This window comes from Adelges cooleyi, unplaced genomic scaffold (assembly GCF_023614345.1).
Source record: "Adelges cooleyi isolate 19-005CV unplaced genomic scaffold, UGA_ACOO_1.1 ACOO_flye_CR_arks_rails_tigmint_CR_PRNA_667, whole genome shotgun sequence".
Taxonomy (NCBI): domain Eukaryota; kingdom Metazoa; phylum Arthropoda; class Insecta; order Hemiptera; family Adelgidae; genus Adelges; species Adelges cooleyi.
Genome location: NW_026096368.1, coordinates 15,229 through 159,407, shown reverse-complemented (window position 1 = coordinate 159,407; position 144,179 = coordinate 15,229). Strand labels below are relative to the sequence as shown.

The following is a 144,179-nucleotide window of genomic DNA, read 5'->3' as shown; positions in this document are numbered from 1 at the left end:
ATGATTATGTGACAACAAACATCTACGCTTTTATTAGATCCTAAGGAAAAAATAAAACTAATTAAGGCACTAGTCAAGCCTAGCAAACTTGCTAGAAGAAGAAAAAATTACAAAAATAAAATAAAAAATATATATTTTAATTATGTCACCAACGGATGGAAAATATTGAGTGTCTTTAAAAAAAAAAAAAATAGCATGAAGAATGAACATTATGATTCTTTTTTTTTTAGAATATCGTAACAGTCCTCACTACTATCAACGTATCAAACGCATTCGAAAACTATTTTATGAAGGTATGGCACAACAAACACCTACGCTTTTATTAGATCCTAAGGAAAAAATAAAAATAATTAAGGCACTAGGCAAGGCTAGCAAACATGCTAGAAGAAGAAAAAATTATAAAAATAAAATAAAAAATATATATTTTAATTATGTCACCAACGGATGGAAAATATTGAGTGTCTTTAAAAAAAAAAAAAAAATAGTATGAAGAATGAACATTATGATTCTTTTTTTTTTAGAATATCGTAACAGTCCTCACTACTATCAAGGTATCAAACGCATTCGAAAACTATTTTATGAAGGTATGGCACAACAAACACCTACGCTTTTATTAGATCCTAAGGAAAAAATAAAAATAATTAAGGCACTAGGCAAGCCTAGCAAACATGCTAGAATAAGAAAAAATTATAAAAATAAAATAAAAAATATATATTTTAATTATGTCACCAACGGATGGAAAATATTGAGTGTCTTAAAAAAAAAAAAAAAGAATGAAGAATGAACATTATGATTCTTTTTTTTTTAGAATATCGTAACAGTCCTCACTACTATCAACGTATCAAACGCATTCGAAAACTATTTTATGAAGGTATGGCACAACAAACATCTACGCTTTTATTAGATCCTAAGGAAAAAATAAAAATACTTAAGGCACTAGGCAAGCCTAGCAAACATGCTAGAAGAAGAAAATATTATAAAAATAAAATAAAAAATAAATTAGATGAAGAAATAATAAAAAAAATGTATAACATAATAAAAACAATAATGAAAATATTTAAATTTATCAATAATTTTGTTGTGTAGTATTTGTATATGATTATGTGACAACAAACATCTACGCTTTTATTAGATCTTAAGGAAAAAATAAAACTAATTAAGGCACTAGGCAAGCCTAGCAAACATGCTAGAAGAAGAAAAAATTATAAAAATAAAATAAAAAATATATATTTTTATTATGTCACCAACGGATGGAAAATATTGAGTGTCTTTAAAAAAAAAAAAAAAATAGTATGAAGAATGAACATTATGATTCTTTTTTTTTTAGAATATCGTAACAGTCCTCACTACTATCAAGGTATCAAACGCATTCGAAAACTATTTTATGAAGGTATAGCACAACAAACACCTACGCTTTTATTAGATCCTAAGGAAAAAATAAAAATAATTAAGGCACTAGGCAAGCCTAGCAAACTTGCTGGAAGAAGAAAAAATTATAAAAATAAAATAAAAAACAAATTAGATGAAGAAATAATAAAAAAAATGTATAACATAATAAAAACAATAATGAAAATATTTAAATTTATCAATAATTTTGTTGTGTTGTATTTGTATATGATTATGTGACAACAAACATCTACGCTTTTATTAGATCCTAAGGAAAAAATAAAACTAATTAAGGCACTAGTCAAGCCTAGCAAACATGCTAGAAGAAGAAAAGATTATAAAAATAAAATAAAAAATATATATTTTAATTATGTCACCAACGGATGGAAAATATTGAGTGTCTTAAAAAAAAAAAAAAAGAATGAAGAATGAACATTATGATTCTTTTTTTTTTAGAATATCGTAACAGTCTTCACTACTATCAAGGTATCAAACGCATTCGAAAACTGTTTAATCAAGGTATGGCACACCAAACATCTACGCTTTTATTAGATTCTAAGGAAAAAATAAAAATAATTAAGGCACTAGGCAAGCCTAGCAAACATGCTAGAAGAAGAAAAAATTATAAAAATAAAATAAAAAATATATATTTTAGTTATGTCACGAACGGATGGAAAATATTGAGTGTCTTTAAAAAAAAAAAAAAAATAGTATGAAGAATGAACAAAATGATTCTTTTTTTTTTAGAATATCGTAACAGTCCTCACTACTATCAACGTATCAAACGCATTCGAAAACTGTTTAATCAAGGTATGGCACAACAAACATCTACGCTTTTATTAGATCCTAAGGAAAAAATAAAAATACTTAAGGCACTAGGCAAGCCTAGCAAACATGCTAGAAGAAGAAAATAATATAAAAATAAAATAAAAAATAAATTAGATGAAGAAATAATAAAAAAAATGTATAACATAATAAAAACAATAATGAAAATATTTAAATTTATCAATAATTTTGTTGTGTTGTATTTGTATATGATTATGTGACAACAAACATCTACGCTTTTATTAGATCCTAAGGAAAAAATAAAACTAATTAAGGCACTAGGCAAGCCTAGCAAACATGCTAGAAGAAGAAAAGATTATAAAAATAAAATAAAAAATATATATTTTAATTATGTCACCAACGGATGGAAAATATTGAGTGTCTTAAAAAAAAAAAAAAAGAATGAAGAATGAACATTATGATTCTTTTTTTTTTAGAATATCGTAACAGTCTTCACTACTATCAAGGTATCAAACGCATTCGAAAACTGTTTAATCAAGGTATGGCACACCAAACATCTACGCTTTTATTAGATCCTAAGGAAAAAATAAAAATAATTAAGGCACTAGGCAAGCCTAGCAAACATGCTAGAAGAAGAAAAAATTATAAAAATAAAATAAAAAATATATATTTTAGTTATGTCACGAACGGATGGAAAATATTGAGTGTCTTTAAAAAAAAAAAAAAATAGTATGAAGAATGAACAAAATGATTCTTTTTTTTTTAGAATATCGTAACAGTCCTCACTACTATCAAGGTATCAAACGCATTCGAAAACTATTTTATGAAGGTATGGCACAACAAACACCTACGCTTTTATTAGATCCTAAGGAAAAAATAAAAATAATTAAGGCACTAGGCAAGCCTAGCAAACATGCTAGAAGAAGAAAAAATTATAAAAATAAAATAAAAAATATATATTTTAATTATGTCACCAACGAATGGAAAATATTGAGTGTCTTTATAAAAAAGAAAAATAGTATAAAGAATGAACATTATGATTCTTTTTTTTTTTTAGAATATCGTTACAGTCCTCACCACTCTCGAGGTCAACACATTCAAAAACTGTTAAGGTATGGCACAACAAACTTCCACGCTTTTATTAGACCCTAAGGAAAAAATAAAAATAATTAAGGCACTAGGCAAGCCTAGCAAACATGCTAGAAGAAGAAAAAATTATAAAAATAAAATAAAAAATATATATTTTAATTATGTCACCAACGGATGAAAAATATTGAGTGTCTTTAAAAAAAAAAAAAAAATAGTATGAAGAATGAACATTATGATTCTTTTTTTTTTAGAATATCGTAACAGTCCTCACTACTATCAAGGTATCAAACGCATTCGAAAACTATTTTATGAAGGTATGGCACAACAAACACCTACGCTTTTATTAGATCCTAAGGAAAAAATAAAAATAATTAAGGCAAGCCTAGCAAACATGCTAGAATAAGAAAAAATTATAAAAATAAAATAAAAAATATATATTTTAATTATGTCACCAACGAATGGAAAATATTGAGTGTCTTAAAAAAAAAAAAAAGAATGAAGAATGAACATTATGATTCTTTTTTTTTTAGAATATCGTAACAGTCCTCACTACTATCAACGTATCAAACGCATTCGAAAACTATTTTATGAAGGTATGGCACAACAAACCTCTACGCTTTTATTAGATCCTAAGGAAAAAATAAAAATACTTAAGGCACTAGGCAAGCCTAGCAAACATGCTAGAAGAAGAAAATATTATAAAAATAAAATAAAAAATAAATTAGATGAAGAAATAATAAAAAAAATGTATAACATAATAAAAACAATAATGAAAATATTTAAATTTATCAATAATTTTGTTGTGTAGTATTTGTATATGATTATGTGACAACAAACATCTACGCTTTTATTAGATCTTAAGGAAAAAATAAAACTAATTAAGGCACTAGGCAAGCCTAGCAAACATGCTAGAAGAAGAAAAAATTATAAAAATAAAATAAAAAATATATATTTTAATTATGTCACCAACGGATGGAAAATATTGAGTGTCTTTAAAAAAAAAAAAAAAATAGTATGAAGAATGAACATTATGATTCTTTTTTTTTTAGAATATCGTAACAGTCCTCACTACTATCAAGGTATCAAACGCATTCGAAAACTATTTTATGAAGGTATAGCACAACAAACACCTACGCTTTTATTAGATCCTAAGGAAAAAATAAAAATAATTAAGGCACTAGGCAAGCCTAGCAAACTTGCTGGAAGAAGAAAAAATTATAAAAATAAAATAAAAAACAAATTAGATGAAGAAATAATAAAAAAAATGTATAACATAATAAAAACAATAATGAAAATATTTAAATTTATCAATAATTTTGTTGTGTTGTATTTGTATATGATTATGTGACAACAAACATCTACGCTTTTATTAGATCCTAAGGAAAAAATAAAACTAATTAAGGCACTAGTCAAGCCTAGCAAACATGCTAGAAGAAGAAAAGATTATAAAAATAAAATAAAAAATATATATTTTAATTATGTCACCAACGGATGGAAAATATTGAGTGTCTTAAAAAAAAAAAAAAAAGAATGAAGAATGAACATTATGATTCTTTTTTTTTTAGAATATCGTAACAGTCTTCACTACTATCAAGGTATCAAACGCATTCGAAAACTGTTTAATCAAGGTATGGCACACCAAACATCTACGCTTTTATTAGATTCTAAGGAAAAAATAAAAATAATTAAGGCACTAGGCAAGCCTAGCAAACATGCTAGAAGAAGAAAAAATTATAAAAATAAAATAAAAAATATATATTTTAATTATGTCACCAACGGATGAAAAATATTGAGTGTCTTTAAAAAAAAAAAAAAATAGTATGAAGAATGAACATTATGATTCTTTTTTTTTTAGAATATCGTAACAGTCCTCACTACTATCAAGGTATCAAACGCATTCGAAAACTATTTATGAAGGTATGGCACAACAAACACCTACGCTTTTATTAGATCCTAAGGAAAAAATAAAAATAATTAAGGCAAGCCTAGCAAACATGCTAGAATAAGAAAAAATTATAAAAATAAAATAAAAAATATATATTTTAACTATGTCACCAACGAATGGAAAATATTGAGTGTCTTAAAAAAAAAAAAAAGAATGAAGAATGAACATTATGATTCTTTTTTTTTTAGAATATCGTAACAGTCCTCACTACTATCAACGTATCAAACGCATTCGAAAACTATTTTATGAAGGTATGGCACAACAAACATCTACGCTTTTATTAGATCCTAAGGAAAAAATAAAAATACTTAAGGCACTAGGCAAGCCTAGCAAACATGCTAGAAGAAGAAAATATTATAAAAATAAAATAAAAAATAAATTAGATGAAGAAATAATAAAAAAATGTATAACATAATAAAAACAATAATGAAAATATTTAAATTTATCAATAATTTTGTTGTGTTGTATTTGTATATGATTATGTGAAAACAAACATCTACGCTTTTATTAGATCCTAAGGAAAAAATAAAACTAATTAAGGCACTAGTCAAGCCTAGCAAACATGCTAGAAGAAGAAAAGATTATAAAAATAAAATAAAAAATATATATTTTAATTATGTCACCAACGGATGGAAAATATTGAGTGTCTTAAAAAAAAAAAAAAGAATGAAGAATGAACATTATGATTCTTTTTTTTTTAGAATATCGTAACAGTCTTCACTACTATCAAGGTATCAAACGCATTCGAAAACTGTTTAATCAAGGTATGGCACACCAAACATCTACGCTTTTATTAGATTCTAAGGAAAAAATAAAAATAATTAAGGCACTAGGCAAGCCTAGCAAACATGCTAGAAGAAGAAAAAATTATAAAAATAAAATAAAAAATATATATTTTAGTTATGTCACGAACGGATGGAAAATATTGAGTGTCTTTAAAAAAAAAAAAAAAATAGTATGAAGAATGAACAAAATGATTCTTTTTTTTTTAGAATATCGTAACAGTCCTCACTACTATCAACGTATCAAACGCATTCGAAAACTGTTTAATCAAGGTATGGCACAACAAACATCTACGCTTTTATTAGATCCTAAGGAAAAAATAAAAATAATTAAGGCACTAGGCAAGCCTAGCAAACTTGCTAGAAGAAGAAAAAATTACAAAAATAAAATAAAAAATATATATTTTAATTATGTCACCAACGGATGGAAAATATTGAGTGTCTTTTAAAAAAAAAAAAATAGTATAAAGAATGAACATTATGATTCTTTTTTTTTTAGAATATCGTAACAGTCCTCACTACTATCAAGGTATCAAACGCATTCGAAAACTATTTTATGAAGGTATGGCACAACAAACACCTACGCTTTTATTAGATCCTAAGGAAAAAATAAAAATAATTAAGGCAAGCCTAGCAAACATGCTAGAAGAAGAAAAGATTATAAAAATAAAATAAAAAATATATATTTTAATTATGTCACCAACGGATGGAAAATATTGAGTGTCTTAAAAAAAAAAAAAAGAATGAAGAATGAACATTATGATTCTTTTTTTTTTAGAATATCGTAACAGTCTTCACTACTATCAAGGTATCAAACGCATTCGAAAACTGTTTAATCAAGGTATGGCACACCAAACATCTACGCTTTTATTAGATTCTAAGGAAAAAATAAAAATAATTAAGGCACTAGGCAAGCCTAGCAAACATGCTAGAAGAAGAAAAAATTATAAAAATAAAATTAAAAATATATATTTTAGTTATGTCACGAACGGATGGAAAATATTGAGTGTCTTTAAAAAAAAAAAAAAATAGTATGAAGAATGAACAAAATGATTCTTTTTTTTTTAGAATATCGTAACAGTCCTCACTACTATCAACGTATCAGACGCATTCGAAAACTGTTTAATCAAGGTATGGCACAACAAACATCTACGCTTTTATTAGATCCTAAGGAAAAAATATAAATAATTAAGGCACTAGGCAAGCCTAGCAAACTTGCTAGAAGAAGAAAAAATTACAAAAATAAAATAAAAAATATATATTTTAATTATGTCACCAACGGATGGAAAATATTGAGTGTCTTTTAAAAAAAAAAAAATAGTATAAAGAATGAACATTATGATTCTTTTTTTTTTTAGAATATCGTTACAGTCCTCACCACTCTCGAGGTCAACACATTCAAAAACTGTTAAGGTATGGCACAACAAACTTCCACACTTTTATTAAACCCTAAAGAAAAAAGAAAAATAATTAAAGCACTAGGCAAGCCTAGCAAACATGCTAGAATAAGAAAAAATTATAAAAATAAAATAAAAAATATATATTTTAATTATGTCACCAACGGATGGAAAATATTGAGTGTCTTAAAAAAAAAAAAAAAAAAAGAATGAAGAATGAACATTATGATTCTTTTTTTTTTAAATATCGTAACAGTCCTCACTACTATCAACGTATCAAACGCATTCGAAAACTATTTTATGAAGGTATGGCACAACAAAACACCTACGCTTTTATTAGATCCTAAGGAAAAAATAAAAATAATTAAGGCACTAGGCAAGCCTAGCAAACATGCTAGAAGAAGAAAAAATTATAAAAATAAAATAAAAAATATATATTTTAATTATGTCACCAACGGATGAAAAATATTGAGTGTCTTTAAAAAAAAAAAAAAAATAGTATGAAGAATGAACATTATGATTCTTTTTTTTTTAGAATATCGTAACAGTCCTCACTACTATCAAGGTATCAAACGCATTCGAAAACTATTTTATGAAGGTATGGCACAACAAACATCTACGCTTTTATTAGATCCTAAGGAAAAAATAAAAATACTTAAGGCACTAGGCAAGCCTAGCAAACTTGCTAGAAGAAGAAAATATTATAAAAATAAAATAAAAAATAAATTAGATGAAGAAATAATAAAAAAAATGTATAACATAATAAAAACAAGAAAAGAAAATATTTAAATTTATCAATAATTTTGTTGTTGTTGTATTTGTATATGATTATGTGACAACAAACATCTACGCTTTTATTAGATCCTAAGGAAAAAATAAAAATACTTAAGGCACTAGGCAAGCCTAGCAAACATGCTAGAAGAAGAAAATATTATAAAAATAAAATAAAAAATAAATTAGATGAAGAAATAATAAAAAAAATGTATAACATAATAAAAACAATAATGAAAATATTTAAATTTATCAATAATTTTGTTGTGTTGTATTTGTATATGATTATGTGACAACAAACATCTACGCTTTTATTAGATCTTAAGGAAAAAATAAAACTAATTAAGGCACTAGGCAAGCCTAGCAAACATGCTAGAAGAAGAAAAAATTATAAAAATAAAATAAAAAATATATATTTTTATTATGTCACCAACGGATGGAAAATATTGAGTGTCTTTAAAAAAAAAAAAAAAATAGTATGAAGAATGAACATTATGATTCTTTTTTTTTAGAATATCGTAACAGTCCTCACTACTATCAAGGTATCAAACGCATTCGAAAACTATTTTATGAAGGTATAGCACAACAAACACCTACGCTTTTATTAGATCCTAAGGAAAAAATAAAAATAATTAAGGCACTAGGCAAGCCTAGCAAACTTGCTGGAAGAAGAAAAAATTATAAAAATAAAATAAAAAATATATATTTTTATTATGTCACCAACGGATGGAAAATATTGAGTGTCTTTAAAAAAAAAAAAAAAATAGTATGAAGAATGAACATTATGATTCTTTTTTTTTTAGAATATCGTAACAGTCCTCACTACTATCAAGGTATCAAACGCATTCGAAAACTATTTTATGAAGGTATAGCACAACAAACACCTACGCTTTTATTAGATCCTAAGGAAAAAATAAAAATAATTAAGGCACTAGGCAAGCCTAGCAAACTTGCTGGAAGAAGAAAAAATTATAAAAATAAAATAAAAAACAAATTAGATGAAGAAATAATAAAAAAAATGTATAACATAATAAAAACAAGAAAAGAAAATATTTTAATTTATCAATCATTTTGTTGTTGTTGTATTTGTATATGATTATGTGACAACAAACATTTACGCTTTTATTAGATCCTAAGGAAAAAATAAAAATAATTAAGGCACTAGGCAAGCCTAGCAAACATGCTAGAAGAAGAAAAAATTATAAAAATAAAATAAAAAATATATATTTTAGTTATGTCACCAACGGATGGAAAATATTGAGTGTCTTTTTAAAAAAAAAAATAGTATGAAGAATGAACATTGTGATTCTTTTTTTTTTAGAATATCGTAACAGTCCTCACTACTATCAAGGTATCAAACGCATTCGAAAACTGTTTAATCAAGGTATGGAACAACAAACACCTACGCTTTTATTAGATCCTAAGGAAAAAATAAAAATAATTAAGGCACTAGGCAAGCCTAGCAAACATGCTAGAAGAAGAAAAAATTATAAAAATAAGATAAAAAATATATATGTTTATTATGTCACCAACGGATGGAAAATATTGAGTGTCTTTAAAAAAAAAAAAAAATGGTATGAAGAATGAACATTATGATTCTTTTTTTTTTAGAATATCGTAACAGTCCTCACTACTATCAACGTATCAAACGCATTCGAAAACTGTTTAATCAAGGTATGGCACAACAAACATCTACGCTTTTATTAGATCCTAAGGAAATAATAAAAATACTTAAGGCACTAGGCAAGCCTAGCAAACATGCTAGAAGAAGAAAATATTATAAAAATAAAATAAAAAATAAATTAGATGAAGAAATAATAAAAAAAATGTATAACATAATAAAAACAAGAAAAGAAAATATTTAAATTTATCAATCATTTTGTTGTTGTTGTATTTGTATATGATTATGTGACAACAAACATTTACGCTTTTATTAGATCCTAAGGAAAAAATAAAAATAATTAAGGCACTAGGCAAGCCTAGCAAACATGCTAGAAGAAGAAAAAATTATAAAAATAAAATAAAAAATATATATTTTTATTATGTCACCAACGGTGGAAAATATTGAGTGTCTTTAAAAAAAAAAAAAAATAGTATGAAGAATAAACATTATGATTCTTTTTTTTTTTAGAATATCGTTACAGTCCTCACCACTCTCGAGGTCAACACATTCAAAAACTGTTAAGGTATGGCACACCAAACATCTACGCTTTTATTAGATCCTAAGGAAAAAATAAAAATAATTAAGGCACTAGGCAAGCCTAGCAAACATGCTAGAAGAAGAAAAAATTATAAAAATAAAATAAAAAATATATATTTTAGTTATGTCACGAACGAATGGAAAATATTGAGTGTCTTTAAAAAAAAAAAAAAAACAGTATGAAGAATGAACATAATGATTCTTTTTTTTTTAGAATATCGTAACAGTCCTCACTACTATCAACGTATCAAACGCATTCGAAAACTGTTTAATCAAGGTATGGCACAACAAACATCTACGCTTTTATTAGATCCTAAGGAAAAAATAAAAATACTTAAGGCACTAGGCAAGCCTAGCAAACATGCTAGAAGAAGAAAATATTATAAAAATAAAATAAAAAATAAATTAGATGAAGAAATAATAAAAAAAATGTATAACATAATAAAAACAAGAAAAGAAAATTTTTAAATTTATCAATCATTTTGTTGTTGTTGTATTTGTATATGATTATGTGACAACAAACATTTACGCTTTTATTAGATCCTAAGGAAAAAATAAAAATAATTAAGGCAAGCCTAGCAAACATGCTAGAATAAGAAAAAATTATAAAAATAAAATAAAAAATATATATTTTAATTATGTCACCAACGGATGGAAAATATTGAGTGTCTTAAAAAAAAAAAAAAAAGAATGAAGAATGAACATTATGATTCTTTTTTTTTTAGAATATCGTAACAGTCTTCACTACTATCAAGGTATCAAACGCATTCGAAAACTGTTTAATCAAGGTATGGCACACCAAACATCTACGCTTTTATTAGATCCTAAGGAAAAAATAAAAATAATTAAGGCACTAGACAAGCCTAGCAAACATGCTAGAAGAAGAAAAAATTATAAAAATAAAATAAAAAATATATATTTTAGTTATGTCACCAACGGATGGAAAATATTGAGTGTCTTTTAAAAAAAAAAAATAGTATGAAGAATGAACATTGTGATTCTTTTTTTTTTAGAATATCGTAACAGTCCTCACTACTATCAAGGTATCAAACGCATTCGAAAACTGTTTAATCAAGGTATGGCACAACAAACACCTACGCTTTTATTAGATCCTAAGGAAAAAATAAAAATAATTAAGGCACTAGGCAAGCCTAGCAAACATGCTAGAAGAAGAAAATATTATAAAAATAAAATAAAAACTAAATTAGATGAAGAAATAATAAAAAAAATGTATAACATAATAAAAACAAGAAAAGAAAATATTTAAATTTATCAATCATTTTGTTGTTGTTGTATTTGTATATGATTATGTGACAACAAACACCTACGCTTTTATTAGATCCTAAGGAAAAAATAAAAATAATTAAGGCACTAGGCAAGCCTAGCAAACATGCTAGAAGAAGAAAAAATTATAAAAATAAAATAAAAAATATATATTTTAATTATGTCACCAACGGATGGAAAATATTGAGTGTCTTTAAAAAAAAAAAAAAAATAGTATGAAGAATGAACATTATGATTCTTTTTTTTTTAGAATATCGTAACAGTCCTCACTACTATCAAGGTATCAAACGCATTCGAAAACTTTTTTATGAAGGTATGGCACAACAAACACCTACGCTTTTATTAGATCCTAAGGAAAAAATAAAAATAATTAAGGCAAGCCTAGCAAACATGCTAGAAGAAGAAAAAATTATAAAAATAAAATAAAAAATATATATTTTAATTATGTCACCAACGGATGGAAAATATTGAGTGTCTTAAAAAAAAAAAAAAGAATGAAGAATGAACATTATGATTCTTTTTTTTTTAGAATATCGTAACAGTCCTTACTACTATCAACGTATCAAACGCATTCGAAAACTATTTTATGAAGGTATGGCACAACAAACATCTACGCTTTTATTAGATCCTAAGGAAAAAATAAAAATACTTAAGGCACTAGGCAAGCCTAGCAAACTTGCTAGAAGAAGAAAATATTATAAAAATAAAATAAAAAATAAATTAGATGAAGAAATAATAAAAAAAATGTATAACATAATAAAAACAAGAAAAAAAATTTTTAAATTTATCAATCAGTTTTGTTGTTGTTGTATTTGTATATGATTATGTGACAACAAACATCTACGCTTTTATTAGATCCTAAGGAAAAAATAAAAATAATTAAGGCACTAGGCAAGCCTAGCAAACATGCTAGAAGAATAAAAAATTATAAAAATAAAATAAAAAATATATATTTTAATTATGTCACCAACGGATGGAAAATATTGAGTGTCTTTAAAAAAAAAAAAAAATAGTATGAAGAATGAACATTATGATTCTTTTTTTTTTAGAATATCGTAACAGTCCTCACTACTATCAAGGTATCAAACGCATTCGAAAACTGTTTAATCAAGGTATGGCACAACAAACATCTACGCTTTTATTAGATCCTAAGGAAAAAATATAAATAATTAAGGCACTAGGCAAGCCTAGCAAACATGCTAGAAGAAGAAAATATTATAAAAATAAAATAAAAAATAAATTAGATGAAGAAATAATAAAAAAAATGTATAATATAATAAAAACAAGAAAAGAAAATATTTAAATTTATCAATCATTTTGTTGTTGTTGTATTTGTATATGATTATGTGACAACAAACATTTACGCTTTTATTAGATCCTAAGGAAAAAATAAAAATAATTAAGGCACTAGGCAAGCCTAGCAAACATGCTAGAAGAAGAAAAAATTATTAAAATAAAATAAAAAATATATATTTTAGTTATGTCACCAACGGATGGAAAATATTGAGTGTCTTTTTAAAAAAAAAAAATAGTATAAAGAATGAACATTATGATTCTTTTTTTTTTTAGAATATCGTTACAGTCCTCACCACTCTCGAGGTCAACACATTCAAAAACTGTTAAGGTATGGCACAACAAACTTCCACACTTTTATTAAACCCTAAAGAAAAAATAAAAATAATTAAAGCACTAGGCAAGCCTAGCAAACATGCTAGAATAAGAAAAAGTTATAAAAATAAAATAAAAAAAATTTATATTTTAATTATGTCACCAACGGATGGAAAATATTGAGTGTCTTAAAAAAAAAAAAAAAAAAGAATGAAGAATGAACATTATGATTCTTTTTTTTTTAGAATATCGTAACAGTCCTCACTACTATCAACGTATCAAACGCATTCGAAAACTGTTTAATCAAGGTATGGCACAACAAACATCTACGCTTTTATTAGATCCTAAGGAAAAAATAAAAATACTTAAGGCACTAGGCAAGCCTAGCAAACATGCTAGAAGAAGAAAATATTATAAAAATAAAATAAAAAATAAATTAGATGAAGAAATAATAAAAAAAATGTATAACATAATAAAAACAAGAAAAGAAAATATTTAAATTTATCAATCATTTTGTTGTTGTTGTATTTGTATATGATTATGTGACAACAAACATTTACGCTTTTATTAGATCCTAAGGAAAAAATAAAAATAATTAAGGCACTAGGCAAGCCTAGCAAACATGCTAGAAGAAGAAAAAATTATAAAAATAAAATAAAAAATATATATTTTAATTATGTCACCAACGGATAGAAAATATTGAGTGTCTTTTAAAAAAAAAAAATAGTATAAAGAATGAACATTATGATTCTTTTTTTTTTTAGAATATCGTTACAGTCCTCACCACTCTCGAGGTCAACACATTCAAAAACTGTTAAGGTATGGCACAACAAACTTCCACACTTTTATTAAACCCTAAAGAAAAAATAAAAATAATTAAAGCACTAGGCAAGCCTAGCAAACATGCTAGAATAAGAAAAAATTATAAAAATAAAATAAAAAATATATATTTTAATTATGTCACCAACGGATGGAAAATATTGAGTGTCTTAAAAAAAAAAAAAAGAATGAAGAATGAACATTATGATTCTTTTTTTTTTAGAATATCGTAACAGTCCTCACTACTATCAACGTATCAAACGCATTCGAAAACTGTTTAATCAAGGTATGGCACAACAAACATCTACGCTTTTATTAGATCCTAAGGAAAAAATAAAAATAATTAAGGCACTAGGCAAGCCTAGCAAACTTGCTGGAAGAAGAAAAAATTATAAAAATAAAATAAAAAATATATATTTTAGTTATGTCACCAACGGATGGAAAATATTGAGTGTCTTTTTAAAAAAAAAAAATAGTATAAAGAATGAACATTATGATTCTTTTTTTTTTTTAGAATATCGTTACAGTCCTCACCACTCTCGAGGTCAACACATTCAAAAACTGTTAAGGTATGGCACAACAAACTTCCACACTTTTATTAAACCCTAAGGAAAAAATAAAAATAATTAAGGCACTAGGCAAGCCTAGCAAACATGCTAGAAGAAGAAAAAATTATAAAAATAAAATAAAAAATAATATATTTTAATTATGTCACCAACGGATGGAAAATATTGAGTGTCTTTAAAAAAAAAAAAAAAATAGTATGAAGAATGAACATTATGATTCTTTTTTTTTTAGAATATCGTAACAGTCCTCACTACTATCAACGTATCAAACGCATTCGAAAACTGTTTAATCAAGGTATGGCACAACAAACATCTACGCTTTTATTAGATCCAAAGGAAAAAATAAAAATACTTAAGGCACTAGGCAAGCCTAGCAAACATGCTAGAAGAAGAAAATATTATAAAAATAAAATAAAAAATAAATTAGATGAAGAAATAATAAAAAAAATGTATAACATAATAAAAACAAGAAAAGAAAATATTTAAATTTATCAATCATTTTGTTGTTGTTGTATTTGTATATGATTATGTGACAACAAACATTTACGCTTTTATTAGATCCTAAGGAAAAAATAAAAATAATTAAGGCACTAGGCAAGCCTAGCAAACATGCTAGAAGAAGAAAAAATTATAAAAATAAAATAAAAAATATATATTTTAATTATGTCACCAACGGATAGAAAATATTGAGTGTCTTTTAAAAAAAAAAAAATAGTATAAAGAATGAACATTATGATTCTTTTTTTTTTTTAGAATATCGTTACAGTCCTCACCACTCTCGAGGTCAACACATTCAAAAACTGTTAAGGTATGGCACAACAAACTTCCACACTTTTATTAAACCCTAAAGAAAAAATAAAAATAATTAAAGCACTAGGCAAGCCTAGCAAACATGCTAGAATAAGAAAAAATTATAAAAATAAAATAAAAAATATATATTTTAATTATGTCACCAACGGATGGAAAATATTGAGTGTCTTAAAAAAAAAAAAAAGAATGAAGAATGAACATTATGATTCTTTTTTTTTAGAATATCGTAACAGTCCTCACTACTATCAACGTATCAAACGCATTCGAAAACTGTTTAATCAAGGTATGGCACAACAAACATCTACGCTTTTATTAGATCCTAAGGAAAAAATAAAAATAATTAAGGCACTAGGCAAGCCTAGCAAACTTGCTGGAAGAAGAAAAAATTATAAAAATAAAATAAAAAATATATATTTTAGTTATGTCACCAACGGATGGAAAATATTGAGTGTCTTTTTAAAAAAAAAAAATAGTATAAAGAATGAACATTATGATTCTTTTTTTTTTTTAGAATATCGTTACAGTCCTTACCACTCTCGAGGTCAACACATTCAAAAACTGTTAAGGTATGACACAACAAACTTCCACACTTTTATTAAACCCTAAGGAAAAAATAAAAATAATTAAGGCACTAGGCAAGCCTAGCAAACATGCTAGAAGAATAAAAAATTATAAAAATAAAATAAAAAATATATATTTTAATTATGTCACCAACGGATGGAAAATATTGAGTGTCTTTAAAAAAAAAAAAAAAATAGTATGAAGAATGAACATTAGGATTCTTTTTTTTTTAGAATATCGTAACAGTCCTCACTACTATCAAGGTATCAAACGCATTCGAAAACTGTTTAATCAAGGTATGGCACAACAAACATCTTCGCTTTTATTAGATCCTAAGGAAAAAATATAAATAATTAAGGCACTAGGCAAGCCTAGCAAACTTGCTAGAAGAAGAAAAAATTACAAAAATAAAATAAAAAATATATATTTTAATTATGTCACCAACGGATGGAAAATATTGAGTGTCTATAAAAAAAAAAAAAAATAGTATGAAGAATGAACATTAGGATTCTTTTTTTTTTAGAATATCGTAACAGTCCTCACTACTATCAAGGTATCAAACGCATTCGAAAACTGTTTAATCAAGGTATGGCACAACAAACACCTACGCTTTTATTAGATCCTGACTTGCGGACACGTATGCAAGAGTCGAGATTAATGGCTATAAATAAACTTGTTATAAAAGAGGTTTCTTTTAACATTGGTAATATAAAGTTCTCTTAAAATTTTTTTCTAAAACTAATAAGTTACAATCGCACTGGTCTGGTCCTTATGACATCATACAGACACATGATCCAGTTAACCTTTTCAGACCTCCAGGTCACTATAGTGTACCCACTTTTCAATAATTTATTACAAATCATGTTATCAAAAATACGGTGTGTACATGTGGTAATATTTTTAAAAAACATGTTTTGGTTTGAAAAAAACACGATACAAATAGTATTAAAATATACTTGTTTACGCGTTGTACGCGTATGCGTTAACGTTGTTGTTCGTTGGCATTCCACTCCCTCCTGTTTTTGTTGTTGTGACCGTCCTCTGTAATTCAAAATTATCTAACCTGTTGTTGTTGCTCATTGTAATTACCGTTTTTGTCGTCATTATCGTCGGTGGTCTTTTTCTTATACCACAATCTTTTTTTTTCTTTCGTATATATTGTGTTTCTTATCAGAAATTAATTCTAATTAAAAAACTTGTATTAAACAGTTATTAATTTAATATTCTGTTATTTTTAAAATAACGTCGTGGATATGCGATTCACAAGATCGTTTTTAATGTATAAAGATGTGTAAATAATAAAATCGTTCATCTCAACAACCTCGTGTTTATTGATATTCTGTCCGAGTCAATAACACTGACTTCCCTGGATTACTTCCTGTAAATTTCAAGTTTATTCGCTTTAACTGGCTGTCTGTGGAGTGTGCTTTTTGCGTAAGTCCTCTGAAAGTATCACACTTGTCACGTGGCCGCCGAGGTCATCTAGAGCCTAGCTGCGACGATTCACACCCCCGACCGTTCAACAACTGTCTGTTTGCTGTAATTGGCCGTCCGCGGAGTTTGCTGATTGCGTAAGTCCTCCATCATTATCACGAGGCCGCCGAGGTCGTCCAGAGCCCAGCTGCCACGCTACACCCTTAGTTGTCCGTAAACTGTGGCCTTTTATTCCGATTGGCTAAATGCGGAGTTGGCTGTTAGTATAACCGTCAATCATTATATTGAATTCGCCTCCGGCAATAGTATTTAAGTTAGTTTTAAGTTGTGGACTGAATGTTTAGTTTTAAGATTTATCTTTTGGCCATTGCACTAAACGGAACCAGCCATAAGAAGCCCCTTATATAATTTCTATTTCCTGCAATCCGTTGTAAATATAAACTGCTTTCTTTCTTTAAAACCCGCGTCGATCCCGTGTTGTTATTATCCAACTTTCCCATCTGCCATCTGAACAGCGAACAGTTATAGTGTGCGTTAGGTTGCCTATCCAAAATTGATAAGGCGTAACGACGCAATTTCGGCTTCAGTCTTTTTCTTGTGTCGAAAAATTTCGACTGGTCCTTCGTTCAAGTTTTATTTTGTTGCTGTACCATACAAAATAATATATCTGATAAAAATTATGTTTTACTTCAATATTCTTAGTTTAGGATCGATTATTGAATTTGCTTCGATGTTTGATCATTTATTCGTAAGATAGCGCTAGTAACTGTTTGTGATTTTTTTTTCTGATAGTGAAGTTGGTAACGAATATACAAAATAGTGTTTCATAATATTAAATTTGGTATCACATGTTTTATATCAATTAATATGAAGGTACACTATCGTGTACGTCAGGCCGCCATGACATATGACAATACTATTTCTGTATCAATATGTATAAATAATTCATTTATAATAACCCTGTTTTACGTTGATAATTTTTCAAAAAAAAGTTCTACAGATATTTCTTTAGTTATACAGTAAGTATAATAGCTGTGTATATATATATATTTTATATGTGTATATCGCAGAAATACCATTGTTGAATGTTATTTTTTTTATAGAAATGTCAATATTACCGACAGTTGACATTTTAGCGTTTCTTGACGCAAATAATTCAGAGTTCGCTGATTCATCTAGCGATGAAATCGAAGAATTTGCACACGAGGAACTAAAAAACCTTTTGGAAGAGTTTGGGACAAGTGACGAAGAAGAAGAAATTGAAGAAAACGATAATATAACATTGACGAATAAAAAAAACATAAAATGGGTAAGAATGCCATTTAGCCAACAAAAACTGAAATTAAACGATTTAGATAACTCAGATCCTAGTCGTAAAAAGACACCACTAGAATATTTTTGGGATTATTTCAATGAAGAAGATTTCGAAAAAATGTCCTATTTTACCAAGATGTATGCAATACAAAATTCACAAACAAAATTTAAGCCAACATTTATTGATGAAATTAAAACTGTAATAGGAATTCATTTAGTAATGGGATCTCTTAAACTCCCTCGTGTTCGTATGTACTGGGAAAATGATAATCGTGTACCGCTCGTAGCAGATAATATGACAAGAGATCGTTTTTTTTCAATTAGAACAAATATGCATTTTATTGATAATATGCAAATACCACCGGGCAATAAAGACACTTTTATAAAGGTTCGACCGCTGTATGATATTATAAAAAAAAAATGCAATTCTCTTCCTATGGAAAGAAATATTTGTATTGATGAACAAATGATCCCTTTTAAGGGACATTTGTCTATAAAACAGTACATTAGAAATAAACCAAACCCGTGGGGTATAAAAGTGTTTATGTTATGTGGTGAAAGCGGCGTTGTACTTTTGAAGTTCGGTCAGATGTACCCAATTGTAACATAGGAGTTGTACAATGGTATGACAACAAAGTAGTTAATTTGGCATCGAATTTTATTACATCTGGAAACACAGATATTGTCAAACGCTGGGACAAAAAAAATAAGATGTATGTGGACGTCGAAAGGCCGGAGATTGTACAAAAGTACAATAAATCTATGGGTGGCGTAGATAATATGGATAAACTAATAAGCTACTATAGAACATTTATTAAATCCCGAAAATGGACATTACGCATGATGGCTCATGTTTTTGATATGACTGTTGCTAACTGCTGGTTAACATACATAAAAGACGCTGAGCATTTACAAATACCGAAAAATAAAAGACATGACCTCTTACATTTTCGAATGCAGTTAGCTTCGGGGTTAATAAATGTCGGGAAAACAGCAACACCCAAACGAAAGAAAGGAAGACCTTGTTCAAAAGAAGATGACTCGTACGAACCATTTAAAGAAGTTCCTTTAAGTTCATCCAAATTACGAAAAGTCGATGGCCAAATGCCATCAGATGAACTTCGTCTAGACACTGTGGATCATTTACCGGATTTCGACTCTTTAAAAAATGCAACGAAATGTAAGATGAACTTCTGTACTCGTAGAACACATATATTTTGTTCAAAATGTAAACAACATTTGTGCTTAGACGGTTAAAGTAAGTGTTTCATGGAGTACCACTTAAATGAATAAGTACATATTTTTAATTTTTGATATTATTCGAACGGGTTGTTCTGTAAGTTTACATTGTTTTTATTATTTGTTAAGTGTTATTTGGTTTATATTTTTAATAAGGTTTTATAATATAAAGTATTGTTGTTTTTTTAATATTATTAATATGTGTTTATTATATGATAACAGTAGTGTATAGTTGGGTAAGGATGAATGATCCTCTCTTATCAGAGATCTTCGAGGATGATCCTCCCTTATCAAAAAAATTGTTATCAATTTTTGTTATCAGTGATAAGAAAAATTTTGGTGGCAAAAAAATGGACGATTGTGAGTATCCATGTCATTGATTAAATATACATAGACAGCTCATGTAAATAGAAAATATGGAAACACGTTATTTAGTGTTCTATACTATTCATAGATGTCGTACAATATTACAAAATAATATTTTTTGTTATGCCGTATTTTCAGACACCGCCGCGGCCGGTCGGCCGCGACCACCCGTCGTGCGCAAAGTAAAACCGGTTTTGCTATCGGTATGAGATTATATTTTATTATATGAGCTTCATACAATTATTATTCTTTTACAAAATATAAAATATTTATAAATGAATCTTATCCATAAGATTATTTCAGATATTTTTCTTTTTAGAATTTAATTATATTGTATGTCTAAAGCTTTTGCTCTAAAGCATTTGTTTATTGCAAACAAAATTTAGAATCTTAGTTCTAAATATGAATTAGTTAAATAAAACGGTTATAAATATAGACTAATTTAACATGAGGCATTTTTTCTACTATTTTTATAATTATTTTTTGAGCGTTGGTAATAAACTTTGTAAATGAGTCAGTTGGTCTCCTTAAAAACAATTTTGAGCTTTCAGAATCATAGTTTTTACAAAATATGAGAAACTCATTTTCATTAAATTGCTCATCATTAGTTTCTTTTAAAAAATTATTTTCACATAATCTACACTTAAATTTTTCTACACATTTTTTGCCGAAGTAACCTGAAAAATAAGTATTTGAACATTTTTCTAGTGTTACATTGGGTGTATAACCATCATCACTTTCTTCAGAAAACGAAATAGACGACAACGATACAGAGGAAGAGCTATCTAAAATTTCATTAGTATCTTCAATATGCATGGTTGCTTCATAGCGGTTATCATTGTCCAATAAATGAGTATCATTATCTGCTCCGCAGTTCGAAAATATAGACGGTCTCATAAGATTTATTTTAACATTGATATAAAATGTCGTCCGGAAAATACGAGCATTTAGATTTCTAAAAAAAAAAAAATAACTAAAACATTTTTTTTTAAAAACACGCTTTTCTAAAAAATAGTAAAAAAGTGAGCTTTTTAAAAAAAAATTGTATTTATTTATTTCACTTTTTTTATTTTTACTTTTTAATTCTATTAAAGATACTTAATAGTTGGTGAATAGATTACTAAATTCATTTTGGAAGATTTGAAAAAACATGACATTTTAGTGAAATGACCCCTATATTTGGCCCTCAAGCATTTGTGACCTGGATACCCGGGTCCCAATATTATGACGGAATATTGTATTCTTATCCGAGATGAGTGTCTGTGCCAAGTTTCAGCCCTCTACGACATCGGGAAGTGAGTTAAACTAATTTTGCAAGATTTGAAAAATACCCGTACAAACGTACGTACGTGTTAGCGAGTTGAAGAAAAGCATGTAAAAAAGTAATTTTTTCGTCATATCAAAAATAAAACCAATTAAAATCAATTAAATTAAAATCAATAAAAAAATTAAATTTTCTCATAAAACCATTATTTATTATTATTAAATATGTTTAATAAACTAATTAGACTGTTTTTAAAAAAGTTATGGAGCGTTGTAATTTTAAGTTGAAAAATACGTAGTTTTGTTGGCGTTTTTCTCCATTTTAAAGGGGAAAAGATTTTTTAGAAAGAACTTTTTAAATTTTTGGTCCAATAAAGAAATTTATTCAGTGACTTAAAGATAGTACAGACACAAAACAAAACAAAATAAAAACATATTTTTAAAAACGAAGCGTAAAAATGTCGCAGAATGGCCTATGTGGGATTGGATGCCGACCGTTTTTTTAGTCAAAATACATCATCTTTTGTCGATTGTACAGGCCGAACCAGTCATCCAATAAGATTATTTTCATTATTACAATATAGAATATTTCTCTGGGTTACTCATACCACATTTTTTATCTTTTTTGCTTAAGGCTATTGGGTACAGACTAATTTTTCCGTTAAAAACTACCCATTTAAGTTCAATCGGCCCCTGATCAAAATTTATTAAAACCACTTTTTTCTTAAGTATTGTCTGTACAAAACACCTTAATATTAGCCGGTACCCAATAGCTTTAAGGGTAGAGTTATTTACGACATAGTAAGATTGATAAAAAAAATTACAAAGCTCACGAGCCATGGACATATTGGTTAAAAATCACCCTGATAGCACCAGGAAATTGAGTAGATAATAATAATAATAGGTAATGCCCGTTTTCTTCACTACATTAAATAGGAAGTCAATATTACTACCGACTACCCTACGTATACCGAATGTACTCAATTATGACCATTCGCCTTTTTTTGTAACTTTCCAACTTCCTGGTGCTAATAAGGTACTTATCCAAGAAAGAGACTAAAGGAATTCTTAAGCTTATGAAAATATTTAGTTTCATACCTGAGTTAGAAACCCATTTTGAACATAATGATTGGTCTTTTGGAAACCGATATAATTTAAGATTTTCATCTCTTGCGCTTTTACCACAATTAAAATACTCGCACCTAATTCCGCATTTACGAGACATTTAAAAAAAATAAAATATAAAAATTAAAGAGACGAATAAAATATACAATTTTACTAGAGGAGCTCAGGACTCTTAAAACGCTCAACACAAACTGTGGTGGTAATAAAGGTTTAAAAAAAGTAGATCAATGACTAAAAAAAAACAAAATTGTTTGCTTAAAACGCACAAAAGAATGTCTAGTGACGCTATCGATTTACTTATTGTACTATTATTATTTATTACATTATATTGTATTGTATTTAAAAAAAACAAAATCATAAGACTTGGACACAAGTCACGGCTCCGTCGTCTACGTCGATGTCCGACGTCCGTGGTGTAAGAGAGTACAGGAAGAGAGGGAACATATTGCGTAAAAAAATCCTACCAATTAGATTCAAAGGGTGGAATAAATGATATTTTTATTATATTTACAAACGGCATTATGTAATTGTAATTTTTTTAATATTAAACTATTCACTAATAAGTAATAAGTAATATTGTAGTCTAATTACGTACAGCAACAATGGTGTATTGAGGGCGAAAGGTAGGTTAATATAAATAACCAATTATGTAAATTTAAGAAATATAATTAAAATTGGTAATAATGTGCGTACAAATTCACAAGAACTCATGACATATACTAAATATTGTATTTATGCATGATTAAAAAAATATATTAATATATAATAATTTATACAAAAAAATTGTTTTTTTCTTTATTATAATTATTGAATATAATTAATATTGTTTATTTGGGTCATGGAATATAAGTAATAAATATTATATAACCTTATATGGTATTATATGTGTACACTGAAGAAATCATGAGTAATATTTAAGTTGTTTTATACAAGGACCAATTAAATCTGTAACCTAGATTATATCATATATAAGACATAGTATTAAGGTGTTGGATTTACCATTCTATTACGGCTGCTGTTATAATTGTAACGTACGTTGTATATATATATTATTCTCTATACTGTGTGTTTTTTTTCATGTTTAATAGTATTGTGTTCAAACATATTATTGTTGTGTTTTATTTTCTACTTTAATACTAACTTCCACCAAGATATACAGGTGTATATCGCAATAATAATAGTTATACTTTAATTATAATAAAGTGTAATGTAAATAAAAATTGTATAAAATAAATGAAAAAGTTGCAAAAAAAGTGTATTGGCCGCCCAGTTTTGAACCGGTATGTCGTGTGTCAGAGCACTATTTTCGATCGAATGAGCTACAGATTTAGCGCTCTCTATGGTTCGGCTCCCATTTATGAGCGGCTAGCTTTTAACACAGCTTGGGCTATCTATGTGTATTTAATCAATGTCCATGTGGTATTACAGATTGTTATCAGTGATAAGACAATTTTGGCGGCAAAAAAATGTGAGTATCCTTGTGGTTTTACAGATTGTTATCAGTGATAAGAAAAAATGTTGGTATCCATGTGGTATTACAGATTGTTATCAGTGATAAGAAAAAAATGTGTGTATTCAGGTGTTATTACAGATTGTTATCAGTGATAAGAAAAAAATGTGTGAATCCATGTGGTATGACAGATTTAGCTATAATGTCTATGGTGGTGATAAAATACAACGGTCGTTTTGATGGTGTACTAGGCCCAGTTGACCAAAGTGAGCTGAGTCAAATATTACAGCTAAACTTTGGACAACTAGGTTTAGGCAAACCATGATGCGTCCAATGATTATAATGCATAGCTGTAGGTGTGCACAACAGATGGTTGCAACAGCGCGCGCGCGTTTTTTTAAACGATATGATTGGACAACGGTAAACGGATGATGTCTGTGTGTAAATGCGTATAAATACTGTAAAAGAATACGGTACAAACAGTGACCAGTTTAGCGCACATAAGAAAACTTCCAGTGGTGGTGGTTGTGATGAATAAAGCAAACTACGACAACGCAGAGGTGAGTGATAAAATAATAACTCGATTGTCGGCTGCATTATTATAATTAAAACTTTTTCGATAGATGAATGTAATTACAAGCAACCTACTCAATCAAAAAAGCGATGATTGGCTCAAGACGCATCGGCAGCATATATCAGAATTGCAGATTAACGTACCGTACAAAGTGTTGGGCTTCAAATCGGTGAAAACGAAATTTAGCAGTTTCACACCGGTGGTTGTAGTGCAATTGGGCTTTGAAAAACCGTTGGAAGTGTATTTGCCACCGAGGTATGTAATGAGCGAAGACGAGATAAGAAGAGGCTTCGATCCGAATTTGAAACTACGATACCGTGGGAAAATGCCAGGGACTAACGTACATGATATTATATTTGAATAAAAAAAAATAATGTAATTTACAATCGTTGAATAAAATTGTATGTGTGTCTTTACAAACTCAAACATTTAATTTTTTTTTAAACCACCGAGTACTAGGTAAAAAATTATAATAATAATTTAACGATGCGATGGAACGTCCTATTCGGACCGGTGAGCATGTATAACTGTAGGGGTCATCATCGTACGACATGTGTACAGTCGTCGGTTGATGTGAATGCAAAAAAACCAGGTGCCTGTAGGGGAAACATTGTACGACGACGACGCGAACACAGACGTCTGATGGTTGTAATAGTAAATAAAAAAAATCCGGTGCAGGTGGCCTGTAGACACACACAAACGCACGCTGAATGGTAAAAAAAAAGTATAATAACTCGACGTCTTCGTCTGATATTAGTCAACCATAATATTGCATAATCCACTGACCGCGTCGAAGACACAGTGTATCGTTGAATAAAATATGGAGACTATTAACTGGTTATTACAAGGTAAAGTATGAAGTCGTCCGTAATTTTTTTTGTTTTTATCTAACAATGATGTAATAGTATAAAACAATTTAGAAAACGGGGTTCAAATCGAAACCGTTAGCCTCGATGAACATATATATATCATATTCAAGGTACTGGAGCTCAGCCAGTTATTATACTATTTAGGTAACGTCCGAAATTAATATTATTAAAAAAAAAAGCGATTTTAATTTTCTGAAACAATAATTTAAGAATGCGAAGGCGCCGCCGCCAATCGAACAATGAAGCATCGATGGATAATGATAGCAGCTGCGGCGGCAGCAGCAGCAGCAAGGCCAAGCAATAAGGCTACCGATGTAAAATTGAAAAATGTATTATTGGTTGTTCAATAAATTATAAAATAAAATATCCGAGTTATTTGCTAACTTATCCTAAGCGTAGAATAATTAAAAAAAATTCCTAAAGGATAAAACAACGCCCGGTGTCCGTCAGGCACCTGCAATTGCATAAGACAGATGTAATTGCGAAAGTGGTAACAAAAAAAAAAAACGGTTATAGTTTAAACAAGAGAATGAGGATCGGTTACCGGAAACGAGTGTGTGGTTAAAAGGGGAATACAACGAAGCGATTACTAGTAATACGTTCGACTAGGAGCTAGAGCGAGGATCAAGCCAGTAAGAACGATGTTTCCTTGCGGCTTATGTGATAAAACTTATACGATCAATAGCAATCGCCAACGACACATGCGAACGGTTCATGACCCGGAAAAGACGGTATTCAGATGTCACAAATGCCACCAAACATTCAACAGACCCGACAACCTATCTAGACATCTCGCAGAAGTCGTACATCCTCAGGGTGAGTTAAAATTAATCAAATAAACGCGCGCGCGGTGAAATAATAATAATACAACAACAGTACTTTTATGCTTTTAGACGCGATAGAAAACGTCGAACGATACGGTTACGGTCTACATCGTGACAACCGTAAGTAAAAAAAAAAATGTTAATAACTTTAATACTCAAAAATAGTAATAATAATAATCATACAGAGTACGAGACGCAACGCGAACAGACGTATGAAATAGTTGAAGTTGTACCTGCATTTTGGCCCAACCAAGACGAGCAAATATCGTACGAGTGGTTAGGTCAGGACGATATGCAGACTGAGAGAGCGGGTGATGTAGGCCCAAGCGGCGGCGGCGGCGGGGCAGCGGTAAACCATACAAGTAAGTTGCAAAATATTGTGCAAATAATAAAAAAAAAAAAAATGCTAAACAGAAAAAATCGAATTATAGGTATTGAATTAGTCGACTCGGCGTTTGGCGATAAAATAGAATTGTACAAAGTGACAAATACAAATTCACAGTTTGGCGTGGCCGAGTTTATGGACAATTGTGGCAACCAGGTGATCGAGTTATTGGACAGAACGACCAAACAGCACGTTGCGATTAAGGCGAGCGTTGAACTGTACGCACTGTTTGAAAAAACGAGAGCTCCGGACGACAACACAGCCGAAACAACTGAAACGGACAGCAGCGTTTTCAGCTTTAACGTGCCACCGGTGTCGATAACCCAAGGATCTGATATTCACAACATCTACAAGGACTTCACCGAGAGTATAAAGCGCGACGCTGAGGAATTCAAAGAACGAGATACTGGATGGGCCTTGCGAGAAGTCGTCCACATGGAAGTGTCAATTTGTCAGTACGACCCACTCAAAGGTTCGTGTTGGATAAAGCTTCCTAAGGACATTAGAAAAAAAAACGCTGTTCTGTCAATAGCCAATTTGGATCAAGCGTGTTTTTTCTGGTCTATTGTGGCTAAACTACATCCGGTAAATTCGAAAACTATACAAGCCGAATTAACTATATCATACCCACATTATAGCGACGTGCTGGACACAACCGGTATTTTGACTCCCGTGCAATTAAAAAGCATACCGAAATTCGAACAACAAAACAACATAAGCGTTAACGTGTACACGCTGCAAAACAAAAAATTAGTCGGCCCGCTTTACTACACTCAAGAAAAACGCCCGCAGCACGTAAACTTGCTATACATGACCACTGACCGCCGAAGTGACGGGCATTACGCGCTAATTACTGACATCGATCGGTTAATTAGTAAACAGGCCAGCCAGCACCGAACGAGGAAATATCTGTGCGACGGGTGTCTCTTGTATTTTTACTCCAGGACGCAATTCATCAACCACGAATGTCGCAAATGCTAAGTCACTCTGCCGGAAGTCGGGAAAAATAACAATGAAATTCAAAAATCATCAGTACCAGATACCAGCTCCGTTTGTAATTTACGCCGACACCGAAGTCTTTTTAAAACCAATTGAGCCGCCGCACGATATTAATGAAGGCGAGTCGTATACATATGACATTGCGGCTCACGAACCAATGAGCTTTGCGTATTTTATTAAGTGCTGGTACGACGACCGATTGAATAAATTTGAAGTGTATACCGGGCCCAATTGTATGGATGAATTCGTTAAGCGGCTGCAAAGAGATATCAATGAGATAGCGAAAACTATAGCAAAACCGATGCCAATGTTTCCGTTAACGAGTGATGAACAAGAGGCCTTTAAATCGGTGACAACGTGTTATGTGTGTGCTGACCCGTTGCACCATAGCGAAGCGGTCAGGGACCACGACCATTTTAAAGGTAATATATACGCTAAACAACAGCTGCCAACAGCAGACAACGGAAAATACATTTTTTTTTTATGTTTACAGGCCGGTACCGAGGAGCAGCGCATAACGAGTGCAACTTAAAGCTTCGAACCCCGTCGTACGTCCCGATCTTTTTACACAATTTCTGTAGTTATGACTCACACCTAATTACCGAAGCTTTGAACAATGACAAAAGTCCGATTAAGGTGCTGGCCAAGACTAAGGAAAAGTACATAAGTTTGTCAAAGTACTTAAGGTGCGACGGCGGCGGCGATGATAAAACCAACCGGACCATGATTATGCGGTTTGTCGACTCGTACCGCTTCCTGCCCGGGTCCTTAGACAAAATAACGAAAACACTAACGGACGAACAATTGGTTCTAACGCGCAGGCAGTATCCGGATGACGAGCAGTTCGAGCTAGCCAAAACGAAGGGTATTATGCCGTACGAGTATTTTACCGACCCGAGCGTGTTGAGCGAGACGAGTCTGCCGGCCAAGGAAAAGTTCTACAACCGAATGACAATGAGTCATGTGTCAGACGAAGAATATCAACGTGCGCAGAACGTGTGGCGAACGTTCGGTTGTGAGACGTTGGGGGACTACGCCGAACTGTACTTGAAAACTGACGTGTTCCTGTTGGCCGACGTCTTTCAAAACTTTAGGCACTTTTGCCTAAAGCATTACGGTCTTGACCCCTGCCACTACCTTACAGCGCCGAGTATTTCGTTTGATTGCATGAAAAAGCATACAAAAGTCGAACTTGAATTGATGACAGACGTCGAAATGACCCAGTTTATACTTCGAAATATAAGGGGTGGTCTGTCACAATGCAACGTTCATTATGCCGAAGCGAACAACAAATATATGGCCGATTACGATCCGGAGAAAAGTTCAAAGTTCTTGGTTCAACTAGATTTTAATAACTTGTACGGGTCGAGTCTTTCGGAAAAACTACCGATTGACAGTTTTAAATTTCTAACGCCCGATGAAGTAAGCGCTTTGGATATTTTAAATGTTCCGGACGACGGGGACGTCGGCTATATTGTTGAGGTTGACTTAGACTATCCAGCTGCGATACATGACACGCACGCCGACCTACCGTTCTTTGCGGAAAACATGGAGCCACCAACCGGCACACTCCAAGGGCGAGGCGGCGGCGGCAGGAAGCGATATAAAAATTAATAGCAAACCTGTACAATAAAACAAAGTAAGAACGATACGGTAAACCAACCAACCAACATTTTTTACATTTTTTTTTTTTACCTTGTTTCAGATTTGTGACGCACTACCGATGCTTAAAGCAAGCTGTGGCCAACGGGTTGATTTTACGGAAGGTGCATCGAGTATTACGGTTCAGACAAACTGCGTGGATGGCTGAATTTATTCAATTCAACACGAGACTTCGGGCAAGTGCGCGCACAAAGTTTGAAATTGAACTAATTAAATTTTTAACTAATTCCATATTCGGCAAAACCTTGGAAAACCCAGAGAAAAGAATAAATGTTAGACTCGTTAGCGGTTGGGAAAATTTAAGGCAAAAACAGGGGGCCAGTGTCTTGATCGCAAAACCTACTTACGACAGCTGCACAATTTTTAACGATAACTTGGTCGCAATACAAATGCGACGAACCGAAATTTGCTATGATCGGCCTTGTTATGTAGGTTTTGTGTGTTTAGAATTGGCCAAACTAATTCTTTATGATTTCCATTATAAATTTATTAAACAAAAGTACGGCGATAAAGCTGTGCTTTTGTACACAGATACTGACTCCCTGTATTACTCAATTGAAACGCCGGACGTTTATAAAGCCATTCGGGATAATTTAAATTTATTGGACACTAGCAATTATCCACCCCAAAATAAATACAATATTCCGCTGGTGAACAAAAAGTGTTTGTACAAAATAAAAGATGAATTAGGCGGCACGTTGTTTTTACTTTTTATCGGCATTCGAAGTAAGTCGTATTATATTCGGGCTGACGGGGTGGGGGGTGAAAAAAAAATTCTGAAAGGCATTCAAAAGGCTGTCGTTCAGAAAACTATTGCCGAACGCGATTATTTAAATTGCATATCACTCGAGAGTGTTAGGACTATGCGTAAAATGTGCTTGTTTAAATCGAAAAAGCACAGAATATACACGCAGATTGTATCGAAAGTAGCCATGACTCACAATGATGATAAACGTTTCCAATTACCTGATAGTCATTTCACTCTTCCGTGGGGGCATTATTCTATTGACGACGACGACGACGATGTCGAACTTATGGATATCCAAACGGTTTAAAATCGCTAACGAGAAAAACATTTATTCTATAAACAACGGAACACCAACGGTTTCGTGCGCGCACAGTACTGACGGTCACACAGAAAAATAAATCTGGTCTGGCCACGCGACGCTCGCATAAGAATTTCATCGGTGGTAGGATCGTTCCTATAATAATAGTCTGGGTTGCCGCAGCAGCCGTGAAATAACACACAGACTGGTTTTCAACCGACACACCCTCCGATTTGTATTACCTGTTTTGTTGTCGGTAAATAACGTTTGTAGTCGTAAGATTTTGTGTAGATAATTTTTACATTGTATATACGGGCATGCCCGTAGAAAAAAAATAAAGTGAAATTTTTATTATGTGCTGTGAAAAAAATATTTTATATACTATACAAATGTATGTTGTTGTTATAAGGACAGGTGAATCTTACATGTAAAAAAAAAAAAAAACGACTGGTTTTCGGTCGACACACACGATATTTATTTTATTATTCGTATAACGTTGTACAGACAATTTATATATTATACAGTATGCCCTTGTACCGTAGAAAAAATTAACTGAAATAGTTATACATATATATATATGTGTGTGTTGAGAAATAAAAAAATATTTTATGTACTATAAATGTTGGTTGATATTATTATTATTAAATATAACACGCAAGATTACATAATTTGTGTGTATGTGCGTGAAAAACTTAAAATAATTGAGGGTTATCTAAAATCCATTGTCTCAGTGTCCAGACGAGGGCGTTGGTACAAATGGCAATACGCTTAATTTTGTGAAACGCACACTGATTGCATTGTCCATTGCGACTTGACACGGCGTTGACAAGTACATCACGTTTAGGACAACCCAATTGTTCTAAATCAATTATCTAGGTGGAAATGTATTTCGACAACAACCGTTTTTTCTGTCGTCCTTTGACAAACACCAAATCGTGTCCGTCACAACACGATGTTAGTATAGATTGTAAGTCACTGTACGGTATGTATCAGTCAGAATAACGCACTTAACTCTTTTATGACTAGCTCGCATGATTGATCGAGACAACACTGGACATCCAATACAGTTGGTGACATATTGACGACTGACTTGCAAAAGTTAAACAACGTCTTTTGCATTTATCCATGCGTTATGACTTTCGGTCAAACCGAGAAACTTAACGAAACACCTGTCACCGTTTCGACGCAGTATTTTTTCGACTAAATACGTGTCTGGGTATTGCGTACGTTGTAATTCTTCAGCATAATAACTGCCTCTTATAGGCGTACCGGTTTTATCATTTAATTTATACGTTACGGGCAATGTATTAGCCACATGCTCTATAGTATATAGCTAAGGGGACCAGGAAATTTTGTAAGATTTTTGGAACAACATCTGACACTCTGACCGTGTCGCCCACGGCGAATAATGCCGGTTTAGTTTTAGGCCTCACTTGCCTATAAAATTTGACGGTACCCGGCGAGCGGTGGGCTTTAGACGGTGTCATGCGTATAGCCGAATGTTTACGAGTATTATACTGTAAGACGATATCTTGTAGTATCGGTAGCCACACGGATGACCCGGACGCGGTAAAATATTGCCATAACATTCGTTTAATAGTCCGAATGAACCGTTCTACAGGCGACGCGTTGTTTTTTTGTAAGCCGGACGCAGTCTCAGCTGCTTTGGTATACGGGAGACACCCTTTTAAAGTATACCTAAGAATAGATTGTATTTTTTTTTATGTTTTTGACTCCTACCTACTAAAGGAACCGTTCCGATGTTCGCGTTTTTCGGTCTGTACTGGAAATCAGAAATACCGAAACCAGAAATAGTCTACGTCAAAGCCCAATGGCTTATCGTATAAATTGTATTTATGCCTGCTCCTTAATGGAGTTTTTGGCTGTATACTCAATATGGCGGCGATCAGGAAAGGGACCGTTCCGATGTTCGCGTTTTTCGGTCTGTACTGAAAATCCGAAGAAATCAAAAAAGTCGGTAGTCAACAATTGAAACCGAGTCAAACTCCTCAAACTCAAAAGAAATCGTCATTCAGTATCGAACTTGATAAATTGGGACGTAACTCGGACGAGGACGGGAACAAAGAAAGTATTGAAACAGAAGAACTCTAAGTAAGAGCAAACGCAAGTTCCAGGTTCTCGACAATTACACAGTAGCCTACAACATGTTTATTATTATGTTCGTAGTAATTTCATGGGCGTCGTTTTTTTGTAAGCAGGACGCAGTCTCGGCTGCTTTGGTATACGGGAGACACCCTTTTAAAGTATACCTAAGAATAGATTGTATTTTTTTTTATCTTTTTGCCTCCTACCTACTAAATATGTACCATATGTATCATATTTATAGCCAGCTTTTTAGTGATGTCTCTGGTTGTGCATTCGATATCGTGGCGAAAGTAAGCAAAATATAAAAAGCAATTTAGTGTGTTGTAATAAATTAGTATGTATAGTGTGTATTGTATAATATTCACTATTTTCCTGATACGCAATCACTTTATACTTGATAATCTTGACCTTTTAAAACAATACTAGATTCATAGATTTTTAGCGATAGTGTAATCTAATCTTTTTGATTTTTTTTTTTTTTAATATATTGTACATCATATACCCATTTGGAATATTTTTTTTTTATTACAGAATATTAATTTTTTTAAGCAGATACAAACAATTATCTTGTCTCTAAATACATACAACGATACCAATCTACCCCAGGTAGCAAGCATATATTTCGAAAACCGAGGACATACAAAAATAGCAACTACTTACTAGAACCTCTTAAATTGTTTAATTTATCTTTGTACCACCACTCGTTCAATTGAACAACTTGATATCTAGCGCATGTACTGGATTGTCAAGCACAAACTTTACTATAATAATGTAATTTATAATTTTTGAAATTTGTTATTACAGGTGCTGATATTTAATTCATACCAAAGGATTCAAAATTCACAAGCAGGAACAATCGTTGATAGTGTTACAACAAATTTAACTTAAAAATGTTGGGAAGAAAAGAACCCACAACTGTGTTTAAATGAAATACCAAATAGAAATATAGGCCTCTAGGGAAAACCATGTAAAAACCCGCAATATGCATCACTCAAAACATGTTCTTATGCGATGCTTTTTCTTTTGTGCCCGTACACGATACATCTTAATGTTGACATCAGGGCTATTTTTTTTCAAATAAAGTTAGAAAAAAATTTTACTTTTAGAAATATTTAGTTATCTTTTTATTTATAGTGCTGTGTACTCTGTATAACTATTACTTTATAATATAAGCTCACTGGTGCCAACCCTTAATACATACTATAAGTTTTCAACTCGATGAAGTTTCGAAGTTTTGGGTTCGACAACTAACGTTGAAAACAATCCTGTTCATGAGTGGCTGATTTTGCGGTTATAGCATTTCAGTTAATTTTGTCAATTTATAATATGTTATCATTATCATTATGTTTATGTTTTATTAGTCATATTATTTTAAACACTTTATTTTATACAAATATTATGTTAAATATCAAGTAAAACATAATTTAAATTTAAGATAACCTACAAACTTGGATTAGCTATTGTAATGGCTTGCTGAAATTAGCCAAGTTTTACGACATAACCGATTTCTCCTTGAATGTTAATAATATTTAATGTACAACCTAAATGGGTTTTTCTCTACTTTGTACGTAACCAAAAGGTTAATAACATCATAAATGTGAATCATAAAATTCAATTTATTCATATAACTGCTAAGAAATCGTATACTTTGTACAACCAGAGATTGTGAAAACACGCAAATAAACACATTAAATATTGTATAAATTATGTATCCGACAATGTTCCGCGATTAACAGTGGATAGCTTGGCAATTCACCAACGACCCGGACTCGAGGATTAGCGGTTGCACAACTGGAAAAAGGTCACCAATGCGGGGATGCCAATGACTGCTTCCATTCCACCCGGATGGCAATTTTTCGTAAATACCAGCCGCTTCGCGCCACTAAAACAGAAGTGTCTTGGCTGTGTATTGCTCCACGTACCTGCAACGAGAGTCTTATTATACTGTTTGTGTATTAAATTTATGCTCATGAAAATACATACCTAATCATATTTTTGCTATCGAAAGTATTCTTTTAATTAAAAACATCCATATACCATCTTCAACCTTTGTGTTTTAAGTCTTCAAAGGCCACAGACTTAACACTGGCGCAGCATCGGTACGATTGTCAAAGGCGGGACTGATCTTTCCAGCATCACACCGAAGAACAATTGAAGAGTTCCAGCACTTCTTGATCTTCAACGCTCTTTGACGACCAGACGACTCAATATGAACGCTTTATTGTGAGTTAATCTTTAATATAAGAATATAAGATAAGTTAATTAAGTTGATTGTATGAGTAATAATAAGCAGTTAGGCACTTCTCATGTTAAGGTAGAATTAGATTTATCTGAGGTTACGTTAGAATCTAATGAAATTAATTTGATTAATTTAGACGACAGTAACGGTAGTTCTATTATTATTAATCAGGAATCTAAAACCGACCCGGTAGACCTTTTAAACAGAGAGTTTAAAACAGATAGGCGACTAACTAGGAGTACACCAGGTGTAGTGCATGTTGAACTACAAACAGTTAGGAAAACAAAATCTAAAGTAAAAGAAATTAACACAACAGCTACGGCTAATACACCAGAAATAGAAACTAATCAACCAATGATGTCTTCAACTCCTACTTTAAGTTTAACTGACGCGTTACATTTAACTCCTAAATACTCCGGCGAAACGGATATTTATCAATTTTTAAATGCATGTGAGGCAATAATTAATTCAGTTAGTGCCGATCAAATACCGCTTTTGTTAAAGATGATTTTAAGCACCAAGCTTACGGGCCGTGCATTTAATTGTACTAAATATAAAACTTTAGCATCCTGGGAGGAGTTGAAAAAATCATTGCTTGACGCGCTTGAAACACCTTTTGCAGCGGCTAACTTACAAATTCAATTAAATATAATAAGAATGAACAAACAGAAAAACACAAAAAGAATGAACTGTTTGTGTATTAAATTTATCCTCATGAAAATACATACCTAATCATATTTTTGCTATCGAAAGTATTCTTTTAATTAAAAACATCCATATACCATTTTCAACCTTTGTGTTTTAAGTCTTCAAAGGCCACAGACTTAACACTATAGTAGTTGATGACTACATCAACTTGAGTACGGATAAGTTCAGCCTAAACGATATCCTTTCTGCTCTGAGCGTTGACATATCGACGACTTGGGTAGACACTGAGATCATACCTCTTATGCTCACGTCAATGTCAAATGATCCCGTTCGGTGCGTTTTTTTACGTTTGGAACGTGTGCCTATGGTACACGATGTATCCATCTATCGCAATTGACTGTACGCCCACTTTGATGTTTATTCTATTTAACGCCTTATTGACGATAATGAAGAGAGATACTAGAAATTATTTGAATACGAACTTTTATGCGATTACTCGAAGCGAGGGTGAGGTTCTTGACGATTGACTAGTGTGATTCCTATAGATCAGAACGTTTGGCTTTCTCTATTCTATTGAACTCCCTATCCTGGAGTCGACGCCCACGCGACGGAGGATTCTTTCGCATTTTATATGATGTACATGCTCAACTGGCGGAACTCGGGCAACGGGTACGCTTGCTTGACTGTCGTTTGGGAGTGCACCCGGTGGCGTTGGGGGTCCTAATCGAACCCTGGGAGGTGGACATGGCGGAATTGGATGCCCTTAGGGCAGACAATATGCTGTGGGCCGCCTACCAGCGGGGACTCAGAGCGGGCAGAAGGGAAATGGCTTCAGTCGCGGATCGCGTGAACCCCCACCACCTCGACGACAACCAACGTCGAGAGGAGCGCATCCTGAAGCTGGGAGACAATACCCCAGAGCCAATCCTCCCCCAGGAAGAGAAGGCAAAAGCGCGGTCAGGCCAACAATGGAGGCTGGAGGAACCAAAAAAAGAGGGGTCTCCTATGGACGTGTATGAGGCGGTACTGACGGCACCACCAACCGTTTTTTGTTTCTCGTTTTCTTTAAAAAGGAAACACGTTGAGTGCTGTTGAGCACTTGTTATATTATTATTATTTTATTGGTGTTTCACCCAATTAAACGGACCCAGCCCACGTACGTTAACACCGAACGCGTTTATTTATTAATACCACATATTTATTCTGTGTTCTCTATTTCCCTTCTACCGAGACGCCGACCACCCCCACGTGTCGCGTCAAGTTGGACAATGGCAAATTGGGATTTACCGATAACGATAATGATAACAATAGGAATTTTTGTAATAAACCGGATAAATTAAAAGCCATACTATCGGAATTATATGACAGTCTATATGAATCGAACAATATACTTCATAGTAATTATAAAAAACCTTATATATCAATTTTAACCTAGGAACATAAACATTCAGTCGATTCATGTAGGAGATAAAGTTTTGGTGAGGAATCATGCGAAAAAACATTCCCTAAATGTAAATTGGTTGGGACTCTTTGAGGTAACTCAAACACATGATAATGTAAATATCACTATCATGAAGGGAAAGAAAGAAATTCAACTAAACAAATGTTAAGCAATTCTTTGAATAACTTAGGCATATGCATTCTCTATATAATTCTTTTATTCTTATATATATATCACTACTAATGCACAAAATTACAGTAGCAATTCGCCGGTTAATCGCATGCTAAATTTATGTAATAAAATTAATAATTTTGATTTTTTCATGGTTCAGCAACATATAATGCCATACGAAATATATATAATGTACACAACTTCAGTACGTTAACGCATCACATCATCGCAACCTGGATGGGAAGAAAGGCTCTAAACAGATTGCAGGTATGTATGTTATTTAGGCAATATTGAAGATGTTACTTGGTTTGGTAGTGATTATACGAGTTTGATGAATAGGGCCGTAACAAAAGAAGGTAATTTTGGCAGCGTCCACTTGCCACTCCGCCAAACTGGATTGGACCACGTTGAAACACAACGTTTACTGAATATAGGAAACTTTACAGAAGCCTTGGATATATTACATTATAGACACATACAAAACAATTTTTGGGACGTTAACACATTTTTCTTCATCCTTAGAAAATGTATTCAATATTCATTGAATTGGAGACAGATGTGGTGTACCCTTTCGTCGAAAAACTGGTGCTGTTTGTGTATAATTTTTTGAGGGTTCACGTTTGGACACCGATGTGGAGATATTTTTGTGTTAGATTGGGATTTGACGAGGACTCAACCGTTATGTCAATACTAGTCCAGACGAGAATGCTTGAAAGTTTTATAACAGCAGTGCTGCTTGTTGCGTATGGAATTAATTTAAACAGGATGCTTGCTATTGTTTTCACATTGCATGTGTTCGTTCATATGTTGAATAAATAAAACACACCGTAGGTCTAAAATTTCTTTACTTATGTATTTATATTAGCCATAATCGAATTTAAACTTTTAAATTATTGTTTCTGGTGATACACCCGACCTGAATATTTTAATTATTGCTTACCAACTTTTAAAACTAAATAAATAAATAATTCATTAAAATGTCTAAATGTTTGCATTTGATGTTTGTAATTGTCACAGTTGCACTGTCCTTTTCTGTTTGGTGAGCTGTTGACATATCAACCAATACTTCATACATAATAGCTTCCAAACATGTCATCAACGTACATAACTTTGGATGTGACAAATTTGGCCAAAAAAAATTTTATGTTACATGGACAAATAATAAAGCAATGAATATTACATCGTTTTATCCTGATGGGTACATTGGAGTCAGTAATGGTACCGATATTATTGTTGGTACTAGTTACAACATGATTACAAGAAACCAGTACGTGCAATACACAACAGTGTTACCAGGACAGGATAACGATGGACTGTTCATTGAGACATGCGAAAAAGTGACATATGAGCATCGCATTGACTTAGGTCTGTTTGCAATACTTGTAAGCGTTATATACGTATTGGTGTTGGTTTTGTATTATGTGTTGATTATTAAATGTTGTGCGCATAATGATTATTAAGGTATAAATTAGCTCATAATTATCGTTCCACTTATCATTTTACTTTATCAATTATTTCTTAATAACAATTTAAAATGTCTGACACCCAAACTACTCCAAAATCTGACTCCCAAGGCAACAACAAACAAAAAACCAGGATTTTCTCACAGAAACCTAATCCTGATAAAGTTGCTGCGGACCTTGTAAAGAAGCTGGATAATACATTGTCAAAGTATGTAAAAGTTGCCAACGACGCTAAAAGAGACTTAGACAAAAAGAAAGGCAAGCCAAAACAACCGATCGCAGAGAAACAAAACTCTATAGACAGTATGATACGCGATATGGAGGAACAAGGCCTAGTCGAACCGAGCACATCGCCCTGGGCCGCCCCTATAGTATTAGCCAAAAAAAAGACGGGTCCCCCCGACTCTGTATAGACTATAGGCGTTTAAACGAGGTCACCGAATCAGACGCTTATCCCATGCCGCATTTGAACGAAATGATTAGAAACATGCGGGGGCGAAAGTATTTAGCGTTTTGGACTTAAAATCTGGCTACTGGCAGGTCTCCCTAAGTCCAAGTGCGTGTAGATACACTGCATTCAGAACGCGAAGAGGACTCTTTCATTTCAGAGTACTTCCGTTCGGCTTAAAGAAATCCCCTATGACGTTTGTGAGATTAATGAACGAGGTACTTAGAGGATATTTAGATGAATTCGTTCAGGTATACTTGGATGATATAGTAATATTTTCCAATAACTTGCCCGACCACTTAGACCATCTCTCGAAAGTTCTCGAACGGCTCGAACGTCATGGACTAACGTGTCATCCTAAGAAATGCAAATTAGGAACTCCCGAAATTTCATTTTTGGGGCACTTAATTAGTTCGGAGGGAATTCAAAAACAACCGGAGAAATTATCAGCGATCAGAGACTTTCCGATACCACGGAAAGTTAAAGATCTACGTAGGTTCTTAGGCGTATGTAATTGGTATAGTCAATTTGTCGACAGCTACTCCGACACGATTGAACCTCTAACCCGCCTATTAGGACATGGGGTAAAATGGCGATGGGAAAGGATAGAACAAGACGCCTTTAATCAAATAAAGAATGCTTTGTACCATTCCCCAAAGTTATCTTCGCCCGACTACATCGCCCGTTCTGTCTGCAAACTGATGCAAGCGACATAGGCGTTGGTGCTATTCTCTTCCAAAGGGGTGACAGCCCGGAGGAAAGAAGAGTCATCGCCTACGCGAGTAAAAAGTTGAGCGATACTCAGAAACGATACGCTGCGGTCGAACGCGAATGCTTAGCGATAATTTGGGCAACCGATAAATTCAGAATTTATCTCGAGTCGGGCCCATTCGAGCTCTACACCGATAACTCCGCGTTGACATAGCTTCACAGAGCCAAAGACAAAAATGCTAAATTAACCCGGTGGGCAATCCAGCTAGGTAATTTAGACTTCCACACGACACATGTCCCAGGGGCCCAGAACCAGGCGCCTGACATGCTGTCGAGACATCCTACTCCGGGTTCCCCCGTAGATGAGGAGGCGCTCGATGAAAATCTTATAGGTGTCCCGACCCTGACACGCTCCAGGCATGTAGGCGATACCCCCAATAACATTTTCACCGTTACCGATTCACCGACAGACTCTGTCGACACACCCTTCTCCTTGTCTTTATTGAAAACTTGGCAGACAAGAGATCAGGCCGTGAAATCTATCATAGATTCCGTGAACAATGACTCCCCTGCAAACAATACCAGACAAGCGACCCCCAACTCGAAGGACTTCTTCTTAGTTGACGACCTTCTAAGAAAGCGAATAGGTACGAAAAATGGAATTGAACTGAAACCAATCGTGATCCCCACTTCTAATGCGCCACAGGTAATTTGGAAGTATCACGATCACTACCTTTCCAACCATCCTGGGTGGAAAGAGACTTATAGGGCGGTTCGAGAACGGTTTTACTGGCGAGGTCTAAAGAATCAAGTTAGGCTCTATGTCAAGTCTTGTCACATTTGCGCGTGCACTAAGCCTCTTTACGCCAAGGCGGAAGACCCTCTTTCGACTAGAAAACCGCGACAACCCTGGGAGGTCATCAGTATCGATCTCATGGGCCCTTATCCGAGAACCGGACGGAGCAAAACATGATGAACCTATTCCCGAGTGTATTACATGTGGAAAAAAAATTACCAACGAATCGATGGTGCCCAACAAATTGAACCGCCATTTTATTACAAATACAACAACAACAAAATTATTGATAAATTTAAATATTTTCTTTTATTGTTTTTATTATGTTATACATTTTTTTTATTATTTCTTCATCTAATTTATTTTTTTTTTTATTTTTATAATTTTTTCTTCTTCTAGCATGTTTGCTAGGCTTGCCTAGTGCTTTAATTATTTTTATTTTTTCTTTAGGGTTTAATAAAAGTGTGGAAGTTTGTTGTGCCATACCTTAACAGTTTTTGAATGTGTTGACCTCGAGAGTGGTGAGGACTGTAACGATATTCTAAAAAAAAAAAAGAATCATAATGTTCATTCTTCATACTATTTTTTTTTTTTTAAAGACACTCAATATTTTCCATCCGTTGGTGACATAATTAAAATATATATTTTTTATTAGCACTGCTATCAAATAAATGACGGCGACTTAAATAAAAAAATATGATTTTAAAGAGCACTACACAACTGGAGTAGAAAATTAGAACTGATAGCTTAATTTATGCATCCGTTGGTGACATAATTAAAATATATATTTTATTAGCACTGCTATCAAATAAATGACGGCGACTTAAATAAAAAAATATTATTTTAAAGAGCACTAAACAACAAGTGTACAAAATTAAATGTCTTTAAGTAAAAAATTATTACACTTACATAGCTAAGAATGATATAGTACTGTTGAAAACACTTCACTAGCAGGAGACGGTGTTTCCACTGGTAAAAGACGATCACAGACTGATGTTTAAAACACTCGACTAGGCAGTATTTATGCAGTCGAAAGGAGGTTATTCTCCTCCTCATATTATACTTTTAAAGACATTCACAACATATACCACTTCTATAGTGTTATTAAAAAAATTAAATCGACCTCGCTTGGAGAATATAGTTAAACGCCTATAGCAGTTAGGTTCCTCAAGGATTGTAACACGTAGCGCGCAACGAGTGGTAGGGTTTCTGTGATCCGTGGTTAGTTCATTGAATCGTATTTATAAATTATTTTTTTAGCTATTGTACAATGATTGTTACAATGTTACAACTGGAATGAATAAAAGAAGGTTAATTATCTTTCTCATATTATTATTTCGAAGACACTCTACATGGTATTATAAAAACAGAATCATCCCACTCCGTACATATTTTCGCTTAAGTTATTTTTACCATACAAATTGAACGTTAGCACTATGGTGGGATATTTTTTATTTGTCAAGATTGGTATAAAACGAGAAAAAACATAAACATCAGAGTTATATTAACAGTAGTTGTGTGACAGTACAGTTCGAATTTATACTTTTTTTGTTTTTTTTTTTTTTAAATAGTAAAATTATGTATTTTTTTATTTTTAGTCAACAATTTTTCAAAAAGCGTTAAAAGATGCAGTTATTATAGATGAAGCGAACTATGAAGAATCGATGCTGCTTTTACGTGACAATAATCAAAAATGCGTCATTAATATTAAAACACCGAGTCCAACGTCTTATATAATTATACAAGAATATTTGGTAAATGATGTATTAGGATTATCCTATAGTGAGAGGTGAGAATTTTTTTTTTATTTTGGTACCAAAACGTAGCATAATTAATTTTTTTTATAGATGGCGAAAAGTGAACCGATCTGCTAAAATTGGTCTTACAAATAATAAGGCGAATTCTAAAATCAACAATTTATTGAAAAATCTATTTGATGAATTAGGAGAAAAATTTTTATCAGATGAATCTCGCACAATAAAAATGACAAAGGAATGATATTATTACAGCTATATCAACTACTTTAAATACATGATGGTAGAGGTTCTTTTCATAATAATAATATTAATATTGTATGGTATTAACGTAATGATATATTGTTAAGACGAGTTATATTTTTTACTTATATACCATTGTTTTTTTTTTTCAGTAGTATAGCAATAATAATAATGGTGGAGAACATTTCATTATAATAATAATATTGTATGATTTTAACGTAACGATATACTGTTAAGATAATATTATATAGTATTACAATAAAATATTTTTAATTAGAAATCATTGTTTTTTTTCAGTAGTATAGTAAAGGTATATAGTAATATCAATGTTTATTCACGTGTGAAGAAAGTTAATTAGACGCTCGAACATTACCCACATAAACCGCATAAACCCAGATCACGCAACGCATAGAATACAACAAACCACAGGGTTCCATTGACGCGGTGTGTCTTGTTCAATGAATCGTAGTAATTTTTTTGTGTAATGGTTGCTATGACTCAAATGATTATACTTATTACAAGGCGAAATTGTTTCACTAAAAAATAAGTAGGGTTTTTTTTTTTACTATCAAACTCAGTGTATGAGTAAGAGCTGTTAGTTCAAAATGGACAGCGATTCCTATCCATCGTCTGCTAGAACGGTAAGGCGTTTCAAACGACGGCGGCGACCGCGTAAAATCCGAACACAACGGCGACGGATAGGTTCTTACACATCTCTTGAGACTGATACTACCGCATCGCGAAGTCGATCGGTAAGTGTTAATTCCAGTACTAGTTTTTTTTTCATTATCAACCCTACGTCAACGGTCGCTCTCGTCGACTTCATATTCTCCTTGGAGCTCGAGTAGCGACGTGAAGTCTTTTCATAGCAAATCAACACTGTGGTTGGAATGTAAGTTTTTTTTTTATTTTACCCATCGTTAGTAAACATATGAGCGCGGCGCTCACACAGAGCACATTTTAGGGTTTTTTTTTGTACTATACAATTTTTTTAAAAAATAAACTTACTAGTTTTTTTTATTTTTATTTATTTTCTAATAATAGTAATTACAAAAAAATATATATTATCAATTAGTAGTGAGTAAAAAGATACATATTTCTTTGTATGATTCAATGTTCTGAGTTTAACTAGTAATTAATAATAATGGAAAAAGTTTAGCAATCGTGTTCTACAATATAGGTTTACCAATGATGGGTTAATAAATGAATATTAACATTTTTTTTTTTTTAAAAATAAGTAACGTACTTTTTTTTATTTAGCGGATACAGATGACCAACGTGGAATTGGAAATTGGTCTACATCAGAATCATCAATAGTTTCGCTAGCAGATTCCTGTAAGTTAATTTTTTTTTATTTGAAATAAAATAATATTTCCTTTTTTTTTTTTTTTTTTAAAAAAGGGTCATCAACAGATGTTACTTATGAATCGGATGCAGACTTGTTACCTCCACTTCTGCGTCTTAATCAGCCAGCTAATGGTGGAGGACATATTTCATTATAATAATAATATTGTATGATTTTAACGTGACGATATACTGTTAAGATAAGATTATATAGTATTACAATAAAATATTTTAATTAGAAAAAATATGTTTTTTTTTCTAATTGTTTTGTGTGTTTACCGTGTTTCAATTTTGTAACGCACTACCGATGTTTAAAGCAAGCTGTGACCAACGGGTTAATTTTACGAAAAGTTCATCGCGTATTACGGTTTAGCCAAACTACGTGGATGGCCGAATTTATTCAATTCAACACTAAACGACTTCGGGCAAGTGCGCGCACAAATGTTTGAAATTAAACTTATTAAATTTTTAAACAACTCTATATTCGGCAAAACTTTGGAAAACCCGGAGAAAAGAATAAACGTTAGACTCGTTAGCGATTGGGCAAATTTAAGACAAAAACAGGGGGCTAGTGTCTTGATCGCAAAACCTACTTACGACAGCTGTACAATTTTTAATGATAACTTGGTTGCGATACAAATGCGCCGAACCGAAATTTGCTACGATCGGCCTTGTTATGTAGGCTTTGCGTGTTCTAAATTGGCAAAACTAATTCTTTACGATTTCCACTATAATTTCATTAAACAAAAGTACGGTGATAAAGCTGTACTTTTGTACACAGATACGGACTCCCTATATTATTCAATTGAAACGCCGGATGTTTATAAAGATATTCGTGATAATTTAAATTTATTTAACACTAGTAATTACCCGCCCCAAAATAAATATAATATTCCGCTAGTAAACATAAAGTGCCTATACAAAATAAAAGACGAATTAAGTGGCACATTGTTTTTGATTTTTATCGGTATTCGAATCAAGTCTTATTATATACGGGCCGACGGGGTGGGGGCTGAAAAAAAAATGTTGAAAGGTATCCAAAAGGCTGTCGTTCAGCAAACTATTGCCGAACGCGATTATTTAAATTGTACATCACTCCAGAGCGTCAGGACTATGCGAAAATGTGCTTGTTTTAATCCAAAAAGCATAAAATATACACACAAATTGTATCAAAAGTAACTATGACTCACGATGATGATAAACGATACCAATTGCCTGATAGTCACCATACTCTTTCCATGGGGCTGGGGCATATTATTATGCCCCAGCGTATATTATATTATTATTATTCTATTATCGACGACGACGACTACGACAAACTTATGGATATCCAAACGGCTTGATAAAAAAAAAATCACTAACGAGAAAAACATTTATTCTATAAACAACCGAACATATACGTTTTCAATCGCGCACAACACTAACGGTCACACAGAACGCAAATGATTCAAGTGCAATTAATGAAGAAACTTACCCTCATGCTCTGAATAATAATTTGCATGATGAAATAAATATTAATGCTGTTAACAGTAATGTTTCAGATGAAACAATACATTCTGAAGTTACTGACAATAATGTCCCAGATGAAACAATACATTTTGAAGCTATTGACAATAACGTTCTAAGTATAGTAAATGTTGAAGCTCCTGAGTTACCTGATTCAATAGTCAAGTATATTCAAATAGATATCACAAAGATGTGTAAAATGTGTATGACATTTTTGTTGATGATTGGTTGTTGGGGTACAATAGCATAAAGTTTATTTATTTGTAAAGTTACCAAAGTTGGGTTTATTGAGTTTGAAGAATGAGTTTCTTAGGAAATAACCATCTCAACAAAAAGATACAAAATCAATGCTTTTTGTACATCCACCTGTCCCAGATGTGTGTGAATTTATGTACGATCAAATTATTAAAAAGATAGATCCTCCTACAGTATTAAGACGATGAATTTATCAGTTTACTGCTATGTTTTAAATTTACTGCTGTCTTTTTTATTTAATGTACTACTAAAACGTTACCATTCATTTTTAGTTTTGTTTTTTAAGAATCAAAGAATGATCTTACTTGAAAGACTTACAAAACTATTTGTTGAGACTGACACATTTTGTTATACCATTTATTAATTGTTAAGTAATATATTCGTAACTTGTTGAAACTGATTTATAGTATACATTTCATATTTTAAATTGTTATACTTTATCTATAATAATTGTTAAAATTGTTCTTTTATTTTTATGGATTTGCCAAGGGTATTGCAATGTTTATCATTAAAGTAAATGTTATGTATTAAATACATTTTGAAATTCATTTTTTCATCCCTTTAAATGTGTGGAAAAAGTGCCCGTTGGCTTACCAAGGACGTTGATTTGCTACACACACACACCCACAGAAGATTCGAAAGATATAATAACGTATGTTATATGTTTTAAAATATACTAATATTTTTTTACTATATTTATCAAACACAATGTGTTGTCCTAACGATAATCATGATACTGAACAAACTATACTTTTTTAAGATCTTTTAAAGTATATTTATTCTATCATATAAAGATAATTCATTATTCGACCAAGGTATAGATATGTCTAAATTGTATACAGAAGATGAGGTTCTATTAAATATTATCAGGCAGAATTATGGTTATTATAATTTAGATCTAGAATCTAGAAGTATGATTAATTTATTTGGGGTTAGAAATAGGTTAATATTTCCCGATTTTTTTGTCACTGTATGCTCACAACAGTGTGTAAATCAAATTTAAATGATTCAAATGACAATCACCGATTAAACAGAAATAATTGAAATTAAATATGAAACAGTTAAAATTAACCAATATTTAATGTTTTTTTATTATCTAATTTTGGCTCTCGCCAAACCGTTTTCAACTCCGTTTTATAGATTCTTATCGTTTTTTACAAACAAGTTTAGAGAAATTGGCTCAGACGCTCACCCTGGATGACTTTATAGAAACCAAAAAAGTATTCACACAGCACTTGGAACTTGCAACGAGGAAATCTGTATTCCCTTACGAATACGTCGATTGTGTTGAAAAGCTGAATGATACAAAGTTGCCCGACATCAATGCATTTCATAGCTCACTGACCAACAACACAATAACTGAATCTGACTATGAACATGAGAAAAAAATGAGGGACACGTTTCTGTGTAAAAACCTCGTGGTAAATACAGTGATAATTATCTACTAGTCGATGTTATGGTAAATAAAAATATTTTCTCACAACATTTACAATCATTACTTATGTGTGTGTGTGTTTTAATCAGGTTTTGGTCGATGTGTTTGAAAAGTTCCGTGTAGTGTTTGGAGAACTACTAGTTAGATCCTGGTCACTATTACTCATGCCCAGGTTGTATAGTAATATTATTTAAAACAAAAATTAAATTACAAATTTATACATTTATATAGGTTTGTCGTTTGACTCCATGTTGAGATATACAGGAGTGAAACTACAAATATAAGAGACTATGATATGTTATTATTATTTCAATCTTCAATTAGAGGGGGATTAACAACCAGATGATGACCAGATTGATGGGTCAACGAGAGACATTCAAGAACCAATCAACCTACAGTACTTGGACGCCACGAATTTATACGGGACAGGTGATATATATAAATATATAATTTAATAAATTATATAAATTCAATGTATATTAATATGATTTAGCTGTGATGGAACCTATGCCATCCGGTGAGTTTGAATGAGATCTTAGCCACAAAAGACAACAGTGATTAGGGATATCTCGTGGGGGTTGATGTTGATTACCCTCAAAATTTACACGATTTTCACAATGACTCAACGTTTTTGCCAGTCAACGAGCGACCACCACTAAAAGAATCCAAGTATAATAAACTAATGACAACTCTCAATAACAAAAGCAAATACGTTGTACACTACAGGGCTCTGAAGCAAGCAGTCGAGCACTGTCTGACTGTAACTCGCTTGTACAGAGTTTTTTTAAATATTATTCAATAATTTTAATAAATGTATTATGAGTATTACTAACGGATACATACTACACTCCCAATATAACTACACGTCATGTCTAAAAAAAACGATCACACTATCTTAAATTATATAACTCGTCATAACGTTTTGCTTGCCGTCCGGCTGGCGGGTCAAAATGGGATGGAACACTGCCCCCCTCTGTGGAAAAAAGCCCAAGCCCCTCTAGAAAGTGTCTAAGGGCTAAGGACAGTGAATCACGCGAGCCAAACCACAGTGCGCCACAGCACGACGATGACAACATGTTTAGTATTTTAATCGTAGTCATTTCATGGGCGTTGTTTTTTTGTAAGCCGGACGCAGTCTCAGCTGCTTTGGTATACGGGAGACACCCTTTTAAAGTATACCTAAGAATAGATTGTATTTTTTTTTATGTTTTTGACTCCTACCTACTAAAGGAACCGTTCCGATGTTCGCGTTTTTCGGTCTGTACTGGAAATCAGAAATACCGAAACCAGAAATAGTCTACGTCAAAGCCCAATGGCTTATCGTATAAATTGTATTTATGCCTGCTCCTTAATGGAGTTTTTGGCTGTATACTCAATATGGCGGCGATCAGGAAAGGGACCGTTCCGATGTTCGCGTTTTTCGGTCTGTACTGAAAATCCGAAGAAATCAAAAAAGTCGGTAGTCAACAATTGAAACCGAGTCAAACTCCTCAAACTCAAAAGAAATCGTCATTCAGTATCGAACTTGATAAATTGGGACGTAACTCGGACGAGGACGGGAACAAAGAAAGTATTGAAACAGAAGAACTCTAAGTAAGAGCAAACGCAAGTTCCAGGTTCTCGACAATTACACAGTAGCCTACAACATGTTTATTATTATGTTCGTAGTAATTTCATGGGCGTCGTTTTTTTGTAAGCAGGACGCAGTCTCGGCTGCTTTGGTATACGGGAGACACCCTTTTAAAGTATACCTAAGAATAGATTGTATTTTTTTTTATCTTTTTGCCTCCTACCTACTAAATATGTACCATATGTATCATATTTATAGCCAGCTTTTTAGTGATGTCTCTGGTTGTGCATTCGATATCGTGGCGAAAGTAAGCAAAATATAAAAAGCAATTTAGTGTGTTGTAATAAATTAGTATGTATAGTGTGTATTGTATAATATTCACTATTTTCCTGATACGCAATCACTTTATACTTGATAATCTTGACCTTTTAAAACAATACTAGATTCATAGATTTTTAGCGATAGTGTAATCTAATCTTTTTGATTTTTTTTTTTTTTAATATATTGTACATCATATACCCATTTGGAATATTTTTTTTTTATTACAGAATATTAATTTTTTTAAGCAGATACAAACAATTATCTTGTCTCTAAATACATACAACGATACCAATCTACCCCAGGTAGCAAGCATATATTTCGAAAACCGAGGACATACAAAAATAGCAACTACTTACTAGAACCTCTTAAATTGTTTAATTTATCTTTGTACCACCACTCGTTCAATTGAACAACTTGATATCTAGCGCATGTACTGGATTGTCAAGCACAAACTTTACTATAATAATGTAATTTATAATTTTTGAAATTTGTTATTACAGGTGCTGATATTTAATTCATACCAAAGGATTCAAAATTCACAAGCAGGAACAATCGTTGATAGTGTTACAACAAATTTAACTTAAAAATGTTGGGAAGAAAAGAACCCACAACTGTGTTTAAATGAAATACCAAATAGAAATATAGGCCTCTAGGGAAAACCATGTAAAAACCCGCAATATGCATCACTCAAAACATGTTCTTATGCGATGCTTTTTCTTTTGTGCCCGTACACGATACATCTTAATGTTGACATCAGGGCTATTTTTTTTCAAATAAAGTTAGAAAAAAATTTTACTTTTAGAAATATTTAGTTATCTTTTTATTTATAGTGCTGTGTACTCTGTATAACTATTACTTTATAATATAAGCTCACTGGTGCCAACCCTTAATACATACTATAAGTTTTCAACTCGATGAAGTTTCGAAGTTTTGGGTTCGACAACTAACGTTGAAAACAATCCTGTTCATGAGTGGCTGATTTTGCGGTTATAGCATTTCAGTTAATTTTGTCAATTTATAATATGTTATCATTATCATTATGTTTATGTTTTATTAGTCATATTATTTTAAACACTTTATTTTATTCAAATATTATGTTAAATAACAAGTAAAACATAATTTGAATTTAAGATAACCTACAAACTCGGATTAGCTATAGTAGTTGATGACTACATCAACTTGAGTTCGGATAAGTTCAGCCTAAACGATATCCTTTCTGCTCTGAGCGTTGACATATCGACGACTTGGGTAGACACTGAGATCATACCTCTTATGCTCACGTCAATGTCAAATGATCCCGTTCGGGCGTTTTTTACGTTTGGAACGTGTGCCTATGGAACATGATGTATCCATCTATCGCAATTGACTGTACGCCCACTTTGATGTTTATTCTATTTAACGCCTTATTGACGATAATGAAGAGAGATACTAGAAATTATTTGAATACGAACTTTTATGCGATTACTCGAAGCGAGGGTGAGGTTCTTGACGATTGACTAGTGTGATTCCTATAGATCAGAACGTTTGGCTTTCTCTATTCTATTGAACTCCCTATCCTGGAGTCGACGCCCACGCGACGGAGGATTCTTTCGCATTTTATATGATGTACATGCTCAACTGGCGGAACTCGGGCAACGGGTACGCTTGCTTGACTGTCGTTTGGGAGTGCACCCGGTGGCGTTGGGGGTCCTAATCGAACCCTGGGAGGTGGACATGGCGGAATTGGATGCCCTTAGGGCAGACAATATGCTGTGGGCCGCCTACCAGCGGGGACTCAGAGCGGGCAGAAGGGAAATGGCTTCAGTCGCGGATCGCGTGAACCCCCACCACCTCGACGACAACCAACGTCGAGAGGAGCGCATCCTGAAGCTGGGAGACAATACCCCAGAGCCAATCCTCCCCCAGGAAGAGAAGGCAAAAGCGCGGTCAGGCCAACAATGGAGGCTGGAGGAACCAAAAAAAGAGGGGTCTCCTATGGACGTGTATGAGGCGGTACTGACGGCACCACCAACCGTTTTTTGTTTCTCGTTTTCTTTAAAAAGGAAACACGTTGAGTGCTGTTGAGCACTTGTTATATTATTATTATTTTATTGGTGTTTCACCCAATTAAACGGACCAAGCCCACGTACGTTAACACCGAACGCGTTTATTTATTAATACCACATATTTATTCTGTGTTCTCTATTTCCCTTCTACCGAGACGCCGACCACCCCCACGTGTCGCGTCAAGTTGGAGATGGCTCGCCCCAAAGAACGGCAAATCGAGCCAGCAGCCTAGCTGATGGTGTCCCTGCGTGGGGGGTGGTCAACCAGACCTTCAGTCCGGATAACGTTGGACGGAGGTACCAGCAATGGAAGAGCTCTGGAGGAGGTTCAAGCACAGGAAGCCCCTCCAACAGAAACGGACATTGGACAATGGCAAATTGGGATTTACCGATAACGATAATGATAACAATAGGAATTTTTGTAATAAACCGGATAAATTAAAAGCCATACTATCGGAATTATATGACAGTCTATATGAATCGAACAATATACTTCATAGTAATTATAAAAAACCTTATATATCAATTTTAACCTAGGAACATAAACATTCAGTCGATTCATGTAGGAGATAAAGTTTTAGTGAGGAATCACGCGAAAAAACATTCCCTAAATGAAAATTGGTTGGGACTCTTTGAGGTAACTCAAACACATGATCATGTAAATATCACTATCATGAAGGGAAAGAAAGAAATTCAACTAAACAAATGTTAAGCAATTCTTTGAATAATTTAGGCATATACATTCTCTATATAATTCTTTTATTCTTATATATATATATATATATATATATATATCACTACCAATGCACAAAATTACAGTAGCAATTCGCCGGTTAATCGCATGCTAAATTTATGTAATAAAATTAATAATTTTGATTTTTTTTATGGTTCAGCAACATATAATGCCATACGAAATATATATAATGTACACAACTTCAGTACGTTAACGCATCACATCATCGCAACCTGGATGGGAAGAAAGGCTCTAAACAGATTGCAGGTATGTATGTTATTTAGGCAATATTGAAGATGTTACTTGGTTTGGTAGTGATTATACGAGTTTGATGAATAGGGCCGTAACAAAAGAAGGTAATTTTGGTAGCGTCCACTTGCCACTCCGCCAAACTGGATTAAAAACTGGTTGAAACACAACGTTTACTGAATAGAGGAAACTTTACAGAAGCCTTGGATATATTACATTATAGACACATACAAAACAATTTTTGGGACGTTAACACATTTTTCTTCATCCTTAGAAAATGTATTCAATATTATTTAAGTAGGTCAGTAAAAACAACTACCTGACAGAGAACTCTCATACGGCAATGCACTATTGAACCATAAAATTCCGATCGATAATAACTTTGGGACACAAATAATTGTACAACTATAATATTTAAGCAATAATAATGAGAGGATCATTGCAATAATAATTTATTTATTATTTGGAAACATTATTTTTTTATTAAGACTGCTTATGAACAATACTGGCTACCTTTTATCGAATAGATATGTCTAGGTTAATTAGCAAGGTTTTCATTCAACATATTGAAGAAATATGTGAAACACTATAGAAACCGTGGGTCAGTACTACTAACACAATAATAAAAATCTAAATAAAACTGTTACAGTCGTATAGAAGTTAATAAATTATAATATAATCATCTAACAAATGTTAAATGTTAAAAATGATGTAAAATTTAATAACATTACAAGAGAGTACATGCTTTAAACACCACATACTATTCATTGTAGTATGTTCCATTTTTTTTTTTTTAACCGATAATCTATAATTTGTTGAAACGTGTGTAGTTTTACTTGCAATTATTAGAGAATAATTGCTCAGAATATATTTTTATGATAATCGTATGCATTAAAAATAAAACTACTCTTACATTTAAAAACTTTTTTTTTTATTTTCTTTTTCTCAAGCATATTTTTTTAGAAACAAAATATTTTAATTACGTTTTACTGTTTTTCAATAAAAAATAATTTAAATTGTTTCTTTTTTTCTAACAATTTTTTAATGTAATTTATGTTATGTCAAGTTGTAACACTGTCACGTTCGTAATGATGTTGGCTAGCTAAGTTCAGTTTTTTTTTTCTTTTTACGTTTCTGCTAATCGCCTTTATTTTACTAAGAGCTTATTCTTTACACGACTTTTTTTGTCGGTGTTTAATGAAAATTTTGCAATCAATGGGCCAGTCAACATATTTTGAAACTTGGTGTTCGTATTAAGAGAATACTGCCCGCTAGTTTTATAACAATAGCCAAGTCAGCAAATCATCTTGTATAGCGCGTAATCCTTGTACGAATGTAGCACACCTTACATATCATCAAAACACGTTGCTACCAATTTTAAAATTTTCAAAGCACATTTTTTAACAAATCAAGAGGAGTTCGTATTAAAAGAATACTGCCCGCTAGTTGTATATAAGTAGCCAAGTCAGCAAACCATCTTATAAAGCGCGTAATCCTTATACGATTGTAGCACACCTCTTTTATATGACCAGAAAACGTTGCTACTTTACTTTTACGCAATTTTAATTTTTTGATTTGACTCAACTTTTATCCGACAGCATTCACTCCTAACAAGTTACACTCTTGACACGCATAATTTCTATCTTCTACTATAATATTATCCATCAATATGTTACTAATGTAATAAAAAGGCAAAAACCAGTAAAATGTATTCTATACTTTACACAGCTTTCAAATTTAAGGTTTTTTTTTTTTTATATATAAGTAGTCAAATTTAATATGCATACGATTATTTTGTAGTTTTTATTTTCCAAACTACTCTACTAAATTTTCTAATTTTTTACGTTAATAACAAATGTTAGATTTCAGAAAACTTGTTTTTCATTGTAATGCTTAAAACATGGACTACCAAAAAAGCAAAATAATTTTCATTAGTGGTAAAGCCACTTTATTATTTTCGATAATCGGTAACCAGTAGTATAATAGTCAATAATAGGCATAAACAAGTATTATTAGAACTCAAAACTACCTTAACTTTAACTGAATTATGAAATTTCTGTACTTTTCCTACTAATGGGCCTTTGTTTTATTTCCTTGTATTATAACTCAGAAAATAAATGTACAATATTTGTATAACAACCTTAAAGAAATTTTACTTAAAAAAGACCTCAAAAATGTTGTCAAAATTAATGGACAATATTTTTTTCAAAATAATTCAATGTAATATTAAAGTCTTAAAAAGTAGAGCAGGAATAATCTAATGTGAGACATATTTTAACTTGGTACTTTACTAAAAAAACAACACTTCATGGCTCAATTGCATAAGACCGCTTCTTTTATAAACGGTCTTCTGAGAAATTTAGTAACTAATTGTGTAAGGGAAAACTGTTTACATGTTGTAAGTAAACATTTACGTGTTTTTGTCAATCTATATAAACACAAGACGGTAGGATTTCATAACTTACAAGTACAAAAAACACCATATGGCTTTCAGAAATAATTACAGATGAGCAACAACAAAATCAACTACTAAAGACATATTAGAAAATGTAAATACTATGAATAGTGTATACCTAAAAAAGGTAGTAAAGTAGCTTTTGATATTTGTGTAACACGCCAATATGGATTCAATAGATTTGAATGGATTTGATAAATTCATTGAATTGGAGACAGATGTGGTGTACCCTTTCGTCGAAAAACTGGTGCTGTTTGTGTATAATTTTTTGAGGGTTCACGTTTGGACACCGATGTGGAGATATTTTTGTGTTAGATTGGGATTTGACGAGGACTCAACCGTTATGTCAATACTAGTCCAGACGAGAATGCTTGAAAGTTTTATAACAGCAGTGCTGCTTGTTGCGTATGGAATTAATTTTAACAGGATGCTTGCTATTGTTTTCACATTGCATGTGTTCGTTCATATGTTGAATAAATAAAACACACCGTAGGTCTAAAATTTCTTTACTTATGTATTTATATTAGCCATAATCGAATTTAAACTTTTAAATTATCGTTTCTGGTGATACACCCGACCTGAATATTTTAATTATTGCTTACCAACTTTTAAAACTAAATAAATAAATAATTCATTAAAATGTCTAAATGTTTGCATTTGATGTTTGTAATTGTCACAGTTGCACTGTCCTTTTCTGTTTGGTGAGCTGTTGACATATCAACCAATACTTCATACATAATAGCTTCCAAACATGTCATCAACGTACATAACTTTGGATGTGACAAATTTGGCCACAAAAAATTTTATGTTACATGGACAAATAATAAAGCAATGAATATTACATCGTTTTATCCTGATGGGTACATTGGAGTCAGTAATGGTACCGATATTATTGTTGGTACTAGTTATAACATGATTACAAGAAACCAGTACGTGCAATACACAACAGTGTTACCAGGACAGGATAACGATGGACTGTTCATTGAGACTGCGAAAAAGTGACATATGAGCATCGCATTGACTTAGGTCTGTTTGCAATACTTGTAAGCGTTATATACGTATTGGTGTTGGTTTTGTATTATGTGTTGATTATTAAATGTTGTGCGCATAATGATTATGAAGGTATAAATTAGCTCATAATTATTGTTCCACTTATCATTTTACTTTATCAATTATTTCTTAATAACAATTTAAAATGTCTGACACCCAAACTACTCCAAAATCTGGCTCCCAAGGCAGCAACAAACAAAAAACCAGGATTTTCTCACAGAAACCTAATCCTGATAAAGTTGCTGCGGACCTTGTAAAGAAGCTGGACAATACATTGTCCAAGTATGTTAAAGTTGCCAACGACGCTAAAAGAGACTTAGACAAAAAGAAAGGCAAGCCAAAACAACCGGTCGCAGAGAAACAAAACTCTATAGACAGTATGATACGCGATATGGAGGAACAAGGCCTAGTCGAACCGAGCACATCGCCCTGGGCCGCCCCTATAGTATTAGCCAAAAAAAAAGACGGGTCCCCCCGACTCTGTATAGACTATAGGCGTTTAAACGAGGTCACCGAATCAGACGCTTACCCCATGCCGCATTTGAACGAAATGATTAGAAACATGCGGGGGCGAAAGTATTTAGCGTTTTGGACTTAAAATCTGGCTACTGGCAGGTCTCCCTAAGTCCAAGTGCGTGTAGATACACTGCATTCAGAACGCGAAGAGGACTCTTTCATTTCAGAGTACTTCCGTTCGGCTTAAAGAAATCCCCTATGACATTTGTGAGATTAATGAACGAGGTACTTAGAGGATATTTAGATGAATTCGTTCAGGTATACTTGGATGATATAGTAATATTTTCCAATAACTTGCCCGACCACTTAGACCATCTCTCGAAAGTTCTCGAACGGCTCGAACGTCATGGACTAACGTGTCATCCTAAGAAATGCAAATTAGGAACTCCCGAAATTTCATTTTTGGGGCACTTAATTAGTTCGGAGGGAATTCAAAAACAACCGGAGAAATTATCAGCGATCAGAGACTTTCCGACACCACGGAAAGTTAAAGATCTACGTAGGCTCTTAGGCGTATGTAATTGGTATAGTCAATTTGTCGACAACTACTCCGACACGATTGAACCTCTAACCCGCCTATTAGGACATGGGGTAAAATGGCGATGGGAAAGGATAGAACAAGACGCCTTTAATCAAATAAAGAATGCTTTGTACCATTCCCCAAAGTTATCTTCTCCCGACTACGAACGCCCATCTGTTCTGTCTGCAAACTGATGCAAGCGACATAGGCGTAGGTCCTTGGGTAGAAAATTTTCCAAAAATAATATTCTTCATAGAATTAACGAGGTTTGCCTATGAAAACTAGACTGTCTGTCCGCGGATTGAAGATGGTCAACATGGAACACTTTATAAAGCAGTTCTAAATCCATGAATGTACATGGAAGAAGACACACAAAGATTAAAAAAATAATGAAAACCATGATATACAAAAAATTAAACACATCCTAAGGAGTATGATGCAAGAAGCCAATAATAACATCACTATTAAACTCACAGCATCTTATTTAAAAACAATTGAGAAAAGATTCCCATGATCATAGTAGTGTTTTACCTAATGTAAACTGATTCACTTTTCGAATACTCCCATAACTCATTTACTATAAGAAAAAGGCATTACAGGACTAAGAATATGTTTAAATACAGTTCAAGGAAAAAAGGAGTTGTTTCTAGATTTAACACTAACTAAAAGTAGATTTTACAGTAACTTAGGATTAGCAATACATTTAACACTAGTAATTAGGTATATTAACATACCTAGGTACCTCACAAATACAAATGATACACGGCGTTGTATTTGTTGTTGGCACAATCAGTTGTCGGCCAGCATTCCTTTGTACTGCGAAACGAACGATCATCTTTAAACACTTCCATGACATTAATCTTTAATCTTATATCCGTACTTCCAATCAATACCTAAAAACAAGAAGTTGGCCAAATTTAACTATGTTCATATTAAATACGCATTCAACGTATACAAGATATTATATATATATAGTGTGAATATTTTTATTGAATATTTTTTTGGACCCTATATACCTTGGCTTAAAAAATATTCAATAAAAATATTCTTGTTTTAGTGTAACTTATTTTTTAAATTAAAACCTTGTCGAAGAATTTTTATAGTCCATAAAAAATGTAACATTTACTTAATATTGTTATAATTAACCTGAATGATATAACCATATATTGGAAATTTTACATGGATGTCTAACCATTTAGTATAAATTATAAAAAAAAAGGATTTACATTTGACCCTACGACAGTGATTATTTTCATAAAATTTTTGATAAGTCGGTAATATAATTAAAATCAATATTTCACAAAATATATAGTATCTCCAGTGTTATATTAAGGTATTTGTACAAAAGTAAAGTAATATTTATATTCAAAATTACAAAGGCAAAAATTTGTTTATATGTGTAAATAAAATAGAATATCTAAAAAATATTCTATTCGAGCTGTGAAAAACGGTCGTCGTACATCCATATACTATAATCAATAAATGATAAGAGCCAAACCAACAAAGGAGTTTTTTTAATCAAAACAGTATCTTTGAAAATATTATAATAAAGTTTCTTTTGCAGATAGTAACAGGTCAAGCTCCACATAAAAAGTAAATTCAGGACTGTCCTGTAATTTAGAAACCTTTATTATGATTTGAAGATAAACAGATAATTTGTAAATATTTTAATAATTTTCTTGTCTAGAAATATTAGGTAAAATGAGGTTAATGGTACCAATTTATTTAACAAGTTGGCAGCGGGAGCCTATTTCAAATGCCTGTAAATTATAGCGTTCCTAACAATCTTAATAATGAAAATCATACTTCTAGCGACAACTAACATAATTTTGGTATCAATCAATTCATTAGAATAAGAGGAATCTAAAACAATTATCTAACTGACGGGTGTCACCTTGTGTGCAAAGAATGGTTTAAAAAATGTAATTATTTCTGGACAATGGGTGGCACCAGTAACTCCAGTTTTATTGGAGGTTTTTACCATCATAATCAAATAACCTCAGTAATAAAGAAAACAAATATTCAAAACCTTCACAAGCCGTATTCAATTTAATAAAACCCATCTAAAACTGAAGTGTAACAGCTGATAAGAATACATATGTTACTATTTGTTATCTTAACGCAGCGATAGCCGACCGGTGGCGTGCACTGTGCAGTAGTGGTTCTGTGAGAGTAGAGAGCGGTCTACGCGCTTAGTACCGTGTCTGGCCGTAATTTGTTATACTTATAATTGTAATTTATGTTAAAATAAATGTACACTAGTTCAACCTAGGTCGTCTCAGTCATTTTGTTTAAATATATTTGTATTATTGGGTATATCCGTGTTAAAAAGTTAACACATTAGACAATTAGTTAATGTTTTATTAAAAACTTTTGAAGAAAAAACTAGGCTACATGGGAACTATGAAAAAGAATAAACAAGAAAAATCTCCTTCATTCTTACATAAAAAAAAAAAAAAGACAGTAGGAATAGTTTAATATGGATTTACAAAACGCATAACAATGGTGTCAATAGTAACAAAGCCTGGGAAATCAATTATTTTAGTATCATCTATGCATCATCAAAAATGTATTGATAAAGAAAATCAAAAACTATAAATTATGTCATACTATAACTCAACTAAAGGAGAAGTTGAATTATTATACCGAGTGTTTTATTTATTCATGCAGTTGTCGTAAACAAAATTGGCGTTTCTTGACGCAAATAATTCAGAGTTTGATGATTCATCTAGCGAAAGGCAAAAAAAATGTGTATGAAGTGTGTGGGAATGATGAGAAAAAATCAATAACTGTATTAATTAATGTGTCAGCCAGTGGAATAATAGCACCAACTACAATCGTTTATCCAGGACAGAGGTTAAACCAAAATATCGCCTTAAGTATACCCAATGGCTGGGGAATTGCCAAGTCTGACAACGGTTGGATTATCGGTGAAGTTTTTTTTGAATACATGGCAAATGTTTTTCACCCTTGGCTAATACAAAATAAAATAAAACTACCGGTCATTGACGGTCATCATGTAAGCCATCTGACTTATAACCTGAGTAAATTTTGTTTAGAAAATGGCATCGAGTTAATGGCTCTCTACCCAAATGCTACCCATATACTACAGCCTTTGGACGTTTCAGTGTTTGGTCCACTAAAAAAAGCTTGGGCAAATGCTGTTCATACATGGCGAATGAAGAACTTGGGTAACACTTTGACCAAAAACCAATTCGCCCCATTAATATCAGACACCCTAAATAATAACTTATCAAAAGATAATATTACAAATGGGTTTAGAGTGTGTGGAATGTACCCATGGGATTCAAACGCAGTTGATTATACAAAGTATGTTTCATCACACAGCTTAAACGAATCCCATGAAAATGATTCTCGAAGACTTGAATCTTTGCCAGCTATTAATAAACAAATGGTCAAGCAGTATTTAGAATCATTAATTGGGCCAGAAAAAATTAGCCAGTTCAGGAAAGCATATGAAGAAGGTAGAAATTGGGGTGGACAAATAGAGTCAACAGATTTGTACAATTTATGGACAAAAATGATTTATGAAGATTCTTTAAATAATTGTATAGGACCTCAGCCTTCAGTATATCGACAGTGTTTTGTAGAAAGGGCGTAACCCACCAAAAATCTAAAATAGACTTTTTGGTATCAAAATTTTCAGAAAAATTAGGAGCATAATCTGTAAAAAGGGCGTTCATGAACATAGACTCAGTATTTCACTATTACAATTATAGTACACACAGACGCCCATTTCACAAAAACAATTTTAATTTTTAAAACGTAGAAAGGGGGTATGCCACATATTTAACACTATACATTTTGTACCAAATGTATGTTCGGCATATTTTACACAAAAAACGTGGTAATATTATTTTTATCAACATAATAATGTGTTGAGGTTAATAAGATCTAAACGTCAGTTCATCATAATATATAAACTATGTGAGAAAGTTTGTGGTTAGCAATTTTTGCGGTAAAATAATAATAATGATAATGGTATGTACTCCCGCGTTGATCGTTCTTATTGTTTATTTTTCCTTAATGTTCTCAATTACAACGTCTGTCTGTATATATTTAGTCATTAGTTTTATTTCATAATAATAAAAAAAAATGAGTAATTTAAGGAGTAGAAGAATCCTCTCACAAACAATTGCAAGTACAATTAGTAGTGATTCAATTAATATTATAAAAGTGAATGCTTCTAACAATAACAGTGTCGTTTTAAATGAAAATAATGACGTTTTTGATATTATTTTAGATATTGAAAACATTGATCAGTTTGTTATGCTTAACGACAATAATATTGTAAATTATAATGATGATAATATTAATTTTAATACTAATAATAATTTGACTGATACTTTGAACTATATTGATGTGCCAGTTTCTTTTGAATCTAGTTTAGGAAATAATGATAATGATTTTAATAAAATTACATTATCTAATGAATATAATGTTTTAACTCCTGACAATAAAGAAAGGGTGGAAGTAGAAATTGTTTTGCCAGTTTCTCTTACTAATAATAATAACACTGATTCTAATATAGTCAATTATGACAATATTAATATTATAACTAATACCACAATAAATGAAAACGTTTTATTTAATGATAATGAACAAAGTCTGGAAGTGGAAGTTTTTGGGAAAAAAAAGAGAAAGAAAGATGATCGTGTTGTTAATATATTAAACCGAGAGAAAGGGAAATGTTATAAGAAAATAAAGCAAGATAACACTTTTGAGTTAGTTGCACAAAAGGAAATGAAACCAAATCCTTGTTTAAATAAAAAATGTTTAAATAAGTGTTCCTTCATAACTGAGGAGGAAAGGTCAGTAATTTTTAATAGATATTGGAATGAATTGGATCACAATAGAAAAAGAGATTATCTATTAAGTTGTATGAGTATGCAAGATGTCAAAAGGAATTATGTCTCCCATGTCAATAATCGTTCATGCACTTATAGTTACTCTATTGTTATTGACAATGTGCAAGTAAAAGTTTGTAGACAATTTATACTGAGCACATTGAATATATCTGAAAAGCTGCTTAGGTACACTCGGAATAACAAGTCTGACTTACTTTCAGCTAAATCTGATAATAGAGGTAGACAACCGTCAAAAAATAAAACTCCTCATAACCAAATGGAATATGTTGATAAATTTATAGAAAAGTTGCCAGCCGTTCCATCACATTACTGTAGAAGTTCAAGCAATAAAAAATATACAACAAATGATTTCCAAAGTTTAGAAAATGTATACAGGGTTTATAAAGAAGATTGTAAATTGAATAATGTTTTACCTGCTACTAGTGGTGTTTTTAAAAAGAGGTGGAACACAGAATACAATATTGGTATTCATGTTCCAAAAAAGGACAAGTGTACATTCTGTGAGTCATTTAAGAATAGCATTCAAAATGAAAGTGAACATTATATTTTATTCAATTTTAAATATTTATTTCTGTTAATAGATTTTTTTGTTTACTTATTGATGATGAACTTTTTTTAATGAAGCAACATAGTTTATAGACTTTTATTTAAAAATAATATTGTTATATTTTAATTATCTAGTAATTATATACAACTCAAAAGGAGAGTTCCTACACACCATTAATGTTATGTATACATTACTAAAAATTTATTATCCAGTGAAAGATTTTTTATTTACCTATTCATTTTATATTTTATTGATGTTGATCTCTTATAATAAAAGTTTTATAAGTCTGAGTATAATCAATTATAGTTTTCAATTATTTAAATTATCTAATTACTCTTCATAACAGGTTTATACAATACCAAAAATTTACTTATGAAACCAAATTAAATTTTAAAAAAATCTACCTACTTAAATAAAAAGGGCGATTAGAAATATAAAATTCAAGAAGGGCTTAAGCCACAAAAAAATTCTAAAATCAAAAAGGCGCTGGGAAATTAAAATTACAAGAAGGGCTTAAGCCACAAACGATCACTGAAATAAAAAGCGCTTGTAAATTAGAAACGCAATAAGGGCATAACCCACTTATACCTTTTTTTAAGTGACAGTTACAATGATACTCTATGTTTATATTAACTTTATTAATATAAAAATTATTTTCTTAATATTTCTATTTTCCAAAAATGTAATTTTGAGAACACTTTGATTAAAACTGTATTTTCTGCAATGTTTTTACTCTCCCGTAAACAATTATGAAAATGTGGGTTACGCCCTTTCTACAAAACACTGTCGATATGAAACACCCATAAAAAGTGCAGCCCATATTATTTCTTTTGAAAATGGTCAAAATAGTGATTTTTCATACACTAATATCAACTGAAAAAAGGCAAGATAAATTAGCCAAAATTATTTGTCCAGTAACAAATGGAGTAGATGTTCCTTCTTCATTTAAAAAACATTTGTTATGGCCAAAAACTCCTCCGAAAAAATGTTAGAAGGAAAATTAGAATGCCTTCAGTTGTAACATCAGACCAATTTCAGATATTTCACCTCAAAAAAGCCGAAGAAAAAAAGAAAGCAGAAGAACGAAGAATAAAACGTTTAGAAAAAGCTAAAATAAAAAAAAATAAACTTGGAAAAAAAAATAAAAAAGTTGTTAACGATTTAGAAGAAGAATGGACGTGTAAAGTTTATGAAGCTTAGTATTATTCAGAATCGATAAGAGGCTTAGCTAGAAAATGGATTGAGTGTGATGGTTGTTTGGCACAATATCACGTAGATTGTATACCAAAAAAACATAGGTCAAGTATTAATTTCAACGTATCTGAGGAATGTGTAGAATTTCTATGCCATTTTAGTGTGAATAGCGATGAAGAAGACAGTTCCTATTCTGACTAGTTTCACCAGTAAAATAAAAATAAAATTGCACCAAATGAGTTACTATCATCATCATTATTATTATTAAATGTATATGTATATTATTATTAGTCTATTACAAAAAGCATATTTATACTAAATTTAATGATCTCAAGGTTGAGACTGACTATTTGTTTAAAATACTTATTTAATAATTAAAATGTTGTTCATCTAGTAGGAATTTACAAATTTATGTAATGTTTAAGTTAATTTATGCAATATAGAAGAAGTGACATTTTTCTTTATTTTATTGGCATTTAATTGATAAAAAATATTTTTAAAAAAAGTGTCATTTACTGGGTTTTCTTGGTGTCATACACTAGAAAATTGTGTTCTACACTAGGTCTATAAGGAAACTAATTGATCAATTATTTTAGCTATTAGAGTGAATGAAAACAACTCCGATTTTAGAATTTTATTGATGTATAGAAGTTGTACGACAATTTAATGTACTTGAACAGTAAAAATTCTTATCGGATTGGTATTTAAAAATGTGTTCTCTTATCAGGCCTGTTATACTGTCGTTCACTGGTATCATTCACCCTATTACATTTTATTTTAATCATTGAAACACCAGGATCCAGAGGGGAATGCAATATCGCTTTTTAAATGTAGCGGTGTATCACACTGCACTGTACCAGTAATGTCATATTTTTTCACTGTACCAGTTACGAATTAAGAAGTATACCAGATTGCAGTGAGAACAAATTATTTTAAATAGTTATCAAGTAGCTCAAAAATTAGTCACTTGTCAAATTTTTAAACATTGTACACGATTATGTTTATAGCAGCATTGTTAACGTTTAGGTGGCATTTAATGATGCTGAAACCAAGGAACGACTACTATTGTTTTGTTGTGTGTGAATGCGACTGTAAACTGTCCATTTGACTCGCCAATAATATGGTACATTAAGTTCAATAATAACCTTTAAACAACCAAGTTATTTGTTTTTGCTTATTGTTTATATGCTAATGGCATAATATTTTTTTGTTTGAAACGTTCAACTATTACCATTTAAGAAAACATACATACTATATTAGATGTACATATGGTTAAATCGAATGTTGGAAAACGAATACAGATAAAAATGTATGAAAGATATTTTTCCGTTATTAACATTCTACCTATTATACATCGGATTTTTTTTTTTTTAATCGTATCGACGATCAAGTATTTCAGATTTCATTAGACATTGAATATGAACACAGAATAATTGAAATCAGAATGGAAATATCGATAATTTACCATGGGAAATAAAGAACGCATAATCTATGACCTTCGGCCATGTTCTCGTGGCTGTTCTTTTATTCTTAAATCCAAGTACATTTTATTATTTTGTTTAATTCCACTGAGAAAATGGGCGCCGTATAACCTAACCCGCCTTATATTCGCACGTAGTCGTGGACACAAAAGGCAATAAAAATTCAATAAAATTGTCCTCGATTGAATTTCAGTATTCGGCAAATGTTTTAAAACAATTTTTAACCAAGAGACCGGAAAAGTGAAACAAATTCAATCAAATTCAAATCTACATACCCATCACACGAAACGAAGGTGCAGTCGAAAACCATTCGACGTTGGCGGCCATCTTGCCGTGTGCACAACAAATTTGATATAGGCATTTTTTTTTTCATACCGCAGTAAAAACTGTAATATTTGCGACGGAATTTCGAATACAGCCGCAAAAGTTAAATTAACATACAGGTACACTTCGACTTATGTTTTGAGTAAAAAAAGCAATACGATTATTAAAAAATTTAACGAAACTGAGAACAACGCGCATTCGATTCGGTACGTCGTTAGAATAGGCGAACCGCGAACGGCAACCGAATTTCAGCGGACGCCGAGCGAACAAAGCCCCTGACGGCTGGAACACGGAAATGGCGTCCGCAGTGATGGGCATAGACTATAGAAGCACAACCGAATACAAACTATCGATTAAATTATCCAACTATAATCGATAGTTTGCTTAGCAGTTGTCTTAGATATAATATCACATTATGTATGACAAATCAAACTATCGATTTTAGTGACATTATAGTAGTATATATATATATTTATTTCAATGGTTGTTGATGATCGGCTATGGTTTACAATCTTATTGCACGATTCGTACACGGTACACCCGCGGTATCGCAGTAGATGCGGTTGTTATCTCGAATAATGATAACACTGTTAAGAGCTATCGGCTGATAACCGCTGACGCACTGCGTCCTGTTCACAGATTGAAATTTGAACGATAGGCATATTAATGTTATTATGAAGTTCAACAAATTAAAAATTCTCCAATTTCACTATGTATTAAATGTTTATGCCTTCACACGTTATAAATTGTACTAATTAAAACAACATTTATGGAACGCACTTTTCTTCACCGGGCACACTATTTTTTACCTTATTTATTGTGTTGTAGTCTTTTCCAGTTCAAAAGTTATAGCTACTCAATCTTGGGGAATTATCGTTGCCCAACTTTGAGAGTAAACAGGCAAAATATGTTTACTGCAATCAGTGCAGTGACATCAACATTCACTCTTTTTTTTTTTATATAATATATTTTATTTCAAACCGAGTAGTCGAAGACATATTTTTTTTTTTTTTTGATCTCGATTACTATAATGGCACACCACAGAACTATGTTGTTACACGATGTTACTACAGTTAGCCCAGTGAATTTTCGACAAACCAACACAAGAACTAGTTGCCAGTTGAACTAGTCATAGTCACTGTACTCATTTATTCGCTCAAATGAAATTGCAATCCCTTCAACTGATGCTATATAAAATATCATAAGAAGGGATTTAAATATAATTATTTTGAAAAAACTTGTTTAATTTCTTAGCAACTTATATTAATACAAAAAGTTTAATTAAATTAAGTTGTATAAAATAATAAATTTAAATCAACAATAGATAACCTAGTATTTACCTTCACTAATAAATACTTAATAAGTAATAACTTTTCATATCTAGCTAATAAGGGTATGTATTTTACACACAGCTTGTAGCTGATAATTACAAAATATGTCAATGAGGTAATTTAGTTTGTTTTAACTTTCTACAATGTCAAAAGTCTATTATACCTAGATCATCAATAAATGAATAGTTTTTCATAAATCGTTATCAGTTTACAATCGTGAAAAATTCTGACTAAGTACGCCAACGTTTTAATTTAGTCAATGTTTAAACATATATATATACTTTGGTTTAAAAAAAAACTGCTGGAGTGGGGACGGAGTTATCTACAGGAATTATTATAACTAATAAAAATGATAAAATCACTTTTAAATAAACGCTTCTAAGCGAATCTGTGGATGCCTAGTCGATTCAAATCTAACCAAAATATTTTTATGGTAAAATCCTAACAACCTTAACATTTCTTTGTGTGTAATCTTAAAAATCAATTTAATTATAATTGTAATCATTTACAATTATTGTTAGTTATTATTTGCTCGATTAAAAAAAAAAAAAATAGTATTAAATACACAAATTTGGGCTGAAAATACTTTTATAGGCCAGCTGTGATAGAAATTTAACATTATTTTAGAAGGTGCTACCTGTTCAAAAACTCTGGGCTTATTACTTGTTCAACTAGTTTCTAGTAGTAGTGATGTATAAGTAAATATTAGGAAAACTTTTTTTGTTGAGGTATTTATTTAATTTATAGGAAGCTCTCCCACTTCACCAAAGACATTTTGCTTATGGTTTAAGATTTCTAAATCAGTAACCACTTTCTACTTTTCTAAACACAGCATATACCTACCTACTATTAAAAATAATCGGATGGAGTACATGATTTTTATTATGAGTACACGGTATACATGCATACATGATAAAGTGGGATGTGTGTATTGATAACACCATTCATTATTAGTAATTAGTTAAGAGAGATTTACAGTACCATTAACAGAGATTTCAAGCACATCCTCTGCCAGTGGAAATCTAATACCGTGGGCCCGACACTCTCATTGGCAATAGCATTAGTCTTAGAAGGGACATCACCAATACTTAAATTAATATTTTTAAAACTTTCATCAGAAACAGCATCTCAATTTCTGAAATTTTACAAAATAATTTTATACTTTCTTATTTACTAATTGAAATAATGAACTAGAATACAAAACAAACACACTTCAGTACGGGACAAAAACACTCTTAGCACGATCGAACGAGACTCTTGCTATAAGTTGTCGTAAGCATAATTCAGTCAATGAAAACAAATTATTTTTTTCATTGTCTTCTTTGGATATTGCTCTTTTTGTTATTATGTCCAAGTCTCAACGCTGAAATACAATCGTATTGTTTTAAAAACTGCACTAATAAGAACGCCAAATTTTTTATTTATTAAGAGGTTTGGTATAGGCGAATTTTGTCAATATATGAATATTAAAAGATTTGTGTACCTTTATTGATACAGAAATGAGATGTTTTTATGGGTGGGTAATTTTTTTTTTTTTTTTAATTAGACTGTTATAGCATCAGTTTCCTAATTTTTCACTGTTAATGGTCAACAATTAACTGTCCTATAAATAAAGCTATTAATGTTTAAACTATATTAATTACGGAAAAAATAATAGAACAGTTTAAGAATTAGCCAGTTACACATCTTAATGATTTCCACTACATGCAGTATGGAAGATGTACGGTACTTATAATTAAAGAATGAAGATGTTCATGGCCAACTGGCCAACTTGTGCGCCAGCATGTACGCGAACAATGTTCGTTGTGATTTATTTGTGTTCGTTCAAATTTATTTTCCACCAACCTTTTTAAAATTCCAAAGGATTGTAATAATCCCTAGCCATAGGTGCAATATTTCACAATTAAAACAGTTGTTAGCTTACATTTAATAATAATAACCTATATATTTTTTTTTAAAAATAACGATTAATTGCAAAAATTACTAAATAGCAATATTCTTCAAGTCGACTTCAGTACACCACTTATCAAAAAGTATTCAGTTGTCACTATCCGTTGAGTTTGTTTATTCAACATCATTGACTTTTTCCTTATCACGAACACTTGTCTTGCGAATTTTTAGCACAGTGTACATACCTTTCAAAAGTACACGCGTCTTACGATTTGTTCGCACCTTGTACCTATCCCATCTTCATTCAATCTATAATTAACTCACTATTACAACGGTTCTTCGACATCTGAGAAGAAACCGCACAGCTAACCTTAACACTGTCGGCAACTCAACTAAGAGCCTAACACTAACCATCCAGTGTGTCTGTAACTAATACTATCTATCTTTTGTCTTATGACAATGTGCAGTTTGAAAGATGTCAAACAATTTTGTCACATGATAAACAACACATTTGATATTACGGACAGAATATTATAATTTTTAAAATCCTTATAGTTATGTCATTGTAAACCCTTGCAGTAACTAAAGTATTATTAGTTAAAAGACACAGAAGAACATAAATATATTTGAACAGCATCATCATGATTATTTTAACTCAGTAGCTCTTTTTAATATTAATAGAGGGGCTCTTAATGAAAAAAACGCATAGCTGTATGTACAACAACAGCCTGCAAAGGCCGTTTATCGAAACGTGTAAGCCACGTAATTTTGTAATTTTGCACGGAAAAAAAATTGTACGTTTTTAGTATTACAACAATCGACATTAACTCGCTAAACAACTGACGTATCGATTCAGCCGTACAATACAGTAAAAGGCAAAATCAATAAAATCTCGTCGTCAAATGACAAAACGACGGAAAAATTTATTAAATAACGGAAGCCACCTATATTCCAAAATGACAGCCGCTCCGATCAATTCGTGATAATTGATAAAACGAAAGCCGCGTTATCAGCAGCTGATTATGCGTTACACCCACGATGTAGAAAAGATAAGGTGATGCCACTCCAACCAAATCAGTGGGTCAAGAAATTACGGCATTTTGGTAGTACAATTTTGTCACGTAGATAGCGCCACCATTCGCCCGGAGGCCGACTTTTACATGGAGCTGATAGGGTTTCTTACATATTATTATACGCTACTGTCATTTTTATTGCTAAATATAAATATATTACATGTAATTTTTTTTTATTACAGGACTATAGATTATATATTATTTAAAAAACCACAATATTCGTATATTCCACAAAAGACGTTTATAGTCGAACGATGACTATCCTTTTATAACAATATATATGAAATTATTCTATACGATATATAATATAATAACACGTATTATGTACAAGAAAAAATTGTCCTCAACCCCTCCCTCCCCCCTCCTATATCTAATTTTAAGCACCAGAGAAGGCTTTTTCAAATTGAGTTTATAGTTGTTGAAGGTCTATGAATAATTTGTTATAAAGAATAACGACAATTTCTTTAAAAAAAATGTAGTTTCCTATAAAACCATATGTGAAACTAGACATTTTTACAAGATAAAGCTTATTCTATGGTAACTAAAGGGACTTATAAAGTAGGGTATATTAAAACAGTGATCGGAGAGTTATTTAGGAAAAATAACTCGATAGTACGATTTCAAGAAATAACGAAATTTCTGGACTTATAGTTCCGAAGATATTTTAATTCTTACTTAGGTAGCCGCAATTCCCCTTAACACTTAGTAATTAAAATATAATTGTTAAATTATTATTTATTTACTTCAAGTTCTAAATGACTTCAGGAAGTAACATTGTAACAATTATATAATAAATGCCTATAATATATTACTTAAAACACAATTTTATTTTTGGCTTTGGGGGTTTGAACCCGAACCCCCCTGTTAGTACATCACTGTACATAACAATAAATACATTTTTTCCGATTATTTTAATTTACCCCCGAAAAATAAGCATCGCTTGTGTAAGGTGGATATTAATTACTTTAATATACCCCAATTAAGTGTCTTCGAAAGCCCGACTACCGTGTAACTCAAGCCCAATTATACGTGCAATGCCTAGGGACGAAGTAGAGACATATTCTCTACATTGTGTTCCTAGAGATGATATTTGCATCACAAATAATTGTTTATATTTTGTGTCTACATAATAAACCGCGGCATATATAATTATAAAATGTTCTTATTAAATTGTTCTTATTCATTTTTACAAATAACATTCATTGACTAATGTAGATCTTTTGGATTTATTGACAATATTTGCTCTACTCTAGTTTTATTCTATTACTCTGAACTAGAAATTATGACCATGTATACTAATGACTAATTAGTATTGGAATACTACTTCATATTAGTAGAGTAGCTAAAATAATAAAATAAATAACTGTGCTGGACAAAGACTAGATCAGAATAAATTTAATTTAATTAACTATGAAAGCTATATTCTAGTGCTAATATTTACTTTAATGCCGTTAAAAAACACCGTTTTCGCAATTAAAAAGTTAACAAAATAATTACTATTACTAAATAAGACAATAAAAATAATAAAAACTCCAAATAAAGAGTAATTAACATAAAAATAAAAAATAAAACGTTTATCGTCCATAAGCTGCATAGAAAATGTCGGCCTCCGGGCGAATGGTGGCGCCGCCTGTACAGCGAAGCTGAACTACCAAAATGCCTGAAGCATTTGACCCCAGATTTTTACTGATAAGAAGTTGAGTGGTATCACCTTATCTTCTCTACATCGGGGTTACACCAAATTAGAGTAGGGTAAGTAAACTCGTCGCTGCGACTTTGTCACGGCGACATTACTGTCACTAGTAGTCACTGCGACACTTGTGTAAAATATATGGTGACCAGTGATTAAAGTAGTAAAATATACATTTACAAAAAAAAAACAAAAATTGTGGCGCCCGTGGCGACACTGCCAGTGGTGACCCCACTACTACGATAATATTGTCACTATCACCGTGATAAACTACAAAATAGTAAATATCTGTAATCACTTAATTTTACATTTGTTGTAAAACAATTAAAAAATGGATATTGGATGTTATAAATGGAAATTTTATTCTGTAGTTTAAACTTTTGTAATGTTTTTTACTTATTTTAAAATATATTATCTTTAATTATTTTTATTGCTCTTATATACTTTGTACACGATGTAAACATTTAAATTTAAAAAAAGAACTTTTTTTTTAAATTAATATTATATTTAAAATTTATAATTATGGTTTAAAAATAGTATTTGGTTGACTTTAGTTGGTTTTAAGCGGTTACGGCGCTCATTAAACACATATCCTGCCTTCGAAAAAACTCTTTCGCATGGTACCGATGTCGCCATTGCACAACACTTTTCTCGTGCCAAAATTCGTAAATGTGGGTAGTTGTACCCATGCTCTTTCCACCAAGCCAAGGGATCACCAGTTCTAATCAAAAGATCTTCTTCTAAATATCTATTAACCTCAATTATGCCTTTGGATGTATTTGTCCCTTGGGGTGTTACATTTGATCTAATTATGTCAAAACTATTCCAAATACTAAACTCATCACTTTCTATCTCCTCATTGCAGCTAGTTGTTGTCATATTATCTTGTATTGTTTTATTAAATTTAACTTTTTCTGCTGTAGCACTTATTATTCTATTTTTCGTAAGAGTGGCAACTTTCTCACTTAAGGGTAACTGTTTAAACCTGGGATCTAAAAATGTACAATTGGTAAGAGTGTTACTATTTTCCAAGTTGGAGAAACGTTTTTCTAGTCCTTTTTTCAACTCTACAATAACTTTTGTAATATTAATATCATAATTTTTCACATACATCTTTTCAGTTATTGCCTTTAGACTATTAGCCATTACAATAGCCAGAGAAGCACTCATATAGTTCTCTCAACTCACTGCTTTAGTAACTTCTTCAAATGGCTTTAAAATAAGACAATGTTCCTTACATATTTTCCAATCATTTGGTAACAAAGCGGGCAAATTAATATCGAGAATAGCAACTGTTGCTTTTAACGCATTTTCCAATTCTAAGAAACGACTTAACAAATAATAGGTAGAATTCCACCGCGTGGCTACATCTTGCAATATTTTTTTTGGTGTAGCTCCCAAATTTCGTTGATATTTATCAAGTTCATGGGAGGCATTCGCACTTCTTTTGAAATGCCCCACCAACGATTTAATTTTAATTATTATATTTGTTATTTCAGTTATTTTTAACGATTCTTGGACTATTAAATTTAGTGAATGGTCAAAACATCCAAAATGCTTTAGATTCAAACTATTTATTGCTCCTTTAATATTATAGGCATTGTCAGATACAATTAATACAATTTTGTCATTTAGCTCCCAGTCAGTTATAATTGTCTGCATTTCTTTACTCAAATTTGAACTAGTATGTGTCTCTTTAAAAGGAGAACATTGCAACAAAACCGAATTTAAACTAAAGTTGCTATCTAAATAATGGGCCGTTAACGCTAAGAAGCTTTGATTGTTAATGGAAGTCCAACAATCTGTTGTTAAACATATAGATAATGCTTCTGCTTTCATTTTAATTTTCATATCGGATACACATTTCTCATATAAATAAGGTAGTGCGGTATTTGATAAAGTCTTTCGACTTGGCAGGGTGTATGATGGATTTAATAATTTAATAAAATTCTTGAACCCTGTGTCTTCTACCATACTAAATGGTCTACAGTCTATATAAAATAATTTTAATAAACCATCATCTAAAGTTTTTTTACCGCTTGCAGATATTTTCTTTGGGACATAAGCGTGCAAAGAAAGTTGGTTGCTAGCCTTTCTTTTAGCTACATACCCTTTTTTAATTGTAGGTGTATCTTCATTAGCCAATGGATCGTCCACATTATCTTCCATACGACAACTACTAGTAGAGGCAACATCCATGCGACAACCACTTGTAGAGGCAACAACAGGTGGTTGTTGTACCTAAAGTTAAATGAGCCATGATATTATGTACATATAATAAATATATACTAAATAATTAAAAATAAAATAGATAAGTATTCATTGTCAAATACTAAACTAAAAATAGTATGATAAAATATAATACAATTATTTTTAAGTTGTAAATACTATTGGTAGTACACTGATAATTATTTTAAATAAATTATAGAAAACTCTAAATTCAAGTAAAATAAACTTGTCTGAGCTTACTTGTGGTAACTCAAATGTAGAGGGTATTCCTAAATTAACCAATGGATGCCTCCTTTCCATATGTTTTTTTTAATTAGACATGGTAGTTTTATGTGAAATTTTTACATGACATGCATCCCATTTGGCATGATTTGAGACAATATAAGTAAAAAACTGCCATAGTTCACTAGTTCGTTTTCTCGAGTCACTCATGATAAAATTCAGTTATAACTTGAGTAGAACTATCTTTATTTTAATATTACACAGATGACAAAACTTATGAATTATAATTAAGATAGTTTTTTTTACAATTTACACTAGCTGTTAAAGAAATCAATGTGAATATTTAGAAGGCATAAGACGATAAGGGTGAAAATATTGGCAAAATCACTCGAGGGGAAGTCACGTGACCACAATCACGTGTATGTTAAAAAAAAAGTGAAAATAGAATACTTTTTAGATTTTCCATATCATGGCAGAAAAAACCAAAAGCCTTATTTTAAACTAATTGCAATAGTGAAAAATCTGAAAATACCACCATGTTAAAATTTACGTACTATAATACCTTACTTAGGCCATTATTTAGATTTTCTGAAATAATTAGAAATTTATTAACTTTTTTTTTGCAAAATAACTATAACAATAATAATTATAATAACTATTAGTGTACCTACTACCAATAGTATTTACAGCTTAAAAATTTTAGTATATTTTATTATACTATTTTTAGTTAAATATTTGTCAATGAATACATACTATATTATTTGTAGTTATTTAATACAAATATATATATACGTACATATATATATGTATACATATATATATAAACGTACATATATATATATGTATACATATATATATAATACATATGTACATAATATCATGGCTTATTTAATGTTAGGTACCTACCTGAAATAACAGATGGTTGTTGTTTCATAAGTTTGTGCTTCTACAAGTAGTTGTCGTTTAGCATATAATGTGAAAGGTCCATCGTCTAATGATTAATATCTACTTACACTTAAAAAAACTCATGCTGCTAAATGAAAGGCTAGAAACCAATACTTATCAAATACTTCTTTGCCTGTTTTATATGAAAAATGTGCACCTAAATTATATGAAGATACATATAAAAGTAGATTCATTATCCTTAAGTTAAATGACAGATTGTGGAACTTTAATCAATATTCAAAGCTGATTTTGTTTAAAATATATTTTGTTACTATATACGTCATTTGAAGAAAAACATACTAGTTTAAATCTGAGTCAAGAAATACAGACTATTATAAGTGTCTGAGAGCTAGATAATACAATTTTACTAATGGTATCTGATAGTACCTCCGTATAAAAGGAGCGTTGAATAATTAAAATATTAAGCATTCTGGATGTTTTGCCCATTCGCTCAATTTAATTGTCCAAGAATCGTTAAAAAGTAACTGAAATAACAAATATAATTAATACAATTAAATCATTGGTGGGGCATTTCAAAAGAAGTTCGAATGCCTCCCATAAACTTGATAAATATCAACGAAATTTGCGAGCTACACCAAAAAAAAATATTGCAAGATGTAGCCACACGGTGGAATTCTACCTATTATATGTTAAGTCGTTTCATAGAATTGGAAAATGCGTTAAAAGCAACAGTTGTTATACTCGATATTAATTTGCCTACTTTATTACCAAATGATTGCAAAATTTGTAAGGAACTTTGTCTTATATTAAAGTCGTTTGAGGAAGTTACTAAAGCAGTGAGTGGAGAAATATACATGAGTGATTCTTTGGTAATTATTACGGGCAATAGCTTAAAGGCAGTGACAGATAAAATGTATGTAAAAGATCATGTTACTAATATTTCAAAAGTTATTTTACAACTGAAAAATGGACTCGTCAAACGTTTCTCCAACTTGGAAAACAGTAATTTAAGAATAGTACATTTTTAGAACCAAGATTTAAATAGTTACCATTAACCTAAAAAATTCCGCTTAAACAAAATCTGAAATTATAAATGCTACAGTAGACATAGTAAATTAGATCAAATGTTATTATGCATAAGGAACAAATACCTATATCTAAAGGTATTATTTAAGAGTATGTTATACACCTAATTGTACAGCGTTAAATATACCTACGCAGAATGCGTTTTACTCGCTCTGTGAAGCTGTATTTCATAGCAAAAATACTGATAACAAAAATGAAAAATGAAAAGAATTTGGAAACAATGTCATACCTATTCTTTTTTGGATAAACCAAATATTTAACATTTAAAATCATTATTTTTTTACTTTCAAAAAAACTAGGTATTGACAATTAATACTTTTTTTATGTTGTTATTTTCAAAATCGGACATGGCATTGTCTCTGAAATTTTGATATCATTCGATTTTATAATAGGTGTTTTTGCTCTAAAACCACTATGAACTGAGTAAAGCGTATTCTGCGTAGTTATGTTTCAATTAATTTTTTTTTAAATCCCTGTCAAGGATGCTGCTGTGGTAATTCAAAAACACAGTCCTAATTACTGAACAAATATTAACACTTCAGTTTTATGTTAAAATTAGGATTTTCCAAAAAAATGACTATACGGAATAACATAACGCCTTAATAAATAGGGGAAATAACGTCCTCTTAAGTCAATAGATATCTAGAAATAGATTTATTATCAAAAGTAGGTAATCCTTTAGCTTGGTGGAAGTAATATTGGTTCAATTTACCACATTTAGTATTTACGTGTCTCAAAAACGTATTATTAATAGGACCCTTTGATGATGAAATCAAATATGTCAGCGTAACGCTTAGCAATTAGCAATAATAAAGTATACTGTAGGTATATTATATGTACACAGTAAAATATATAGTAATAGTAAAATTGATATCCCGTTACGCGGCAATTTTTTTTCTGAAGATAACGATTCGAGACGATGTGCAATAACCTGTATATTTCAACCATAGTTACAGACAACCGTCCGTGACAGCTGCGGTCACTGGGGCCTTCTCACTTCGCCGCAGAACGCGACGGCTGACCGGCGACCGTTCTTAGGCTGATACGTGATGGCGACTTTGTGAAATGTTAAATATTCGATCAGTAGAATAAGTGGTGACAAGTCACCATAAAAAGTAACGGTGACCCCCAACTCATTATAGTCCGTGATTTGGTGTAGAGATGGGAGAAAGTGACAAAATTTAGTAACGGTTACAATGGTGACAGTGACCAAAATGTCACCGTTACTTTTTATGGTGACTTGTCACCACTTATTCTACTGATCGAATATTTAACATTTCACAAAGTCGCCATCACGTATCAGCCTAAGAACGGTCGGAGTTGGGGGTAGTTCTTCCAAAAAATGATAACGCGTGATAAGAAAAAAAATGTTACATAACCTATAAAATGTGTAATACTACAGATAGTACCAACATCGATTTTACCAAAAACCCGCCAAAAGAAATTTCGTATTTTAATATCAAAAACATTGCCTTTAGTTAGGTTCTTATCTTTATTGCAAATTTTAGTTAGATCTTTATCAATTATTTAAATCGTAAATCGTAACAATTTAAATCGTATACACTATACACGTAAAATTCATAATAAATTACATTATATTATACCTATCATATAAGTATATGTTATAATTTAATATTATTTGGTATAAAATAATAATAATTTTATTAAAATTTCCCTCAAATTGTTTATATTACTATTTAAATAAAACATTATTTTTACGTTTTACCTAAATTAGTTAACGATTTCAGAATTTGGCTGTCAAGTATAAATTAGTTTTACCACATCTTACATATGTATTCTGTAGTTAAAGAATACAGGTAGGAGCTTATAAGCTTTGTCTTCAATCTTGTCTTTTAGAAGATATATTATTAACAACATTTGGTACCTAAAGGATATATTAGAGCAAGATAACGGAACATATGCCACTTGTAGTTTAAATACCTTACATGAATAACTAGAACAAAACACATATTTCATTTTCAAGTTTTCACATAAATCAATATATACATTATAAGGTTATAGTCCAAAGTGAACCTTTTGCCAGATAAAGACTCGTGAAGAGAAAAAAAATTGTTGTACGGCCCCTTTTGCATGGGATAATAGGTAGATAATACGAATATGGCATAATATAAAATTACTGTAAACTAGATTTAACAATTCTGTTGTATTAATAAAAAAGATCAAACTTGGGTCGTAATCGTATAAACGTCATACTCAATAAATATATAATGTAATTTAATAAAAACTTGCTTTTATGTTGGTGAGATTATCAAATCAGACTGATCGGTATTAAAATACCTTGCAAGACTGAATGTTATTTATAATCAATTAGTAGGTTTTTAAAATAATTATTATTCACTAAATATTTTACAGAAATTAGTTTATATTAAGCTACTCCGGGTATATATTTTTATTATATAAACCAAACTAAACAAAATGAATTTGTTCTGAAATAGTTATTCATATGATTTAAAAATATGATACAATTTTTGGTCAATATAAATTTGCAAATTTACAATTATCTCTTGATTTGAAAATGTCCTTGTTTGTTAGAAGATTGCATAGCCCATATTTTATTAATCTATGTACTTATTCATTTATTATGGCCATTTACTTAGTGAATAGTTAAATTAATAATTTATGAATAATTACACCAGAAATCGCATAATATGACAATTGATACACATTAATGCGAGCGTATCAAATACTCATCACATAAATGTTGATCTACCCTTGGTATGGTACAAAGATCTTAATTAAATAACTGCAAAACTTCTTCAAACGATTGTACTGTTCCATCCTTTATAAATTAGGTATGGTACCCTCGTGTTTAATATATATTTTTCTGTTCTAGGAACTTGCTTTCTGTTGTAGTTAAATAATTTTTGGATTAAATCCTGCCGTTTTACGGTGGACAATATTGACATAAAGCTTTTTTTTAATTATTTTAATTAATACTCTGATAATCAGATAGTATAAAAATCGATTAGAAATTAGAATACCTACTTAGGTATATCCATATTTCATTTAGATCTTTTAAAATTATATTTTCATAGATCCATAGATTTATAAGAATTTTTGATATTTCACATTTCCAAACATAAGTAGAATTAAATGTCTAAAGTGATGCTGTAAGATACTAGTGAAAAGTAATAAAAAATTTTTGTACAAGCCTGGCAAAGACTTGGCTAATTATCTTTTACCTCGATTGCCTTTGTAGAAATACAATTATTTTCAATTAGATTTGTTTCTTATAGAAGTGATATTATAACTTTTCTGTTATTAATTCTGCCTACATTCCATTTATTAAGAAATGTATACTTTTCTTATATTATAAAAAAAATAGAAATAATACATATTATAAAATAAATAGATAAAATTGCAAGTTGCAGCACCTCATCATATTTATTTATCTCTTATCTCGCTTATCTCTTATCTCATCGAGATCTGCTGTTAAAGCTCTTTTTGCCCACAAAAAGTTTAATAAGTTATAATAAGACTGATTTAAGTATGTTAATATTTACTTAAGATTGGTGAAGTTGTAAAAATTTAAATGATATAAACGTAGCTATGGACATATTTAATGTGAAAACTAATGAGGCTATTTCCAATTCCACTAATATGTAAGTAATAAAATTGTCAAATCAGAAATTAAAAGATTGAATATCAAGCGGTCAGGTTAACTCTATTTTAACTAAGTGAACATTTAAAAACAGATTAGATAATCCCATTTTTATTTAACATTAATTAAAAATGGTATAATTGTGTTAGGAATATCTTATACCCCCATAATTTTGGTTAGAAATACTAGATTAAACTAGTAGAAGATAATTCTAACTTTATACTGTTAAACAGTTGTACTTAACTAAATTGTAGTTAACAATGAAAAGTATAAAAGTTGTAGGTATTTAATTTATCATTATTTTCAGGTAAGTGCCCCAATAGATGTGTCTTCATTCCTTTACACAAAACAGGAAATAAATAACTGTTCAGTAGTTATTATCTATTATTTCAGTCGGTAATTATAATTACTAGGGCTCTAGTTATAATTACTAGACTGTAGCCATTATAAACCAATATCGTTATCACTGTCTCTATCAAAAATATTTGAAAATCATTAAATCCCAAATAATGAAGTAGTATAATATTTGGTTATTAAAACATATTTACATGGTTTTACGAGTTTTTATAGTTGAATTTGAATAAAACTGACCATATGGTTTTCAATATTCAAAACTATTTTAATCTGGATAACTTAAAGTTTAGAGGTCAAAACTGTATAGAGCTACAAAATTGTGTTTCATGAATTATGATTCATATAAGATGTAACTGCGTTACTATTAAAAAGAAAATAGTTGTATACTTTGATTCATTGATAACTGACTAAAATGAAAATATCAAAAATATTGAATATGTTATAAAACTATTCAATTATTATCAAGACATTATTTATATATGTCTATAGTTATTAGATAATAGCAGGTATTGTTAAGGGTTAAACTTACTAAAGCTTATTTATTATTTAAATGTTGAATCTATAATTATTTACTACATTATACTATGCATATAAATAAAGATAACAGTATCTGGACTTTATAATACAATTTATATCGAACACATCATTGTATACTCAAAGAGAGTATTCAATATGTTAAACATCCTTCGTTTAAACGTATTATATAATATCACTTAATACAATATACAGATACAAATCACTCGTTATCGAGAGTAAACGTGTCTATGAGAACAGATTTAGAAAAAATACATTTGGTTTACTTTTACTTTATTGTGTCAAAAACTACATCTAAAAACTATTGCATTTCTAAATAATAAAATTATAAACAAATATATACTATATACTAAATACGCTTTGAATTTTTATCATAATTAAATATTATTTAATTAAAAATTATCAAAAAAGTAAGTGGTTATTAAAACATGTTTTCAGTTGTAAAATAACACAAACAAAAATGTTTTGAAAAATAATTTAACCTAATTGAAATTATTATGAGAGAAAATTAGTCAATCACACTATATAATTAAGCTAACCAAGAAAAAACAACTTTTATTTCTAAAAAACAATATAGACTTCCTGTCTATCAGGCTACCTATAGTAACACAGTATACATTTCAGACCAATTTTATAATTTATAAAGTACAATTCATAAAGTTTGATAAGTCATTTAAATAAATAATAAATAGTAATAATAGAAATAATAAATGTAATAGTTTAAAACACATAAAATAATCTGGTAAAAAGTATAAATAGTATAAAATGATACTTAAGTAAAGATATTTTTTAACTAAAAATGTATATATTATAAACTAAACATCAAAATTTACAAATGTATAATTACTTGGTTTAGCAAAAAAAAAATTGTACCGTTTTTTTTTTAATCTAGGTATTCAAAATTTTGACTACACAATTTTTCCTAACAACATCAACATAATTTCACAACAGTTTACAAATTTTCAATCTTTCAGTTAGGTCAAGATATTTTTACAATAAATTAATATTTTAATGTTATTAAGGTAAGTAAATATTAAAAAATAAGCAAATACAGAAGCTACATTTATAATTTATTTGGTAGGCTAATAATTATGTTTGTCAAAATTGTAATAGTAATATACTGTTAGTATCGTTAAACTAAAGATACTTGTATTGACACAAGTGTAAAATATTCAAACAATAATACAAGTATTCAAAAAAAAAAAAAATTTAAACAATCTTAATTTTGTTTTAATGTAGTTGAAAATTAAAAATATTTAGCCAAATGAGATATCAGTGTAGTGGTCATAAATACAGTACAGTTTATATGGACGTTGAAGACAGGATAATAAGTTATTCAATATAAACAACTGAATTACAGTTGATTAATAATAAATTATAATGAGACTTTTTTAAATAAAATTAAACAAAATATAAAGAGATTGAAGATGATACTACGATGTTTAACAGCAGGTAAACAGAAATACTGGGTGGCGTTTATACTGTTAGTCTGATACAGAATATTCTTCCAGGGGTTTTGCACAAAATTCAATTAACTTCAACAACAAATATTCAAATATAGTGTCAAAAATCCGTCTATGGATTACAGTGTCCATGGAGAAATATATGATATGTCCATTTAATCTTCCTCTGGTCACATTCTAGCTGAAAAAACAACAAATGGTTAAATAATATTAATAAATAATTATAATATAAAACCAATTTTAAATGAATTACTAATGTTAACGTTTGTTAATTGTGAAGTTAAAATTAAATATAACGAAAATTGATAATGACATTTTTTTATACCATTCAACTTAAATTATCTATCAATAACACTTGGAAGAGTGATTTCATGAATAGACTATAATTGTGACCGGTATATATCAAGTGGACCTAGTTTGTTATCTCATACCAATGAAGCGTAAGATCTACAAGTAAATGCAATTTTTCTTGTACAAAAACTAACAATGTTAGAAAATAGTAAATTAAATTATTAAAAAGAAAGATAATTTACATTTGATTTCTTTTTTTTAAATACCCTATATTAGGGTGTTTTAGATTGATATTAAACTAATTTTGTATCAATATTTGTATTAATACTACAAATCTAGAATGTTTTCCTTACCTAGTCTATTTAGACAAATGATAAAACAATTATTTCTTCCAGTTAGTGTCGATGGAGAACTGTTCAACCAGAATCTTTGACTCATCTTAAAACTGAAAGATATATTATTAATAAATAAGTTAAAAGTTGAAATGTTAATTATTAAAATAATAGAGATTAAATCAATTAAAACAATTTTACAAAAAATAACTCCATACCTGTTACCACACTTAATCAGACTAGAGATAGTTTCAGGAATCGAACCGCTCTAATGAATAAGCATACCGATAAGCTTTTTATGACTTCAGACAACTACCATCATACTGTAAAACATAATTTACTTGTATTAATATTTTTATTTAAATAGGATGTAATAATATTGTCACACAAATTAGTACAATATAGTGTATGTATGAACTTTGTCGCTAGGCACTATAATTGATAAATATATTATGTTATTCATATTAAATATTGCATGTTTATACTATGTGAAAATAAGAGTTTTGAATTATGAATTAAAAAAGAATTCTAATAAAAATATTCATTTAATATTAATAAGAAACGAAAGTAAATTTTATTTACCAATAATTATCGTTGTCGTCATATGAACTAGTTGGGTTTTTGTCATTATAAATGTATCGTAAAAATGTGTACTATTATATATTATATTTAAGAAAATATAATATATTTTAACACGGTTTTTTTTTTATCATTTGAATTATTGCCGTTTAGTTCTAGAGATAACAGTTAACTCTGACAAACGTTAGTTATATTTTAGTGGGTTCAGGGCAGTTCTTCCAAAAAATGATAAGAGATAAGAGTTCTTCCAAAAGATAACACAATTTTTATTTTATCAGCGTGACCAACCCAGAAACACCAAAATATAAAATCACATTCTATCAGTCTGCCAATTCTATCAGAATAAAAGTAACTAAAATATAACTAACGTTTGTCAGAGTTAACTGTTATCTCTAGAACTAAACGGCAATAATTCAAATGATAAAAAAAATAACCGTGTTAAAATATATTATATTTTCTTAAATAGTACACATTTTTACGATACATTTATAATGACAAAAAACCAACTAGTTCATATGACGACAACGATAATTATTGGTAAATAAAATTTACTTTCGTTTCTTATTAATATTAAATGAATATTTTTATTAGAATTCTTTTTTAATTCATAATTCAAAACTCTTATTTTCACATAATATAAACTTGCAATATTTAATATGAATAACATAATATATTTATCAATTATAGTACCTAGCGACAAAGTTCAGACATACACTATATTGTACTAATTTGTGTGACAATATTATTACATCCTATTTAAATAAAACTATTAATACAAGTAAATTATGTTTTACAGTATGATGGTAGTTGTCTGAAGTCATAAAAAGCTTATCGGTATGCTTATTCATCAGAGCGGTTCGATTCCTGAAACTATCTCTAGTCTGATTAAGTGTGGTAACAGGTATGGAGTTATTTTTTGTAAAATTGTTTTAATTGATTTAATCTCTATTATTTTAATAATTAACATTTCAACTTTTAACTTATTTATTAAAAATATATCTTTCAGTTTTAAGATGAGTCAAAGATTCTGGTTGAACAGTTCTCCATCGACACCAACTGGAAGAAATAATTGTTTTATCATTTGTCTAAATAGATTAGGTATGGAAAACATTCTAGATTTGTAGTATTAATACAAATATTGATACAAAATTAGTTTAATATCAATCTAAAACACCCTAATATAGGGTATTTAAAAAAAAAGAAATCAAATGTAAATTATCTTTCTTTTTAATAATTTAATTTACTATTTTCTAACATTGTTAGTTTTTGTACAAGAAAAATTGCATTTACTTGTAGATCTTACGCTTCATTGGTATGAGATAACAAACTAGGTCCACATGATATATACCGGTCACAAATATAGTCTATTCATGAAATCACTCTTCCAAGTGTTATTGATAGATAATTTAAATTGAATGGTATAAAAAGTTGGAAGTTAAATGGTATAAAAAAATGTCATTATCAATTTTCGTTATATTTAATTTTAACTTCACAATTAACAAACCTTAACATTAGTAATTCATTTAAAATTGGTTTTATATTATAATTATTATTAATATTATTTAACCATTTGTTGTTTTTTCAGCTAGAATGTGACCAGAGGAAGATGTAATGGACATATCATATATTTCTCCATGGACACTGTAATCCATAGACGGATTTTTGACACTATATTTGAATATTTGTTGTTGAAGTTAATTGGATTTTGTGCAAAACCCCTGGAAGAATATTCTGTATCAGACTAACATTATTAAAACCACCCAGTATTTCTGTTTACCTGCTGTTAGACATCGTAGTATCATCTCCAATCTCTTTATATTTTGTTTAATTTTATTTAAAAAAGTCTCATTATAATTTATTATTAATCAACTGTAATTCAGTTGTTTACTTATTGAATAACTTATTATCCTGTCTTCAACGTCCATATAAACTGTACTGTATTTATGACCACTACACTGATATCTCATTTGGCTAAATATTTTTAATTTTCAACTACATTAAAACAAAATTAAGATTGTTTAAATTTTTTTTTTTTTTGAATACTTGTATTATTGTTTGAATATTTTTACACTTTAAGTGTCAATACAAGTATCTTTAGTTTAACGATACTAACAGTATATTATTATTACAATTTTGACAAACATAATTATTAGCCTACCAAATAAATTATAAATGTAGCTTCTGTATTTGCTTATTTATTAATATTTACTTACCTTAATAACATTAAAATATTAATTTATTGTAAAAATATCTTGACCTAACTAAAAGATTGAAAATTTGTAAACTGTTGTGAAATTATGTTGATGTTGTTAGGAAAAATTGTGTAGTCAAAATTTTGAATACCTAGATTAAAAAAAAAAAACGGTACAATTTTTTTTTTGCTAAACCAAGTAATTATACATTTGTAAATTTTGATGTTTAGTTTATAATATATACATTTTTAGTTAAAAAATATCTTTACTTAAGTATCATTTTATACTATTTATACTTTTTACCAGATTATTTTATGTGTTTTAAACTATTACATTTATTATTTCTATTATTACTATTTATTATTTATTTAAATGACTTATCAAACTTTATGAATTGTACTTTATAAATTATAAAATTGGTCTGAAATGTATACTGTGTTACTTTAGGTAGCCTGATAGACAGGAAGTCTATATTGTTTTTTAGAAATAAAAGTTGTTTTTTCTTGGTTAGCTTAATTATATAGTGTGATTGACTAATTTTCTCTCATAATAATTTCAATTAGGTAAAATTATTTTTCAAAACATTTTTGTTTGTGTTATTTTACAACTGAAAACATGTTTTAATAACCACTTACTTTTTTGATAATTTTTAATTAAATAATATTTAATTATGATAAAAATTCAAAGCGTATTTAGTATATAGTATATATTTGTTTATAATTTTATTATTTAGAAATGCATTAGTTTTTAGATGTAGTTTTTGACACAATAAAGTAAAAGTAAACCAAATGTATTTTTTCTAAATCTGTTCTCATAGACACGTTTACTCTCGATAACGACTGATTTGTATCTGTGTATTGTAATACAAGGGATATTATATAATGCGATTAAACGAAGGATGTTTAACATATTGAATACTCTCTTTGAGTATACAATGATGTGTTCGATATAAATTGTATTATTAAGTCCAGATACCGTTATCTTTATTTATATGCATAGTATAATGTAGTAAATAATTATAGATTCAACATTTAAATAATAAATTAGCTTTAGTAAGTTTAACCCTTAACAATACCTGCTATTATCTAAAAACTATAGATATATATAAATAATGTCTTGATAATAATTGAATAGTTTTATAACATATTCAATATTTTTGATATTTTCATTTTAGTCAGTTATCAATGAATCAAAGTATACAACTATTTTCTTTTTAATAGTAACGCAGTTACATCTTATATGAATCATAATTCATGAAACACAATTTTGTAGCTCTACACAGTTTGACCTCTAAACTTTAAGTTATCCAGATTAAAATAGTTTTGAATATTGAAAACCATATGTTTAGTTTTATTCAAATTCAACTATAAAAACTCGTAAAACCATGTAAATATGTTTTAATAACTAAATATTATATTACTTCATTATTTGGGATTTAATGATTTTTCAAATATTTTTGATAGAGACAGTGATAACAATATTGGTTTATAATGGCTACAGTCTAGTAATTATAACTAGAGCCCTAGTAATTATAATTACCGACTGAAATAATAGATAATAACTACTGAACAATTATTTATTTCCTGTTTTGTGTAAAGGAATGAAGACACATTTGTTAAAACTATTGGGGCACTTACCTGAAAATAATGATAAATTAAATACCTACAACTTTTATACTTTTCATTGTTAACTACAATTTAGTAAAGTACAACTGTTTAACAGTATAAAGTTAGAATTATCTTCTACTAGTTTAATCTAGTATTTCTAACCAAAATTATGGGGGTATAAGATATTCCTAACACAATTATACCATTTTTAACTAATGTTAAATAAAAATGGGATTATCTAATCTGTTTTTAAATGTTCACTTAGTTAAAATAGAGTTAACCTGACCGCTTGATATTCAATCTTTTAATTTCTGATTTGACAATTTTATTATATACATATTAGTGGAATTGGAAATAGCCTCATTAGTTTTCACATTAAATATGTCCATAGCTACGTTTATATCATTTAAATTTTCACAACTTCACCAGTCTTAAGTAAATATTAACATACTTAAATCAGTCTTATTATAACTTATTAAACTTTTTGTGGGCAAAAAGAGCTTTAACAGCAGATCTCGATGAGAACGAGATAAGAGATAAATAAATATGATGAGATGCTGCAACTTGCAATTGTACCTATTTATTTTATAATATGTATTATTTCTATTTTTTTTATAATATAAGTAAAGTATACATTTCTTAATAAATGGAATGTAGACAGAATTAATAACAGAAAAGTTATAATATCACTTCTATAAGAAACAAATCTAATGACTTGGTTATCGCTAAGTAAATGGCCATATTAAATGAATAAGTACATAGATTAATAAAATATGGGCTATGCAATCTTCTAACAAACAAGGACATTTTCAAATCAAGAGATAATTGTAAATTTGCAAATTTATATTGACCAAAAATTGTATCATATTTTTAAATCATATGAATAACTATTTCAGAACAAATTCATATTGTTTAGTATGGTTTATATAATAAAAATATATACCCAGAGTAGCTTAATATAATCTAATTTCTGTAAAATATTAAGTGATTAATAATAATTTTTTTAAAAACCTACTAATTGATTATAAATAACATTCAGTCTTGCAAGGTATTTTAATACCGATCAGTCTGATTTGATAATCTTACCAACATAAAAGCAAGTTTTTATTAAATTACATTATATATTTATTGAGTATGACGTTTATACGATTACGACCCTAGTTTGATCATTTTTATTAATACAACAGAATTGTTAAATCTAGTTTACAGTAATTTTATATTATGCCATATTCGTATTATCTACCTATTATCCCATGCAAAAGGGGCCGTACAACAATTTTTTTCTCTTCACGAGTCTTTATCTGGCAAAAGGTTCACTTTGGACTATAACCTTATAATGTATATATTGATTTATGTGGAAACTTGAAAATTAAATATGTGTTTTGTTCTAGTTATTCATGTAAGGTATTTAAACTACAAGTGTCATATGTTCCGTTATCTTGCTCTAATATATCCTTTAGGTACCAAATTTTGTTAATAATATATCTTCTAAGAGACAAGATTGAAGACAAAGCTTATAAGCTCCTACCTGTATTCTTTAACTACAGAATACATATGTAAGATGTGGTAAAACTAATTTATACTTGACAGCCAAATTCTGAAATCGTCAACTAATTTAGGTAAAAAGTAAAAATAATGTTTTATTTAAATAGTAATATAAACAATTTGAGGGAAATTTTAATAAAATTATTATTATTTTATACCAAATAATATTAAATTATAACATGTACTTATATGATAGGTATATACTATAATATAATGTAATTTATTATGGATTTTACGTGTATAGTGTATACGATTTAAATTAGATAATTGATAAAGATCTAACTACAATTTGCAATAAAGATAAGAACCTAACTAAAGGCAATGTTTTTGATATTAAAATACGAAATTTCTCTTGGCGGGTTTTTGGTAAAATCGATGTTGGTACTATCTGTAGTATTACACATTTTATAGGTTATGTAACATTTTTTTCTTATCACGCGTTATCATTTTTTGGAAGAACTACCCCCAACCCTATTTTAGTTACTTTTATTCTGATAGAATTGGCAGACTGATAGAATGTGATTTTATATTTTGTTGTTTCTGGGTTGGTCACGCTGATAAAATAAAAATTGTATTATCTTTTGGAAGAACTCTTATCTCTTATCAATTTTTGGAAGAACTGCCCTAAACACGACTATAATACAGGACTGTAAACGGACGGGTCGGCGGAGTGCGGGGTGTGGCCCGATTGTACAACGCTTCCCGGTTCAATTGCGCCTTGTGCGCCATCTATTGCCGAATAATTTAAATAAAAAGTTTTCAATAGTTCAATAAATAAGGAAACACGACAAAAGGTCGCCCGACAAAACGCGCCCGGACAAAAAATCGACAAAACGTCGCCAGACAAAAATCGACAAAACGCCGCCGTTAAAAAAACCGCCTCTAAGTAATGCGTAACACTAACAATACTTGTATACAATATACGTTTATTAATGGTGTTAGTTGTGCTGCTAGCATGACATATTATTAAGGAGTAATTATTTCACATTTTATTCGTTTTTATTCATTAATGAGCTAACGACTCAAACGAGGCTGTTTTTAAAAAACATTTCCAGATGGCATTTTGAAAGTCGGACAAAAACTTATATTAAACTAAGTTATTAAACTTACGTCATTACTTCCTATTGTCGTATTATTTTCTATGGATGACATCTCTCAGCGTATTTTTTTTTGCGGTGTCTCTTGAATGTCATTAGAAGCCTTGCGTTTACAATTCATTTATTACGTACCTCTTGTACCTCTTTTTACCCATTATAAGTGTGCGGTATTCCGTATTTGGCCATTTAATGTACTTACCTGGCAACCGATGAAATGTGCGGTGTTTGGCTGTAACTGGTTCATTCAACCCCTGTTGTATTGTATCTATGTTATCTTGTTATTCAGATTTACCATGTTATATTTCTCATTGTTAATTAGATATTTGTCCGTATTGTTTAGAAAAATAAAAATAAAAAAAGACTATAATAGCAGGTAGGGAAAATAACAGTCGAGCTGCCGCGCCGGTTGAATTAACTACCTGCCAAATATACCTTCTTAGGGACGAAAGTATACGCAGCCCTGTTTTACTTCGTATATTTGTTATTCGTTATTAGTATTTTAAGTAAAATTATATTATTATTTATTAAAAAATGGTCTTACAATGGCGGTTCTACAAAGAAGTATTTTATTAGTGTAAAAAGCCCATTCAACTTAAACTCTATAAAATTGATTTACTTTTTTTAATGTAATGTAAAATGGCTTAAACTTATAGTAGAAGCGTTATTTATACTACTGAAATACCAGGAATAAGTTATAGTTGTAGTTAATACATGTATATAGTGAGGGACAGAAGATTAAAAATATAACGTACGTACAAGATACGAAATATCTAATAATGGTATACAGAACGTGCACAAAAAGACCCAAAAATGTTTGGTGTTTATTTGAATAAAAGTTATATATTATTGTTAGTTAGCGCGTAATTTTTTTTTTTTTAATTTCTATAGGTTAATTTTTGGTTTGAAATTGAGCCCCCGAAAATATTTTTTTTTAGTAATTGAGTTTTAAATATTCGGTTGTCAATGGGTGTTTGGCACACACTGTATATTATATCATCTTCATAGCCAAAACAAAAAATAAAAGCCACCACCGGCACCAGAGCATACGGACAGACGGAAGGGCGAGGAGTGGCTACGAGTGTCCGCAAATTGTTTTGACTAGAACAATAATAAATCTCCAAAAATTCATCGGTAACCGATGCGAATTTTATACATATACCTACATGTATTAGGATTTAATACCAAATCGTACACCATTAGACTTGTTTTATTAAATTATTTTAGTAAAAAATATTTTTATACATTATTTTCGAACAATTATTTCAGATTATTAAAATTAAAGTCTATTTTCTTAATAAATTTAGAATTAGTTAATCGTAAAGTTTTTTAAAAAGTATAAATACTTATATTAATTTATATTTTATATCAAAAACTAATAGAATAGCATCAGAACAAGGTTATCTTACTTTAAGAACAGCACAATTCATAATACAAGTTTATAATTACATATTCTTATAATAATATCATGTGATAGTCAATATTACTAGCCTTAGTAATCGGTCAATTAATGTATGTAATCCGATATTAAAAAACAGTCATCACCTGTTGTATGGCCATAAGCCCAACATAGCTTATATTATACTATAATAACACATACCCAGTATAAAATGATTTATCAATTTTTTCAACCCAATATAATATGTTTTAGTTAATAAACATTTTATTCATATGCCCAATTATTTGTGTTTTGTCGAGTAAAATGTTTATCAAATTTTTATTTTTCAATTTACGCATTTTAGCAACACAATTAATTTTGCATTGTCGGTTTGCTTAACATAATAAATACACACGTATTATTTGTACGTATAATTTTATCGTCTAAGCTATTCATATTGCAATCTAAACAAATTAGTAGTAGCTATATTACTATAAAGTGTAGGTATGTAATATTAATTAACGTGTTAAATGTTTTATCAAGTGTATAAATAATGTGTCAGTTTATTAAAAATTCTTGATAGTAATGAAAAAATGTATTCGAATTTGTGCCCAGCCCGCATGCTATGCTTTCATAGTTGTTATTATTCACACAAGACCTGCCGTTTTTTGTATACTCTTAAGTGTTTCTTTTTTCTTAATAAACAAAAAGTCTGGCGAAAGCCACGAGCACGGATTAATTTAGTTCTTCAGTTTTTTTTAATTAAAAATCGTCTATGAAAAATACATCAGATTGTTTTTATGTTGGTATACCTAAAGTATAAAACTAATTTTTCAGTTTTTTCGCTTAGATCGTTTGTCAAGTTCACTCACAACACTGAGCGTGAAAACCCATTTAAATTTGTACACAACTTGTTAATATAATATCATTGAGCATAGAAACTATCCATACTCAATGATCGTCGCCGTTTAACGACCAAAACGGTTTTCGGTTTGTATAGATGACAATCTCTGGGTAATAATATTGTTAATAATAATGTGTAGTTAACATTCAATACCTTATGTGAGGTACATAATAATATTATATATTTATATAAAATGTAAATTATCAACCCATTGTATCTGTGATCCACAGTGTGATACAATGTTATTTAGTGTGATATAATACTATGAAACGTTGGCGAACTAGTCAAGACATCCAAGTGGGAGTAACCTCAAGCCATGTAAATAGTGTAAATATAATGTACCTCACTAAAGCTTCAATAATTTTTTAATATTAATGTTGACAAGTTTTAGCTTCGATGCAAAGCGAGAAGGTATTGGTTTTACTCTGATGTGGGCTTTTTTTTTCGCTGTATACACTGTAACTTTTTTAATACTAGACCAATTCCTTTGAATAGCAACTCTATAAATCACAACTACTGGCAAATTTTCAACCCAAAAGTTTTAAAATTACGGCTAAAAACCCCGAAAAACAAAAAAACTTGTACCCCCCCTAGGGGGGCGGGAAATGGGTATATTTTGAATTTGACAAAACTGACGTGCGCGGGCATAACAAATAAATATTTCTTATACATTTCAACTCGATCCGACTCTTTTTCTCGATACTATAGCCAGTAAAAGTTCTAACTTAAAAACTCGTACGGTTTTTTTTTTGTTTTTTCAACTTTCGTCTGTGAAGACTTAAACTTTTTCAACTTTTACCCCCCCAAAGTACAAACTAGACAAAATTTGTGATTTATAGAGTTGCTATTCAAAGGAATTGGTCTAGTATTAAAAAAGTTACAGTGTATACAGCGAAAAAAAAAGCCCACATCAGAGTAAAACCAATACCTTCTCGCTTTGCATCGAAGCTAAAACTTGTCAACATTAATATTAAAAAATTATTGAAGCTTTAGTGAGGTACATTATATTTACACTATTTACATGGCTTGAGGTTACTCCCACTTGGATGTCTTGACTAGTTCGCCAACGTTTCATAGTATTATATCACACTAAATAACATTGTATCACACTGTGGATCACAGATACAATGGGTTGATAATTTACATTTTATATAAATATATAATATTATTATGTACCTCACATAAGGTATTGAATGTTAACTACACATTATTATTAACAATATTAATACCCAGAGATTGTCATCTATACAAACCGAAAACCGTTTTGGTCGTTAAACGGCGACGATCATTGAGTATGGATAGTTTCTATGCTCAATGATATTATATTAACAAGTTGTGTACAAATTTAAATGGGTTTTCACGCTCAGTGTTGTGAGTGAACTTGACAAACGATCTAAGCGAAAAAACTGAAAAATTAGTTTTATACTTTAGGTATACCAACATAAAAACAATCTGATGTATTTTTCATAGACGATTTTTAATTAAAAAAAACTGAAGAACTAAATTAATCCGTGCTCGTGGCTTTCACCAGACTTTTTGTTTATTAAGAAAAAAGAAACACTTAAGAGTATACAAAAAACGGCAGGTCTTGTGTGAATAATAACAACTATGAAAGCATAGCATGCGGGCTGGGCACAAATTCGAATACATTTTTTCATTACTATCAAGAATTTTTAATAAACTGACACATTATTTATACACTTGATAAAACATTTAACACGTTAATTAATATTACATACCTACACTTTATAGTAATATAGCTACTACTAATTTGTTTAGATTGCAATATGAATAGCTTAGACGATAAAATTATACGTACAAATAATACGTGTGTATTTATTATGTTAAGCAAACCGACAATGCAAAATTAATTGTGTTGCTAAAATGCGTAAATTGAAAAATAAAAATTTGATAAACATTTTACTCGACAAAACACAAATAATTGGGCATATGAATAAAATGTTTATTAACTAAAACATATTATATTGGGTTGAAAAAATTGATAAATCATTTTATACTGGGTATGTGTTATTATAGTATAATATAAGCTATGTTGGGCTTATGGCCATACAACAGGTGATGACTGTTTGCATCGAAGCTAAAACATTTTTCTGGATTTTTGTGTAAAAGACATCAAAAGTGGTCAAATTATATGTTTTTTGGGTCGGTGATTACGAATTTAATATCAGTTCTCAATTTTAATCATCCGGAAAGAACTTAAGTAAAAAAAAAAAAAAAATTTAAACTTTGTGTAAACTTTAAGTCAAGAGTGGTACTTGAGCACAAAACCTAATAGTATCATTCTGTATAGATATAAATAAAATTGTTTTAATGATTTGATCAATTTTTTTTAAAGATTTTAGGTGTTTTTGTTAAAATATACGCAATGTGCGAAAACACGGTTTTCCGGCAATTAAAAAAAAACTGTAGTGCCGAATTTTTCACCCGCTTAATATGTTATGGATACATATGAGTTCCAACTACTGGCAAATTTTCAACCCAAAAGTTTTAAAATTACGGCTAAAAACCCCGAAAAACAAAAAAACTTGTACCCCCCCTAGGGGGCGGGAAATGGGTATATTTTGAATTTGACAAAACTGACGTGCGCGGGCATAACAAATAAATATTTCTTATACATTTCAACTCGATCCGACTCTTTTTCTCGATACTATAGCCAGTAAAAGTTCTAACTTAAAAACTCGTACGGTTTTTTTTTTGTTTTTTCAACTTTCGTCTGTGAAGACTTAAACTTTTTCAACTTTTACCCCCCCAAAGTACAAACTAGACAAAATTTGTGATTTATAGAGTTGCTATTCAAAGGAATTGGTCTAGTATTAAAAAAGTTACAGTGTATACAGCGAAAAAAAAAGCCCACATCAGAGTAAAACCAATACCTTCTCGCTTTGCATCGAAGCTAAAACATTTTTCTGGATTTTTGTGTAAAAGACATCAAAAGTGGTCAAATTATATGTTTTTTGGGTCGGTGATTACGAATTTAATATCAGTTCTCAATTTTAATCATCCGGAAAGAACTTAAGTAAAAAAAAAAAAAAATTTAAACTTTGTGTAAACTTTAAGTCAAGAGTGGTACTTGAGCACAAAACCTAATAGTATCATTCTGTATAGATATAAATAAAATTGTTTTAATGATTTGATCAATTTTTTTTAAAGATTTTAGGTGTTTTTGTTAAAATATATGTTAATATATTTTTGTTTCATTATTTACATGAATATATTTTGCGTTTTTTTACTTGTCACAACTAAGTAGACGACGGTGAAGATGATGAGGTTGATGACATTTATCTTTAACTCATTTGGCACACTTATTTAAGGTGCGAGTAGTTGTCAGACTATTGATTACATTTGATAAAGAGTGTTCATTTACACGAAATCTGCATACTATTATTTTACTTTACTGTATTACAAATTGGTTCGTTCGTTGTAAAAGTGGTGTAGCTCCAAAAAAGAAAAAAAAGTTTAAGTTAATTTATTGCATTAGTTTTGGTTTCATTTTCCAAGTCACTATAAATTTGTATAACCTTTGGTTTGTAATAAACATTAAAAATAGGTACAAGTATTAGTTCAGTGTTTTCTATTTTTTTTTTTTTTGCTTTACATTAATTTTCAAAAAGCTCGTTGTTTCAAAATTCAGTTACAAAGAGATAATTCACTTTTACAATGAATGACACAAGAATTACTATTACAGTGAGAGATTTTTAGAGAACAAATCAATTGTTACATTTATTCAAACCTACAGTTTCGGATAATTGATTATCACTTTCATAATCCATCTTCATTATCCAAAGTAACTTTTGTTCAACACTTTCATTTTTTGAAGCACAAACGGTAGCATATTCAGATATTCTGTATTTCTGTAAAACGTTTTTATGTTGCCTGGAAAATTATTTAAATACTCTCCAATCCAGTCAGCGTACACTGAGCCGTTTACGACCTTTTGCTTTTTTAGCGTCGATATGGAGTCATAGAGATTTATGTTCAACGCTGTGGCGTGGTTACCGTGAATGCAGTGGAAAAAGCTGCCCAAGACGAATTCTAATTTAGGGCATTATACGTACGGTTTACCTGTACTGAATTTTTAATTTACAAGTCAAATGTAACCTAAAATGTTTGTAACAGCACAGGTATATGCTATTAACAATCGTCATTTAACTATAATAATAAATGTTTAAAAATTATTATGATCAAATCAGATGGATGATTACTATTTACTCCTTAATAATAGGTCATGCTGGCAGCACAACTAGCACGATTAATAATCGTATATTGTATACACATGTTGTTAGTGATGGCATTACTGGGAGGCGGTCTTTTTAAGGGCGGCGTTTTGTCGGGCGGCGTTTTGCGGTGTAACCGGGAGAGCATTACTTATTATTATTAATGGCGATTATTTAAAAATACTTAGGTTGTTTAAAAAAAATACGTACGATTTATTTGTTTGAACGGTTTTTGGCAAATCATTATGAGTACTGTTCTCATTTACGCTTCCCTCATTCAATGATTGTACCGTTTGATCCAAGTCCCTACCAAAATGTATAAAAAGTATTATATTATATTATTCAAAATAGTTTTAAATAATCACATTCGGCAATTTAACAATACCAGCTTACGTTAAAATATTGCCCTCTTAATGCTGTTCTTCTGCTGCATACGATGTGGATGGCATCAATGGTATCCAACTATACAATTTATAATAATTTTAACCACTGTTTTTAATTGTTTTATTTATTTAATTGTATAAAAAAAATTTTCATTGTCATTTGACAATAAACTTACCCGTCAGTCGGTGGGTTGAACGTACACCGTGACTGGGCAATATGCGGGTCTCCAGACTCCACTAACCGGAATATCCCCTAAAATGCCCACTACCGCTTCATCGACGGCATTTAGTGGCATAGCATTTCCTATGCCGCCCCCAGTTTTCCGTAATTCAGAATTAATTTTTGATTTTTTTTTTTGGCATCTGCCTTTATATCATGCCAAGTCTAAAAACATTATTTATATTTTATTAATTATATAACGGTACATAAAGTATATAAGTTATTTTATTTATACTATTCTTTACAAACAGCCTTTATTGAACTGTAGTAACATAAATCATATGTTTAAGTTTTAACTATATTTATTAAACTATCATTTTGTAATAACATGTTATACATTCAAATTTATACTATATGTGACATTTTTATATAACTATCATGTTATTATTATTCAATATACAACGCGCGTAGTGTGATATAGAACCTCTTTGAATAATTTCAATAAACTTTAAATACTCTAATAGATAGCGTACATACTCATGAGAGGCGTAACATTTACATAACAATAAGTTCATTAAAGAAGGGGTCGGACACACGACTCGACACGAACTTAACCAACACAAAAACGCACTATTTAACCCAGCCTACGGCGCAGCGAAGCGCAGTTGTCTTCTTACATCTCTCATTCAACCTTCCTTTCCTTATTGTGTGGACGCCAAAGTCGGGTAGCTGTTATCAGTCCGCCGCGGCCACCAATATCCTTCCTTATTATGTGGACGCCAAAGTCGGGTAGCTGTTATCAGTCCGCCGCGGCCACCAATATCCTAATCCTTCCTTACTATCCTTACACACTCATACACCAAGTCCGTCGCGATACATAAAAAATACTATATTCATTACAATTTAATCACTTAAATATTTTAAATCGTACGAGTTTCTTATCACACACGTGTCATTATTTAACCAACAAAAACACTGTTGTTCTTTCGTTCAATATATATATATATACCTATACCTAATTATTTTCCTCTTAAAGGTATCGTTAAAGGACATTAATTCTAGTGGTCGAACCATCCTATTACACCCATGTGACTATTTTTGGTCAGCGAGGAATGTAGTCGGCTTATAATAATTCAGTAGACGTTGTTATTTCTGACAAGCGCATTGATTATTATAAAACCATTGGTAGACCGTGTACTGAATTACACTTTAACGAGAAACAGATTATCGTAAGATAACGTTAAAACACCAGTGTCTGAAATATTTTATGAACGAAAGGGATATCGCCAAGGTCATAAAGCTTCGAGTAACTCCACGACAAGGTATGTACTATATACAATATTATAACACTGTGTAATAGTAAGTCTAGAGGCAGGAAGTGAGCTCTTGTAGTAAATGTACACACATGCACACCCCGATTAAGAGACTAATTTATTAATATTTAAAAAAACCACTCACCGCCACTTCCCCCTGGCTTTTCGTCTATTACAGAACATTAGTAATATTATACTAGTGCAGCTCAGTGGTCCCTCTATTCTAATTACATTAGAAAATTAAAAAAATATTTTTTAAAGTCCTCATGTCGGGCTTATGTATAAGCATATTAAAAATAATAATAATGAGTAATTCTAAACGTCTGTAATACAACTTCAATACGCTATTATTTATGATGATTGATTTGGTCCCGTGTTAATTATTTTTCAAATATTTTCTTGATATAAGATATAAGATATAATATATAAAAATACACTTACACGTCGCCAAGCTTTCCAGTCTTTTTTTGGACCTTCCATACCGTTCAACTGCTTCGTTATTTCCATCCAAATGGCTATGGACTTTGCTTGCGTGAAGCTTGCTGTGTGTTTTCCCTTCACAAGGTCGGGATGCAGAACCATAAAGTCAGTCAAGGACTTTTTTTGTTCTGCATTGACTGGTGAGGACTTCTTTTTTTTTTAATCTGCCATTTTTAAATATGATATACCTACAAGGCGTGCTGCGTGTCGTGTACAAAGCTCACCGTTTTAACTTTTCTTACACTACTCAATTGAAATATTCTTTCTCGTAAAAATAAATTGTACAATTGAAATTTGCGATTATCAGCTTATCGAAATACCCATTATTATCATATTAACATTGCATGGCACTGCAATAAAACATACCGGTTTTTACACAATTATTTTAGTTTTCGATATAGAATTGTATGCTTTGACTTTGATATTAGTGTTATTTGATATTTATTGTACGACGTAATTATTGGTATTTTTGCATTAAAATGTACGCAAGCTATTGTAAGCTATTACAAGGCCATGTCACTTTTGTAAGATAAATAATTAGTGCACTATTATTATTTTATGGTTGTAATTCGTTTTTTAAGCTAACGGTGTTAGAACACATTTTTTAATTCGATTTCTAAACACAATTTAGTTGTTCATGTTTATAATCTGCTGTAATTAAATACAACGTTGCTTTCTTATTTTAATATATTAATACCTAATTGTTTAGCTATTTGATAAAACTATTATAATATGTGGATGCATATTTCTAAATAGCAAATAATTCCTACATAAGACAAATTAATAGTGAAGTCCTAAAAAATAGATCATTAATAATTTAACCTCTATAAAAACGAAACTTAACCATAATTTGACGTTGTATCTTATAAAATACACCTTTTTAATGTAATACAAATTTGTACATAATTTAAATAATTTGTTGTTATCATGGCTAATGCATAATACATTCGTATTTAAACTATATATAAACATTTTTTTTTCTGTTTATATTTTAGAACAATATAACATAAAATACATTTTTTATTTAAATGGAAGTAAACATATTGTTGGCTGTTATCACTTTTCTTTTTAAATACAATGTAGATTATTCTGTAGATGTAATGCAGAGGCGTAATTACGGGGGGAGATTTGAGTGTCTTATCATCCCCCCCCCCACCCAAAATGACGTTTTACATATCACAATGGTTTTATTTAGCAGTTCTTATGATACAAACAAAAAAAAAATTGGGGGAGGGAAGGGGTGATGAGTAAAATGTATGCAATTTTTATTTTGTCCTCCCCCCCCCCCAAAAAAAAAAACCATGACCAAATTACGCCACTGATGTAATGACTAATGTGCATAAAAAGTAGTGTACAGGGCAGTTCTTCCAAAAAATGATAAGAGATAAGAGTTCTTCCAAAAGATAACACAATTTTTATTTTATCAGCGTGACCAACCCAGAAACAACAAAATATAAAATCACATTCTATCAGTCTGCCAATTCTATCAGAATAAAAGTAACTAAAATATAACTAACGTTTGTCAGAGTTAACTGTTATCTCTAGAACTAAACGGCAATAATTCAAATGATAAAAAAAAAACCGTGTTAAAATATATTATATTTTCTTAAATATAATATATAATAGTACACATTTTTACGATACATTTATAATGACAAAAACCCAACTAGTTCATATGACGACAACGATAATTATTGGTAAATAAAATTTACTTTCGTTTCTTATTAATATTAAATGAATATTTTTATTAGAATTCATTTTTAATTCATAATTCAAAACTCTTATTTTCACATAATATAAACATGCAATATTTAATATGAATAACATAATATATTTATCAATTATAGTGCCTAGCGACAAAGTTCATACATACACTATATTGTACTAATTTGTGTGACAATATTATTACATCCTATTTAAATAAAAATATTAATACAAGTAAATTATGTTTTACAGTATGATGGTAGTTGTCTGAAGTCATAAAAAGCTTATCGGTATGCTTATTCATTAGAGCGGTTCGATTCCTGAAACTATCTCTAGTCTGATTAAGTGTGGTAACAGGTATGGAGTTATTTTTTGTAAAATTGTTTTAATTGATTTAATCTCTATTATTTTAATAATTAACATTTCAACTTTTAACTTATTTATTAATAATATATCTTTCAGTTTTAAGATGAGTCAAAGATTCTGGTTGAACAGTTCTCCATCGACACTAACTGGAAGAAATAATTGTTTTATCATTTGTCTAAATAGACTAGGTAAGGAAAACATTCTAGATTTGTAGTATTAATACAAATATTGATACAAAATTAGTTTAATATCAATCTAAAACACCCTAATATAGGGTATTTAAAAAAAAGAAATCAAATGTAAATTATCTTTCTTTTTAATAATTTAATTTACTATTTTCTAACATTGTTAGTTTTTGTACAAGAAAAATTGCATTTACTTGTAGATCTTACGCTTCATTGGTATGAGATAACAAACTAGGTCCACTTGATATATACCGGTCACAATTATAGTCTATTCATGAAATCACTCTTCCAAGTGTTATTGATAGATAATTTAAGTTGAATGGTATAAAAAAATGTCATTATCAATTTTCGTTATATTTAATTTTAACTTCACAATTAACAAACGTTAACATTAGTAATTCATTTAAAATTGGTTTTATATTATAATTATTATTAATATTATTTAACCATTTGTTGTTTTTTCAGCTAGAATGTGACCAGAGGAAGATTAAATGGACATATCATATATTTCTCCATGGACACTGTAATCCATGACGGATTTTTGACACTATATTTGAATATTTGTTGTTGAAGTTAATTGAATTTTGTGCAAAACCCCTGGAAGAATATTCTGTATCAGACTAACAGTATAAACGCCACCCAGTATTTCTGTTTACCTGCTGTTAAACATCGTAGTATCATCTCCAATCTCTTTATATTTTGTTTAATTTTATTTAAAAAAGTCTCATTATAATTTATTATTAATCAACTGTAATTCAGTTGTTTATTTATTGAATAACTTATTATCCTGTCTTCAACGTCCATATAAACTGTACTGTATTTATGACCACTACACTGATATCTCATTTGGCTAAATATTTTTAATTTTCAACTACATTAAAACAAAATTAAGATTGTTTAAATTTTTTTTTTTTTTTTGAATACTTGTAATATTGTTTGAATATTTTTACACTTTAAGTGTCAATACAAGTATCTTTAGTTTAACGATACTAACAGTATATTACTATTACAATTTTAACAAACATAATTATTAGCCTACCAAATAAATTATAAATGTAGCTTCTGTATTTGCTTATTTATTAATATTTACTTACCTTAATAACATTAAAATATTAATTTATTGTAAAAATATCTTGACCTAACTGATAGATTGAAAATTTGTAAACTGTTGTCAAATTATGTTGATGTTGTTAGGAAAAATTGTGTAGTCAAAATTTTGAATACCTAGATTAAAAAAAAAAACGGTACAATTTTTTTTTGCTAAACCAAATAATTATACATTTGTAAATTTTGATGTTTAGTTTATAATATATACATTTTTAGTTAAAAAATATCTTTACTTAAGTATCATTTTATACTATTTATACTTTTTACCAGATTATTTTATGTGTTTTAAACTATTACATTTATTATTTCTATTATTACTATTTATTATTTATTTAAATGGCTTATCAAACTTTATGAATTGTACTTTATAAATTATAAAATTGGTCTGAAATGTATACTGTGTTACTATAGGTGGCCTGATAGACAGGAAGTCTATATTGTTTTTTAGAAATAAAAGTTGTTTTTTCTTGGTTAGCTTAATTATATAGTGTGATTGACTAATTTTCTCTCATAATAATTTCAATTAGGTAAAATTATTTTTCAAAACATTTTTGTTTGTGTTATTTTACAACTGAAAACATGTTTTAATAACCACTTACTTTTTTGATAATTTTTAATTAAATAATATTTAATTATGATAAAAAAACAAAGCGTATTTAGTATATAGTATATATTTGTTTATAATTTTATTATTTAGAAATGCATTAGTTTTTAGATGTAGTTTTTGACACAATAAATTAAAAGTAAACCAAATGTATTTTTTCTAAATCTGTTCTCATAGACACGTTTACTCTCGATAACGAGTGATTTGTATCTGTGTATTGTATTAAGTGATATTATATAATACGTTTAAACGAAGGATGTTTAACATATTGAATACTCTCTTTGAGTATACAATGATGTGTTCGATATAAATTGTATTATTAAGTCCAGATACCGTTATCTTTATTTATATGCATAGTATAATGTAGTAAATAATTATAGATTCAACATTTAAATAATAAATTAGCTTTAGTAAGTTTAACCCTTAACAATACCTGCTATTATCTAATAACTATAGATATATATAAATAATGTCTTGATAATAATTGAATAGTTTTATAACATATTCAATATTTTTGACATTTTCAATTATTTATTTCCTGTTTTGTGTAAAGAAATGAAGACACATTTGTTAAAACTATTGGGGCACTTACCTGAAAATAATGATAAATTAAATACCTACAACTTTTATACTTTTCATTGTTAACTACAATTTAGTTAAGTACAACTGTTTAACAGTATAAAGTTAGAATTATCTTCTACTAGTTTAATCTAGTATTTCTAACCAAAATTATGGGGGTATAAGATATTCCTAACACAATTATACCATTTTTAATTAATGTTAAATAAAAATGGGATTATCTAATCTGTTTTTAAATGTTCACTTAGTTAAAATAGAGTTAACCTGACCGCTTGATATTCAATCTTTTAATTTCTGATTTGACAATTTTATTATATACATATTAGTGGAATTGGAAATAGCCTCATTAGTTTTCACATTAAATATGTCCATAGCTACGTTTATATCATTTAAATTTTCACAACTTCACCAATCTTAAGTAAATATTAACATACTTAAATCAGTCTTATTATAACTTATTAAACTTATTGTGGGCAAAAAGAGCTTTAACAGCAGATCTCGATGAGAACGAGATAAGAGATAAATAAATATGATGAGATGCTGCAACTTGCAATTGTATCTATTTATTTTATAATATGTATTATTTCTATTTTTTTTATAATATAAGAAAAGTATACATTTCTTAATAAATGGAATGTAGGCAGAATTAATAACAGAAAAGTTATAATATCACTTCTATAAGAAACAAATCTAATTGATAATAATTGTATTTCTACAAAGGCAACCGAGGTAAAAGATAATTAGCCAAGTCTTTGCCAGGCTTGTACAAAAATATTTTATTACTTTTCACTAGTATCTTACAGCATCACTTTAGACATTTAATTCTACTTATGTTTGGAAATGTGCAATATCAAAAATTCTTATAAATCTATGGATCTATGAAAAAATAATTTTAAAAGATCTAAATGAAATATGGATATACCTAAGTAGGTATTCTAATTTCTAATAGATTTTTATACTAACTGATTATCAGAGTATTAATTAAAATAATTAAAAAAAAGCTTTATGTCAATATTGTCCACCATAAAACGGCAGGACTTAATCCAAAAATTATTTAACTACGACAGAAAGCAAGTTCCTAGAACAGAAAAATATATATTAAACACGAGGGTACCATACCTAATTTATAAAGGATGGAACAGTACAATCGTTTGAAGAAGTTTTGCAGTTATTTAATTAAGATCTTTGTACCATACCAAGGGTAGATCAACATTTATGTGATGAGTATTTGATACGCTCGCATTAATGTGTATCAATTGTCATATTATGCGATTTCTGGTGTAATTATTCATAAATTATTAATTTAACTATTCACTAAGTAAATGGCCATATTAAATGAATAAGTACATAGATTAATAAAATATGTGCTATGCAATCTTCTAACAAACAAGGACATTTTCAAATCAAGAGATAATTGTAAATTTGCAAATTTATATTGACCAAAAATTGTACCATATTTTTAAATCATATGAATAACTATTTCAGAACAAATTCATATTGTTTAGTTTGGTTTATATAATAAAAATATATACCCGGAGTAGCTTAATATAAACTAATTTCTGTAAAATATTAAGTGAATAATAATTATTTTAAAAACCTACTAATTGATTATAAATAACATTCAGTCTTGCAAGGTATTTTAATACCGATCAGTCTGATTTGATAATCTCACCAACATAAAAGCAAGTTTTTATTAAATTACATTATATATTTATTGAGTATGACGTTTATACGATTACGACCCAAGTTTGATCATTTTTATTAATACAACAGAATTGTTAAATCTAGTTTACAGTAATTTTATATTATGCCATATTCGTATTATCTACCTATTATCCCATGCAAAAGGGGCCGTACAACAATTTTTTTTCTCTTCACGAGTCTTTATCTGGCAAAAGGTTCACTTTGGACTATAACCTTATAATGTATATATTGATTTATGTGGAAACTTGAAAATGAAATATGTGTTTGGTTCTAGTTATTCATGTAAGGTATTTAAACTACAAGTGTCATATGTTCCGTTATCTTGCTCTAATATATCCTTTAGGTACCAAATTTTGTTAATAATATATCTTCTAAAAGACAAGATTGAAGACAAAGCTTATAAGCTCCTACCTGTATTCTTTAACTACAGAATACATATGTAAGATGTGGTAAAACTAATTTATACTTGACAGCCAAATTCTGAAATCGTTAACTAATTTAGGTAAAAAGTAAAAATAATGTTTTATTTAAATAGTAATATAAACAATTTGAGGGAAATTTTAATAAAATTATTATTATTTTATACCAAATAATATTAAATTATAACATATACTTATATGATAGGTATATACTATAATATAATGTAATTTATTATGAATTTTACGTGTATAGTGTATACGATTTAAATTAGATAATTGATAAAGATCTAACTACAATTTGCAATAAAGATAAGAACCTAACTAAAGGCAATGTTTTTGATATTAAAATACGAAATTTCTCTTGGCGGGTTTTTGGTAAAATCGATGTTGGTACTATCTGTAGTATTACACATTTTATAGGTTATGTAACATTTTTTTCTTATCACGCGTTATCATTTTTTGGAAGAACTACCCCCAACTCTAAAAAGTACACGGAGAATAAAGCTGACCATACATACGAACCGTCCGGACTCCGGACGGTCCGTATATCATGTTCTAACGACGAATTTTTTATCCGTATGGTAAATGTTCGTATACCGACTCCACCGTATACGAACCATAGACCTATAAAGATATGGACTGCGCCTCTCACACACCCCGCCTATGCTGCCGCGTTATGAACAACGTTAGAAAGAGATAGATGGTTGTTAGGTTGACCATGGAATAAAAATTGAAAAGACATGGAATAATAATAATTTAAATATATTTATGACAATACACCAAATGGAAATTTATAATAATTAAATCTTATTTAATTATTATTTATTATTGTGTTATGTGAAGTTGTAAAACATTTAAGGATATGTATTTCATTATTTTGTCGGGTATCCAATGCTTTCGTATGATGTATTGTTTTAAATAGATATGTATATAGTATATCGTTAATAAATACTTAAAAACCATTACAATTTCATTCAAATTTTATCAATGAACATTCTGTTTTACTTTTTATAAAACGTGTATGTTTAGAAAAATAGTTTTTCTTTACAAACTCAATAGACAATTTATTGTATCACAGATCTGCATCTAAGTTTAAACAAAGTCACTAGGTATTGTAAAATCACTACTTATTTGTTTCTTTTTCAAGTTACGACCAATATAATATAATTATATGCAGCTGGCAAATAAAAATGTAATGTCAGAGCAAAAGTACGTAACTCAGGAGAGTATGCACCAGACTCGTGATGAATTTGTCGCATAAATAAAGCAGTTTCTACATTAGGTAGAGTCCTTTAAAAAAAAAAAAATATATATATATAAATTCTTTAGGGTATAATTTTACAAATAAACAAAAGTAAGAACTATACTGTAACCAAAAAAATTAATAGACATAACACAACAATTTTATTATTTTTATCACCAATAGTATATTTTTTATTTAAAAAATATAAACATATAAACACAAAGCCCCAACATCATTTTGATTTCACTAAAAAATTCAAAGAAGTTATGCTATTCATACATTATTAAAACGAGTAAATAAATATTATAATTAGAAAAATGTTCTTTATCGCTAAATAAGATTGTATTACGAGTGAAACTGTTAACAATACACAACGGTCCATTTTGTTTTGTTCCTCAATGAAACTGTTCATAGATATTTAAATATATCTATAAAAGCCATGGATATGACATCACATTTTACTGAAAATTAACAAATTAATACACACAGTCATTGCAATAATGATAAAAATGTTTGAGATAGAATCAGTTTTAATATCAATGGTTCTTATTAGAAATATTTTAGGTGGATGAAAATTGACAATTAAGACGTACAATGAAATTTTTAAAAATTATTTTGTGAAGAACATATAAAATATATAGTAATTAACCATGTAGTGTAAAAAGATAAAGGAGGAGAATATTTTTTGTGATGAGCCATTAATATTACAGTAAAAGGATACGGATCAACGATACTTAAATTCATGATTGGATGTCAGGATTGCATAAAATCCGAGCCCTGTCTTTGGTAACAAATCCATAGAACATTGAACACTGAACGTAACCTTATCAACCAAGCCATTTAACACATACAGCAATAACTATAAAAATTAAATCAAATTAATTTTTTTATACAAAAAATACGTTTTTTTTAACATTTATTTGACATTATTATAATATATTTACCTTGAGTAATGAAAAACAATTTTCATTAACTTTCTTTTCATCTTTCAGATGATCAGATGTGAGATTTTTTAATATCTTCTTCATCCACTAAAATAAAAAAAACACATTAGAAGTTGCTTTATTTTGAGATTTATAAAAAATTAAAAACAAAATATTTTCTAAATTACTTGGCATTTATAGTAAATTTCTTCCTTCTTCATCATCAAAGACTTCGACCATTTCAACATTGAATAATTTCTTACATGTTTCTATAATATATTGTTTGAAATTAAATAATAAGTAAATAAGATAAGATAAGAAAAGTAAAATTTAATTAACAAATTACTCTAAAAAAAATTACTTCCATATAGGTACCTACAATCACATAACATTAACAAAATGTATATACAATATTATATTTATAAAAAAAATACATAAATTTAATAACAATTACAAGTATAAGGAAGAACATACCCAGTTTAAATACACTTGGCACAGCTTCTTTTTTTAACATTTTTTTACCAGTAAAGCTCAAGTTATAGTCAGATTCTATAAAATGACTACTGCATATTTTTGTATGTGTCGTCGGAGTAAAATCTGGTTGAAACATACGTATCGCATTTGCCCATTTTAAAAGCATTTCATGATTTCTAGGCCAGCTTTGAAACAAATTATATTATTATTAAAATCATTGATTATATATTATTAGTATATTACTATTAGTAATATACCTATGATCAATATTCAAATGTATAAAAATATAATATAAGTAAATAATGTCTCAACTTACCGATGCATGATGCAATCTTTATTTGATTTTGTTTTGCACGAACGAATGACACATTGAAAAACCATTATAAGAAATTAAACGAAATTCAATATTTTAATTACTAACAAGAATAATTAAAATATTTTAATATAAAAATTTCGTTATCGGGTATTATCATATTACTATTTCTCCCATGACCAACCTAACAACTCTCTGTCTCTTTTTAACGATGTCGATATTCGGACCTCTCTCTCTACTATCAGTCCATTTCTTTATAGGTCTATGATACGAACCGTTCGTATGGCGTTCAGAATAGGGCCCCAGGTCAGTTCGTGATAATTGATAAAACGAAAGCCGCGTTATCAGCAGCTGATTATGCGTTACACCAAATACTGTATAAAAAAAAAAAATATGGACTACACGACTTCCCAACAACAAATAAATTCTAATAGTCACTTATTCTAACATCCGCTATAGTATACAAACAAACAAATTTTCCAGTAGGCTATATCGCTATAGAATAACATTATAATATGTACTTAAAATTTAGTAAATAAAAAACACTAGGTAAATGAACTAGAATCCCCCATCTTTTTGGAATGAAACTTGTAAAGTGAGATTGTGGCCACCATCTGTATAATTCCAACTTCACCTAACCTGACCTAACCTATGGTAACATTTGATCAAAGAGATCAGCTAGATCCGCTGAATATATATTTTTAAATCCGTAGATTGGTATAAATGATGAAATATTCCTACATTATTCTCTAAACATTGCGACATTCTTCAATTCCCTATATGACTCTTTTCCTATATCCAACATAATTTGTTTTATATATGACTGCCTAGGTATTCCTCTTCCTGGAGTCCCTTTGGGTTTTCCCTCAATTATAGTCGTTATCCGTGTATTGTTTCTTATGAGATGTCTTATCCACTTCATTCATCTCTCCAAGATTGTCGTCCGTATTGATATTTTTTCATTAGGCCAGAAATGGCACAATTGATTTTTTTTTTACTAAAAATATTAAAATGAAAAAATGTAAAGGCCCATTACAATAAGTAAATACATGGTTTTAAAAAACGTTAAATACTACATTGGATTTTATAATTTTAGTCAAAATACCTAGTCTAACTGAGTACGGAATAGCAAAAATTAAAACCGTTACAATTTTTCTTAATGTGGCCACAACTGGTACACTGACCCTATAAAAAATCACTAGGGCCGACCCTGTATTTATTTAGTTATTCCAACTAGAATATTTATTGTGTCTTATATTAACCATAATTATGGTTGTCCCAACTATATTATAGTTTTTTCCGTGTGTAATTTGATATTTTCACTGGCATCATTTTTTTAATTTCTAATATGGTGTATTATTAAAGATACAACGCCAACGTCAAGAATTAAGGTGCAGATACAAATTAAAATAATTAGGCCTAAAAATCTAGAAAATATTTTAACTTTCAGACCGGCGAGTTACTTGCAATCAAAATATGTTTGTATATTATAAGATTGACAGAATATTTCCGTCTGAATGTTAAAATAATGTACTGTAACGTTGTATAGTGTATGTTTTTTTGACCTGAACTGAACCGCATACAAATCTGAAAAATGTGCTGACAAAAATAAAATGTCTTTCCTTTTTTTATTGGGATACTATAGCTCATCCGTCGGTGGTCCTTAAACGCGCTACACAATAAAGAACCTTTTACGGTCTTCGGGGTTTATTTATCATATTATTTTTTCAAAATTCCATCGGTGTCGTGAGCCGTATAGAACCTTCGACAGCGTGTGAAACCCTTGAAAACAGTTAATACATATGCCGCCCTTTACCCTACTAACCATTACAAAAAAAAAATAAATTATAATAATCACACTGTTACAATTTGTTAACTAATATATGTATATTTGTATACATACTTGACATCAGTTCGCTGTTTTAAACTTATCATTGAATATAAAAATTGATGACAAGTATAAGTACAAATTAAGAATGTTTTTCGGGCTTTTTGTGGTGCAAACTCTTTTATTAACGTCATTTCAATTTATACACTGCAGTACTCTATTTTCAATGGTCATTAAAGCCAACGATGGACATTGTTTTCTGGTACCTTTTTTACTATTTACAAAATTGAAAATTTCAGTTAAAACAATTTCCGTAGTCTGTAGACCTATGACCTTCCCCGCCCCAAAATATTCCATCTCCACTGTACTGTTTTTTACCTTTTAGTTAGGTATTTAGTCATCTTAAAAAAACCAATAATAATATCAATGGATAACCTCCATCATTGTTTTAATAGTTAGTATTATATATTAATTAGTAAGTAATACAAAGTAAATCCAAATAGTGTTGATAAAAAGTAGCTGTTTATTTTTCAGTTTTTTTGTTAAAATAAACCTTTTTTTTTATAATAATACTTTAAAAATTAAAATTCTATTATTTAAATTTTAGAGTTTGTTCATAATGATTATTTCTCGTGATTATTAAATAACGAATTTTCTCCTTTTGGATACGGAATTAATATGATAAAAAAAAAAAATGCTATAAAACGTGCCGCCCTGGGCAGCTACCTACTCAAGTCTAATGGGAAATACGCCTCCGCTGTAAATGTGTTTTCTGTTTACCTAAACAAAAATTATATCGCACGGCCGTTATCCATCGCCGGCTTTGTAAAATAATGTCCAGAATTATATTATTGTGTTTTTGAGGAATTTCTTAAAACGGTCGACGTCGTCGCGTTGGCCTTGAAATTTAACACACACCCCACTGCCACGGTCGAGCACTATGCATAATATACATTATAGTAGTAGATCGGGGGCATAAAATACCGTCTGTGTGGTTACATGTGTCAAATACCAACGTTTTTTCTTAATATTTATTTTTTACAGGACGACCGGTGCAGAATATGGGGTGATCCATTTGTCACTAAAATTCTTTTCAAATAAATTACACTATTATAGTTAGTGTTCATTGAAAACATTTTTGTTTTTAGTGTCATTTGTGTTTTTCACAGCGCTATTAACTTTTGCAATTTTTACAGATATAAAATTTGATAATATTTTTGACTGGTCGAGAACAACAAGTTATGAATAATTACTTTTTAAGTTATTAGAGTTCATAATTTAGGAGTAATTATTTATAACTGGTTATCGTTACTAGTCAACATTTTTAGTAAATCGTTATTAATTTTAAATGGTATTTAAATATTTACTTTATCTACTATTAATAAGTTTTAAAAGTTAATGAAACTCTGGAATTTACCCAAAAAGAGATAAAATTTCGAATTTTATGAAATAACAACAATTAAAATGTCTTCTAAAGGAAACCCATAAAATTGTTATGATTTTCAGCACCTTATATTAAATGTATGAATATCCCTAAAAGGAGAAATTAATGATTCTTAGGTGAAAAATTCTTTACAAGCAAAATGTGGTTCTTACTTTTTGCTCAGCAACAGTAGGTATCGTTACAGATATATTTGATGATCCCATTCAAGGACCGAGGACCTTGTTATAATTTAAAGTTAAGTCAAAACAGGTATAGGATCGATAGAACAGTAGATGCTCTTTTTGTTTAAATAAAAAACTGAAAATAACAGCATTTATAAAACATAATTATTATTATCAATTATAATTAAATATATATTTTTCAATATAATTCTGCATATACAATTTGTTATGTTAATTATTACTATATTTTTTTTGCATTTTTATTCATACTTGCCATATGTATAGGTTTTTAATATGTGTATTCACTTGAATAAAAGAAAATAGGTATCTAAAAAGTTAATTCATATTTAATTTAAACAACATTATTAACATTTTTATGTTATAACTTATAATTATAAGTATTATGTTTTGTAAGAAACTATACATTACTCAATGAAAACTGGGTTTAAACATAAATAACTAAATCACAATACTTATTATTCGTTATATTTTCTTCCAGTCACAAAATATTAGTTTTTAAACTAGACTAGTAGTTTTATGTTAAATTACAAAAGGTTTTGCAATAAAAATAACAAAATATTAAAAGTAGGTAAAAAAACCTAACATACTAAAAATAAAAACATAAAATAAACATACTTCTTCAACATAATAAAATTAATTTCACTTTTATTTTTTTGAATATTCACAAGCCTTCATATAAGTAACAAAAAGTCATCAAAGTATAGTACAGTTATGTTGAACATCTATTGTATTTTATAAGGAAAAACTGCATTATTAACCACTCTTATATTGCATTCAGCTAATGAAAAACCAAATGAAGCGTTGTTTTTTTTGCAAGTACATTGAGATTGTAAAATCGCATTCCTCATTAGCTCATTTCGTGTTGCTGTAATTTTTCATTTTCAATTTCCAATCTTTTTTGTTGACAATCTAATCTATCTTGTCTAATTTTCTTTTTTTTAATTCAAGAAAATTGTATACAGATGCTTTGTTTGGAAACGTCCAAATAAAAGAGTTACTGGAAGTGGTATTCACTTTTTTTCGTAAGTGTGCCTTGTTGATTGTAAATTAAAATTATTGTGTATCGTTGAAATATATGCCTAGCTCAAATGGCTTAATTTGTTTTTTTATCAATAGATTTCCAAAAGATGAAAAAAAGTTGATTGTTGTTTAAAGGCTATTAAACTTAACATTATTCCAACAAAATATACTCGTATATGTGGTGAACATTTTACAAATGATGTCTATAAAACTGCAGTTGTTAATAGAAATAATAATTTGTTAAAAGATGATGCTATTCCAAGTGTTTTAAATTTAATATCATCCGACAATCCAAACACACCCAAGAATGCTGTTGTTACTAGTATTTTCAGGCCTATTGATGTACCGGTTTTCTCAGAAGATCCAATTATATCCAAACATGGGTTATTTGACAATATTTCAATACCTAGTGATGTGTCAAGTACTGCATGTTACTACACCCAAGCGATTCCAGGGAAATGCAACCTTTAGTCCAGATCAGTATACTGACAATAATCCTTGACGGCCATCATATGTTATTCCAAAAAAGGGAAGACCTAATAATAAAAATCTACATACACCGGTTACACCTATTAAGAGGAATATGAAAAGTCGTATTAAAGCCTTCAACAAAAAGTGAAAAAAATGTATATCAAAGTATTAAATTTACAAGATATGCTGACAGAAATAAAAACAGCATACTGGTTGTAGGTATAGTGAAGAATTGAACAAATTTGCCCTTACAATTAGTTATTATTCGTCCAAAGCCTATAGATTTTGTCGGTCAGTTCTACATACATAATTCCTCATAACAAGAAGGGAATAAATGTACAATAATGTTTAAAGAATCTTTATAAAGATATCATAATTGCATATTTGTTTACTATAAATAGTAGGAAAATATACTTGGTTTAATTTTTTTTCCATCCACCTTTCTTAGGGCTTTCTCTATAAAATATTTGTAAGTAAATAAAACAAAATGGTACATTTTCCTACCTACTTAAATTAAAAATATATTTCATCAATTTATAGAACCATGTATTATGAATACATAGTAGTGTTTTCTGAATACCAGATACAAACAAAACAGTGCTTAGTTGGTATTTGTATCAGCTTAATTATATTTTTCGTTATATGAAATATGTAATCACATCATATTATTATAGTCTGTAATACTCACAGATATATACTACAACTCATATTATGTATCTGTGGTACATACTTAATCTATTATTGGTTTAATTTTTACTTTTAGTTATTTTATATAAGTTTTGTTTGTACCATAAGTTGTAATATTCTTATAACTATTATTGTTTTATTTGTATTTTGTGTACACTCTTTTGCATGAATAAATAAACAAATAATCACATTGTAATATAATAATTTATAGATCTATATTCTAACTTCCTCAACCTAATGTGATAAGAAAATGGACAGCTACGGTGAATGCTGAACCAGGCTTTTTGAAGCTTTAAAATCTCTTTAGCTGTAAGAAAGAGACTGTAATCTGGTTATGGATGCTATGTACATAGGCGGACTTAGGGGTTGTTTTTTGGGGGGGCTTTAGTCCCAGACAATATTTAGACACTAATGTAGCCTACAATATATTTATTTTTCGTAAATTTTCCACTTTACGTATGTGTGGGCATATATATGCTATATTTTGTCATTTTTTTTCATTAATGCAATATGTATAATATTACAATCGAAGTTGATTATCAACTCAAAACGAAATTATTACTATATAGTACATTTAATTTATAAATTATAAATATAAATATAACAACCGAAGCCGCTACTGTGTAGTGTTAATAATTTTTTTTTATAATTCAAATTCTAATAGCACAACCAAAAATTGACCTTTTAATGCCCATAAAGAAAACGGTAAACTTCAGATTAAAAGGAAAATTGGAATCCGTCTTATTAATACGATCTAAAATTACATTGAGTTGTTTTTTATCAAACTTCCGCCAAAACTGAGAAAAATAGGTAACTTAAAAAGTTATATAACTAGAAAAAAATAATGTTTGAACGCCTTACAATTAGTTGGAATGTACTTATATGATATTTTTTCCCGCTCACAATTATCGTCCCTTATTTTCTTTTCTTGTTTTATCTGATAATATTAATTTATAGTTCTCTATTATAAAAAAAACATATTTTATATTGTTATTAGTGGTAATTGTCGGCTAAGCAAAAATTTAAGTAACGAAAAATATGATATTTAATTTAAATATCACACAAAAATGTCTTTGAAATAATAGTTATCTAAATAAAAAAAATATATATATCTAACAAGGGAACAAATGTACCCAATGAACTTAAATGTACTTTACATTAATTTGTCTATTTATTTTAGCTAAAAAATGTCCAAAAAAAACTAAAATTTAGTTTTATGTTCTCGGCGAGGTGAGAAAAGGGCTAGAATACTATTATTTCCATCCGCTTACTTCGTCTATAATTTAAAAAGCAAAAAACACAACAATTATTTAATACATTACAAACCAGTTTTTGGTTTCGCTATACCTTATGGATGAATTAAATTTTTAGGTTAAAATTTGACTTCTAAAAGTTATCGTATCCTTTAAAATAATACCTACTGTAAAATTGTTGTGTTTTAATTTACTATAGTAATTATAATTCAACTTGCTTATATAACAAGCTCCACTTGCCAAAACAAACTGAAATATTTTTGATGTATTAAAAACACTATCTGTACTATTTGTCAGTAAAATAGACAATGAATTGGTTATAATTTTTGGCATATACCCCAAAATGTTTTTACATAAAAAAAATAAAAAACATTTCATTTCACCATGGGTTTTTAACTATTTTTATAATATCTGGGATAAGTTTGCTTCATTATTAATATATATATAGAGATGTATACAATGTTTATATTTTATATTTGTTTATACTTAGCTGTGGAAAAGTAATCTACAATGACAATAACAACCCTTCACCCCACCCTCCCAATAGGTCTTGCCACTAGACGGTTGGCGGTCAGCCGCCAGGATAATAAAACATTAGAAGTTGTCTTGTGTAAAATGACACATAAACCACAATCAAACGTTATCCAACTAGTCTAAAAAAAAAACTAAGTATTAAAATATACATTAAAAAGGCACATTAGAAAAAAAATGGTTTTTATACTTTTTTAGGTAATAGAAAATTAAATAAGAATTTTACTAAAATAAAAAAACCAATTGGTTCCGGGGTGCTAAATCACATATTGGGGGGGCTAATGCCCCTTTGGCCCACCCCTAAGTCCGCCTATGGCCTATGTACCGTAAAAATGCATCAGTTCTTGGCAATCCAATTCCGAGACCAGTGTGAATTTGAAAAAAAATAGATGTTTTGTATCATTTTTCAAAAATGTTTGATAGAATTAATGATAGTGAGATCGGTCGATAATGTCCACAAGCAGAGTAAACGAGTAACGAGTGCTAGTGAGTCTTTACTCGTTCAACGTATAAGAGATGAAGTTAAAAATGTTCACAGTATTGAAAAATATAGTAAAATATGAACCATAAAGAATAAGAATAAACATTTTTTCAAAATTTTGATATTTTTCGAGAAAATGAGTGTCTTATATCAGTTGGACCACTGTATATTATATGCTTTTTAATTTCTTAGGCATCCCGAAAATTCTTGAGCAACTTGTAGTTCTATATAACAAAGAAATTAATATTTAAAAACCCTTTTTTTGATTATTTTTCTATGGCTATGGATGCAATTTTGCTTTTCCGCATACGATTATGCTATGAATATACTAAGCAGACAGCTTCCTCGTCATCCAATTCACTTATAGCCATTTGTATCACGATTATAAAATAATAACAAATAAAATAAATAACCCGTACCTACTATCATAGATTAAATATACTAATTTATCTGTAAAAACTGTGAATAAGCGAATAAGTCGAATTTTGGTCAAAATTGATTAAGTACGCTGGGTTGTAGTCCTAAGCATATAGCATATCATTAATGAGTGTGGCCGGGTACAATACCCCGGGAAATGGGGATCTGTGCTATAATATATAGCAGTGGTTCCCAACCTCTTTTGTTTTGCGGACCACTATTTTTTTTATAATTACTTTGAGGCCCACTAACTAAATGTTAAGGGGTAGAGAGTTGATAATATCGATCTCGATCAGCGTGGCTCGCGGTCCATAGGAACCGTCGAATTATATAGAATATTTTATTATCGTACCTAAATAATAATAAAACGATACTTCCGATCATAATATTGAAAAATCGCTGCCGGCAGTGCTTGCAGGTCAGCGGTATATTTTGTTGTATACCTAACCAAATGTATTATACCGATATATTTGTACCGTGGGACCATCCATAGCCTTCGACCCTTATACATGTACATTTTATAAATTCCATGTGAACTGCGTGACGGCGTCTTGCTGCTTGCACCGTGCCTTTAGACATTTGTTTGCGTGCCCGTGTATAATAAACAATAGTATAGTACTATATTGTATACAGTACATATTATAACAATGCTTTAGTCGTTGTAAGACCTTTTTCGTCGTTTTGTCAGTTTTCACATGTACCACCTGCCGGGCCGGAGTCCGGACGCCGGTTGTGTTTGGTTTGCCGGTTATAACGTGTCGAATGGGGCCCGGCCGTCGCGCCTGTAACCATGTAATGATATATAACGCGGTGGGGAGAGCCACAACGTTCGTAGCGCTGTTCAGCCGCCAACGGTATGCGTTTTGCACCGCCGTACGGCCGCTTCATTTTACTCTTCTCGTTCGGACCTGGTGTATCGTGGTTCGTCGACGACGGTTTTCAAATATTATTACTATAAATGAAAATTACTAACACCTATCCGGTCATGTCCGGTTCGAGTTCATTTGACATTTCAAATTATTTTATTTTACTAGCTAACGCGACCATACCGTTAGAATTGTTCCGTCACATTGCCGTTTTGCCGTCAGCGCCATACGTCTCGCGGGTGAGTACCAATAGTTGTTACAAAGTTATTTTATACACACAAAAAAAAAAAAAAAAAAAGACATGCGATTCGGAAGCGTCTGATTAGTACTTAAGTTTTTCCGACTTGATTATATTTCATTATGACATAATATCATCGCGAGGTAATACTAAGTTTTTTTTAATAATTCGTAGATAATGTGTTACCATTTATGGTCATTGTCGTTTAATCGATGGCCTTAAGATTTGAGTATTGATTTAACATAAAATAAACGGCATCTGTTATTTGTGAATAGAATCCGTGTAAACTGTCACATTGTGTGATTGTAGATGACGGAAGGTGGACTGTGTTGAGAATCCAATGATTGTTTAACACAAGTGTCGGCAAAAACAAATTATGTTTATAGAAGATACGGTGTTTGAGTAATTCCTTTTTAATGTTTTCAAAGCATTTAGTTAAAAGTTTAGCTGTGAAGTCTGAATAAAACTCTGTTAGAAGTAGCAAGAGAAGTTAGCTCCACTGAACCATGAACAATATCATTGTATGAAAATTTTTCACGCTTATTTATTTCTTGGAAAATCATTGAGACAGGCTCACTCTTGTGAAAATAATATGAAATAATATGGTTTGTGCAAATAATATGAAGATATAGGCATACAAATTTTTGTTGGACTCATTTCGTTCATCGCACCGTGCACTGCAGGGCCGGCATTAAGTAATATTTGTGGGAGTCATGGCTTATAAAATTGTCGACTTGTACCAAATAATACCGACTTAAATCACTCTTCACTAATTTATTATGTCTTCTTCATTCTTATAACTCATCCTTCGATTTATAGTTTATTCTATGAAGAATTATAATATATTAAGGTTTGTAGATTCAAGGTGTAGTATGATTTTTAAAATTTTAATTGATTAATGTAGGACGATATGTTGGTTAACTTAATTTTTTATTGACAATTTTACAATATATAATTTCCAAGTTCATAATCGCTACACGTAATAAGTAAAAAAAAAAATTGTTTGTACCACTTTACCTATTTTTTTATTGTCTCAATGAAACTCATCATTATATAAGTTTTGTTAATTATTGCTATATTGGTATTGTATTCGAATATGCAATTTGGTTTTATTGCGTTGTATTATTTTTATTTGTTGTCTTCATACTATGTATTATATGAACTGTAGATAACATAAGAACATCTCTCATCTTTATCTTTACCTTTGCACTTACACTTACACTTACAAGCTTAAATGTTAGACCTTTTAGTAATTACTAATTTACATTCTCCTTTTCTTAATTTTTTTTTTAAATTTAGTATACCGGGATAATTTGGATACAAATAAGAAAAAATGTATCCTTTTTTTAATAAAATATATGATTAAATAAAGAAAATTACCTTGACGTCCTGTCACCTTGTGTAATTAATAATTTACTGTAAGTACTGTTTCCACTAGTACACCACAAAACATGATAAATAAAATATAGTTATACAAAGAGGACTTACAGAAATACAATATATTTTAAGCTAATAATATACTTCTTTCTTTTTGACTAGCAAACTGGTTTCAAACTTGTTCAGCATTAACCGTAATATCTCTATGGACACTTGTTAAAATAATTTAAGAGGAACACAAAAGAAATAATACAAACAATTGAAGTAATAATACAGTTAGTATTGTATATAAGTTATAACAGTTAAACTAATAATAATGAAAATTATAAGTAAAATACATCATAGAAAAATGCATACATCTATAGATACAAGCATAATGACGATATACTAGCTGTATAATGAGTGTATCGCTTTGTCCACGTACAAACTTATTTATATCCTATACCTAGGTCAAGTCAATATCTATAAAATAATTTTCTAAGATTTCAGATACATAAGTGAAATACTAAATTAGACATATTACACTGGCTTAGAATATTAATTATATTTCAACAACACTTAGTAGAGCTAGGCTGTCATGTAGAATTTCATAAAAATGTCTTGACCAGTTTCAATGTAGAAAAAGTTTGTTCAAGAGTTGTTGTAGAAACTGGTAGTGTTGATAGTACTTTTAATAAAATATCAATATTTGGAAAAAGTTCAGAATTTCAATATAGGATTCAATTTCTAATTCACCCAATGCTAATTAGGTATTCATGCTAACAACTACAGACTCGCTAAACACCTAGGCGGCCAATTAGACTCTATTTTTTTCAAATGGCCCAGGATGTATGCGAGTAAGCTTAGGAACCAATCTTATTTTGAGTTGATTATCTTCATTATAAAATTGTATGAGGTAGATACTGTCAGTAATTTCATCACCAATTTTTAAATAATGTTTGAAAAACATATTTCTTGTTGATTTTATCAAGTTTGGAGGATCAAATATATACATAATTTTATTGCTATCAACTATAAAATAAGTTAAAAATATCAAAATTTTAAACTGATAGTACTACATAGACGCCCTTTCAACATGACCGTCATGTTTTTGTTTACTTTGAAAGAGTTCCTTCTATTTTTATCTATTCTATGGTAGCGTCCCTTACAAAAGTATTTGTTAGACAATACTAACTACTAAGAGAATTGGAAGTGCATTTTTTAATCTCTTATAAATTAAATGCATTAACAGATACAAAAGTGTAATTTAGTTCATTAAAACACGCCCGGTCTATGGTTTTTTCTTTGACATCTAATTAATTTTTTAAGATAAATAAGAACAAATAATTTTTCTTGAGTACCTAAAGTATTTGAGTAAAAAATATTTCATACATATATATATATATATATATATATATATGTATAAATAAACTATAATTTCTTTGACTAAATGAAATGGAAAAAAGTATATTATATAACATAGTTGATGTTTTAAACTAAGTAATCAAAATGTAAATTATTAGTTTAAATTTTAGCAGAGTTTGTAAATGAAGTTGTTCGATAATTATAATCAGAAGTACCTAATCATATATATTGTACACTATTGATTTTCTCTATCAGTTAGAAATATCATTTGATATTTCTATTGTTTAATGCAAAAAAAAAAGAAAATGAATTGTACTTAAGTTAGAATTATAATTTGAAATTAATGTGTGTTTTTCTTAACTGTGTTTTAAAAACTGAACATTATTTTCAGTCAATTAATATAGTACAACTAAGAACAAATAACGACTGTTAATAAAAAATATAAAAAGAAAATTACAATAATAGTCAACCATTTATACTGCTACATAATTCTTATTAAAAAAAAAAAAAAAAACTACCATAACGTAGCACATATTTTAATCTCCATATGTTTGGAATGTATGCTCAGAAAATAACATGAATTGTTGTCAATGATAACAAAAAGTGGGCAGTATTTTGGCAATATGGACATAACGCCATGTGAAGAGTACGCACTTTATAAATATTTTGCATGTCGATTTGGCAACGACTAAAATTTAGCGGACAGTATTCTGGTAATATAGACGTATTGTCATATCAAGAATACACGCTTTAAAAAATTGCCTTTGACTATGACAACATTGTCAACAACAGAATAATCAAAACTTTTGTCTTGTTACTGTTACGTTATGGGTATGATATAATGTGTACAATTTCTAAAACTATGAAATTGAGAATTGGTTAAAAAAAATATCTTTATAATATAATGTTATATATATTTATTAAAGACAGTGACACAGTTTAATTTCAAATTTCATTTTGGTGTAATTAAGAGTTTATCGAGTGATAAAAGAAATGTATGTTTATTAACGGCATTACCTACAGTAATTGTAATAATACTTTATAAAACATATAGTTCAATTTCAAATATCAACTAAGTACAATACTATAATGATTATAAATTAAAAAACAAATTATTGAAAATAAGGTTTTTTTATATTATCGACAACTTCATTTAGAAAATAATTAACACTTAGAATACAAATTCTAGTTTTATAAGGTTTTGTGTTTAAAGCATTGACTTTTATTTTATATATATTTTTTTCCCTACAGGCATAATCATAACCACACAATTATTATATATTATTGTGTATATGGATATGTTTATATAATTAAATGCCTCTATTCACAAATATCAAAATAATTATCTATAAAAGCCATAGTCTAGTAGTGTTGACGTTTGTATTATCATAAAATCGGATTATCTAGTAGAGTTTAAGGTCATCTGCAGAGTTGAAACTGGCTTTAATTAAAACAAGAACCGAGATATCTATTAAAAGTACTAAAAACAAACAGGGACATGAGTGACCACCTTGAGGGGCACCAGATGGGACTAGTAACTTGGAAGATAAATTCAAGTTAACTTTAGGACATTAAGATTTACGCAATCAAATGCTTTATGAAAGTCGGTATAAATAACATCGACTCGAAGTCCATTTTCGTAGTAAATTCGTTATAGTAGACCATCCTGATCTGAATCTGTGTTGATTTATAAATAATAAATGCCTTTAAGGTTGTGATATAAATTTTTCGGTTAATTGTTCAAAAAGTTTAGGTAAACATGAGAGCGGAAATAGGTCTGTAATTAGTTATATATATATATATATATACATATATACAAGCGATTTCCCTAAAGTCGTCAACGTCGTACGCCCCGGCATAAATTCGCTCCATATTTCTAAAGCTGTCTGCCAAGCCTGGGAATGACATACGCCAACGTAGGTCACTCATCGCACCGCTCAGCGCGCTGACCCCTAGAGACCATTCGTCTAAATATGTTTCCTTTTTTCTTGAACATTCATATAGGTTGGACGGATGGATCGGAGTATAGTCAGCGGTGTATTCCCCAAATGGCATGTATTATATTAAGATCTGTCACGTTTACCCAGACCTCCAGTCTGGCCCCGCATACTTCACATTTTTTTAAGTTTGTTAAGTCCAATATTAGGTGCGCTGGTCGGAAAATTTGTTTCCATGTGGCAACCCGTTCAAGGTTCACTACTGAAGTAATTGCAGATATAGTAATTTCTTCTCGTAGTCCTCTCCTCTAAATTTATACTGCTAACAGACCCACATTTATAATTACCAAGATCAGAGAGGCTCATATTCAAAGAACCAAATTGTGCTTCTTGAGATTCAATACATTTTTTATTAGAAGCTTAAGATCTGAGAGTGCTTTCATTATGTCTTCATTAAAATGTATTCAAATTTTACTAAAGTAAATGTGACATTTGCAGTTATGCCAGAAATACAACAAAGAAGTAAAAGTAATCGCAATTTCCATAAGTCCATCATGCCTTTTGTTTTTATTTTTGTATATGTGAATTAGTGGGTCCCACAAAAAACTTTGATCACAATACATTTCAATATAAGAAATTGTTTGTTCATCACTCCAATTCATCGTGAATTAATGATAAACTTAAATTAATAAAACTTATAACCAAATAAATGCACTCAACAAAACAAAACTAACCAGAATGAAAAGGTTTTCATCAGTTTTTGTTATAAGATAACATTACAAAAGTTATATGATAACATTTATTAAAAAGTATACGATAACATTAGCTGTAGCTTACAGTATTTTTTCTTTGTACAGAATATATTATACATTAACAGAAATACTATTATGTATAATAGTAATGCATAATAATAATATAATAAAACAATAACAATAATAATAATACTGATAACAATAATATGACATAATTATAATTGTATATACAGAGAAAATTTACACCGGGCACGCATGACATTGAAATCTACACACCTAATATTGGATAGTGTTCAGAAATTGGGATAAAATAATTAAAATAAGTCCTGACTATTTCTGATTTTAGGGTAAAGTTAGGGTTTGTGGCATGTATCATATTAAGATCTGTCAAGTTTACCCAGACCTCCAGTCTGGCCCTGCAAACTTCACATTTTTTTAAGTTTGTTAAGTCTAATTAGGTGCGCTGGTCGGAAAATTTGTTTCCATGAGGCAACCCGTTCAAGGTCCACTACTGAAGTAATTGCAGATATAGTAATTTCTTCTCGTAGTCCTCTCTAAATTTATACTGCTAACAGACCCACATTTATAATTGCTCAAGATAAAATTGGTGCCCCACATCTCCAAACATAATACTACTACCCGAAATGAAAAAAAACACTAGAAATTTGCCCGAACCATCCCCCTAAAAGATATTAGTGTTCTCGGATGATTTAATAAGGATGCTACTGTTTTTTATTGAAAATAACTATAGTATAATTTTGGGTGCTCACAAGCGTTTTCCCTGAAATTGTCAACGTCGTACGCCCCGGCATAAATTCGCTCCAAATTTCTATAGCTGTCTGCCAAGCCTGGGAATGACATACGCCAACATAGGTCACTCATCGCACCGCTGTCTTCTAGAGACCATTCAACCAAATATGTTTCCATTTTTTCTTGAACATTCATATAGGTGGGATGGATGGACCGGAGTATAGTCAGCGGCGTGTTCGCCAAATACGCGGGTTTCCACTATATTTAAAAACAGATATAATTAATTAACTAATATTAATTAGAAAATAACAAAAAAGTTTTATAAGTATGATAAAAAAAATTAATATACTTCAAAAAATAAATATATATATATATACTTATAAACATTATTATTATTAATTACGTACTTTTTGATTCGCTTTCATCTTGAGAATCGTATACTGAAGACGAACGACCAGTTTGTTTTTCTTCTTCTTCACTATCCTCAAATATATCATGCAAATACCCTTCATTATCCAAGACTGCTTCCGGCTCGCCAAACTGTTCGATAAATATCTCTCGATCAGTTTGATCGACTTATATGTCCAATAACTCATACTCGCCTGCAGTAGTTTTGTTAATAAAGTAGTTTGGCTGCATCTTTGACTTCGTAGATGTTGTATTTGAACTGCTAACAGAATTCAATAAACTTAATATAAATAAACTTGTGGAGTAGAAAAAAAATAGAAGTTGTTAAACACTTACTTTTTTAAAGTATTATTGTCGTTGACTTCCTGGGGTACGTCAGTTGAAGAGGTCTGTGAAGGGTACTGTCGCGTTACACGTTCGTTGATCGATATAACAATAATATCATGATTATTATTCTTACTTTATACTATTACTAATTTTATATCATACTATTCTCTTTAATACTAATCATGGTTTCTTACTGTTTTACTGTAAACTGTTGAATTACTTAGAGTAAGAATATCATCACAATTACTGATATTGTTATTTGGTTCATGTTTGTCAGTAGTGTCAGTAGTTGCTGGTATTGAACAGTCAGACGAAATATAAGTGTCTTCAAATACTCTAAGTATTTGAAGAAATACTTAGAGAAAAGTATGAGTTTCTTCAAATACCTAGAATTAATATTACAATTACTCACATAATAAATAAATAATTATTAAAGAGCCTTTTTAACATAAAATAAATGGCATCTGTTATTTGTGAATAGAATCCGTGTAAAGTGTCACATTGTGTGATTGTAGATGACGGAATGTATACTGCGACCAAGTTAAGACGATGACCATATATATAAAATATTATATTTAAAATGTTATATTTAAAAAAATAATTTAAGTGAACCAATAGTAATGTGAAAATTTCTTTCATACTACCGTAATCAAATACTTGTATAAATACTAATAAAATATATATTTAAAAAAAATGTATTTATATAAATAATTCACACTTGAAACATTATGATATACATAATTACATTATTTATACATTAATTAAATATTGTCAACATCGTCATCGTCTTCATCAGATAATTCCTCGGATGAGTTTCTAATTGTCAGTACATGATCGGGATTGGGTACAGCGTTATTAACGAGCTCATCAAAAATAAAATCAACTTTCCAAAATTTAACTTCTTCCTCCTTAACATGATCAATAAAAGAAACTCAATCTTCCTTTTTAACTCTGTCGAGAGCTTTATAAAACAGGTGTTTGACGTCCTCTGGTTTGAACATTGTGTTATTTGCTTTAACGTAGCCTTTTACCAGTGACCAAACCAGCTCGATTGGATTTAATTCGCAATGGTAAGGCGGGAGTCTAAGAACAGTTTTGTTGTCCTTCTTAGCGATTTCGTCGATGAAATACGAATTGAAACTAGAAAAAACAATCATATTATATTATTTATATTATACAGAGTGTATCATGATTATTTAACAAATGTATTAACTTTTTTTGTATAATCACAAATAATATTTATTCTACTTTTTTTATTTAAATTTTGTTTTATATAATTATTAAAAATATATTACCTTGGCTTAAGACGTTGAACAATTTGCATTAGATTCACTTTCACCATTTCAGAAGGATTGATATTTTCTCCTTTGGAAATTAGCCAATCGACAATCGATTGTTTTTTCCATGCTGTTGTTGGCACTTTTTCGGTCTTCACAGAATGGTATGGAGCGTTATTCATCACAATTACAGCATTTGTTTTAAGAAGTGGCAGTACTTCTTCAAACCAATCTTGCAATGTTTTGCCGTTCATTTCATCGTGGTAGTCCCTTGTGTTCTTTTTTGATTCGAAACACAAGAGGCCACCTGGTAGAAACCCGTCGTCTGATCCAATGTGTAAAATGATCAATCTTTTCCCTTTGTTTGTAGGATTAGAAGGGCCGGTTAATAGTCCTTCCAGAAAGGCCATTCTATGCGATGTAACGGCTTCGTCAACCCAAACCTTATTTACACAATCTCCAGTGTTCAACCAGGTTTCATCTAAACAATAGATTGGTCTCCCATCTTCTCTAAACTGCTTAATGGACCTCAAATAGTTTCGACGCCATGCAACAAGATTTTTTCTTTCTGTCAGAATGCTGTTCCTGTTTCTTTTACAAAATTTGAAACGTAAACTCTTCAATATTTTTCGTAAAGACTTACGTTTCAAATTTGGCAATAAGTCATCTTCATTAACAGCCGTTAATATTTTTGAAATCGTCGGCATTTCTTTATTAAACCAAAACTGATGTACCTTCCTGCGAATGGTATTTTTGTCAAAGTCACCGACTTTATCACAGATCCCTTGACGATTTCTTCTACGGCTTGGTGATGTCACAAATTTATTCTTTTTGTATTCGGATATGGTCATGCGAACACGGTTTATACCAATCCCCAGATTTTTAGAAATTAAGGACATCAAATCCCTATACTTAATATTAGGTACCTCAGACATCTTTGACTTATATAGATTAACAATCATTTGTTTTTGAGCACTGCTGATTACTTTTCCTGACGGATTTTTTTTCACAGGTGATTGATAGTATTTATCCATAGTAAAAAATTAAATGACACACAACAATTAACAATTAATATAATATGCAAAAAATATTTTCACCAAAGAGTACAATACCACGTACGCTGATGACTACAACACGGTGTATAACGTTGTTATTTGGCTTGCAGCTGTATAAACAGATGTTTTTGTAACGGTAAAAAACCGGCTAGCCAATCAGATGCGTGGCATTATTGTATAGAGATTACGGGACAGGGATCTGACCGAAACGAACGAAAACGCGTCCGCCGCCCGGTCATCGTCTTAACGTGGTCGCAGTATAGACTGTGTTGAGAATCCAATGATTGTTTAACAAGGGTGTCATCAAAAACAAATATTGTTTATAGAAGATAAGGTATTTGAGTAATTCATTTTTAATGTATTCAAAGCCTTTAGATAAAAGTTTGGTTGTGAAGCTGAATTAAACTCTGTTAGAAGTAGCAAGAGAAGTTAGCTCCACCGAAACATAAACAATAACATTGTATGAACATTTTTCACACTCATTTATTTCTTGGAGGATTTTTGAGACTGGGTCCGAAGTAGTGTGTTTTGCAAGCTAGCTGCAACAGCTATAACTATTTTTGAGTGTGCTTAATTTATTACGCAGAGCTAACAATAAGTTATCACATCTAAGCTCTTTCACCTGGCTACCAAGATCAGAGAGGCTCATATTCAAAGATGCAAATTGTGCTTCTTGAGAATCAATAAATTTTTTTATTAGACGCTAGATTACTTGATTGGGACTAATTAAGATCTGAAAGCGCTTTCATTATGTCTTCATTAAAATTTATTCAAATTTTACCAAAGTAAATGTGACATTTGCAGTTTTGCAAGAAATACAATAAAGGAATAAAAGTAATTCCTGATATGATTTGTGTGGTACATACAATATTTTTTGTGTATTAAGATTCCTTATTCTAAAGGGTGTTGTTTATTTTTGTGTATTAGTAAGTTAGTTAGTTACTTGTCCTCATTGTCAGCCGTCAACGGTTTGTCCAGATTCTCGCCTCCTTGAATACTTCGTTGCCGTGGAGTAGCGTCTAACCTAAACCGGTATTACATTATGATGTTACAGCTTTATTAGCTGAATCGACTTACTTGTCCTCATTGTCAGCCGTCAGCGGTTCGTCCAGACCCTCTTCGTAGTCAGTAGATTTTTAAGAGATACCACAATCCTCTATCCTTCAGTTCTTAGAATTATATATAAAAACAAAAAAATTGTATTATTATGATCTCTTCTCATTTTTAGTTTAAAGTTGTATTTTCAGAGCTTAAGTCAATCCATTTCTCAACTTGCAAACGCAATGAATAGAATGATGACAGACGGTTAAAAAACGAAGATCCGGAAGAAATCCGTAGTTGTCAAAAAGCGAAGAAATTAGCTAGTTTCTAGTCAATTTTTGTTTTTATATATAATTCTAAGAACTGAAGGATAGAGGATTGTGGTATCTCTTAAAAATTTACTGACTACGAAGAGGGTCTGGACGAACCGCTGACGGCTGACAATGAGGACAAGTAAGTCGATTCAGCTAATAAAGCTGTAACATCATAATGTAATACCGGTTTAGGTTAGACGCTACTCCACGGCAACGAAGTATTCAAGGAGGCGAGAATCTGGACAAACCGTTGACGGCTGACAATGAGGACAAGTAACTAACTAACTTACTAATACACAAAAATAAACAACACCCTTTAGAATAAGGAATCTTAATACACAAAAAATATTGTATGTACCACACAAATCATATCAGGAATTACTTTTATTCCTTTATTGTATTTCTTGCAAAACTGCAAATGCCACATTTACTTTGGTAAAATTTGAATAAATTTTAATGAAGACATAATGAAAGCGCTTTCAGATCTTAATTAGTCCCAATCAAGTAATCTAGCGTCTAATAAAAAAATTTATTGATTCTCAAGAAGCACAATTTGCATCTTTGAATATGAGCCTCTCTGATCTTGGTAGCCAGGTGAAAGAGCTTAGATGTGATAACTTATTGTTAGCTCTGCGTAATAAATTAAGCACACTCAAAAATAGTTATAGCTGTTGCAGCTAGCTTGCAAAACACACTACTTCGGACCCAGTCTCAAAAATCCTCCAAGAAATAAATGAGTGTGAAAAATGTTCATACAATGTTATTGTTTATGTTTCGGTGGAGCTAACTTCTCTTGCTACTTCTAACAGAGTTTAATTCAGCTTCACAACCAAACTTTTATCAAAATAATTGAACAAATGTCTACACAAATATTTTTATTATTACTTACACTCAGCTTTTGTGCGTTGGTTTCAGCTAACTTTGTAAAAGTTTCTCGCGCATCTCCTAATTGTGTTCTTAAATTTTTTTTTGCTAAATCAAAATTATATAATATTGCATTTTAAGTTAAAAAAAAAAAAAGTGAAAATATTATAAGCCATTACCCATATTGTTTTGAATTTGAATTAATTAAAATTGTTTCACCTCAGATAATGGTGTGGGGAAAGTAATTTTCGAGAAATTGTGTCGGCTCGGTACATTCTGATAATGTGTAACACGACTGGGGTTTGATGCAGTAACATCCTTAGCCATAATGCTGTATTAAAAACACATCTCGTCGTTATTTTGCACATTTATTGTTGCCTTGCGATTTTCAATCGCTTCTGGAAGCGGTTTAAAAGCTAAACCTCCGAGGGGTGTATATTTAAATATATCGAGTAGTATACCGTCAATTTTCACTAAAGATAACCCGGATCCTTTTCCTTCCATCTCGGCATCCTCAGAAATTAACTTAGCAAAATCTTCATCAATTGCTGATTCAACGTTTGTGTCCTGGAATAGAGTTCTTGCTGTTTTGAAAGCCCTATTTTCCAAAACTTCTGTTGAGGGGATTTTATATGTCGATTTACAAAGTCCATTGAATCCACTGTTAGTTAAAACGAATCCATCTAAAACAAATTTAATAAATTAAATTAAATATGTAGTTAACCGAAAATGAAGATTTAATGTTTTAAAAAAAAAAAAGTTTCTTTTAGGCAAAATATTAAATTTACACTTCTAGCTCTTAAATCTAATATAAGTAAAAAAAATTACATTAACTGTTTCTGTCTTCTTAAATCTAATATGAGTAAAAAAAATACTAGTCAACATATTCATCAGGTAGGTCAACATAATTTACGAACTTGTCTAGTGTCAACAAACTCCAATTCCTGGCGACTGATCTATCGAGTGTGATCCATCGGTATAGTGGACGTCTGCATTGTTTACAATGCATCAAACGCATAAATGCGAAAAATACATTGATATCTTCGATGGCAAATGATCTTATCCCGAATTCTGGCCGGCTCTCTATGCCCTCGAAAGTACTCCAACACGGACGTTCATTACATATTTTAGCGGATATTGTGATATATTGACACGGTCGGGCATTGCCATCACCGCGGTCTGGACTATTACCCGGACCGCGATGACAATACCCGACCGGGTCGTGCTTCCCTAATTGCCCATTAGGCAAAACCCCTGCTCAGCTTATCAGCAATGTTGACCGCCGCCGGTAACATAAATACGGCCGTCACCGGACCGCCGATAATCAGTATTATTATTATTGTCGCGTAGTACTATCGCGTAGTAGAATAAACGGTGACTAAAGTTAAAAAATTGTTGTTATTTTAATCACTCCTAAAGTCTACGGCCACGACAACATGTTCAAAAACAAAACGTGATTTGAACATGTCATTTCTTAAATAAATTTCTGATAAATTCGGCATAGTTTATATTGCTAGTATTTTAAGTTAAAAAAAATACACTGGTTGTTCACTGAACTGGTTAACAGTAAATGTTACTTTTCGTGTCTAAATATTTCCCCGGAGGTATACAGATTCAGAAAAATATTGTGTAGGTTCCCCGGAGAGGGTTTTTTTTTTTACTATTAAATGTAGTACTATCTATATTATGAATATAGATAGTAAATATACCGTGTAATGGTTAAGGTTATACAAACAGTAAAACTGAAGAATTTGGTTTGTTCATTTAAAAAAAAACCCTCCCCCGTGTGGCAATGCGTATGGCCATTTGAAAATATTATTTACTGTGTAAAAAAAATGTACATAAAATTCGTTTCGTAGTAACGAATTAATAGTACAATAAATTTTAACAATAAGTAATTAAAAAAGTGAGTATTATAATGAAAAAGTCTTCATTAGACAAATCGTAAACCACATACAAATTTGTGTTTAGTTTGGCACATCATATTAAAGTCATCCATTAAGAGGATAATTTTTATGTGCTGATGTAAAAGGTTTCTCTTTAATCCACTCTAAATACAGCCTATGCATTTTAGAAATCGAAAGGCCAGATATTTTCTGGTTGATTCAGCTCTTATATAGTGGGAATCAACAACAGGAAAACTATTAATATTTTGTCTTATATAGTCTTTAATATTGTCTTTCAGCTATTGGACGATTAGTATGCTTGCCTCTCTGGTCTGCAGGTAAAATAGCACGAAAATAGGTGCGACGTCCAAATTTCGAATGAATATGGCAATTCAATGAAAATCATTCAAGAATAATTGAAATATATACCCTTATTTTCAGCCCATAATAAGTAAATAAAAATGTTCGATTAAAAGATAAGTATACACATGTCTTTATTTCATATGAAACTAGCAAATTGGAAAATGTGTTAAATAAAAGCGGTCTAAATAGTAATTATAAAATAGGAATAATAATAATAACAATAATAGACACATATTTACACCAGACGTTTGACACTAAGTTATATCTGAATTAAAGCAAAAAGGAAAAAGAAAAAAAAATTAATTATATCCGAATTTAAAATAAAAAATATTTATAACCGAATTTAACCGAAGTTTGATTTTAAATGAGTTTAAAAAAATATTTAATTTTTTGAGAATGCTCGATATTATTCGGAACCCATTCATCTATCCACAACACGTCTGAGAAATTAGCCCAAATTTCCAGATTTTGTGTTTCACAACATTCACATTTCTTCATCTGGGTCAATTCGAAAATTAAATCCCATGATCGAAACATTTCTCTCCTACATGACACTATTTCAAAACCATCTTCCAGAGTCGGTAGATGGCATTCCGATTCATCAGTGTTGCAGAAATACATTTTTCTTCTCACTGCCCTATTCCCATCCTGACCACGAACCCAACCCCACTTATAATTTGAAATTATTAAATTTCTTCCCCACTAATTTCGGAAACAACACTTTACTTCGAAGTAGGTATAGCAGAAATAGTTTGCTCGAAGTACCCTCCTATAAGCCCATGTCTATCAGTCCCCCCCAAAATAGTCTTGATAGAATCGTATTGAAAATTTCTGTAATATGTATTTTATCGCTCACTTGCTTTTTCAGAGTATTGGTTAATATCAAACGCCTGTGTATAAATCCGTTCCATTCTGACATTGCTATCGCGAGAGCCATCGAACCTCAACTCCCACCGAAGCGTCGCCATTTGATCGCTACCTTCTATCGGCCATGGATCACAGAATGTTTCGACTCCCCACGAACACTCGTTAAGCTCCTCTGTCCGCAGAGGGATGAAGTTTTCTGTAAAATCCATGGTCTTTTGAATTTCCACTGTAATTAACTAAAATCGAAATAATTAATCAGCAGATAGTCGTATTGTTTATGAGTTATGTTTTTTTCTAAACCTAGCAGTAAAAATATATAATATATATTTTAAAATGTATAAATAATATTTGTAAGGATAATTACTTTCGTTATCAGATAGATTGAACAGACCCTCTTCATCGTCGTCAGAAGAAGAAGAAGATTCGCTAGATGTTTCTTCTTCTTCCTCCCCTGATGAAGCAAACGCGTCAAATTCTCTCCTTTGACGCGTAAAAACAGGGGTCGGTATACCGAATTGGGCAATGAACATTTCACGAGGCTCCGTCGGTTCATCATCCTCGGTTAGATTGATGTTCGCGATTTTATTTTTAAACTTTTGGTTGCATTTTTATTGAATGTTAAATGATGGAACAGTTAAAAGACGAAAAACGAGGTTGTAACGAAACGAGAAATAAAATGTTACTGAAACCTTCAAAATAGATTGACGGTTGCCTAAATACATAATATACCAAAAAATACCCTCACCCTAAGAAAAAATCTGTTGCAGTATGCGAATGTGTAGTTTGTTTGTGTGTATGCCTAAATATATGCTTTCAATGTTTGACGGTGAACTCCCTAAGGAATTCACCCTTAAGAAAAAATCTGGTGCAGTGTGCAGTGTAAACAGGTGCTGCGAGGGTAAAAAAGCGGTTGTTTATGGTTTTATACACATTCTCCGAGGTGTTGGGTGAGCATCGTGGAAAGCAAAAAATTATATTTTTTATTCTTTCACTTGCGATATATCCAATACTTATTATTAAATAGTGTATAGAGCTTATAGCTACGTATATAAGAACACATTTTGACTGTGTGTGTGTGTGTGTACTATAAATTTTGTGTTTCACAACATTCACATTTCTTCATCTGGGTCAATTCGAAAATTAAATCCCATGATCGAAACATTTCTCTCCTACATGACACTATTTCAAAACCATCTTCCAGAGTCGGTAGATGGCATTCCGATTCATCAGTGTTGCAGAAATACATTTTTCTTCTCACTGCCCTATTCCCATCCTGACCACGAACCCAACCCCACTTATAATTTGAAATTATTAAATTTCTTCCCCACTAATTTCGGAAACAACTTTACTTCGAAGTAGGTATAGCAAAAATAGTTTGCTCGAAGTACCCCTTCTATAAGCCCATGTCTATCAGTCCCCCCCAAAATAGTCTTGATAGAATCGTATTGAAAATTTCTATAATATGTATTTGAACGCCCACTTGCCTTTTCAGAGTATTCGTTAATATCAAACGCTTGTGTATAAATTCGTTCCATTCTGATATTGTTGTCGCGAGAGCCATCAAACCTCATATCCCACCGAAGCGTTGCCATTTAATCACTACCTTCTATTGGTCATTTTTCCAAGCTACTAGCCATAAAACGATAACTATCTAGAAAGCGTATGGAAAACTTATTCGAAATTAATTTTGAAAAAGATATAAATTTTTCTTCACTATTCGGAATAACGTTTATTGTATGCGGATCGTGCCCTAATTCGTTTATTATTATATGACTATCATAGCTTGATAAGTTATAAATGATGCAACTCAAGAACTTGGGCTTTTGCATTTTAAAATTACATCTATTATTGACGGTCTGTCTATATCTACCGCTTAAATGGTGGTGATTACGTACCGGATTATTTATTAATGAAAATTTACATTTACAAAGAGGACATTTGCCACCGTCCACCGTCTAGACTTATGGTTACTTTCGTTCTGTGATGTCATACGTATAGGAGTGTTGATATTTAAAAGCTGGACAATATTACGTGCTACATTGGTAATGCTCTGTATAAAATGTTTTGGTACATCGTTAGCCTCAAAATTTGCATTACCTCTGTATATAACCGGGGATTGTGGTATGCTGAATTGTTCCATTAGCTCTGTTGGTACATCCTCGCTAGCTTGAACTAGGTATGCATAACTAATGGGGAAATGTTCTTGAGTGACAGTTGTTTTCCCAAAATGGTTATCTCCAACAGGTTTCTTTAACAAACGCTCGAAATCTGCGTAAATAACAAAATAGAGTTTTTATGTGTTACTTCAGTTCTCTAACTGCAAGTACGTTTTTGGTGGTGGTAGAATTGGAGTTACTGACTCGTTCTTGTCGCAAATTCTTTTATGATCAACAAGTCTAGCTTCTTTATCAATTTTACCCGGTTCATCGGTGTACACCTTAAAACAACGTCTGCAGATGGCTTTTTCCTTGGTGTTTTTAGACATTTGACATCCAACCAATCTTGCAAGGTTCTTGATGTAACAGTAGTGATATACTCCCTCTCCGTTGTTGAAATATAATAAATCGTAATGATCGGCTAGTTCACGATCACACACCTTGTAAGGGATAATAATGAAATCGTTTTTTTCTGATTTTTGAGACGTCTGGCCTTTATTATTCTTAGATTTATTTTATACGTTGAAATATAATAAATCGTAATGATCGGCTAGTTCACGATCACACACCTTGTAAGGGATAATAATGAAATCGTTTTTTTCTGATTTTTGAGACGTCTGGCCTTTATTATTCTTAGATTTATTTTATACGTTAAACTCTCATGCAACTACAATGCATGATTTTTTTTTTTAATTTTAATTTTTTTTTTATTATTAGGTGTTTCTGATTATAGGTAAAATAAAAAATTAATTTTTTGTTTAAATATCTAAATAATCATTTTTGCCTGGAGGCAACACAATGCATTTAGGATTTGACAAATATTACTACTTTTAAAAAAGTTTATAATTATGTTAATTCTTATAATTGTTTTAAGTACATTTTGTATAGGCAGTATTATATATTTTACAAAATAAAAAACCATTTTTATAATCGGACTTGATTTTATTAAAATGTATAACACACAAACATAATGAAAAAAAATATTAAAACGTAATACAAAAGCTGTGTATTGTTTTATTATTTGGTATGATAGTTTATTTCTATAAAATTGTTTGCGAAATGTTTTGTACATTTGTTGTTTGTTAAATATGTTTAATTGTAACATTTGCGTTACATAAATTTTTCTAAAAAACAGGGACACCTTGAAAATGCAATTTCGCGTCAGATGGTATTTCGTTTTGTTCTAAAAAAAGTTTGTGATCTTCCAGAGATACAGATTTTCTCATTCTGAATGGTTCTTGTTAATTGAATTCTGAGAGGTTGTGGGAATGTTTGTTGATTCGTGGTTGATTCTTATATGATTTGTTGTAAAGTTTGACCCTGATATATTGCCGATAACTATGATTTAAAAAATGTTTGTGGGTGACGTAAAGTTGTTATTTTGTGAAGAGAAAAAAAAAGTGTTATGAGTTGTTTAAAGATTGCTGTGGTGAGAAATGAATATTTGAGATATGCAAAACATTGATTATTTTGTGAACTAGAAGTGGTCCCTTAAGTATTGTTTTATACGATCGAGTCCTATGCGTATTGCTAAGTAAGAAAATAGGCAAGCTGTATGATGAGCATCGAATACGGGATCGTGTGCTAATAGCTCACAATGTGTTAAGTCACATATCAGATTATGAGCCTCGGTAAGGCTGAGCAAGTTTCCATTTTTATGTATATTACCCATTACTGTTGAACATATGGGTTCTTTATTGTTGAATGTGTGCAATGAAAGGTGGCATATATCATTTGGTTTGCGTGAAGCAACTAGGTTCAGGAAAGGTGTCGTTATGTTAAGTTTAGTTAGAATTCTGTGGTCATAATGGCCGTGAAAGAGGATGATAAAAGGATTCGAATCATAAGAAAGGTAATTATTAATATAATCAGCGTTAAGTGTGTCGTAGTCAGTTGTAAAAGAAATGTCTATTTGTTTAAGTATTGCTGCTCTAGTTGTTGGTTTGGGGGTTTAATAATTATGTACATGGTGCCGAAATGCGTCATATTTGTGAGGTGGAATTGGCCTAGATCGAGGGTGTGAAACAATTGGTGGGGGTTGCGTTTCCAATTGCCTGTTTAATAGGCCCTGAAACTAAGATATCCTTACCTTGATAATTTCCAAACTCCGTGTCCAGGGCAAAATAAGTAAATTTGTTGTTCATGGTTTGTTAAATGAGAAAAAATTTAAGAAAGTAAAGAAATTTGACACAAAGAATATGTTGTAATTAACACAAAGTAAAAAACAATATAATTGTTGTATTGTTAATCGAAAGTTTGACACAATGTTTTATAGTCCACGTTAAAAAAAATTGTTAGTATTTAGAAAAATCGTATGAGCACAGCACAAAAATAAAAATAAGAACAGAAGTTTATATAATTATAAAATTGTGATTGGACATAGGCAAGGTCGGAACTTGACTAAGTGGGCACAACCTGAAGATTATCTATTTAAGGGAGTTTTTGTCGATATTTTGTGAATTTCGTAGAGGGAGTGATTCCTTATTTGGATTTTAAATTGCTTAAGTACTGAAGTGACAGTGTTATTGTTGTTTATCTAGGGTGCCTTGCCTATGTAATAAAATTGTAATGTTTATGTGACTTTTTACAAGAGCAGTTATAAAGATGCTCTGGGGGTTTGATAATGTGGTATATTAAGATACTCATTTGTCAAAACAGGATAGGCCCTTTTTGGTGGATTCGGTGGTGATGGTCTGTTCATTTCAAATTTGATATTGTCCATCAAGATAATGTTTGCTTGTTCGTCTAAGTTTGGCGCCTTTAAGGGTTGTTTTTGTTCATGATTGTCAGTAGTACCTTGTTGTTTATAGGATTTATGCATTAAATTACTGTGTTCGTAAATTTGTAAATAATGCTGCTAATAGTTTTATACTAAAACCAAACGACTGATATAATATTGATATATTTAGGGTTGTGTTAATGAAAATCATAATAATTTTATATATGAATAGGATACCGAGAAATCCAGAAATTAGATTACCAAGGAAAGTAAACCATCCCCATAACCTGGCAATCTTTTCCTCGACCAATTCACTGAGTGTATCTTTGTCTATTAATGAATTAAGTTTTAGACCTTGATTCATTACAGAGTATCCAAGAAGTGACCTTCGTATCAGGTTAGATTCAGCTGCAAGAATTTCATTTGGAAACAATAGATGTCGCTGTAAGGTGTTAATCATTTCCTTGCTATATAATCCTGCATTCATAAGATTTTCTGGTGATTTATAAGACCATGAAAAATCTGCTTGTGGTTTTAGCATCTGTGATGTGCGAACATCGATGTAATGAGGATTCATTGAGAACAATTCGCCTTCCAAGTTGAAAACTGCAGGTAAAATTTCATTACAACTGATTTCAGTTCCATATTATTGTAATATGTGGGATTTCGGTGTTAAATATCTGGTGTTGTTTTGATACGTCACTGCTAGTTCGTTAAAACATGTTGTTGGATTTGCTAATTGTACGTCGACTTGTTTACATTTTAATAAGTAAACTACTTCTGATTTTAAAGCAGCAAAACCTGGGCCTTGACTCATAATGTAAACAAATTCATTTAAATTATATGAAGCAATAGATAGTTGTTGAATTAGCAATTTGCGTTCTAAATTGCATTGTTTCATAACTAAATCTATATACATTGAAGTTACAGTTGAACTTAAATAATATTCAATGTAAACAAATTTAGAATTGAAATAGGTCAATAAATCTGTTTCATGTACAGGTAGTGATTTAGAAATAAAATGAGATATGTATGTTAAGTCCGTTAGAATTACTAAACGTGGGTGTTCTGTCGTGAATATTTCAACGGAGCAAGCATATGCTGAGTGTAATCGTTTTGGGGCAAATACGATTTTATCAGCTTTGACTAAATAAGTAAGAAAATAGGCAAGCTGTATGATGAGCATCGAATACGGGATCGTGTGCTAATAGCTCACAATGTGTTAAGTCACATATCAGATTATGAGCCTCGGTAAGGCTGAGCAAGTTTCCATTTTTATGTATATTACCCATTACTGTTGAACATATGGGTTCTTTATTGTTGAATGTGTGCAATGAAAGGTGGCATATATCATTTGGTTTGCGTGAAGCAACTAGGTTCAGGAAAGGTGTCGTTATGTTAAGTTTAGTTAGAATTCTGTGGTCATAATGGCCGTGAAAGAGGATGATAAAAGGATTCGAATCATAAGAAAGGTAATTATTAATATAATCAACGTTAAGTGTGTCGTAGTCAGTTGTAAAAGAAATGTCTATTTGTTTAAGTATTGCTGCTCTAATTGTTGGTTTGGGGGTTTAATAATTATGTACATGGTGCCGAAATGCGTCATATTTGTGAGGTGGAAGGAATTGGCCTAGATCCAGGGTGTGAAACAATTAGTGGGGGTCCTCTAAGGCGAGTGGGATTTGCGTTTCCAATTGCCTGCTTAATAGCCCCTGAAACTAAGATGTCTTTACCTTGGTAGTTTCCAAACTCCGTATCCAGGGCAAAATAAGTAAATTTGTTGTTCATTATTTGATGAATGAGAAAAAAAGTTAAGAAAATAAAGAAATTTGACACAAAGGATATATTTAAAATAAAATTGTTGTACTTTGACACAATGTATAAATTGAATACGTTTGTTATATCGTCCACGTTAAAAAAATTGTTAGTATTAAGAAAAATCGTATAAGTACAGCACAAAAATAAAAAATAAATGTTTTTTTTTTATTTATTTATATAAAAAAAAAAACAAGTTTATATAATTAGCGAGTTGTTGGAGTATACAAAATTGTGATCGGACATAAAGAAGGTCGGAACTTGATTGAGTGGTCACAACCTGAAGATATTCTATTTGAGGGAGTTTTTGTCGATATTTTGTGAATTTTGTAGAGGGAGTAAGGGTGGGATTCCTTATTTGGGTTTTAAATTGCTTAAGTACTGAAGTGAAAAGTAAAATTACTCCATTTTCTCTAGCTGCATCAATCACTGGTAGAGTTTTAGTGTTTGACGAATGACCATCAAACAGTAATAGAACTGGATGTTCTTTTGATACATTTGAAAATTCAATAAATTTCATGAACCATTTTAAAAAAAGCTCAGAAGTAATCCATTCGGTTTCATGACATTCAACCCACGATCCAGGAGGTAGTCCAGAAGAAAAATGTGGTTGATTTCTTTTTCTAGGGAAAATTAACATTGGAGAGACATATGCACCACTTGCCAAAAAGCATATTTCTGCAGTAACCGTTTCTCCGCGTTCAGCGGATGTTAAAATGCCAACCTGTCTTTTCCCTTTAGTAACTAACACTTTCGACTGTCCTTTTAGATTTACCGTAATACCAGTCTCATCGCAATTGTATATTCTATTCGCTTTCAGCTTATACTTATCAATGCACTCAATTATAAATTGAAGAACTGAGTATAAGCTACTTTGTTAAAACCCATAGCCCGACCACCAGAAGTTGCTTCAGGCTTTCTTAAGCTCAAATCTGGGTGTCTCAATAAAAAGCCATTCATCCAATCCTGACCAGCCATTCTATCAACCTGATTAAAACGGTGTGAGCAACCATTTCGTTCGGCAAGTTGGAAAGCCAATTTACGAAAATCTAACATAGTTAAACCAAAAAGTCTTTTTATTATAGAAATTATAAAAAATTGACATGAAACAACAAATAGTCAATTGACGAAAAAATATATGGGTTTTGATTGTGATAACATTACCTATGGTTTCATGGAGGAAAAACATTATTATTTCCGACGATACTAGGCGACGCACAACGTTGCGTATGGAAAAAAAGCCGTGTCCCTGTTGTGCCCCGCGTCCCCATTCCGCCCCAGGTTCCCCTACAGGTAGTGATTTAGAATTAAAATGAGACATGTATGTTAAGTCCGTTAGAATTACTAAACGTGGGTGTTCTGTCGTGAATATTTCAACGGAGCAAGCATATGCTGAGTGTAATCGTTTTGGGGCAAATACGATTTTATCAGTTTCGACTAAATATGTAAATGTTTCTTTGCTGTCACCGTGTTTAAGTGCCTGAATTAGTGTTGCCGGCCCATTGTATATCACTGTGAATTCGTCGATGTCACAGACTAAGTTCGTCGTTTGCCATATTACTAGGCCTTTAAATGGATCAGTGCCAGATAACTGTGAGAGTTTTAACCTTGTGCCGGTCGGTAGAATTATAGTGTCTTCCCTGTAATTGGCAATTGCTGTTCCGTCAGTTCAAGATAGTTGATATTTTACTTGCACAATGACCTGCTTCCAAGAATGCCTTTCTGTCGAAAAGGTATCTCCCGTACAATCTCCATCTTTATTTACTGACCCTTTGGCGATTGTAAATAATTAGATAGTGGAGTAGTACAACTGAAAAATTTTCTCATCATATGCATAATAACATTAAATTCAAATGAATTTAAAGATTTTAATAAACCTTTAGCTAATGTTCTAGATTTTACATACATTTCATTAGACTTTTGGTTGATTTTTTTTTGTAGTGTTCTTAAAATGGCACCATAAGTATAAGTTAGATAAATTGCATCAATAGATCTGTCATGGTATGTCCAACGTGTGTCTGAAAAATGTTTAAGACGTCTTATTCTCATAGTCGGATACAATTCTTTTTGATATTGTACAAATAAATGTGTTCTTTTTCTTGAACTAAGAAAAGTAACCAACGTTTGTACAGTTCCAAAAAAGTCTAAAACTTTCTCAGTGGCTTTACAAGCAACAACGACTGCTAAATTAAGACAGTGAGCAAAACACCATATATTTAGAGCACTTGAATTCTCAGCTTGTACATAAGATCTAAGACTTTTAAATTCGCTCTGCATACTTGATGCACCATTGTATGCTTGGCCTATCAACTGAATTCTTTAAATTAACCCATGTTTATCACATAATTTACTAAACAACTCAAACATTCCTTTCCTGTAGAATTTTCTATAGCATCAACACAAACTAAACGTTTTGAAAATAGTATAAGATTTATATATATATATATATATATATATATATATATATATATATGTATATATTAAACTAAAATGTCTAATAAAAATTAATTTAATTTAATTTTTGTGAAAATATATTTTTAATCTTTTATTTTATTTTATTTATTTATTTTTTTTAATTGAATTTATTACATTTTACCTGATATGTATATTGTATAATATTAGTAGTGCTCTTTTATTTTTAATTTTTTGAAAAAAAAACACTTGTAATAATAATAATACTTAAATGTAATAATATGACAGTATTACCTTTATTTTCTTTCTCAGTTGTATATTAAAAATGTACGTTTCTTTAAGAATATACTCATGTTACAACAATACTAGAATATTTGTACTATTTTATTATTATACCTGGTCACTACATTATATATCATGACAATTTAAAATCCTTCAAGATTAATTTAAATTTATCACTTTCATTTTCAGCTTATAATAAAAATCGATTCAAAATAGTAATAATAGTAATAATAATAATAATTAAAAAAAAAAAAATAATAATATTAACAATAACGGATACATATTTACACCAGACGTTTGACACTAACTTATAGCTAAATTAAAGCAAAAAGGAAAAAGAAAAAAAAATTAATTATATCCGAATTTAAAATAAAAAATATTTATAACCGATTTAACCGAAATTTTATTTTAAATGAGAAAAAAAATATTTAATTTTTTGAGAATGCTCGATATTATTCGGAACCCATTCATCTATCCACAACATGTCTGAGAAATTAGCCCAAATTTCCAGACGTGTTTCACAACATTCACATTTCTTCATCTGGGTCAATTCGAAAATTAAATCCCATGATCGAAACATTTCTCTCCTACATGACACTATTTCAAAACCATCTTCCAGAGTCGGTAGATGGCATTCCGATTCATCAGTGTTGCAGAAATACATTTTTCTTCTCACTGCCCTATTCCCATCCTGACCACGAACCCAACCCCACTTATAATTTGAAATTATTAAATTTCTTCCCCACTAATTTCGGAAACAACACTTTACTTCGAAGTAGGTATAGCAGAAATAGTTTGCTCGAAGTACCCTCCTATAAGCCCATGTCTATCAGTCCCCCCCAAAATAGTCTTGATAGAATCGTATTGAAAATTTCTGTAATATGTATTTTATCGCTCACTTGCTTTTTCAGAGTATTGGTTAATATCAAACGCCTGTGTATAAATCCGTTCCATTCTGACATTGCTATCGCGAGAGCCATCGAACCTCAACTCCCACCGAAGCGTCGCCATTTGATCGCTACCTTCTATCGGCCATGGATCACAGAATGTTTCGACTCCCCACGAACACTCGTTAAGCTCCTCTGTCCGCAGAGGGATGAAGTTTTCTGTAAAATCCATGGTCTTTTGAATTTCCACTGTAATTAACTAAAATCGAAATAATTAATCAGCAGATAGTCGTATTGTTTATGAGTTATGTTTTTTTCTAAACCTAGCAGTAAAAATATATAATATATATTTTAAAATGTATAAATAATATTTGTAAGGATAATTACTTTCGTTATCAGATAGATTGAACAGACCCTCTTCATCGTCGTCAGAAGAAGAAGAAGATTCGCTAGATGTTTCTTCTTCTTCCTCCCCTGATGAAGCAAACGCGTCAAATTCTCTCCTTTGACGCGTAAAAACAGGGGTCGGTATACCGAATTGGGCAATGAACATTTCACGAGGCTCCGTCGGTTCATCATCCTCGGTTAGATTGATGTTCGCGATTTTATTTTTAAACTTTTGGTTGCATTTTTATTGAATGTTAAATGATGGAACAGTTAAAAGACGAAAAACGAGGTTGTAACGAAACGAGAAATAAAATGTTACTGAAACCTTCAAAATAGATTGACGGTTGCCTAAATACATAATATACCAAAAAATACCCTCACCCTAAGAAAAAATCTGTTGCAGTATGCGAATGTGTAGTTTGTTTGTGTGTATGCCTAAATATATGCTTTCAATGTTTGACGGTGAACTCCCTAAGGAATTCACCCTTAAGAAAAAATCTGGTGCAGTGTGCAGTGTAAACAGGTGCTGCGAGGGTAAAAAAGCGGTTGTTTATGGTTTTATACACATTCTCCGAGGTGTTGGGTGAGCATCGTGGAAAGCAAAAAATTATATTTTTTATTCTTTCACTTGCGATATATCCAATACTTATTATTAAATAGTGTATAGAGCTTATAGCTACGTATATAAGAACACATTTTGACTGTGTGTGTGTGTGTGTACTATAAAGTACCGTCCATTCTCAAAGTAAGATACCTGTTTCAGTGTGCAAAGAGAAAATAAATATAATAATAATAACTATAAAATATTGTAATGAACACAATCATTCAAAATATTAAATTTATGATGCATTTAAAGTTGGTACAACTGAAAACTTATTTTAAAAAGACTAGAATTAATGAGGAATAATTTAGCTTTAACATATCTTGTCTTTCGTTCAGTCAGTGTTAAGCTAACAAGGCATACAGTCTAATTTTGTTTGTGTTTTTATTGTGAATTAAAAAATGGCTAAAGTAAAAAGTAATAATAAAAACGGTAAAAAAATTAAAATTAAAAAAAAATGTACCCAGTTCGAAACGGACGGAGAAAGTGTTTGTAACGAACTTTGAGAAAGAAATATACTTCTCCTCCGTGTTTGGTATCACCGTTATCCGTTTGTTATCGTTTCCTAATTGGCGGATGATATAATGGGCGTCATAACTGCTCATGTTATGCAAAAAACACGGCACAAACTTTGTTGTCACAAGCTTTAAGTTGCATTTATTGCATAGGGTTCGTCTAAATTTTCCTGTCAGATGGTCGTGGTCGGCTGTTTTGAGGTTGTTCTCTGAATACTGCGTCTTGCAAAACTCACATGCTATGTTCGCAATATAAGCAGCAGCCTCTTATTCACTCATTATTATAGGTACATTAGTATTTTTTAAAAGCTCACTGATTTTCGTTGCCTCCTCGCTTATGTCAGCCACAAATCGTTTCGCCACTTCGTCGGGTTCCGATAACCTGCTACCTCTGTGCAAATTTATTGACCTCCGAATGTTGTACATATCTAATAGTTCTTGAGATACTTTTACGATGAACGCATAGCTCATTGCGACATGTTCATGAAGTTCCTCTGTGTTGGCACCTATAGTTTTGTCGGACTTCACCAGCAAGCTCTCAAAATCGGCATAAATTGCAAATGGAACTTTTTGGGTTTTTTGCCATGCTTCGAATTTCAACTTTGTACCCTCCTCTGGCATTATTGGTAATAAAGGCTTGTACTCACCACAGATTTTTTTATGCTGTAGGAGTGCTTCTCGCCCGTGCGGCTTGTGTAATTTGGGTACAAAGTTGAAACCTGTAAAGCACCGTTTGCAACTAATCATTTTCGATGTGTTTTTGGACTGCTGGCACTGAACCAAACGAGCAAAATTGGTTATTTGCATATAGTGGCTGACTTGAGCTTTGTTTGTAATAAGCAGAAGGTCGTGATGGTCCTCTTTCTCATCATCAACTACCCGCAACGGGAATACTACATGTTT

The 144,179-nt window shown here is 30.5% G+C and overlaps 1 protein-coding gene, 5 long non-coding RNA genes and 1 pseudogene across 6 annotated transcripts; 3 read left to right on the top strand and 4 right to left on the bottom strand.

Moving 5' to 3' along the window:
- The first annotated feature begins 18,753 nt into the window (after positions 1 to 18,753).
- Positions 18,754 to 20,566, top strand: LOC126845088 (piggyBac transposable element-derived protein 3-like; annotated as a pseudogene).
- Positions 20,567 to 34,258: 13,692 nt separating this feature from the next.
- LOC126845084 (uncharacterized) lies at positions 34,259 to 65,332 on the bottom strand. Its single transcript, XR_007686687.1, has 4 exons — positions 64,960 to 65,332; positions 57,308 to 57,466; positions 34,644 to 34,893; positions 34,259 to 34,582 (listed from the first exon to the last, which is right to left on the bottom strand). It is a non-coding gene; the product is annotated as an uncharacterized LOC126845084 (long non-coding RNA).
- A 16,044-nt stretch (positions 65,333 to 81,376) lies between these two features.
- Positions 81,377 to 82,647, bottom strand: LOC126845097 (uncharacterized). Its single transcript, XR_007686692.1, has 4 exons — positions 82,614 to 82,647; positions 82,250 to 82,354; positions 82,053 to 82,144; positions 81,377 to 81,589 (listed from the first exon to the last, which is right to left on the bottom strand). It is a non-coding gene; the product is annotated as an uncharacterized LOC126845097 (long non-coding RNA).
- A 320-nt stretch (positions 82,648 to 82,967) lies between these two features.
- LOC126845085 (uncharacterized) lies at positions 82,968 to 84,890 on the top strand. The gene is made up of 4 exons (XR_007686689.1): positions 82,968 to 83,147; positions 83,407 to 83,511; positions 83,617 to 83,708; positions 84,196 to 84,890. It is a non-coding gene; the product is annotated as an uncharacterized LOC126845085 (long non-coding RNA).
- Positions 84,891 to 99,564: 14,674 nt separating this feature from the next.
- On the top strand, positions 99,565 to 101,022 carry LOC126845086 (uncharacterized). The gene is made up of 4 exons (XR_007686690.1): positions 99,565 to 99,598; positions 99,858 to 99,962; positions 100,068 to 100,159; positions 100,622 to 101,022. It is a non-coding gene; the product is annotated as an uncharacterized LOC126845086 (long non-coding RNA).
- A 4,992-nt stretch (positions 101,023 to 106,014) lies between these two features.
- On the bottom strand, positions 106,015 to 107,776 carry LOC126845087 (uncharacterized). Its single transcript, XR_007686691.1, has 5 exons — positions 107,526 to 107,776; positions 107,210 to 107,394; positions 106,924 to 107,004; positions 106,757 to 106,843; positions 106,015 to 106,671 (listed from the first exon to the last, which is right to left on the bottom strand). It is a non-coding gene; the product is annotated as an uncharacterized LOC126845087 (long non-coding RNA).
- Positions 107,777 to 122,606: 14,830 nt separating this feature from the next.
- Positions 122,607 to 123,763, bottom strand: LOC126845098 (uncharacterized). Its single transcript, XM_050583657.1, has 2 exons — positions 123,508 to 123,763; positions 122,607 to 123,358 (listed from the first exon to the last, which is right to left on the bottom strand). The coding sequence occupies exons 1-2, from the start codon at positions 123,694 to 123,696 to the stop codon at positions 123,083 to 123,085; spliced, it is 465 nt and encodes a 154-aa protein (XP_050439614.1). The 5' UTR covers positions 123,697 to 123,763; the 3' UTR covers positions 122,607 to 123,082.
- Between the last annotated feature and the right edge of the window lie 20,416 nt (positions 123,764 to 144,179).

Excerpts from the sequence above, each read along its gene's own strand:
- LOC126845098 (XM_050583657.1), bottom strand. The coding sequence starts at position 123,696 with ATGAGTTATTGGACATATAAGTCGATCAAACTGATCGAGAGATATTTA. Across the intron at positions 123,359-123,507 it reads AGATGAAAGCGAATCAAAAA|TGGAAACCCGCGTATTTGGC; the intron begins GTACGTAATTAA and ends TTTTAAATATAG.